The sequence below is a fragment of the Anomalospiza imberbis genome, chromosome 12 (genome assembly GCF_031753505.1).
Source record: "Anomalospiza imberbis isolate Cuckoo-Finch-1a 21T00152 chromosome 12, ASM3175350v1, whole genome shotgun sequence".
NCBI lineage: Eukaryota > Metazoa > Chordata > Aves > Passeriformes > Viduidae > Anomalospiza > Anomalospiza imberbis.
Window position 1 is genome coordinate 16,225,755 of NC_089692.1, and position 121,896 is coordinate 16,347,650.

General features: G+C 39.5%; 1 protein-coding gene and 1 long non-coding RNA gene across 3 annotated transcripts; one reads left to right on the forward strand and one right to left on the reverse strand.

The window, feature by feature from the left end:
* The first annotated feature begins 47,774 nt into the window (after positions 1-47,774).
* On the forward strand, positions 47,775-108,239 carry CDYL2 (chromodomain Y like 2). The gene is made up of 7 exons (XM_068203085.1): positions 47,775-48,722; positions 80,038-80,632; positions 88,697-88,914; positions 95,720-95,892; positions 100,625-100,835; positions 101,518-101,661; positions 103,716-108,239. Exons 1-7 carry the CDS (start codon positions 47,790-47,792, stop codon positions 103,872-103,874), a joined length of 2,433 nt encoding a protein of 810 aa, XP_068059186.1. The 5' UTR covers positions 47,775-47,789; the 3' UTR covers positions 103,875-108,239.
* Positions 80,143-120,768, reverse strand: LOC137481370 (uncharacterized). Of its 2 annotated transcripts, none has more exons than XR_011003454.1 (3): positions 120,393-120,674; positions 90,339-90,475; positions 80,143-80,266 (listed from the first exon to the last, which is right to left on the reverse strand). It is a non-coding gene; the product is annotated as an uncharacterized lncRNA (long non-coding RNA). The 2 variants fall into 2 exon arrangements; XR_011003455.1 differs by having other exon boundaries at positions 80,171-80,308; positions 120,393-120,768.
* Positions 120,769-121,896: the final 1,128 nt, after the last annotated feature.

Below are 121,896 nucleotides of genomic sequence, written 5' to 3' on the forward strand. Positions count from 1 at the left end.
GGCATGCCTTGTGGAACAGCACATTTAGCTTTTCCTTGGTCATTTGTGCATGGCACAGCCACAGCTGGAGACTCTGTGACCTGTCCTTACCTTATTATCTGTGTAAACTGGTTTAGTTCATCTAGGAAATGCTGCTTGTATCCTGCATTTCCCTGACAGGCTCGCTAATGCTGATCCATTACCCTGTGGTCTGTACAGTTCATAACTGGAAAGCTAAAACTGCTCCCACTGAAGAGAAAGAGCAAGAAACATAATGACTCTTTTTTTTTCCCAATAATAGGCATTATGCAACTCCACCAGAAGCATTTCCTTGGAAATCTCTCTGTTGTGTCCTCACATGCTTTCTCTGTTTCTGCCAGAATCCTGCCTTTCCTAAAAATTACCTACCCAGGAACTCATACAAGCACAGCTGCTTCTGTTTCAGGGGTGGAGAAGAGAGCTCTGGAATGCCAGTGCCTGGCTGTCAGAATACCTCTCATCCTCACCCGCTTACATCTACCGAAGAAATGATCCTCTGTGTCTTTACACATTATGTCAGGGCACAACTGACAATATTATGGGAATTAGGTATGTAGTGTAACAAGAGTTATGTTTGCTGATCATGTGTTAAGAAAACAGGAAAGTCACTTGGTTCAGTTTCAAGTGTGTAGGCAAACCAAGAACTTACTCCTGTCAAGCAACCATACCATGAGCAGTCTGCCACGCTAGGGAAACCAGGCAATGCCACAATGATCCAGAGTCTCCTTTCCAGATTTGTGTCACATTTATTCTCTCAGCTCAGAAACACATTTGGTTCACAGAAAAAAGAGACAAGGAATGGCTTTAAATGACTCATTTATACCTCATCCATACTGTGCTTCTCTGCAATGCTTTTTCCTAAAAGCAGCCATTCCATTCAACTCAGAGCCTGTTTTATTCAGAGTCCTGCCAAGGCTATTTCCCCCACTGAGAGCAGAGCTCCTGGACTATATTTGCATATTAAATCCAACCAGACATTTCCATGATGAGGGAACCACAGTGAAGGAGTGGAGTAGCAGGTGGGTGCCAAAGAAAACCAAGGAGCTCTCTGGAATGTTCACTCGGACAGGAGGTCAGCTGGCTGCTCCTCAGCTATGAGACCCCACTCATGACACAGTGGTGAGAAGAAAAGTAAACGAGGGTGTCAGAGGGAAAGGAACATAGTACTGATGTCCCAATTAAATGACATTATTGGCAATTCCACTAAATGAACTGGATCATGAAATCAACCTGATTGGGGCACAGGAGCTCCTGAGGAATCAGGGGTAGGGCTGAGTGAGTGAGCAAGGCAGCAAAAGAAGGCTCTACAATAAATTCAAAAGAAAGCAGGCAAAGCAGAGAGAGTTTCTCATTGCCTGTGTGTAGAACATGTATCAGTGTCCAGTGAAACACTGAGTCCTGCTGAATCACTTGTGATGAGGGAAGTGAGAGTCCATGTATATTCCAAAAGGAAATAGAAAAGGAACAAATAATTTTTAAAAATAGAACCAGAACATGGGTAAATATTGGCTTCAGATAAATATGTCTATGAATGGTTTTATAGATGGGAACATATCTAGACATAAAAATGCCCTTGTGTTCAGCCTTGGTTTAGGAAGTTTTAGACAAACACACTGTGATTTCTAGATGCTTGTCAGGTCTGTACCTGAATGTCCTGCCAGAATTTCCCAACCAAATCTCTCTGTAACCCCAGCACTTGAAACAGGTGAGTTCCTACTGAATAAAAGGGGAACAGAATAAATATTTCCATTTTATTCATTTATTTCAACCTTACGCAGTTCTTTAAACACCTGTGATTGAAACTCCTCACAATCACTTAAATTCAAGAGGCAAGAAAATGATACTTCTGATTAGAAAAGCAAATAGAAATACATTTAAAGTAATTAACTGTGAAAATGCATATTAACTATCATTATTCTTTACATGGGAAAAATCTGTGCCACCTGAGAACTGGTGTATCCAGCCATTCAAAATGCATCATTTATCCAAGGCAACAATGTCAAAAATAATCTCTCCACATATTCAGCTACACAGACTTTTACATAAATCACTGAAGATATCACCCTAAGGGAACTGAGGATGACTTGCCAATTTCATTCTGTAGGCTTGCAACAAAACTCTCTTAAAATGAATTTTGTCAAATCATAAGACCAAGGGCTGTTTGGAAAAGGCACAGTATTTTGCTGCACTCTTCTCTTCCCACTTGTGCCAGAAGAGATTTCCAGAGCACACAAGTTAGATAAACAGTTGCACCTGAATCCAGCACTACTGCCAAATTTTGTTGAATTAATCCAACCCATGACAACTAAATTAAGGAATTTTGCTGTCCACAGAGTGACAGATCAATTGACTGAACGAGGAACCAGATTATCAGCTCAACACTGTGCTATCAAACCAAAGCAAACAGGTTTTATTGCAGGCACTACAAGAAAAGCCAAACCACTCCAACTCCCCAGTTTTAAAGGCAGGATTCTTGGGATGCTGAATAACACATTAGTGCCAGCATAAGCAGCCCAGGGGAAACTCCCCATGCCGAAGAACAGAACTGGGGAATTTGCCACAGAGCATCAGGAGTGAGGAACAAGCACTCAGCAAAGGCTCCCAAACAAATGCCACTGAACTTCCAAACAAATCTGCTCTGACTGCATTGCAGCCTTCTGTGATTACCATCCATGAATATTGTATCAAATGAAGATTGCTCACTGGAACACTGAATTTTAAAGGAATGTTGCACAGTAGCTGAGGAAAGTGAACTATGAATTTTTAATTTAAGCATTCACATCAGAAACAAGCCTCTAAAAGTTTTGGGTCTTCCAATCAAATAGATACTTGGTGTGACCTGTGAGAGCAAGTAATAAAGTTTTAATTTCAAATGCCTAATAAGAACAATGACTCCTGACAAGCAGCAGACCAAGAATTAATAAGATATGACTTGTATTTTTCCTGACACTAAAATATTTGAATTTTAATGGCATGGTATTTTTCAATCTTATTTTTTTAGTTTTTAGCAGAAAAAAAATACAAAAATAATTCAAATTCTATAGTCTACTGTCAGCCACATGTAGTAATTTATGCAACTCCAACCCACTCTAACTCCCACTTATACCAAAAGAAGTTGATCCAGCTGATTCAAGCTAGTGACTTAAGAGGAGGGGGATCCAACTGATACCATTCCTGGAGAAATAACAGAACTGCAGCTCCCTGGCTAAATCCAGTAGCAGGGAATTTTTTTCCTTCTATTGAGGCACAAATGATGTCCAAACTTCACCAGGCCTTAATGAAGCTGAGTCATAAACCTACATGACAGCAAGTGTATCAATCTCTCCCTATTTGGAACTTTGCAAGATATTTTTGCAATATAAAATTATTTGGTATCATCTACAACAAAAAAAAAAAAAAACATACATATATTAACCAAAAAAAGCCACATTTTAGGTTACACTACACAGAAGTTTCAGCTGAAAAGGAATTCAGTCAAGTGTGCTAATCATCTAAATTTCGGGAGCTATTACAAAAGCATCAATGAAACACTGAAGACAGTCATTATTAATGAAGGAAATAATTAAGAGAACACGTGCACAGAACTTAATCCCATACATTGTCTAATTGATAGAAGAACATGTTATAAGCTTGATACCACTCCTGTTAATAATAACAGCACTATTTGTCATGTACAGCCAACACCATTAACTTCCTGTATGGCTCATTGGAAGTTCTCTGTCCAAAGTCGAGCTGAGAGGAAACAGAACAGCAGGAGAAGACAGAGAAGGGAAAAAATACACAGAGATGTTATTGCAGGGGTTCTGCTGAGCTGGAAAGGCTCCCTGTCACCCCAGAGAAGTGACTCCTGTGCCCCAGTTATGCAGAACAGCACATTTTAAATAAAGTGTGGGGCAAAGGTAAATTTCGGTTTGCTTTTTGCAGCTGTGCTTCCAAAATAACTCTCTGCAGGAAAGAGCACCGTGGCAAGGTCAGAAGGGAGGATTAACAGCTCTGACCAGGCAGAGCTGGAGCCAGAAATCTGTGGAAACCCAATGGGGTATCAAAAACAAAACAAAACAAAACAAAAATAAAAACAAAAACAAAAACAAAAAAACACTATGACAAAATGTCTGGAGTATCTAGACCAGAATGAGGGGGGAAATGAATTATCCATATGGAATCCTTATAAGTTGAGCCCATTCTTCAAATCTGGGCTCCTAAGGGCACCAGTGAGTTAGACAGCAGCTTTTACATGTTTTAGTGATTAAAAAATTAGATGGATTGTCAGTGGCTGGACAGGTATGAATCAGTATGTAAACATCAAGACAGAGTCCTTGTGAAAATTTCATCTTCTACCAGGTTTCAAGATTATTTAACATGCCAAGACATATGTCTTAGGCTTCCAGATTAAAGCTTTCATGACCTTTGCTAAATATCATCTTTTGTTCTCCTCTTTTATTCATGTGGTGACCCATGAAAACATCAAACTTTTCTTTCCTAAACAGCAAGTGCATAATACCTGCTTTCCATTGCCACACGTCTTCTGTCACTGTCACTCTAAAATAAATAAATGAATAATCTTTCTCTTACTCAGTCTCCTAAAATAAATACCCCAAAAAAATCTTTGCTAAGAGCTACAATAGTCAGAGTAATTTCATGGTAATATTTCATGCTCTGATTATCTCTTTTTCCAGTGCATTACCTTTCAAAAAAAAACCTGTTCAACAATACTATATACACATCATTTATGTCTTCTGACTGTTTTGTGCTTATTCATGATGCTCTTCTTTATTTCTTTGGTTGATGACACTGTCATCTGTCACCTCATCTGCCATTTACATCTCATTAATATCAATTGTGCCCTTAGGGATCAGTTTTGTCATCAGAAAATGACACAGAGGGTCTGCAAATGGAAGAAATACCAAGCATCAGTGCCAAAAATAGCATTGAGGCATGTCATCTCTCCTTCCCAGATCCCACAGATGCTCCTGTGTATAATCACAGCATGTTTGACAACATTCTGGTTACTAAGGTATAAGGAAGTTGTATTTAATAATTACACTGGTTTTATTGGAATATTAACTAAATAGCAGAACAGCAAGCTGGTACTGTCTGAAACCCACAACTTCCCATTGCCCACAACCTTGAAACACAGAAACAGAAGTGACTGAAGACAAGGCTGGATCATTCAGAGCGAGACAGAAGCAATAGGATGCAAGCACTGAGGCTACTCTTCAGGTCTTCATTTCCCAAGAAAAGCCAAGTAGGTTGTGATGTAGATAAATTCTCCTCAGGCCAGTGAGGGTAGGCAGAAAAAACATTTCTCTGAATACCCAACACACTCTTTCCATGTTTACAAACCATGAAAAGTCCCCACAATGTGATAAGGAGATGCTCTTTGGAGATAAACTGAAATGTACCCTTCCAATCACACCATTCCAGCAGAGCTGCCAGTCCCACCCATTGGAGAAGGCGAGAGACAGGCTGCCAGTTCAGCTTCAGTCTCATGACAGACACCTGATGCCTTGAACACGGCGAGTTTTCCTACAGAAGAACCTTGTGAGCTTTCCTGCAGCTGAGAGCTTTGGGGTTTGTCTACCTGTATGGCTTTGGAAGATGCAAGTTCAAGAAAACACTGTGAAACACCTGCTAATGCCTTGCAGCCTACTGGGCTGTCACACTCAGATACTCTTGAGTGTGTTCTGCTGTGCTGCAGGAGGTCCAGCAGCATGTCCAGCTCCTTCTTTCTGCTCATTTCTATTGCTGAAACACAGACCACAATTTGAAAAAATCATTCCCCAGTGAATGTCCATAACATGGCACTGGGAGCCCCCTGTGAAAATCACAGCTGTAACAGCAAAAATTTATGTTCTATCAATGCTACAGTAATGTCACTCTCATTTCACATTGGACAGTGCAGCCACATAATAAACCAACTTTGAAACTATGGACATGCTTGGCTCATTTGCTTGCAATTATATTTAGTGAAAATATCTCATACTGTTAGCTGCTCAGTCACTTGCCTCTGCACCTTATTAGCCAGAGCACTGGGAGAATCCTCCACTGAGTCCCAAAAAATGCAGAGCAGCAGTCTGCATAGACATCTGCCTAACTGCAGAAAAATGAACTTGCATCCTATTTTATTGCAAATAATGCCTACCAGATTTTCCAAGAGGTATGTGTTTCATACCTCCTCCACTACTTACCTCCACCCCCAAAACCTTTATCCTAATTTCACTCGTCAGTGTCTGATGTCTTTATAGATCACATTAGCATCTAGCCTGCCTCATCTTTTCCACTCCAGTGGCCCTAGATCTCATTGTACTGCAGTTTATCCATGAGGCCCACACCTTCCATGCTGCAGCATCATGATGACCGCTCATCCAGATAATCCTGGTCAGTCCTGTCACAGCTTTGACAACAGACGACTGTACCTGTCACATTAGATAAGCCATCCCATTTGCTTCACATTAAACAGCAGGACAATACATAGATATCATCTGTCACATGAGAAGCCTTGGTGAAAAGACAGCTCTATCACACACAGTACCCATGAAAAGTAGAAAAAGCCCAGCAGCTGAAAGAACTGTGTTTTAATATTTCAAAGATTCCCCTTCTGAATAAAAATTAATTACAAGGGAAAATCTCCCACACACACCCCTAAAGACAGTCACTTTTCTGAGAGGTGGCCTGTTGTTGCCCTTGACCCTGACCAGCCATCTTGTTTCCATCAGAAATGCTCTTAATGTGATAAGTTCAAAAAATGTGAGGAATCAGACACAAATCTTCAACCAAGTGACAGACTCTGCTCCTTGCATTGGCTTAAACAGAAGAAGCAAGGATAAGGGTGGGAAAGTCTGTAAGCAGAGTCAGGGGAAAGATGCACTCGAAACACTTGGTAAAATATGAGCAGGTTAAATCTCTCTTTATTGAGCTTTGCAGGAAATATATTGTATGAAAGTCACACCACTTATGATGTTTTATCCAAACAGACTGATGTGAATGCAAATTGTCATCAAGCTTCAGCTTTTCATTACCTGAGCAGACAGGATCCTATTACCCTGGGCTCTGGAAACACAGGAGCTCTTCCAGCAAAAGTCAGTGCAGCAAATGCCTGACAGAAAGGGGCAAAGGTGGGGTGATGGACACCTGACAAAAACATGAGCATGTGTACAGCAGTAACAACTCAGCTCTGTAACTTCACTGATTTAACTTGGTTTTCATCTCTTAAAGCTGCTTTATGGCATGATACATGTCAATTATTATCAAATCCCAAGTGAGGTGTTAAAATCATTCCTTGTATGCAAGCAGAAGTGAATTTGGGAAATTATTCAACAGAGGGGACTTTACTGTATAAACTCATGTCCTCTACTGTGTGATCTGTTCTTGTGAAAGGTCAGGTAAGGGAAGTTTAAAGTCAATTAGAAAGGACAGTGATTATTAAGGTCTGATGGCACTGTCCTCTTGGTGAAAATCTAGAAATCAAGTTCTTTTTTAGCAGGTAAAGCCTGCCTCAATATTACCATGCACTTTTCTAAAATTCTCTTGGGTGAGCTTGGGCTGCAGTGCCCAGCTGACACCACTCCAGCTCTCACACCAGAGATGCAGAATCAGGTCAGGATTTCAGATTTTATGCCTGGACACCAGTCATAAAAAAGAGCAACACCCAAAATCAATTTCCATGGCTGGTGGAAGAGAAGTTGGAATATCTCAGAATTTGCTGTCTTCTCTCTCTCTACCCCAATCACTAAAAATGTAGACTTTTTGTCAAAAAAATTAAAACACTCAATTAATTTTCTATATTTTCATACTTTTCATAGCAGCTCTTTTACTTTATGAAAAACTTAACATTTTCACTTAGTAAAAAATTCAATTTTACATCTATTAAAGTGTTGTATATAAGATTTTCAAGAAGCACTCTCAAGGTTGAGTTTATATTCCCTTGTTAATGACGATAAAAACAACCAAAAAGTGCTAAGAGAACAGGAGCCTAAATTTAAGACAATTGTGGAATTTTCAACCCAGACTGAATCCCAAACCAAACGTGTATTTCTCACTGAAGTGGTGCTCTGCATTATCACATCTGAAACTCTTTTCCATTCACCTACACGGATTATTAGCAATCATATATTTGACTGGAGTGTGTACATACACAAAACCACTTAGCTTTTAACCCAAGCAACATTATCATCTCAGCAGGAAGCTGTAAGGGTAGAAACATTCAAGATCCTGCAGCATCCATATATTATAAAAGCAAGACTAATACAAGAATTTTAATAGAATTTTCTGCCTACTGCTAACAGATTTGCCCATTAACTCTGGGAACACAGGGAGCCTCACAGGTACAAGGCAACATTTTCAAAACCCTCAAAGTGGTTTAGGAATTGCTACAGGACTTGGGCTGAGTCACCAGGGAGCGTTAAAAATGGCACACAACAAAACTTCAGCCCAGGAGCTTGTTTCCCACACAAAGGGCTTCACCAAAGGCAGAGACAGACAGGAGCCCATCTCTGGGGAGGGCTCTCAGAAGGGAAGATTGACGTTCATTGGGAGATACTTTTCCTGGAGCCCCACTCCAGGTGGAGCAGAGGCAGTTGGGGCATGCAGCTGCTTGGCTGCTGCAGTTCTTGCTGCAGTGGCCACAGTGCTCGAGGCTTTTCCATGCAAGGTCAGCCCCATGGTGCTGCTTCAGCAGAGCCTGGGAACAGGGCTAGGGCTGGGGCTGGGGCTGAGCAGACCCAAAACCCAAGCACACAGCCTGTGCCTCTGAGTGTGCTAAAGCCCAGCCAGACAATAATAGCTGTGATCAGTCACAGGTGAAGTAGATAACTACAACTAGATGGTGGAATTCACAGGGAAAAATGAATGTCTGAGCAAGTGCTGGGTTTTGCTTTGACTTGATATTTTGCTAAACTTTAACAGATTAGTGTCTCCTTCTGTGGGTTGGGGATGCTCTGGGATCCATCTGTGATGGTAGTTACTACCTGCTCTACAGGAGAACTGTCAGATTTAATCAGTTTATACCTAAATTTTCTAGAGATGGAAATTCAATGTCAGGCCAAAGTACTACTGTTGCTTAAGTACTACAGAGCAGGTGCAGCATTTCAAATCTCAGGTGATTAGAAAACAGGCACTGCATAAAGCATAATGCAAACATTTCATGTTTGGGGCAGCTGCTGCTATGTTGCTGTTATTATTTTCTTTCATTATTTAAATTCAGCATTAACAAAAAGTTATGTCATACTGGAAACTACTGTTTAATATTTTATGAATTTCACACGTTTTTTCTCTTTTTTTCACCCTTGTTTATGTACTTGGAGTAATTGATGCTTTTTAAAAGGATTGATTCATTTTTAAACATGAACCACACAATAATATTACAGGGGGAAAGAGGAATTAGTCATAAAAACAATTGTGTATTTAAGCAGAGAAGAATGTGTAAGACAGGATGGGGGGATGGAGGGAGGCTGAGATAGACACAAAGCTGCCACAGCTATTTTAATCAGCAAAAATAATACTGTCATGGTGAAAAAAAAAAAAAAAAACTGAAAGAAAGAAAAAAAATCTGAACCAGCTTCATAGCCAGCAGAGGGAGCCAGGAAAAGCTCTTCATATCCACAGTTTGGGAATAAAGACAAATTAAAACATGCATCTTTTCTAATACTATTTCTACCATCTTCCTCTTTCTGGGAAAAGTGTCACATTCCTGGATTCCTAATCCAGATTATCCATTTCCAGTCCTGTGGAGGCATATTATATGCAACGAAGAATCTTCAAATATTTCAACTCACTTTCTATCAGAGACCAACAGGATTTATCTAATTTGTAGAGAAAGCAGAGAGTTCTGCATGGACTTGGATGACTTGCTGCTGTGGATTTTGATCCTGATACCAGAGACACCAGCTCTCCTGCAGTATTCTGCAGAGCTGAGCCATAAAAAGGATGCATGCACTGATCCATGGCTCAGGCTCATGCTTCTCCCAAAATACCTCCCCACAGACAACTAGCCCTGAACAGAGAAACTGATACCACACCTGAGCAGAGAAATGACTAATGCTGGATTAGCCACGGGCTCAGACATTGCTGTTATTCATCAAATTGGACAGGAGATGATTTGAAGCCTTATTCAGCCAGCAACAGAAATGACTGAAGAACTTACTGGATAGATTAATAATATCACATAAATCAACTCTATTTCTAACTGAACAGACTGGAGCACTATGAGTTGTAGAAAAACCCAGGAGCACTTCTTTCATTGCAAGTTGTCTTATTTACACAGCTCCGAATTTCTCACTCAGGGCTGGGAAAATGCTCCTTTACAATAAAATCCAGAAAATTTCCTTTGGGAGAAGGGGTCCCTCCTTTGCATCAGTTCAGCATTTCTTGGGACTCATTTTGGGCCCTGCTACAGAATCACAGCAGCAACTATTTGAGTAAACCAGAGTCTGAATGGTCTGATCTTTCAAAGAGGTGCAGCAGCACTTGACTTTGGGCAAATTGTTCATAATTTGTTTTTTTCCCCCGTAAGAAAAACACTTGTTCCAGTACATGATAACTTTAATGTAGATCATCAGAGTAGCTCCACTAGCTCCAGTTTCACTATTGGTGTATCTTGGCTGTTCAAAAACAGAAGGTTTTGCAGGGATCAAGTTGCAGGCATTCTTCAAGCCAAGTTTTCCAAGGTTTCTGAATTCAGATTTTTGTCTAATACTAAAAGAAAGATATATTCATATTCATAACCCTTCACGTTCACAAAAAGCATTTGAAGCAAGCCATAACATTCAGCACAGCATCACTTCAGCTATCCCACCTGAAGGACGTTGATCAACATTAGGCATTCACAATGTACCAGCTGTAGTGAGGCAGGGACCAGGATATTTTTTGAAACTTATTTTGTAAACAATTCTGGAGTGCAAGGAAATGTCAGCCTATTCATGAACAGGATGTTAACAGAAAAATTTAAAATATGATTAATAAAACCCAGCTCTTCTTCAGTATTCTTCTGTGCCCTTTGGACTGCCGGAACAAAAAGTAAAACCAGGCATTTTAAAAGTCTGTAAGTTGGTTATGAGTGCACTTAGGACAAAAATGATTTACTGAAGCTTACGTCATGTGCTATTATTTTCCACTCTGACACAGAATCATGGTTGTTCAGCCCATAACAGTGATATGCAAACATCTTCAGCCTCAAGCATTTGCTCTGTGACAAGGAATACAGGGCACATTATGTTCCCAACGCTCAGAGCAAGGATAGGGCAGTATTCTACTGGTGGAACAGAAAAGAAAGGAAGAAAATGATTCCACATAGCCTGTATTTATGTAGAGTCTTCTGCAATAGTATAAATGTTGTGTGTTTGGCTGCATGCTTTGGATTGCAAATGCTGTTTGATCTACTAGTCTTACCCTGAACACAAACATATTTCCCTTGCTGTTGCATATTATTTTTTCTCTTTGGATTTTTCTCTTGAATATTACTTAAAAGTCTTGTCAGAAAACTTTACAATGCTGTAAGCATGGTGATAAAACTCAAGTCATAAGGAAATACTCAGCGAACAGGTCCTAACTCCTTCTTTTTATAAATTCAGTGATTATAAAAGTCCTGGTGTTTTTCCTCTTTGCAAAGTGTATACATGCTTCTAAGAGATACTGATATGTGTGCCTTACCAATGTCCTTTATCTTAAAAATAGCATTAGTTACACACAATGTAGCAGTTGCTTTGGTAACTGATTTTTCCCCTTTTAAAGGCTGAATAAATAATTGTGTAATACCCATTTAAATTGTCAGTGTATGTGATTGCATTGGTCTGAAGCAACTTTTATACCATAATTTTTTCTGTGGTGCCATGAATATGCATAAATATTGAGGTATGGCATGATTACTAAGTAAATAACCGTGTCAGCTTGGCATGTTGTGATTAAAGGAAAGTATTTGGACAATGATGATTTTGAATAGAAACTGAAAAATTAACAAGTGTTGTGGAAAGCAAAACTTCAACTAGTTTCACTCCATTGCTAATCTCCATTTTAATGAGAGTCCCAAGTGCGCAGGACTTTGGGAATTAAACCATTACATCATGTGTGTTTTGAGATGATCTCAGTAGCAGAATCCAAGTCTGTTGTTTTGGGATTCTGGGCAAAGCAACAAAAAGAGACAAATTTCTTAAACTGCACGAACTATTCATGCCTGGCCTGAAGTCCACTTCCCCTGAAGATCTTCATCTTTTAGAGCAGCCACAGCTCCCAGCAGAGCAATCCTGCACTGCCCTGGCTGTAGAGCACATTCACAGTGCTGTGTTCCAGGAAAGCAGGGGAAACTCCCTCCAGGATTAACACCCTGGGCAAATCAGGGAGCAGCTAATTAAGGGTCAGGTAACTCCAAGGGCCTTCACTGCCAGAGTCCAGCTGATCTCAGTGAGAGGAAGGAAGACACTGTATGTCTCCTGGCAAAATCAACCACATGACTCAAAGCAGGACCACTGCCACTGAGAAAGCTCTTGTGACTAATGTAGGAATGCATTTATTTTACATATGTATGGGCATATTTGGACATAGTTAAAAAAAAAGATAAATCACACCACTGTGTTATATAATTTCTCCCCCTAGAATGAGTGCAAATATACTTGATCTCAACTATTATAACATCTTTCTAGTGACTTACTTAAAATAAAATACTATTTTATTACCAAGAGCATTAAAATGTCATGTTTATATAGCAAAGATTTAATTAAAATTCAGATTATAATAATAATTTAACACCGAAGCATAGAGCTAAATTTCTTTTGCTGAATTCAAAAGAGTACATTAGCAGAGACAGATGTGTCAGGAAACCACACTATCACACTGGGGAATTAGGTGCAGATTGGAGCAGATGACCACATTCTTGAATCTGCTGTTGAATGCCCAAGTACGTCATCCAAACCCAGTCAAAGATTCCTGGCAGTACCAGAGAATGAATAAATAAGGGTAAGTATTTCCTAGGAGTGATTCCTTACAAAGATGGACCAGCAGATCAAATGTGTCTCAGATATGCACTACCAAAGTCAACCCAACAATTCCTACTGGTTTTGGCATTAGACCTTAAGAAAAGAAGCTGCTTTGGAAGAGCAGCAGCCCTGCCTCAAACGCTCTAGGAATGTAATGCTGCTGCTGTTTAAGCAGCAGCTCCAGTCTTGAAAGTCTCAGAGGTCCTTCAAGGGTGACAATGTAGTAAAAAAAAATCCATGAAAAAGGCACAACATCAAATATACAGAGGTTTATTACAATACACTCTTTTATCGAAGCAATTTGTAGAATGGACACACAGAGCAGCTGTACAGCTGACAGGAGTGACTTTGTACATCACCTCCAAAGAAATGTTAATCCTTCTGCATTGTTTAATTTTAACAATTTACTTTTCCTCAGCCTCTGTAAAGATTGCCTCATTGCCACCTGAATGGGCAGTACCTCAAAATTAGAAGTATCCTGGTTTACTGTCTCCAAGTGCATGATGAGGTATCCTCAAACATCATCCTGACAGTGGCTACTTTAGAGGAAATAAGCAAATGGGTTGTCAAGTTGTTTAATTTTTCTCCTTAAAGGTCCATACCTACGTCTTGGCCTGCTCAGGAACTTAGAATTTTATTCATTGTCATGCTATTTCCCTGTGTGTGACAGTGCAGAGATCTGTAACATCCTTGTTTGATTGGTTCCACACTCCCAGCACCTATAAAGGTTTTGATGTTTTCAAACAGCCATTTCACATAATCTGATGCCCAGTGGGACCTTTGTTCATTTAATGCTTGTTCCATGGAATTGTCATATCTACTCTGCTCCTGTTTCAGACATCTAACCTAATTTAAGACACACAGTGCCCCTAACCTGCTCTGATGCCTCCCATTAACCAGAAGTTCCACCAAGTGAAGCACTTCCCTTTTATCACTATAGGCAGTGAGTTTCATGTGATCTTATTTTCAACAGCAAATTACTTCCTGTTGTGAGTTCAACTGTTTGAAACACTCTGCAAAGGATCCTATGCTGCAGGAAATAGTCCTGTTCTATTTAAATATTTGCTAGTTATACAAATTACTTCCTTTCCAAATTGCTTTGCACATTTTTTTTAGTTTTTAAATTGTTCTGTTTAATTATCAAACTGCTTTCAACTAAAGGGTAGCTTGTTTGGGGTTTTTTTCAGAATACTGTTAGTTTTAAGTTATTTCTGTAAATAATACACATTTTTCTTACATGCATTTCAACTCCCACAGAAGTATTTTGAAAAGAACTACATCATCAGAAAAAGTAACGCTGGGATATTGAAAGTTTAAAGGGTAAAGTTTAAGTGACAACTAAACAGTGATTTTTCCATTCTGATGAATTCAGACCTTGTAATGCCAACCCTTAAAAAATCAAAATAGCTAAAAAAGCAAAACATTTCCTTTCTTTTTTTTTTTTTTTTCAAAGCCAAAACATATGATGATTTTATTTCCAAATGGAAAATAAGGTAGTCTTGAGTTAAATTAATTGCATTAAATGAGTACTTGGAATACCTGATGAAATGTTTTGGAGGCAAATGCAGAGTGACATGAGCCTAATGAACTACCAACAGCTCTGGTTTGATCCCAATGACACCACTTCCAGGTTGTTTCGAAAGGTCACTGTAAAAATAACCATGCATTTTTAGGATTAGCCCTGATACCTGCTTGCTCAGTGGACCAGCAGGCATCAAGCAATGACAAAAGCAGTTTTATGAAAGTTGAGTAGTTAGGGCTTAGCTCCGGGGTTGACATCAGGGTCTAATTTTAGGCAGCTGGGTCAGGCGCTGGCTCTGCCCTTCCTCGGGAGCAGCAGCCCCAGGGAGAGGAGGCTCCCCCTGGGACAGGCTCCTCTGCACCTGGCACCTGCTCAGAAAGGGCAGCACAGCCACATCTGATTTCAATGTTGACATTTCTAACACAAAAAAAATGCCCAAAAGAAAAAAAAAAAGAAAGTAGGAGTGTGCAATGATCATTCTGAATGGCTTTAACCTATGCAAAGCCCCAAACGCAGACTTTGCCAACAAATAGGTTTCAAGAAATGCAATTAAATGTGTGAAGTAAACTGTTTCTTGGGTTGCTGGGTTTTTGATACCATTTACTTGATCATCTCATTGACAAATTAGGGAAAAGTTCACCATTTTCATCCACAAGAAATGAAATCATCAGAGGGGCTGTAAGCTGAGACTTCAAGGCTGCTTTCTAAAAGCACCAAAGACCTGCATTATTTGTAAACTTACAGGAAATTTGTCTGCTGTGCAATATTATTGTGAAATAACTAAATTGTGTAGGAGGAAGACAGCATGTTGTAAGTGGTGGATGGCTCTGAAAATTAATATCAAAACCTGCACTTAAGAATGCAGGAAACTCTTTAAGTTTCTCATGCTGAAATGGAAATATCAAATTGTAGCTTATCTAGCAGCCAGTGCCCAAAATGCCTTTGTTAATAGTGTCAATACATTCCTTCTTCTATTTTTTATTGGCTATGCTTCAAAAATTTAGTCTACTCCTGCTAGACAATCTTTTAACAACTTCTCCATTTACCACATTTTAATCTCACAGGGCAACAGAGAGAAAGGTCTGGTTAAATGAACTTTCTACAAAAAAAGCTGGTAATTATAGATAAAGAAGTACTGTGAAGTTTGGGGATCTTTTTTGTAGGCATCACCAACCTTTCCAAAGACTATTTGTTCATGACGTTTTGCATCCAGGGACTTTTACAGTGATGTTAAATGTTGTTTTTTGTACAGTTACAAATTAGAATTGAAACTCTTTCCACAGATTGAAGATTTTATTAAGACAGACATAGGTAATCATATCTGAGGAAGGAAATGTAATGAACTTATAAAATCCATGTTGTCTGATGAGTGAGCCCTAATTCTGAGTGTGCTGAATAACTCCAGTCTGAAGGAACAGGAAGGGTTACTAAACACAGAGGATATTGCAGTATGAAAGGAACACACTATCTTCATTCAACAAAGCAAGGAGCAAGACGGTTCTGAAATTAGGCAGAAGGCAGAGTGCTTACAGTTTTCCTTTTAATTAAGGTGATAATTTTATATGACTGTATTAAAAACAAAAGAAGGTGCCTGATCATTGCTGGGAAAACACTGCCTGAAGGTCAAATTCCACTGCAGCTGCATAGAAGTCACCTGCATTTCATATAAAGGGCAGAACTGGCCCTGTGCTAGGAAAAGAAAATACCTCTAACCTGATTTTTTTTTCTGGATACTTACTGTATGATTATACTGAAGTTATTGTATAAATTTATAAATATGAGGAGCCCAGTCTTTGAAGAATCTTTCAGAACTCATCTACAGCCATAAAAGAAGTCAGGCATTTAGAAATCTTAGGAAGCTTTGCCCACCAAGACATTTTCTGGCAAGTAAAATTATTTCATTATTTTAAAGGTTGATGAAGTTAAAGCATAATAAAAGCCATAAGTTACCTCAAATACACAATGATTCTCAATATGTTCAGTGCAAGATATCAGTCCTGAATCAGTCAGCTGAACACTCCCATTGTGCTGCCAAGTCTTGTAGGTTAATATTTAGATCAGTGAACAGCCACTCCTTCAGAAGGAGTCATCCCCTTCTGTTGACACTAGGCCAAAAGGAACTCTGATATTTCTCTCTCATAAAGGATATTACAGTAAGCTTTGTGTCCTTCCCTCTAAATACATGTTAAAATGCAGTCAGAAATTATAAAGCATGTTGTTTAACTGTAGAAACTGATAGCATGACGCAGGTTGGAAGATTCACATTAATGGTGCTGTCCCCAAAATAAGCCCCAGAAAGCTTAAGTGAACATCATCACACCAGTGAAGGAAGGAATTTTAAAACACTGTAACCAAGAATTTAATAACTAATGGGGACAATGACTCTTTAGTTCTGTGAGCTGCTAGGTGTCTGACTGAGGAATATTTTGAAAACCACCCAACCTTGTGTTTACAAGAAACTACAAAACAAAAGATTCTCCATAAACACGACGTTGCTTCATTTTACTGGGAGGAAGAATGACAAGAGGTGATTGCCCAGCTCTGCTCTGGTGCAGCCTCACCTTGAGCCCTGTGAGCAGCTTTGGGAACCACATATGAGAAAGATACAAAGCCATTAGAGAGTGCCCAGAGAAGGAACATGAGGACGGTGAAGTGGAAGCTGTGTGAGGAGTGGCTGAGGGCACTTGGACAACACTCTCAGGCACACGGTGGGATTGCTGGAGCTGCCCTGTGGAGGACCTGGAGCTGGACTCGATTTTTATGGGTCCCAACTTCCAACTCAGGATATCCCATAATTCTATGACTCAGAGTTGACTGAACATCAATACTATTATGAGATAATATAACACAATTTACCATTCACTCTCATTTTTCCAGAAAGCTGCTGAAGTGAAATATTTAGAAAAACATCTCCATCACTAACACAAACCGCATAAATTACAATACAATGTTACCATACTTTTAGACACCAATTTTCATGTACAGAATACAAAGTTCACCTTTGGGGCTTTGTCTCATGCTTCCTTGCTTATGCTATGCACACTTTCAAGTCAATATCCCTCCTCCCAGATCCCATAATTCAGCCACAAACAGCTGGATCCTCTCTTAGCCCTGAGCTGCACTGGAGATGTGGGGCTGTGGGGCAGGAGGGTGGCCATGGCAGGGCACCCCAGCAGGGCACCACACGTCCCAGCAGAGGCTGTTGGTGCAGACCTTCCCTGCAGCACCCAGCAGGGCCAGGGATGGTGATGATGGGATTAAAGTGCTGCTGTCACACCACCCAGCAGGGTCACACCCTGGGATCCACGACTGCTACATGGTCTGACATGTGAATTGATTCCAGCAGGGATGCTCCATTCTGGTTCCTTAGCAGATCTGGGCTTCATGCCAAGTTTTTAGTAAATCATAATTAGGAGCTCAGATGGCAGGGATTGGTATGATGAACAGATTGAAGCAGGGAACTTGGTTACAATCCCCTTTTTTTCACCACAGAACTAGAAGAATGACCACCCAGCACGGAGAAAGCTCAATTTAGCAAAGCTTATTGCTCAGTTTAAGAGTGAATTGCACATAATAATCTTCCGCTCTCCGAGCAATCCGTCTCCTGAAAAATTCTACTTCATCATTGTGGACTAGCTCAAGAAGAAATTATTCTAACCTTGGCATGAGAATTCTGGATAAGATGTTCAATACTCACAACTGGACAAAGAAAAAGGTCAGAGGAGACATATTGTTCTGAACTCATTTTACTTTTCTATAGCTTTCCAGTCGTATTGGAGACTAAGGAAAGGAAACAATTGGTCAGAAACAGATCCTCTCCTCATCAGAGCTCAACTTGCTGCAGGAGGCAGAGCAGATATTAGTCAGGACAGAGCTCCCGGGCTGAGGTCCAGCTTTGCAGCCCCAGCAGGGAATGCTCCTACAGCAAAGGATTTCTATCCCAGCCAGCTGTGGCTAAACCCCATGTCCTTTGCATAATGGAACACACAGACTGGGATGTCAGAATCCATTCCAAGAATTTTGCCAGATAACAGTTAAAAAGGATACTCATTTTTACATATTTTATAAAAGCTGATGGATTTTATATGAAGGCTTTGGGCTTTGCTGGAGAATAAGTATGAAAAAGTGTACTTTACTTCCTCCACTGAGGTTACTTCTCTAGTTCCAAGCAGCAGGACTGCAGCAGAGTCAAGATAAAAGGGTAGGTCATGCACAATTAAATATTAATTTCTACCACATTTTTAAAAATACCAATAATATTATTCTCAGTATGTGTGAGAATTTGAGTATTTCACCACTTTTCTAGAATGTTTTACTTACAATAACCTGTTTGTGATATTTTAAATATTTTATTTTCACCTTTTATAATTAATAGATTATCTATACAAGATCTTATTTTTCTTATGCTGCATATTTTTTCTCGGAAAGTTAGTCTAATATTAAAAGTAATTTCAGTTTGGCTGGATTTTTTGAGGGAGTGAACATTTCTTCTTAGTAACTTTTTACACGAATTCCATGTTTGGAGGATTCTACTAGCATTAAAGTACTCTGTATTCTACCACTGACTTAAATAGGGAGATTAAACAAAAACAATGTATTTGGCAAATGCCATCCCCTACACTTGGTTTTGAGCAGGCACCTTATTTTTTTTTTTTTTAATCAGTTATAAATTGATGTCATATCTAACAGGATCACATTCCTTCTTGTTAGTCAGCACTTTATTAGTAAAATACTTGACCACTGCAACATTTTTCTACTGGAGTAGTAAATGGAAACCTCAGTATAGTTCCTATTATGTATTCAAAGTATTTGCCAATTTCCTCTCAGCATGTGAAAACCCTTATTTGTGAGCAATGTGCTTCATACACTGGGACTATCCCAAAGAAGGCAATTACTGCACAAACTGTGGTTACAGTGTAACATCCTCCAAAGCACAGAAACATCAGGCAAAACACACCAGTATGACTTTTATTGATACCAGAGCCTGCAAAGGAAGAGCCACCCTTCAAACCAGCTGTACCCAAGGCTGACCTTTCCTAAGGTAACTCAATCACATTCCATTTGGCAGCACAGTGATTTTATCAAAACACCTTCTGTTTTCATAATTGACTTCATCAATTTTTGCTGAATTTGCTGCATGTTAAATTTTTAATTCGGGTACAGCTTCACTTTCAGGAAATACAGAATATTGAATCATCTGAACTTTAATATACAGAAGAAACAGATTTACACACATCAGTGATGCCTCCATAAGTTTTATGGACATCTACTTTCCTTTAAAGTACGTAACAGATGGCTTACAATTTTCCAGAAACAGTCACAAAAGTCAAACTTATAGGTCAAAGCATCTTCTTTGAATATTAACAATAGAAATGGCTGCAATTTAAAAACCAAAAAACCACAGTCCTACTAAAGTACTTTAATATAAAAATAAAATGAGCATAAAATACTCTAACACCTCCTCAGAATTCAAACTGTTCAAAGGAAAGAGTGAAAAAATCCAAAAATCATAGCAAGGAAAAGAAAAATGTGATTAGGGATATACAAAAAAGAAGTTTAGGAACAATTGTTCAAAGACCTTTCAAAACAGGGATGTGGAACTAAATGGGAAATAAAATTCTTGTCCTAGAATGCAACATAATTATCTTGCAAACTAAAAACATGACAACAAAACTCATCTCATATGAGCAATGATGAAGCTAAAAAAATCATGGTATTTATGACTCCTGTAACACCAAAAGGACACCAGAAATCAGACCTCAAAACACATCAACAACCATTCCCAACAGACACTGAAAGCGAGATTTTAAAAGTCAACTTCAAAATGACTCTTCACATTTTAAAAGCATCTTGTGTGATCAAACTCCTTAATTCCCTTATAGATCCAGTTCATCAGGAACTGTGCTAATTAGCAAGGAACTTTGGACTTATGTTTTCCACTTTAGGAATTTTCAGCTGGGTTGAACTTCCAGCTGTGAAGCCACAGAGTAGTGCCAGCCTTTGAACAAACACAGTGGGTTGTGTGTGCAAATGCCCTCTTGCAAGGCAGACTGGAGTGACTGGCTGGTATCAGTGAGAGTGTCCCATTTCCTTAGGCAACGGTGATGGCTTTTTTTTTATAATTATGAAGGTGTTTTCAGAGCAAAACACCCACATGATTTTAGCAGAGGCTTTGCTGGCCCTCTAAGCCTACCCAGGTGAAGCTGGCAAAACATGTTGATGTATTTCAATGATGACTTATGCCCATTCATTTTTGTGTCCTTTTGGTTTTCTTGGCATCTGACTGGATTCTTCCTAAGGCAGTGGAAGGGGAGAAGAAAATTGGCTTTTGTAGATTTTTCCCCCTACTGCTAATGTTGAAATGGTAGAGCAGTAATTTGTGAGTTTGGGTGATGGCTATGCAGTGAAGGCAATATCCAAATTTGGATCTTGTGCTGGGGAGGGAAGTTTGATCCAATGGACACAGATATTTCTTATGGACAGAGTTCTTCCCTCCCCTCTCATCACTGATCTCATATCTAAGATCCCCTTGCACCTTCTCTGCCTTTATATTTTTTAATATTTGAAGTCTTTTCTGCTCCAGGGGAGGATCAACTCTTCTCAAATGTCTAGAAGGAACATCACTGTTGTTTTTGTGAATGTTCAAGCAGCATGTCAGGCCAAGGAACTGCTCAGGGCAGCAGGGACTGGAATCAGTTACCCACTGACTTCCATGTTGTACCTCTGAAAGCATGACACAGCTCATGAATCACTTTTCCTTTACACCAGTATGGAATATGACTGGAAAATACATCCATAAACTATACAAGTTCATGTACTATAAGGAAAAATGCAATTTCTTACCTTTTATTTATTAACTTTTATAGGAATTACCCTTAAATTCCCAATAATGAAACGTAAATGAAAACTGAGATTTTGCTATGTTTTCTGAGGTCAAAGGAAGTTTTCCACACCCAGACAGGTGATGTATCCCAGGCAACAGAAAGATTTTTGCTTCGCTTTCTTGCTCATGTCCTCAGCACTGCTGGTATCCTAATATACAATAGGAGCTCAGCCAGGGAGAAGGGATTTTTCACTGCACTGGAAGGAGGAGGAATTCCACCAAGGAGTGAAATGCTGTGTCTTCAGAACCAAACTCCAGTGCTCTGGTGCCACCTGCATTGCCCCATACGAATGTTCTTTCACCTTTCTTTGGAGCCAACCCTTTCTATGGAAGTACCTCTCTCACAGTGCAGCTCCTTCTCTTTTTTCCAATGAAACCTTCTTACTCCTTGAACAATTCCTAAATTAATTGTCCCAATCCCATGTAAAGGATGGGTTGGGTAATGAAATCTCCCCACAAACAGGGAAATAGCTCAAGCAGAAGTGATAAGCATCAAATTCTTCTCTGAGGGCTCAGCTGAAGCCAGAGGTTAGTTCCATGTTTCAAGCTGGCCACAAGGTGTGGCCCCATTCTAAAAGAGGTGGCAATGCCTGGAATGCAAAAATAACTGACGCAGACTCTGCTCTACCTGGGGTTTTTCCATTACAGATCTGATATCTTAATGATAGGTTGGACTTGAATAGTCCTGCATGGAAACATTCTTTTGGAAATTAAAAAATCATAGTCTTCGGATTCTTTGAGAGTTTTTTTCCCTCAAAAATCCTATATAATTTTCTAGGAAGCTGTGTCACTGCTATCAAATTTTACAAGCTACTGCAAAAGTCTATCCGAGGTATCGCTTACTGTTTAGTTCCAGGGGTAATCTTCAAAGTTTTGATGGGACTTTATTAAATTCTTGTAGGATCCTACTATACTTGCTCCTATTAAATTTCTATTGTTTTTTCCACAGGGGTTTGCACAGCCTGTTAAAGCAAAAGCCTGGAGTCAGTATAATCTAATTGGGACATTCTGATGAATTAATTTAAAGGGGAAAATTGAGTCATCATTAATTTGTAACATATTGCCAGAGTTAACAGTAAATACTATCACAGTAGTTTTGGAAATATCTATCACAAAGCTTATGCTCCAAGTCTTTTACAAACTGGTTTACTACCACAAACAAAAAATCTCAATAACTTCATGCTGATATAGACAGCTGGATCCTAAACGCCTATCCTTGAAAATATAAATTTAAAAGTCAAAATAACTTAGCTTCTGCCTTCAAATATTCTTACAGAAAATAAAAACAAGCAAACAGAAAATGGTTTACTGTTATCTAATTGCAAAGCAGAGGTTTTTGTTTGAAACAAACACATTTTATGACTATCCAGGATGAACAAATTGGAGCAGAGAACTAATAATTTATACCAGCATTGCTCCATGCATCAGGGATCTTTTATGCTCCTGGGAGGGCATTACAAAAATTAGAGTAATGTAGCAGAAAGAATGAGTTTGATCTTCCGTTACAGCATTATTCTATCACTCTTGCTTTGCATTTCTGGCAACTTCACAAGGAACATCTCAAAGACTGAGAGAAGTGTGCCTGCTGGTCAGAATTCATTGGGCTTATCTTGGACTGTGAGACTTCTAAAAAATATATAGCAGATGAGAAAAGTGTTATTTCCTCTGTGCTTGCTCCCTTTCATGCAGAAAGCTGTATATTTGATTAGAGTATTTAAAATCTTCTCCAGCCCCTTTGATCATATTGTTAACTTTGTTTAATTGGCTCCATCCCTGATTCAAAAGCAGGGAATTTATAGGACTCTCTTTACTGGCACATGGGCATCATAAGGGGACTGACCCAATGTGTTTCAAATGGCAATTGGAAAGAGACTGTGAAAATACTGGGACAAGCAGCAAGAAGTTATGAAAGTGAACTCAGGAGTCATGTTTTGAACTAATTCAGTACTTCAAGTGAAGGAGAATTCATATACATTCATTATTACTGATAGTAAAGTAGATAAAGCCCAACTCATAGGCATTATGCATAATCTGCTTTGCAGTGATCACAGAAGGCAGCCACCTTCAGCATAATAACCCAGGAATGCTCTCACAGGCAGTATAAATTACAGGGATTTGATGCTGAATACACACATTCACACACACACACACACACACACACACACATATATTTTTTTTTCCAATATATATAAGATTTCTAATAAACATTTAAATGAAAATAAGATTAAAGTGGCTACTGATTTATAGTCCTGTTCTTCAGATATCAGGATCACAGTTTCCAAAGGCGGTAAGAAATTAAACCAAGAAGGGGTCTGCAATGTACTTCTCAGGGCAGGCTATATCTCCGTATCTCCAGCTACAAATGAGACCCAATGTAGAATTCTACCAGAACACGGAGATGCAGCATTTTGTAGGAGATGCTGCAATAGAAACGTCCCTGCAAAGTCTCACCCTTTACAACACAAAATTAAGACTTTAAGAAACTTTTTCTTGAAACCAACAGAAAGTCTTTCAGTGACCCTTGGTTTCCATTATTAACTTGTAACACAGCTGAAAATAAACATCTTTACTGGAAAATAACAAGCAAGGGCAAATGAGGAGGTTCTGTTACTGAAAAATACATTCCAGTATGAAAGCTCACTGGCTGAGTAAGCACTTCACAGTACGTTTCTTAATTTTTTTTTCAATATATATTATAAAACCAACTTCTCACATTAATGATACAGATGTGCATATATGACAATTTTTTACTTCATGCACTTTCTCCATTCAAGGTACATTTTGTGAACAAACCTCCAAGACACAAACGCTAGTAGCTCATTAGCATAACAACAGTATATTAATAAAAGCAGTGGTGTAATAAAAACAATAGTAGCTTAAGCAACACCAACATTTTGTCACCCATGTATCTTCCATAAAAAATAATACTACTATAAATGCCACTGGTAAAAACATGACTTCATTCTTCTGTCACACACAAAATACCACTACCACATAATTAATGCCATTAAACTCACAGGCTGTACACGTGTGTCGCTTTTATCCCCCTTGGAAGGAAATAATTCCAGTGGTTTTCATCATATGCTAGTCAGTTTTGCTTTTCAATTCTAAAAGAAAAGCATTGTTTAAGAATTCATTAAGCACTGTATTTTCAGTCCAAACTCCTGTGCACAAAATGAAGGGGATTCACAGGAAGGGAAGGATTGCTCCTGCAATGGAGGCAGCCTTGCCCGTGTTTGGTTTGCCACCATTCTGTGAGGGACTGAATCCTCACTAGCACTTGCTCTGGTTGATAAACTCCTTCTGCTTACCAAGGCCCTAAAAAACATTTTCCAGCAGTTGTTGCATTAGGTTCTAACTCAGCTGAAAGTAAAAATATTTACTGCAAAGAAAGAAGGAATTGCAAATGCACCGAAGGCATGAATGAAATTGAGCCCCTTGAGATCTGAGCCTGCTTTCAAGACAGAATCAACAAGTTTTGTTCCTGACCATGCACCTGCTGCAGGCAAAATGGAGCTGATTTCTGTTATCGATCAGCCCACACATCGCAGTAGCTGGTTCCAGCACATCCAGTGACGCAATCTGACCAGAAAGGTGAGAAAAGAGGTGAGTCACTACCCTGAGATGAGACACACACGGGCACTGATGCAACAGCAGGGGGGTGTCAGTTTTTAAATTAGTGCTGGAGTGCCACAACAGCCCTCAATGCCGGGTGCTTTGGTAAGAAGACCCAAAGTTAAGATCCTCTCACTCAGAAGAGGCAATAGTCATCTGGACCCACTTTTTAGTGATTCTTCCTCCCCTCAAAATTACTTGGGCAGGGATGAAGTGGGGCCCACTGAAAGCCACCTGCAGTACCAGAACTCTGAAATGAGGGAAAGAAATCCTTCCTGATGTCTGTGAAATCATAAGGATTTGATACTTGTCCATGTTACTTCTGACTAGAGGGTCATGCATTTAAAAGCTCTGGCCTTACACTAAAGTAGATGTGTGTATTAAGATCTCTTCTGTGATTCATTATCAATTCTAGAACACAATTTTGTTTCCTGAACTGAACAGCATCATCATTAATTGCTTTTCACTTGCAAACAGCTGCTATTTGCATGTGAGTGGAGTCCTGCTTCTTAAAACAAAGGAGAGAAGGAAAAAAAGCGTGTAGTATTGTTCCTTATGATCGCCAGCTCCAGCCTTCATCGCTGGGCATGAGGCCTCATGAAAGACATCTTGCAACGCTGAGCTGTTCGTTGTGTTCTTCTGCACAGCTAAGACCATGCATCAAAAGAATGTCTTCTGCTGCTACGTCTTTTCCATACGGAAGAGAATATGTGAAAATTAAAACTCCATGATGATTGTGAAAAATCTTCAAGAGCAAAGAAGAATTAAATGCAAGCTGCTGCAGCCTCTGAACTCTGCAGCACAGCTCAGTTCTAACAGCATGAAAGAAAGAGGTGGAGTAGACAAATGATGGTAAATTGAATTAAGTAGGAGGTTAAAAGGGAAGAAAAAAGGTAGTATGTCTTCTGGAACTGAAATTGCAGGAAAACACCAGAAAGTTGGAAACTGAAAAAAGAAGTGGAATGAAACCTTTATATGCTGTGTGAATCACTGTTTGGCTAGAAACCAGGAAATAATTGCTGGAACAGGCAAACAGTGAAAAGCCATTATAAGACCCTCAGCAGGAAACAAGCAAGATGGCTTGGGAGAAGCTGCTGGGCTGGCTCTGGACAATCCCATTGGAGATGCAGGTTAACAGAAAACAGGGAAAACAGGAATTAGGAAACAGACTCCTGCTCACTATGAGATGTAATAATACAATGGTCTGATCTGACAAGCTACAGGAAAAACTGATCCTAAGAATCACAAATTAACTTGGTAAAAATTAATCTGCCTAAGTCAAAAGGTGACATTAAAATCTCTAAAATGAAAGCAAAAGATTTCTTTCCTCTATCCTTCCATAAACTGTCCTTCCACGGCTACATCTGGTTTTAAAAGGAGTACTTTTCTGTTTCCTACTAAAAAAAAATTAGTTTTCCATAAAGGGTTGGCTTTTCTTGGTAAAATGCTGATTCATTAAAATAGGGAAAAAATCATTGCGAAATACACAGAGGGCTTTAAACTATTAAAGTTCTAGAACAGTCATGTCGTTTGAGTCTTGTACTTCCATGAGAGAAAAACTGAAATGTAACTTTGAAAAGACAACAGCAAAAATAAGACACCCTGTAAGTTTCCAAACTTAAAACTTGAGATTCTAAACCAAAATATTTTGATTGAAAAATTTTGTGTTGTCACTGTTTACTTTTTAATTTTTTTTTACAGAACAAAATCAAAAAGTATTTCCATTAGCTTTAAAGACAAACTTTCAGAATAATTATCTCTAAACAGACAGAGATATTTAGTTAGCTTGATAAGTGCAAGAACAGTTGAGTAGGGCACGTCTTTGAGAAAGAGCAGGATGATCAGATTGTACTAACTGGGTTTAGGCAAAAAAATGTTCTTCTCTCCCACAAGATTATTAAGAAGTTGAAGACATTACTGCACTATATTTATCACAGTACAAGGCATAAACAGTTGCTAAAATCCCCCTCCTGTGAGGTCAGATACCGAGTCACCAGCAGGAGGATGCCAAGGAGGAGTTAATGCAATGTGAACGGGGCTGTGGCTCCTGGCCCACCTCAGAACAAGATTTGAGTGAACTCTTGCTGTGAAGAGACTGACCACTGTGCAATTAATAAAAATATTCAGTCCTCGCTCTTGGCAAGTCTGACTTCTGGGTGGTCATTAAATATTACAATATTAAGCCTTTGTAACAGCCATGAAGACACACTCAAGTAAAGGAGATTTCAGCCCTTGGCCATTAACATAATTAGCTTTTATTCTGTTTTTTTCAGGCCAACTCAGAGCATTAAATGCACGTACAATTTTACTAGTTCTTATAGAGGACACAGATGTGAGCTAATTGAAACACCTCAGAAAACATGTATCTTTTAGAGGAAATATACATTTCTTGTGCCTACTGATGTCTTTGTAATTTCACCCTCTTAAGACATAATAGCTGTCTTCTTTTCCCCTGTAAATTAAAGGTACTCTTATTAAGTCAATAAAATAATAGTGGTAAAAGGGAACAAGTATCAGGCCCATTATACTCTTGCATTGCATAACACCAGTATTCTTCAAAAGAACTTTTCACTGTGACTGGTCTTTAGAAATTAGACCTCTAAGGAGAAAAAGTATTTACACAGGACTTCAAGATTTTAAAATTTACTTTCATTCTAAATTAAAAACCAAAGCTTATAAAAGCTGTCACACAACGACTGCAAAGAACAACGCTAGCAGGGAATGGTATTTTTCCCAGAATACTCTTTCAGATTACTAAGCCAAATAGTGTATCTCTTAATTAATAGCTGTTGATTGATTTTTATTTCATAAATCTTTCCAGTTGATTTTAAATTTATGAAAACTTTTGCTTTCCACAGCATCCTGTGGCAGAGAGCTCCACAGCTGAACCCCATGGCTCTACAGGAGCACCTTCTTTTGCTCTTCTGAACCTGCCTGGTGCTGCTTTCATTTCATGCCCCACATTTTGTTGGGAGACACAGTGAGCAATTTCCTCCTCACTTTTTCCATGCCACTCTGATTTCATGGATATCTACCATATCCTTCATGTACAGGCTGAAAAGTCACACTCTTCATTCATTACACAAGAGGATGCAGCATCACTCCTCTGATTTGAAATGCTGTTTCCACAATTTTCCATCTTCTGGAATTCTACTGCATTTCCTTTGAGGCACGGAACCAAAAATTTGTATGCAGTGTTATGGATTAAACAGCATAACATTCAGCAAGTTTATAATACTTTCTTGTTTGCTTATATTTTTCCTGATTTTTGTCAATATCCAATTGTTTTGACCACTTCTGGGTGTTAAACTGACACACTGAACTGAGTGACACTCAACTGAGTGATGCCCTGACCCTGCTTTGAACAGGGGGGTTGCAGTATAATTTCTCTAGATGTCTCTTCCAATTTCAAAAGCTCAGTGAGTGTAGGATTCAAGCTTAGGGGATGGAAGATGAAAGATTTCTATTTTGCCACTGTTCAAGACACTGGAATTGCTCCTGTCTGTCCCAGAGTTATGCACAGCCTCAGCAAACCCCATTGGAGAAAAATGAACACAAACTGGATCAAGCACAGAAAATCATTACTAAGATGAATGGGAAAGGCAGAGCTTATCTTCCACAAGAAAACTAAATGAACTTAGGCTCAGCCTAGCAGACTGAAGCCTGCAAAGGTTTATGATTGATGTCTGAAGTACATTAGAGAGCTAAATACATTGAATGGCTATTTTAGCTATATGACAGCACTGAATTAACAAAATATTGTCCAGGAATATGAACCATTCTTGAAAAAGCTCAAGCTAGAAAATTGGAGAAATATTCTGTGAAGGTTTTAAACAACATCTTCATCTGCCAGTGATTCTGGCAGCACCAAAATCAAAAGCTTATTATATTTAATATTGAGTTTACCAAGTTTTGACATTTTTGTGAGCTCTTTCTTTCTTGAAACTAAATGATGGGAGAGACAATGTAATTTTACAATGTGCTTTAGCTTTCATGAAATTTCAGATTGTAATGGAATATGACACTTGAAATTTCTCTATCCACATCTATCTCAAGTGCAATATATGCAGCTTGAATCTATGAGCTATAGCAACAAGTCAGGGAGAGGCTTTCCACAAATTCTGGGTAAAATTCTTAACAATATAATGAGAAAAAACTTCAAAAGTCTCAGACCTGTCTATATTGAAAAAAGAAATACAAGCCCAGAGAAATATAGCTCCTGGAAAAGGTGATTAATGACTTAGAAATTATAGCTGCTAACTCTTTCTAAGGAGATGTCACAAATGTTTACAGAGCTAAAGCAGCAATGGTTCTATCACCTCAAATAAAGGTCCTAATTAATGACTGGAAACAACAACAAATTCCTTGAACATTAGGTCAGAAAACTCAAGACAACAGCCTATATTCTGCCTATTATAGCAGAAGAAGAAAGTACAATCAAAGTAATCAAACTGAACAGGCTTCTACGCTTGCTTTTTAAAACCTCGTGTTCTCTGACCTCCCTGTGCATGAAGCATTTAAGCTACACAAAGGTGGGGCAGAGTTTGGAAACCCATTGGCCTCAGCCCTGGAGAGCTGTTCAGCTGCTGATGTGGCAGAAGACCCAGCATGTCAGATTTTATTTGAGCTGCAAAAGTCAATCTGATCATTAGGAAGTGCAGAGCATGAGACATTATACACCTCATAAACTCTTCTAGTCAGAGCATTCTACACAAAACACTTTGAGTCACTGACTTTTTCAGGACTAGTTAAGTACATAAAACATGTCCAGTGCATTGCTGCTACAACAAAAGGTCTGTCACACCATGCAAAGGTTTTGTGCCTACTCAAAAATAGCTTGGGCAAGACCTCCCTCTCCTCCCAGGCTGTGTCCACCCTAACATACGTGCATCATATTTTGGGGAGCACCACATGCAGGGAAGGATCAACTCAGGTGAGAGATTTGTTTGTTTCCCAAAGAAAAAGCAACAAAGCTTTTCTAACTCTTTAATTTTAAACAGGAAAAAAATGTTATTCCAGTTTTAGACAAATATCAGCATCTCTGAGGATGATTTTACTCCTCCTTTGATGGAGCAGCAATACCACATTATCTCTGGAGCGAACAGACATCTCCCTACAATTCACATTTTAATTCTCATTTTAATCACTCTCTCTTACCAAGTCTTGACCTCACTAAAGGAATGGCACATACCTCATTGGCCTCAGGAGAGTCAGTTCAAGACACTTTTTTGTACATAAATTATTTCTGAATATGTACATAAGACATACAAAAGTGCACAACACTTAAATCTTTAATTGCTATTATTGCAGATTACACGAATCTCCCTCTTATTAAAGTGGCGAACTTCTGACAGGATTTAAACAAATTACTCTTGTGTGGTGGAACAGATCACATCTGGAACAGCCAGTCCAATCAATCACCACCCTGTTGTGGAGCAATAGTGATGGCAGTTGCCTTGCAAACTTCTTTGGAGAGTTCCTGGGGAGTAGAGCAGGGGTGAACAGGTTCAAGGTAAGCTCAGTTGTCAGTGTTTGCTTGTGGATCTTTTTTATTGTTTTAATTTAATTGCTTAACTGATTTTGTCTTTTGGACACCTGAGCTGATTTACCAGTATAATTAACTCATTTAGGCTTTAATATTCTGATCAAAAATTTAATTTGCATGGGAATACATTTATTTGCCCAAGCATATTCCTTTTTCTACTTAATTCTCCTGTCATTTTTTGAAATTTACTGCTTGAAGAGCACACTTAAATATTTCAGCCAAAAGGTCTGGCTCAATCCCATCTCATTTGATGGGAAGTCTTTGAAAGACTTGGCTGGAAGTGGATGGGTTCCTGACAGTTCCCTGAGGGAATACCAGGTCTAAGGGACAGCTGAGTGGTCATCATTGCACTTTTTTCACAAATATTTACCTCAGTGCCATTATACATTTTATACTCTTCCTTAGGGTCAACATACCCTGAACATTGAATAACTTTCTACAAACTAATAAAAGTTAAAGAAAACTTCCTTGGAGTTTCCTGGAACTCCGGATAGAGTAGAGCTCAAGGCTTAAGCTCCACTTCACTATGCTGTCACTTGAACCATCCATTTTCTTTACCTCAAAGATTTATGATGACCAGAAATGGTTCAAAGACTACAGAATAATGCACACAGAATCCTCAGTAACACATATGTAATAACATGAACATGATGGATCTTCATTAATTCAGATTCTACACTTTTAATGTTCTGTGGCCCAGATTTACTGACATCTTGCAGCCATTCACTGGTTATTCTGATACTTGCCTGTATGGAACTACTAAGAGAAATTATATATTAGCCTTGTCTCTGTAACTTACAGTAACTTCCCATTATACATAAATGGAATCATCTGGGACTGCATCATCCTAAATACTAAAATAAATGTGGAACAAATACCACCATCTAGATGTAGCTACATTTGGCTCAATCAATATGTGCCATATTCTACTTAGAATAAATAGCTCTTCAATTTTCATGAACAACATTTATAAAATTCTGGTCTTAGATGAAACAAGCTTATTCCAAAGGTACCAGTTATGGAATATTTCTTTACAAGTTTAGATTTTCAGTTTTTCTGTAACTTCCCAAGTTGACTTAACCATTAATGCATGAAATGTGTTGATAGTCAGATAATTCATCAAAACCAACCTTAGCTAGAGATTATCACCATATTAACACAAAATGTTAATTGAGTTTTCCTTCAAGTGATCAAAAGTCACAAGACTATAGCTGATGCTGCATCTATTCTCTATTTCCCCATCATCATTTTGGTTAATACCATGAGTCATATCCCACAAGGTCAAAATGTTAAACACAACAAAAGATCTATTCTATATAATGCAGCTCTCTGTAACATGATTTAGACTTACTCTGATGCAATATTGTAAAATACTTTTGGTTTATATGTTTGAATAATAAAATTCATGTAGCTTATAATAGGTTTTGATATTATTATTCTTATGTTACTATAATATTGAACACGTTAAAAGGCAACAGGATGTAAAGACTCCAGCTTGTACCACTTCAGTGGAATTAAGATCTTTGTAACCAAGAGGCAGATCAAACCCAGACATAAATTTTACTATCTACATAGTTTAGAAACATAAGACAGGAACAAGTTCAGTAGGGCAAATAGTACAAAGTAAATTTAGTACTGAAATATATTTTCCATATAACAGGCTGACAAGTTTTGAAGGTTTGCAAAAGGCACTTTATGACCCATTAGGAATCAAATACAATATTTGTGGCTTAAGTGCATATACTGTAACATTTATTGAGTCTATTTATCTGAGATAAAACACATAGGATACAAAATGTGAAAGCCATTGCCATGTTTTGTTCCCATTTATTTACCTGGCCAGGATACACTATTGACTTTCCCAACTCGTTTAAGACGCAGTCATGGGAATATGGCAATTGCATAAATAAAAGTCAAAATGCAAAGCTGTAACCATTGAAAAAGTACAATTGCCTATTATAGCAGTTCTTAATCTGCTCTTTCCTCACCACACAAATTTAGCACATTAACCATTTATTGATCTTTGATGTCATCATGTGACCTTTAAAATGAAAACGCATGGACTTAAACAAAACTCTGTTCTGTAACAGATTAATGTAGATGGCCTTTGTTGTGACACTGTTACACCTTCCAGGACAAGTGTTTGTGATGCTGAATGCCAAATATCATAATCATGGACAGAGCAATAGGAGAGAGAGGCACCATGGATCAGCATCATTAGTTTAGCCTGGTAATGACACCTTAAATGAAAAATACTTTGGTACATCTAAAATAAATCATGTCTTTGTTGGAAACAGTGATTAAAATACATGAAATTAGTAATGAAATTAGTTTCCCACTTCCAACCACGCCATACCCAGACTGCAAACACAAAATACCTTCCACCATGAACACATCTCAAGACAGAAGTGCTGGAACCTCCACACACAAGGGATTAAAAGCCACCCAAATACCTGGGTCCTTGCAGTTTTTAGTGAATGCATTGAACCTACAGACAGCATTCTGCCTGCACTGACGAAAGAAGTGCTAATGGTGGAGTCATAGACTTTAATTTCTTCCGCCTTTTTTTTTCTTTTTCTTTCTTTTTTTTGTATCAGTCATACTCAAATACCTGTAATCAGATAAACTGCTGAGTCATTCAGGATGCACTGCTGACTCATGGCTGCTTCAGTTTAGTTGTGTGAAAGAAAAGCATGAGAGAAATTATTTTAGTTAAGTAGCTGCAGCAGAATTAGAATTTCCTATCCTGGTTCTACTCACATAAAAATAATTATTCTATTTAAGTGCATAACTACCTTCTTGCCTACCTGAAAGCTCAATAAGAGCTTTGCTTGCTGACAGAAAAAAAAAAAGAAAATATATTCATTATGTTCTCAAACCAGAGGCTTCTAAACAGAAAAGGTGACAGAAATCTCACCATTTTAGAAAGTACAAGTTCTGTACCAGTGAGCAACCAATGCCTACCATGGTTTTGGTCTCAGAATTTCCCATCATTTGGCATGCTGAAGTAAGTGACCTGGAGAGCTCTTCCTGAGCTCCCAGCATTTATTCCAGAGGCTTCCCCGCCTTTACGCTCTCCGTGAACAACTGCAGTTGATGTTCTACATTTTACTTGATATTTCCACAACAGAATTGATGGGACATATGTTTTCCAGCTACAACAAGAACAATGTGTGGAGAGATGAGATTCTCAGACGAGGCAGTGCCAAATCCTTCTCTGCTGCCATGATGTGGCCCCAGTGATTTCAAGATGTGGCTTTAGGGATAAAAGAAAGAATGGAAATGCAGCTACATCACAGGCCAGCTTTAGAATGAAGAGGCAGAATATAGAGAAGTATGAGCAATATTATGAGTAACATATAATTATGTTTTAAAGCAGAACCATGAATCAAAATAGTCATTAATGGAACCCCTGAATTTATTAATTTTGGTAAAGAGGTAAGCCACTAAACTGCCTTCAAAGTGGTGTTAATAGAAAGGTCAGTCAGTCATTACCAGCATAAAGTATCATCCTGCACTTTGGAGAATTTGAATGCCTAGTAATGGATGTTAAAAGAAAAGCTGGAGTTTTTTCAGTGCATTTTAGCTGAAAATTGGAATATTCTTCACATAGAAACATACCGGGAAAAAAATGATAACCTTTTCACAGCAAGAAATGTCAGTGCTAAACTACAGAACAACAGAAATATTACATTTCTATTGGGGTTTTTTTGAAATACTACTCTGTAAGCGTTGACTAATGGTGAGGAGGGAGAGACACTCAGCAAATATTACAAGTGCTTTTTAGCCTATTTATTGCAGATGTAAGGGATTCAAAATTCCCACAGACAAACTCCACCTGTGGAAACCCAAACAGTGTAGAGCAAGGCAGCTGGGAAGCCATATTTTTTATTTATTGGAAAGTTTTAATCAGCAACAAAAATATTTCATAAATTTGGGAAATTTCTGTATAAAACATGTTCTTGATTATCAGAATTGAGAACATTTGCATGTTTTCAGATTTTAAGTAAAAAATAGATGTCCCAACAAAAGTTCTTCTTCCATCCCCAAAGTGGTACTTAATTGAAAAGCCACTTTCTTTCGAGAAAAAAGAAAAAAAAAAGAAAAAGTTTTGCTGAAAAATGTCCTACTTGCAACTACTGGTTTTAATGCTCAGCCTAAGTCTGGAAACCATTGACACTGATAAATTTGCTTGCAGTAGCAGAGCAATGCTGCAAACTTCCTGCCATCCCCACCTCACTTCAGGAACCCAAAAATAGCTGCCGAAGTCCCACCGTGGGTTTAGCTGATTCATGAGAAATACAATTAGGCCAGAAAAAAAAATGCACTGATTAGTCATTTCCAGATAGGTTTTTACAGGTGAGAGCTGCAATCTTGGAGAGGCTTTTGGGTCATAAGAAACTCAGCCAAACTGGAGAGGCAATACCAACTGCCCTCATTAACTGACTCTTAATCCACAAGTATAAGGTAATTTGTGTTCTGTTTTTAGGGATTAATCTAGGCCAGAGCAAGAGTTTCTAGTAAGCCTAATGCACAAGAAAATCCCAAATGCTGAAGGAAAAGCTTGCAAACAAGAACATGGCTTGATACACATCTTATCACCCCCCAGTTTATTTGGTCCTACTCCAGAGTGCTACAGCATTTCCAATCAGTTACAAGATCGCTGTGTCGATAAAGGAAGTCTGAGTAATGGGCGTGGAGAATTCAGTTACTGAACCAGTGCTCCACACCTGGTAAACGTAGCAAAATTTCTCTGGAAAATATAGGAAGTGTTTTACCAACCAATTAATGGAGAAGAACATTTCTTAAAATTTCTTGTCTAGTCTCCACAATGTTTGCGTACTGGACCTGTGATTGCGACAGACCAGTCTTGAGCCACAATTAATTCACAAGAGCACAATAATTTTCCCTTGACAGGATTATACCAATCCTTCCCTCTACACTTGATGAAAATGGAGCTGCTTCTTCCTCCTCCTGTAGGTTAGGGGGGAAGGATTCAGAAAGTTAAAAACAAAGATATTAAACATTATTGTTACTGGCCAGTCCAAGATTTATAATGTCTATAACCCTGTATTTTAAAAGATTCTTACAACCATTTTGACAAGCTATTATGGTTGCCACAGGTCTTTGAAACTCAGAAGACAGAATGCCCTTAAGCTTAAAAAATGCCTTTTCTTCATCCCATTGAATTGTACTCAAGCTGAGCCCAGTTATAAATTGTTTAAAATTGACATTTTCTTCTTATTCTTGAATTGCTCAGGAAAATTTAGGAACATAGAACTGGAAGGGATCTCCTGAGTCATCAGATGCAGTCTGTAGGCACCATGTTATATAATTCTTTTCATAAAAGTATTGAGTTCCACCTTAAAAGCTGCTGGTTTTTTTCTGAACCCACTACTTCATTTTCAGGCTGTTCCAGAACCTCATAAAAATCAAAAAGCCTTTCTCTGATTTCCAGTCAGTTTAGACCCATTTTTTTTCCATAAGCAAATACTGTCCTTTAGCTTAATAGTTCTTTTCCTTGTCTTGTATTTATTCCTCAGATATTCCTATTGTCTCTGGTTTTCCCCTCCAATGCTGAACAAGCCAAGTCTTTTGCAGTCCCTTATCCTAGAACAGGTCTTTCACTCTCCTATTGAGCTTCAGGAGCACATCAAAAGTAAACTGTCCACAGGCATCCTAAAGGGCCACGTTTGCAGGGCTAACCTAGAGCTGCCACACTGCTCTTCCCCAACCCAAACCATTAAGCATTCACCAACAATTTCAGTTCAGAAATTGATTAAGCAAAACTCCTCCAATGCACCCATTTTTTGGAGCTCAGCACCACCAGGGAACAAAAGGAAGACAGCACTGGTGCAAGCTTAGGTTTTTTATTTCTCAGGTTCTTTTGGAATTGATAATTCTGGAAGTATGTGATCTAAGGACAAAACCAGAAAATATCAAGAAGGGTTTTTAAGTGTTGTATAAAAAGCCACTGAAATCAGTCTGAATTTTCTGGAAGCTCTCAAAAGGTTTTTAACCAATGGGGGGTAGGTTTTAAACATTTAGTGACTGCAGAGAAAACAGAAGTAATGGGACATAGGTCCGTGCAACAGTATAGTACACAAAGACTGGTGTAATTATGTTGCCTGTGGACTTCTTGGTGGATTAATAAACATAGTTCTGGGAAAAAAAGTGGGGAAATACAACATCAAAAACAGGAAATTAAAAAACAGAGATTATATAATCACATTTGGTGAGTCAATGTTGATTTTGATAAAAAAATAAACACATGGAAAATTAGCTTGTGTGTTGGAAAAAGCTTATTATTTTGTAGAGCTTGGAAACTGCAAAACAGTGAAAATCTTAAAGTTTGTAGCAAAAATCACTGGATGAACAAAATAGAGTTGATCCGAAAGTATTTTAATGATCTATATTTTCTGTCTTCTATTTCTCAGGGTTTGAGATGGTCATTCTTTGCTGGGTTTTCATAGCTTTTTTTTGTATTCTACCCAATAAATTTCCCTCTAAATTCCACCCTGAATTTCTCTCTGTATAGGAATTTCAGGGTGATGGATCAGAAAGGCACCACATCTATTTCTCATACAGTGAATATACCCGATGCCAGAGAACAGGGAGAGGAGCCCCACCATTGTTCCACCATTCCTTTTGTGTTAGTCCAGGGCTGAGAAGCTCTGGAGAAAGGCAGTGAGATCAAGGGAATCGTTTGCCAGCCTAGAAGATGAACGCTTATCAGCAGTGTTTATGAATTCAGTATTCAGAGTGCACTTGGGACACTCTTGTGTATCCATCAAAGATACACAAAGAAAGACACATAAACCAGAAAATTAATCCTTTATATGTCGTTTTAGCCAGGACAATGTGTCACTGCTGTGGTTCAGTTCAGCCTGACTTTGCAAAATACATTCTGAAGATGCCACAGTGGGACAACAGCAATACATTTTAGCAAGAAGGAGACTTGTTGCTTCAATATTACATTCCAAAGTCCAGCCTAGCTGAAGGAAAGGTTGGTACAATGCTTCAACATATTGCCACTTTTCTGCCCTCCTCGGAAAGCTCTGTAATCTGCAACAATGCAGATTAATCTCTTTAAAAGACTAGGAGAGGAGATGTATGCACAGAAAAGAGAGGCGAGAATATATCACAAAGAGTCTTTAAGGCCATCAGGCATAGCTTTCAAGACCAACCATATATTAAAGGAGCAGTTGATATCATAACTGATTATTCATTTGATTTAGAAGTCCTCCTGAGTCAGTTTTATCTGTTATTGCTCAATTTTGCTGTAGATCCCAACAGCAACTACTCAGTGGATCCTGATACATTAGTCTCTGTCCTCTAATAAGAAATGCAGTATCTTTTTGTAACTTTGCATATTCTCCGTCCATATATGAAATTTCCTCCATGTTTGCCCTCATTCATGAGAAAGAAATCTTATTCCATCTGAAGGAAAATAGCTCAATTTTAAATTAATCTTCTACTTTTGAAATCATTCTTCCTCATTACACCTCTGCAGAAATAAATTTTCTAAGTGTCAAGAGCAAATACTGCTTCTTAGGGTGCCACCTTCCAACTCATTTAACATCAGTAGTGTGTTCTCAGTGTTCTGTTAAAGCCTGCTCATGGACCGAGTTACTTCTATCCTATTAATCATGTGAAAGTAGAGGCAAGGTTTGCTCTGTAAGGAATTTTACTACCCAAGAAAGGTGACAGTTAACAGCCATAAAGTCTGAAGTGTACTCATGGATTTCTTGGGAGCAGACAGCTGATACACATAACCTTTGGGCTAAGCACACCACATCTGAAGATGACAGGGACATTCTGGTCTTATACCCACCAGCATTAGTCTTTTGAGACCAATAGAAAACGTTGCTGGTTTTGTGACATGAATAACAGTTCACCTAGACTTGAAACTCAAGATTCCAAACATATTTCACAGACATTTTCCTTTTCTAGCTGGGAGCAGACTACTGCTTTTATGAGCCTTCCTCCACTTCAGCTGCTTTTTCAGTCTTTCGATTGCACCAACAGAGTCAGCAAGGAGGCAGCTACTGAGCACGACTGGCTGCACAGAAGGAGCCAAAGGCAGTTCCTGCCTCTGCTGCTGTCACATGGTGGTGACAGAGCCACTGAAGCAATCTCACGAGTTAAGCAGAGTCCACGGCCCAGCTTGTCCATGACCTGTGAGAAGTCCATGACAGCAGCAAGCACAACACACACACGTGGCCATGGGGAGACATCACGGGTGGGTCAGGCAGAATTCACAGACAGGCAGTGAAGGAATGAGACTTGTGGACAGGGGAGGAGCTGCTTCTAGGCATGGGAGGGTGGTACCAGTGGGGCTGTAAGTACAGCTCTCAGTTCAAGCACTGTCTCTGCTGCTCTGGGCAACCAAGAAAACACCGCCCATGACAGTACTGGACCCTTTAAGAAACTCTGCTTCAGGCTGCAGCTCCTGCTCAACAAACAGCAGCAGACTGCCAAGACAGAGAGAGTGACCAGGCACATCAGCTAACTCTACCCATTTCTGAAAGTCAAATGTTGGCAGGCACACCCAAGAATCATCAAGCAGCCATCAATGATCATGTCCCTGGGTTGCAGTGCCTTGTACAGCTAACATTCTGGGAAAGTTCGTGGGTTGGACTATGAAATAGCCTGAAACCAAAACATAAAGGCAAAACATGTGATCTGCATCACATACATGTAGAAAACACTGTCCTCCTAGCAATGCCAAATGCCCAAATTCAGGTGTGGTTTACTAACCTTTGTTTGTTTCTTTGTTTGACTACACATTTGAGTAAAGCACCAGCATCACAACAATAACTGGCAGACCATGATCACCTCACAGGTTCTCCCGCTTCCTGCCTTTCTTCAGCTGAAGCCATCCTGGTACTCGCACACAAGGCAGTGAAGAAAGAGCACAGCAATGCAGAGAGCAGGAGCTCCAGAACAGGATACATTCTGCTACCACCCTGGTTTAATTACTATTTGCTGTTCAAGGCTGCACAGATTACCTCCACCCACACAAGGTAATTTGAACAGTTTTATTTCATCTAACTATGTACTGACACGATGTTAACAGTAGCAATTTCAAGAAGTAAAATCCTTAGAACTGAAGTTACAGATCAAGGAGAAAAATCTCAGATCTCTCCCTCTCTGGTTTCATAAAATTACAAAATAGCCGAGCATGGAAAGGACCTCTGGAGGTCATCCAGTCCACCTTCTTTTTCAAAGGGTTAATTTCAAAGATAAGGCAGTCCAAGGCCTTGTCCAGTTGAGTCTTGAAAGCCTCTGAAGATGGAGAACTCACAAACTCTCTAGGCATCTGTTCTAGCACTTAATCTCTCTCATTATTATTTTTTTTCCTTCTGTTCAGTCATATTTTCCCCATTTACAACTTGTGATCATTGCACCACACCCTTTTGCCTTGCATTGCTCAGAAAAGTCTGGCACATCCTCCCTATTACCACTCCTTAGGACCACTATCAGATCCACCTTAGCCTTCTCTTCTCTGGACTAAACAAACCTCTGTCCCTCAGCCCCTTCTTCCACGAGGTTCTCGGTCACTCCAGCCACCGTATTGACCCAAGTGCTCCCACAGCACAGCCCTCAGCACAGACACACTGTCCTGCTCTGCAATGAGGCTGGGAGGGTTGAAAACTGTCCCTACACAGGACAGTGACAACAGGTGTGAGGTCCCAGTCTCAGCATCAATTTAAAGTTCACAGTCAAGCCAGGTGCTCACCTGACACCTCTACATTTACTGGAACATCAGAGCCCAAATTCAGTTCAGGGTGTCAACAGGGTAGAGAACACGTGTCAAAGATTTCTGCATGAAAGAGCAAAAACAATCAAAAACACCAATAAGGAATTGAGTAGCCTTTTTCACAGGGATCCTTAGTTGACACGTGCTCTGAAACTGTGCTATTAAAATCAGAACAGAAGATTATATGTTTCATTACCCAGAATTAGAATGAGAATGAACTGGTTTCTGCACAAAAGAGAGTGCAACTGAGAGGCTGTTCAAGATAACAAAAAACAAAGCAAGACTGTCATCTGATGATATCAGCACCAATATTCTGCACTGTCTTGAATGAAAAATTATCTGTATAAGACACACTAAGTTGCACAAACTCACAAATAAACAAAACTCAGCTCTCATTTCCATACAGTGCATTTAGACAGGCTGCTTTGGTTTGGTGTAGCTGGTTAACAACAGAGGGAACACACAGCAACACAAGTTAGTGAGAAGTACAACTGACCGGAATGGCAGGCTGAAACAAAGTCCCAACTTCTGCTTTCAGGGGACTCTGAAAAGTAAGAAGCAACATGTTGCCAAGAGAGCAGACAAAGAAGCAGAATTAATGCACTGTTATAGAACTAGAATAACACTGAGTAAGACAAAGTGGTGAGAGGTAAATTGGGAGTAATCCTTGGTTCCTACCAACATTATCTCCAGTTAAAGAGTCCAGGTGGGAATTTCAGGGAAGCTGAATTGCTGTTGCTATGTTGACAGCATTACTTAAATTCACTGGAAGTTCAGATTTCAGGTTTTGGTTTTTAATATGCTCCAGCCTGCTTTGTTCTGACAAGACCACCAGGAAATTTGGGGTTGAGTGTAAAGGTACAGACCAGACTTTCATATCTCCTTAGGTTTAATGTTACCTGATTTTTTAAGAATTACTCTCAATTCAGACTGATAAATGAATTAGTCTTTCCAATTAAAACTAGGGTTTTTCCATTGAGTTCTCTCACTCTAAGATAGTCCATCTTGGCTTAAAAAAGACTGTTATGGAGGCTGTGGACCAGTTCATGCCTCCCACAAGTGGGCTGGCTGCCATCTCATCTGTACTGACACACTGGTAGAGGCACTAAAGAAAAGTTAAATGGTTTGTTATTTGGAAATTAGTATTACAAATGGATTTACAATTTTTAAAAATCACTCTAGCAACAACTAAAAAGAGTTAAATTCTTGACAATTCTGAAGTTGAGAATATTTAATGTCTAAAAATAAAAAACAATATAAAAACTTAGAATAATGTCTAAGAAAAAAGATATTACCACTTTCTAAGTTCTTTATGAAAAGTTGTGTGAGTAACGCTTTGGAAGGGTACTTTTCCTGCAAATAAATGTAATGCAAATACTAAGTCCCATAAGACCAAGTTTATAGCCCTTACCCTAAAAAGCAGTCCTAATGATTAGCATAGCTAAGTATGTACTGTAATGCAGAGCCTGTTGCATATTCATTCACAGTGGGTATAATTCTCTTCTTAGAGACACTACCAAACCACCAGCAGCTCTTGTATGTAAATGGAGACTTCCACTAGCTTGTATTTAAAGGCATCTATAATAAAAGATAATTAACATGTGCGATATATTTACACATTTTTAAGTGCACACTGTATGATAAGGCACCATTAAACATATATTATTTCAAAACATAAAACAGCAAAATAAATAAAAAATAAATATATTCCTTAAAAATTTTGTCTCCACACTTCTCAAAAAAAAAACTCCTGTGAACACATATATCTTTCCAAAAAGGTGTCATTAGGAACTCCAGCTAACTTGGCACAGAACAAATTTCTGAATGACCAGCAGACAAAATGAGTGCTGCTTCTCCCTGGACTATATTCAGTTTCTCCCATTTTGCCTAGATCAAAAAGCTCTTATTTTAGCTTTCCAGGCAAAGAGTAGCTAATCCTTGACTAGCTCATAATAATATTTTAGGCTGTGCTATGATATTCAAATACAACATATATTCATTTTCCTGAGTGAAATCTAACATCATGTACAAAGGCCCAAGAATCCTGTGAGCACAAAAAGAAGTCTCTCCTTAAAGAATGTCATCAGAAACAATGCCACAGAGATGTTGGAGAAAGGGCCTCAGAGGTGGGGTACCAATTTCATCCCTGACTATGCAGCCATATTCAAAACCCAACTGGAGACAGTCACGAGCAAATGCACTCTAGATGACTCAGGGCTGAGCTACAGGGCTGGAGCAGACAAGCAACAGAAATTGTCTCTAGCCACCGCTATTCTATATTTTCTTATAATTGTATTTTTAAATACTTTCAGTGTATCATGGAGTTTTTGCTTATAAGCCCAGTAAAACAGACTGGAAGGTACCTTGTGGCTTCAGACTCTCCAGCCTCACAAACAATGACATTATGTAATCCTTTTCATGGATGCATCCAGCTCAATACTTTTTCTCATTAGTAAGGAAAAATTCTTTTAGTTTTCTGAAATGTTATGTGTCCTTGCATAGTTTCAGTGTTATTATTAGATCATGCAGTGATTTTCCTTTTCTTGGGCAACCCTCATGAGCAGCCTGCTATGCACAGAGGGTTTGTGAGAGGCAAATACAGAGGTGCAAGCAGAGTCCTTGATTAAAAGTCACAAAACACAGTATAGCTTAATATATACAACTTATAGACCTAGGTTCTAAAACCCTGCATATTTGTAGGCTGGGTATCACTAGTTCAGTGCAATTTTTATAGAGCACAGATTCAGGGAGAAAAATCAGCTTTAAAAAATTAGCTTACTAATGTGCTATAATACACTGTGATCACTCTGAGTATCACATGCACTCTATGTGTAAACTATACTGAATATGTCAGATGTCTTCCCTTAAGAGAATCACTCAGATTAATCTGTTTCCTGTTGTCTTGCTATTTATGGATTCTTTCTAACAGTTCTAATACATCTGGCCCAGATAGTACTAATAAACATATCCCAACCTCCTTTAATTTCAAGTTTCAAATCCCATATTCTACTACAACTTAGAACATTCTTAGGTGTTCACACATTGTTATTTGTTTCTTAACAGAAGCCACTAGAGCTTCACTTTACACTTCAGTTTCAACCCACATAAAAAATAAGGCCATAACTCAAAAGTCCAGTATAACACCGGCCTCTTTCCTGATGTTCAGGACATATAGGAATACAGGAAAACAATGTGTGCCATTTGCTCCTGTTATATGTACATCATGACCTCCTAAATCAGCTGCAATTTTGAAGGTTCTGTGTACACAAGGGTTCCCAAATGAGACTGATTTCTACGTACATGATCTACACTTCGTCCTTTTTTTTTCACCTTAGTTGGAAAGTCAGCAAACTGTCCAACAGGAATGTTTTGGCACCTTCTTATAATCTCTGACAACATGTCAAGTAGGAAAAAAAGCATTTGCAAACAAGAAGGAGAAGAATGTGCAAAGATTCAGGTTTTGGTGCTATATTGGGAAATACTCAATGTCTTCAGAGAGAGACAAAGTTATCGAAATTTTATCCTTGGACAAAATTTTTTTCCCCTTCCCCAGTTAAGGCAAAAGGGTATTGGCCATAATAAAGAGAACAGAATAGACTCATAAAGTTGAAAGAAGCAAAGTCATTTTTCAGAACAGCAACCATTAAAATGTACTATCAACCCTAGAAAAGTTGTTCCACGGTATATGATGTACTGCAACAAACAAACATTACTTTGTTTTCCATATATTACTGTTTGTTTCATTATACTGTGGTATTTCAGCTTCTATTTCAAATGTTTCCTCTTGATGATAAGTAATTGCATGTTGTAAGATCCAAAGAAGGGTTTAGAGGAAGACATTAATTTAGCATCAGAATCAAATGATCACAACTACTTGTTTGCTTCCAAAGACAGCATGGCACAGGGCAAAGTGCATGGGGCTTTTCCCAAGCCTAGCTCTCATCACAAAATAATGCAAATCAATTATTTAAAAAATATGCTGCTTTCTTAATTTTCTCATGTTCATCTTATTTCTAATTTTTAGAGGCTGTCTGTATGCCAAGGACACTTTCTCTTGTTTTGCAGTTCCTTCTTGACTTCACATCTTGGATAATTTTTGTGATAAGCTTCCTGTGGTATCCTAGTGCTTCCTCACACCTACCTGGTGAGTTTGGAGCCACCACAGCCCCAAGCCCTGGGGAATCACTGACCCTGCCTATCTGCCATCCAGGACAGTGGTGCCATAAGCAATTCTCCTTTTCCTGCAGTAGCTGCTCACCATGTCCTGTCATCTTCTCCTCTGTGAACCCACTGAGACACTTTTTTCATTTTCACTCACCAACTTTTTCCATGTTCTGATCATCCTCCCTTCTTAGGTTGGCGATAGACATCTTGCTACCTTGTTCCCTGCTTTTGCTTCAGTTACTGTTGCTAAAATATTCCTTTGCCTCCCCCATTTTTTCACACAACCAAGGCTTTGCACAGCCTTCTCCTTACATTTGCCTTTGGCTCCTTATTTTTCACTCATGCCTTGTTTTCCCCCATTCTCTCATATAATTTTCATACCTTAGAACAGGAATTCTCTCAATTTCTCCATTTATTAATTATTCTTGCCCATCATTCTTGTTCCTCTTCAAGAGCCAACACAACCCTTTCATGGCAATTTTTTGTACAAGGTGTTTGCAAATACTTATCTGCACTCCTTGGGGGAACTGTGTCAGTGACTGTACAGTCCCCACATATTTGTATAGCCCTGGACTGATTGACTAAACAGTCAATAACAAATCAATAGTCCAGCTATGACAGCAGTATTTTTGTTTCCTGGAATAGAATACTTTTGCTTTTAAGTTTATTCAGACTGAGAGATAATTCCTTCAAATAAAGTAGTGGAAATCAGAGCATCCATCAAATCCAAAAAAGTGTTCAAAAGTGATGTATCTTGCCTGGAATGCCTCCCTTGCCTGCATTACCCTCTTGGGATGGGAAATAGGAGAAGGCAGCAAAACAATAAGAGTAATGAATAATCACATACTTAGCAAAACCATTAAGTTTAGAGCTGGAAATTTGTACAACAGTCTGGATTTTGCTGCAATTTAATTTCATAGATATTACCACTGAAAGGCAAATAAAACTGGAAAAGATGTATTCCCAGAAAATCTATTATCAGAAACCCTAAAAAATTATCATAAATTTCAGCATTTCTATTTTTTACACAAGACTCAGAGGAACACTGCCTGCCCTGTCTAGTTACAATGAAGATCTGCTGGGCAAATGAAGGTCACTCGAATTTTTTAAAACTTAAAACTTTGTCTTCTGCTCACTCACAGGGAAATACACCAAAACCATAACCAACTGTTCCTGGGTTTGACAATCGCAAAAGTTCTCTTTATGCTCCTCACTATTGACTCACAAACCACCACATCCCAAGGGACTGTGCCCTCTGAAATGAGGAGTGAGTAATCAGGAAAAAGATGTTTCCCCTCTTCAAAGTAATCACTAAAGCATTCATCCTTTCAAAACTTCCAAGCTACTATTTGTTTGGGTTGTAAATCTCACAGCAACAATATTGACAATGCTACTGTAAACACTGTACAATGTAAATGAAATTGTCTAAAACACAGACCAGGTCGTGGAGACTTCTTCCAATATGGCACAGGGTGAGCTGGTCTCATTTCATCTCTCTGGGAACACAGTAACAGCAAAGCCCAGAAAGAACAGTTCGATTATTACACCTATCTCAAAATAAAAGACTTATACTCTTCTACAGCTTGGAAAGGGACTTATTAAAATTCATTCAAGAGACCTTTGGAAAGAGTTGATACTATGAAAGAAGCCAACAGTTTCAGAGAACAAATATTTTAGTATGCATCTGAAAAATTACTCACCAGCTCTGACTGCCATTTTGTTTACTGCTGTGGAAAGCTGCAAAATGTAGTTGTAATAAAGCAGACATTGAAGAGATGTATTAAAACACCTTCTTATTGATGGATATATTCTTATATTTGGCTCAATGAGCTGATTTGCTACTCTAAACAATAAACATCACTTTACAATAAAATAAAATTATTTATTTATCAAGAAGAAACCATGGGGTGTGATTATTAAGTAATGCACTGCTCACCAATTAAGAAGTATTTCTGCATTATTGGAATTACTACACATGGGTAGTTTACAGTATTTCTTTATCTTTTCAACATTTTACTCTTCAAATACCAAATCCCAATAATCCAAATACTGCTGGCAAATTGGAAAGCAGAGGACAACTCTCCGCTTACCACAGTCAGGTAAAAAAAATAGTTTCATGTAAGCAGAATGTCTTGTCCTTAGGAGTCTAACATCATCACATGCCTCTTAGACCACACAAACCATAAACGTCTTTGAGCTCCAAACTACCATTAGATAGTTTTTATTGAACTCTCAGTCAATACTAAACTGGTTAGCTGGCAAGTTCATAATCACCAGAGGTAATATTCACAGTTCAGGAGATGGGGTCAAGCAAGAGCTGGGTGTGCATGCGTGATTTCCTACTTTCATGATAAAAAGTGACAATGTTCAAAATACCCAATACTGATATTTTAAAAAGGAATCCTCTCAGCCAGAAGAGTATTTGGCTTCACACCACTTGAACCATAACAGGATTTTTGGTCATAAATAAAATGTTGGATATAATTCAGTGCTCGATACCAGTGACTTTTATTAACCATTATCACGTTCAATAACCCTCTCCAACCTGTGCTCTGAGAAGTGCCAATTCTCACATTCACATGGAAAATCAAGAAGGAAAAATGACAACCACATGAAGATGGTTACAGGGAATGGCTGAAACTCAATAACAACTAGAGCTGGCTGGCTACACAGCCAAGGTGTGAAGAGCTGGTCAGAGAACATCCTCATGGATAGGTTCTTCCTACCAATAAATAAAATACCGAGAGAACGCTCAACACTTTACCTGGAGAAGCACATCCTTCACAGCCCAAAGCCGCATGAACGCGACGTGGTGCACATCAGCCTCCATGGGGAGCAGCCCTTACGTTTTGGGTGGCCCCAGCTTCCTACTCAGGGTTCTTTGCCACTCCCCAGCTCCTGCCTCCTCTGGAGTCCATCACTTCTGCAAAGTGCAGCTTCTGTCACCATGAGCTCATTCCTCTTCACAGAATCACCAGTTCACCGCATCAGTCATGGTGGAAGGGATCCTAGCGGGTCATCTGGTCCAACCACCCAGCTCTAGGGTCATCCTAGAGCACGTGGCATGGGATTGCATCCAGACCGCTCTTGAATATGTCCGGACTCGGGTCACTCACGGCCGGGCTCCTGTGGGAGAAGCTCCTCGGGCTCTGCAGTGATGCGGCGAAGGCCGCTGGTCATCGAAGGCGCAGCTCGGCTCACCCGGCATCACCTTCACACGTTCCCCATCTCTCAGGTAAGCACCGAGGGGACACCAGCGGCCATAGGGCGGCATTTTTCCTCCAAGAAACGACACGGACGGCTCTAAAGAGGCGATGGCCGATGGCTGCGCGTCGCCGCGCATCCCCCAGCCGCTTCCAAACTCCGGCCACCGCCTCCACGTGAAGAGCAGGTGGCGGGACGCCGCTGGCTTTCATATCCCCGAGCGGGCTGGCAAACCTGCAAAATGGCTGGGGGACGGCGGGAGAAGCATCGCCGTGCCCGGCGGGGAGCGCGGGCGAGAGGTGTCCCCGAGCCCCGCCGCGCTGGCCGGGCCGCCGCTCCCCGGGCGCTCCCGCCGGCTCGGCTCCCTCGGCGATGGCCATGGGCGGCGGGGCGGCCACGCGGCGCCGGGGGGGGCGGAAGGTGCCAGCAGGGCCGCCCGAGGCCCCGCGCCCGCCTCTCCCCGTGGTGACCTTGGGCGGGCGGCGCGGCCCTCCCCGCCGAGCGCCCGCTCCGGCACCCACCCCTCCCGCCCGCCCCTCTATTTCTTTCTTTTTTTTTTTTTTTTAATTATTATTTTTTTATTTATTTATTTTGGCCGCGGAAAGAGTTTGAGGCGGGGGGGGGCGGAGGGAGGAGGAGGGAGAGGAGGCCGCCGTCAGAGCGGCCCGGGGACTTTCCCGGAGGGAGGGCGCGGGGGGGACCCGTCCCAGTCCCGGTCCCCGCCCGGGGCGGGAGGCGGCGGCGGCGGGCGGGGTGTGAGGGGAGGGCGGGGGGCGCCGGCCCCGCCGCCGCGGGGGAGACGCGGCTCCCGGCGCTGTGCGCCCGAGCTGCTGCTGCTGCTGGTTACGCCAGCCCCGCCGCCTGCCTCTCCGCTCTCCTCGCCTCTGATTCTGCGCACAGCCAGCCCCAAAGCCTGTCATTCTGCAAAACACAGTTTACTCAACAGAGAGAGCGAGTGGGGGAGCGGGAGAGGTGGAGAGAGGGAGACGGCGCGGAGGAGCCCAGTCCCGCACCCCAGCATGGCTTCGGGGGACCTTTACGAGGTACCGGGGGCCGCGGGGCGGGCGGGCGGCGGGGGGGCGCCGGCCGGGCGCCGCCGAGGGCAGCGGAGGCGCGTTCGGAGCCGCTCCGCCGAGCCCTCGTAGTTGCCGAAGAGCGGAGGAAATCGCCGAGGGAAGGGCTGGGGTGGGGGGAAAAGGGCTGGCGTGTGTGCCCGGGGGGGGCAGGGAGGGATGGAGCGGCTCCCCTCCCTTCCCGCTGCCTCTCTCTTTCTCTTTCTCTCTCTACTTTCCATCGGGCTTGATCTTAGCAGGCCTTACAAGAGGGAAGGAGGAAGGAGTGAAGGAGAGCGAGAGTTAGCGGTAGGATGGGGAGGCGATCGCGGTGTGATGAGCCCGGAGAGTGGAGAAAGTCCAGGTAAAGTCATAGGCGCTCTGGACGTGCTGAATGTGCAGATTAGTGCGAAAAAATGCGCCTTAGCGCTGCCGGGAGGCGCAGGGATGGAGGCGGCTCTGCGCCCGCTGTGCAAAGTGCAGGAGCCGGCGCCAGGTTGCTTCACCTCCTGCCCGGGGTGCTGCGGGGGTGGCGGGGGCGGCGGCCGGGCCGGGCCCCGGCTCCCCGCGGGCCGCAAAGTTTGGCGGGGGCCCCGCTCCGGGCGGTCCGGGGTGCGAGGTGGGGCGGGCGGCGGCCCCCGGCCCCGCAGCCCGGCGTGCGCTGCCCCCCGGCCGCGGCGGCGGCGACAGCGGCGGGGCAGCATCGGGCGACGGCCGCCGGGTCGGGGGCAGGCAGGGAAAAAGGAACCGGCGGGCAGTGGGCGAGACCCAGCCGAATTTTGACCTCTGGCACCCAGTTCCAATGCCCCAACTGAGAACGAGTCTAGCCACTCTTGCCACGCCAGAGAAGAAGAAGGGAGAAAGCTGAAATGAAAAATAAGACAGACTGGACATGGGTGTTTGAAATACCCAGTTCTAGTAAGTGGAAACAGGGTGGAAGTGTTAAAAACACCGAACATGACTGGATGTCTTACTCTTCTTGGTCTGGAGCACCTCCTCATGCTCCACGTTTCCTGGTGAAATGGCCGTTTGCATTGAGGTTCTCTGGAGTGCACAGTTTAAGAGCTAGGACAGAAAACATCACCTTCCAGTTGGAGCTGTGTGCCAGTGATAGGTACTGCTCAAGCATGGGGGTGTGCTTGGGTGTGGAACTGCTGCTCTGGTTGGTTGGACATGGCTGGATTTATTCTCCGTTTGATGATCAGCTGTAGGGTCTTAAGTGCAAGTGCAGGATCTGACAGGTTTCACATAGACAGTTTTAACTTTATCATTGTCTTTCAAAGTCTTTAGCAGAGGTCACAGCTGAGGGATGACATTGCTCTATTATGATGGTATTTTACCGTGTGTGACACAAACCTCCTCTGAAGTGAACAGCACTTAAACTCTCCTACGTGGTGTTAAATTATCGGAAGTACATGATGATCTGAATAGTGTCATTGACCTCCCCCCTCCCCCATTTTGCAGTATCTGTCATTTAACTTAGTAATTTTAAGTATATTGTATGTCAGCTGTATTGCTGTTGTGGCTCCAGAATAGCCAGTGGGAGTTCTGTGAAGAACAACTTTGACCCAGAAAAGTTAGCGATACAATTTTAGGATTAGTAGTTTCTGGGATGCATAGAAGACCTTTGCCTGGTGTTGTCTGAGTTGTCTTTAGACGTTTAGATTAGTTCTAGAAAGAAATAAAGCTAGTATGTCTTAGGCTAATGGTAGCCTTGCTGGTTTAGTTCTGACTCATCGTTAAAAAACTTTGCTGTTTTATGATCCTTGTGTTGTAAGATGATGACGTTTGGTAGCTGGATGTGGGCAGTGTCACCGTGTGACATCCAAGTGAGGTTGCTCGAGTGGTCACCTGGTGTGTTCTGTGAGGGAGCAGACCAACCGCCCAGTTTGCAGGCAGTGTTAGGCCCAGTCTCTTTGCAGGCATTTTTATGGAGGAATGAATTTTTGGTACTGTGGTTCAAAGCCTCTGAATCACTTCCTTTCTTTGTTACTCCACTTGAAATACTTTTGCTTATCATTGTACAATATGGAAGAATTGTCTCCACCAGAACAGGTAGGTGGAAGAAGTGTGGCTGTTCCTTTTTTGTTGTGTGAGGTGTTTGGAAAATGACCTCAACTGGTCATAGTGTAAAATCTTCATCTACATGTTGGACATGTGGCAGGGCTTCAGTTATCAATCCATTTGCATTTTTCATCTTCATTGGGAAGTTCTCCATGACAGAGGTCAGAAGAAATGTCTAGAAAGCTGAAGAGTTTGTATGTCTAATAGGTAGCAACTGTGTAGATGGTAGTGGCTTCATTTAAAAGATGACTCCGTTTTGCCTCCTTTCTTTTTCCCCTTCCCAAAAAGTAGCTGCATCCAGGGGATTTATTAGAAAGAAGTTCTTAGGGCTTGGATGTCCCACACCAGTTTGCAAGTGAGATGAAGTTCTTTGTGCAGCAGTCCAAGTTCTTAAACAAGTAAAACATTATGCGGATCACAAGATAACCATTAAACAGTTTCAGGATTTTACCTTGAAATAATTTGGGACTGTGGGTGTAAATAAACAATTTGGATCTTACGGTGACATTCCAAAGGTATAATGCACTCCTGATTCCCCTTTCACTCGTTAGTAATATCCAAATCCTTCAAGGATTCTTGCTGAACTTCATCAAGTAAGACCAATAATTAACTCTGCAATTGGAGAATGTAATACTCGCTCAAAAAAGATTTTTAAAGCCAGTCATGACATAGAAGCCCTGATAAAGCACATGCAAAAAGTGCAGTGTGTATATTGCCTGTATGAACTCATCATATTTTGGTGGTACCCAAGAAACTTTTATAAAATTTGAAGTTTTGGAAATAGATGTGCATATTTATCCTGTCAGTTCTTTCATTTTCTACTGTCATGTCACTTTAAAAGGCTTTTCAACCTTTTAAACTTAAATATAAATTCAATTACAGCCTTTATATTGAAGCAAAATAAGATCACAGACAAAATAACCTCAGTGTTTGGTTAGGTAGGTGCCTTTTCCCAGTTAGAAATGGCTTTTAATCATCTGTAATGCATCCTATTACATTTAGGTTAGGAGTGTCAAACAGGCACCGATTTATTCTAGAAGCAAAAGAGCACCCATTAGGAGTTCTGTGTTTCCTGGTGGTCAGTTCTAGACCTGTGTGGCAGAACCAAGACACTTCACAGTTAATGATAATTATCCCATTATATGGTAAAATATAGGTGTTGGTTTTGATGTTTTTAAGTACATTTTTTTTCCTTTACCAGTAAAGAATGTTGTATGTGTTTTAGTGTAATTCTCAGGCTATATGAAATACGGGTTTGGCTTTGCTTGACTTTCATGTGCTTATGATTTCAAGCTTTTATGAGTGGGTGAAAGTGTCATGGAACATTCCTTTTTTTTTTTCCTTGCTTTTCCTCTTAAGAGGTAACCTGTTAAATACTAAAGACCTATGGTGCATGTTTCCTTAGAAATAATAATCTGAAAATAGAGGACTGACAAAAAGGGTCTTCAGAGTAGCCTTCAGTAAGGCTGCCCTGGTTTGCCTCGTGTTTTACAATACACTGTTGGATGCACTGACAGGAAATACTCGTTAATTTCGACAACAGACAGAAAGGGAAATGTATTTACTTTTAAATACAAACTTTGTTGATTTCACATTAAAGTTTTCAGCAGCTTGAAGTAACATTTTTCATTTTCATGTACAGTTCCATATATATTACCTGAACCCAGACAGTTATCTCACAGACTCTGCTATTTTAAGTCTGTGAGATGGCTGTAGAGGGCAAAAGAAATCCTAACTTTTTTTTTCCAAGCCCGGAGCATCCTTTTTACTGCAATAATAAACCTCCTTTGCTGATGAATATGTGAACCAGTTATCAGTGTGACAGAGATGCTATTTAAACACATCTCAATGCTTTTTTTAATTTAATATTTTGGGGGAGTGGTATGCAATGAACACCATTAGACTTTCAGGGGTGATGAAGTTGAAATCTAAAGTGGTAATTTACCATTGTGTCAGATTGTATTACACCTTTGATAAGTGATCTAAAGATTACAGCCAGTTCTCTGGAGGGGACTTAACATGTACGCATTTCTGGATCACAATAATAAAACCAGTCTTTAAAGCTCAATAGTTATTGCATTAAAGGGAAGAAGTGACATTTTTAGAAATGGCATCTTCTCACTGAAGTGATGCAATGTCCGTGGCTAGGAGCATGTCCACCACAGTGACACATTTCAATTCAATCTTAGTTTGTTTAATCAGCAGTGTAAGAATGAGCTGCAGTTTTTTTCAGCTCACATGATCCACTAGAAAGATAACATACTTCCAGATAATTGCAACATTTCCCATTTATACCTGCACTCAGGTACCAGCAAAGTCAAAACTTGAAGATAATAATGGCACTGTTTGGGCTGCTGAATCCCTATGACATGTGGAGACATGCAGATGGGAGAGAACAGGGTTGAACTTTTGGATGCAAGGTTTGGCTTGAGATGCAGAGTTTAGAAAATCATCTTAGCTTTACAAGGAAATGTAAGTTTTTGAGTGTTGTGCTTTCCATCTTGCATCTCTTTCAATGGAGTAATTTTTTATCAGAGATACATACTTAAACCTGCTTATTGAACTGAAAAGCAGCAATCTATTTTCTAATTATTTCACATGTGTATTTTGTAAGACAGAGCTGACTTGGAAGAAGATGGTGTATTTTAGTAAAGGTTATTATTTCTGAAATCAACCTCTGTATTGATAAAACTGCTCTGTGGTGAAGGAATAGGACTGACTTCACAAGCAGGAAACAGTGCCTTGAAGTGGGATTTGTGGAATATAGAACAGTTAAGCACCTACTCCTGTACACTGGCAAACTGGATACAGTGCTGATTTCAGTAATACTGAGCTGGCACTCACAAGCTCTAAGATTTGGTTGTCTGTAAGTAACGCCTTTTCAATTTTTTTAGTGGAAAAGCTTTACTAACAACTATTTTGAAGAATCAGCTATTTATCAATACATTATCACTGATCTGTTCTCAAAATCAGTGTTTAGAAGACAACTGTCCTCAAAATCAAGTAACCTTCAAGCAGTATTAACTTCAGTAGGTAGAAATCCAGAAGTTTTGTTGCCTAATGAAAGTTTTCAGGACTCTGTTCCAAATGCGGTGTGATTTACAGTGCAGACTGTATTCCTCAATCCTAAATTGGGCAATCAACTAAGGTATAAATTGAGGTATAAAGACAGTAAGAAAGAGTTAACCAGAGGTCCCCTCTGCCCACATCATGGACTTCTCTAAATTAAAGTTACTCAGCAAGGTTCAAAAGCAGACCTGGATAACTCTGGCAATATTCATTGTCTTACTAAGAAATTCCAGTTTAGAGTTGCATATGGAACATTTGCAATGCCCATGACTGTCTTTTTTACCTACATCATCACTGTTACCACAAGCCAAACTTCCTCATTACACTGTAAACTGCTGAGCATATTTTGGGACATCCAAAACCATTTGATTTCTTGTTACAATCTTGATAAAGTGTTTTATCTGGCTCAAGTGTAGCTTGCTTCAAGGTACAAGTCTTAAGTGTGCTGCTGCCTGGGAGGGACACTGAAATGCACCCTTGTCACTCTTAAAAGCATGAACATTTGAAGAGAAGGTACCACCAAAGCCACTGAACTGAACTGACTTCCTTCCCTTCAGTACCCAGGTTCAGTGGCCATAACTATCCAAAGATTAAAATTGCATTATTTTTTGTAATACTTCCTGAATGACAAATACAGTGCTTTATTTTGGGCTGGTCATTGATTGAATATTAAAATCCAGCAATAAACTCACTGCTTAGTAATTGCTTCTGAAAGTTAAAATATTTTGAGAGAGACAGCTCAAATAATGGTAAAATTTAAATGTGGTCTAATATTGAAGGAAATGGGCTGATTATTTTTTTTTAAATCAATGGAGTGATTGTGATGGCCAGCTATGTTGTAAATAGCATTTCTTTGTCCATTCATTTGAATTCTAGCATTAGTACAGTTTCTTGGCTCTGTACATTTTCATCAGTGCAATCCCTTTTTGTTGTTCCTTCTTATCCATATATTTTTCAGATCATTTTTGCAGCACATTTTATGGCACTGTCATCCTGACACTGGCAAAAAAAATTATTAAATAGTTAACAGTTTCTTCCATTCAAACTATTAGAATAATATCATTAAAGTCAAATGTTTGTAATGTACATTTATGCAAATACAAGTGTTTTGGTTTTGACAGAAAGAAATTCATCCTTTCTGCCTGTGAATTACAGTGTCACACTTTTTGTTTACTATTAAAACTTTAAATTGGTAATATTGCAACACTAAAAGGAAATACACTTCAGTCTGTTTTATTCTATCACACAGAGCAAATGTAGATTATAGTACTATTTCAATACTATCTCATTACGAGTCCTGATATAAAATATTGCTGCAAATCTGTTAGGTCTCTAAAGCCTTTCACAAGAAATTGATATGATTGACCTGTGTAGAAAAGAATGATTCTTCTTATGCCTCACCAAAAAGAGGAATGAGCCTGACTCTTGCAAAATGGTAAAAGGTAGTATGAGCAGGAGACTACAAACAGAATACTGAAACAAAACCATCATTTGAAACATCTGTCAGAAAGACACTTCTGTCTGAAAACAGCAGTTCCCCTACTTGGGCTTTCTCAGATGTCTCACAGAACAACCACAAAATTTGCACCCCATTCCTTCAGAGGAGCAAACCAGAAACAATGAGGATATTCTCTTCCTTCAGGTTCTTCAATGCACTTATTTAGATTTTGTTGGGGTTTGGTGAAATCATCTTATATTAATCACTTATATGTGCTCATAACAAATGGATTAAGAAGGAATACGAGGGACTACACAGAGCTAAGTCTGAGAGCCATTGCATGCAGATTAGTAGCACCTGTCAAAAGAAATAGAATTAGCAGAGACATGAACATGTCTTGGTTTGGACAAGAGGTAACATTTTTATATGACATCTCACACATCCTAGGGTAGGTATTTAGAGAAGAATGACTTTGGATGGTGTAAAGGGTTCTTCAAGAAACCTTTTTGTAAGATCCCACAGGAGCAGCTGGTAACAAACTAAACTATGGTCCAGAAGGTTTGGTCATCTCTTAGACCACCTGGTTTACAGAGAGGTGTCTATGAATAGAGGTTTCAAACACTGGTATTGAGACCTGTGTTGTATAACAGATCCATCAATTGCTTGAAAATAATCACATTTACTCCTAATAATTTATAGATTATTATTATTATTATTATAATTGTCAAGACAAAAGTTGGCAGTGAAGAGCTGAATGACAGCAACTGAAATTCAGTGCATACAAATGCAAGTTAATGATCAAAGGAAAAATAATCCAGACTATGCATGCATAAAAATGAGCCCTGAAGAAGATGTTACTATTCTGGTGAAATCTTGGAATCATTGTGGAAGGTTTCTGGGTGTGTCCACATTAGTATGTTAATTTGTTAGTATTTTACTTTGGATCACGTGCATGCTTTTGAAGTGAATCTCCCTGTGATGCCCAGATACCACACCTCTGCTTGCATCACAGCACTGTCTTGGAGAGCAATGACCACACTCCCTTCCAATGAAACTAAACCAGAAAATGTGTTTCAGCTCCTCATGGGTGTCCAGTCCATAGGACCAGACTTCTGGCAAACAGAAGTTTACATGTTATTAAAAAAGCAATTAAGAATGAAAGAGAAAACTATCATCCTTATGTCCCTGGGGAACATGGTGCTTCCACCTCTGCAGTAGTGCACCCACTGCCAGGAGACAAAGAAGTGATGCAGAGAAGGGACATCAGGGTGTTGCAGGGGTGGAGTGGCTGTCAGTGAAATGACACCTTATGAAAACTTTCTGGCTGGGTAAAGAAGTGATAGAATGGTATAGAAAAGACAGATGGGGGATATTCCGTTAAGTCAGAGATGAATGCTGTTTCTCATTGCACAAGAAAAAATATGCAAGCAATGGAAATAATTAGGCGAGTGATGGAGACAAGGGAAGTACTTTACAGTATTTAAATCTTGGGAGTCTTTGACATGGGATGTTGTGGAAATCAAAATTGTAAATGGTTTCAAAGAATGGTAAAACAGGTTCTTGGCAGATTGATCCCTTTATACTTTTCAGCACAAACCAATCTTTAAACTGCTAATCATGAGAAGCTGTGAGGGCAGAGCAAGGGCAGCACTTACTCTATAGATGCTGTTTCCTAAGCATCCAATACTAATTTCTGTTTGAATATACAACACGTTGAGCTAAGTGGACCTTTAGTCTGACCTCATATAGCAGTTCTTAGTTTTGTACTTACTACAGTCATTAAACAAACATAGTTATTGACTAAGGGTTTGATATGGTCTGCAGAGATCACAAACACATTTGCCTTAGAAGTTATATCCCAGTATTCTAATTCCTAAACCTTCTGAATTAATATCTTTGCAAAGCAAAGGACAAAACAGAATAGTGGGTTTGGTTTCTGCTTTAGAGCCCTCACAGTCTAGATTTAGAATCATAGAATCATTAAGTTTGGAAAAGTCTTCGGAGACCATTGAGTCCAGCCATTAACCCAGCACCACCATTTTCACCACTAAGTCGTGACCCCAAGTGCCACATCCACCTGCCTTTTGAACACTCTAAGAATGGTGATTCCACCACTGCCCAGGGCAGCCTATTTCAGACTCCTAACAAGATGCAGTGTGTGGTAGAAGAAAACAAAAGGCTAGGAGAAGAGAGGAGGTGATAAAGTAACATTGAATCAAACTCCTGTAATAAAAATGAAGTTTTGGCTCCTTGTTGTATCTCTGCTTAATAACTGGGGCTAAGGGGTTAAAGATAAACTAGAAAACTTTCCAGTAAATGCATGGCATGAGGCAAATGATTGAGTCAATGTTACTGGAAAGTTATATTAATGGAATAATATGTTTTTGATGGAACAAAACAAGGTTCCTCCTATGAGAGAAGCATTTCAGCATCTAAAAGGGTTGATCACACAAAGTGTTTTGGTGATTAATGTAAGGGAGGAATGGCAGACTGCAGTGCAAATGGGAATGCATGAATTTAGGGTGACACAGCACAGGAAGACCTTCATTGATGAGAAGTGACTGAATTTATCTACATGAGCAGAGGAAGTAGCAAACTTTTAGGTTCAGCAATGGTGCAACATAGCAGCAAAGTTTCAAATTAAATAGGAATGTGACTCGTATATTAAAAGCTATACGGGGAGGAGGAGGGAAACTTTAGATCCCAAATTAAGTACCAGGAATTAGATGGAAAACTACATTTATGTTCAAAAATGACTTCACGTGATTTCAGGGGAAATAACCTGAAAGTTCATGAAGGAATGATAAATACTGGCTGAGAAGGGTCAAGAACTTTGTGATTTGTCTGCAGTAACTGGAAGCAAGAGTTTGTAATAGAGTCCAGGTGCATAAACTCAAGCTTTCCACAATCTGAAAATTGGGAAAGTTGATAAAAAACTTGCGCTATTGTGTTCAGTAAATATTAGCACTGATTCATCATTTTCTACTGTGCTCACAAGTCAGAACCAATGTACTGTGCTACAACAGTCAGAAAAGGACATGGTAGAGATGATGAAGAGCATGACAGTGTTGTCTTCATGTGGTCACTATTACAGACCTTATGCTGCTGTTTGCTGCAGATTAATACATGGTGGTATGCAGTGTTTGTAAAGTCAGCAAAATACATCATGGTATGGAAACAGTGATAAAAGTAACAGGAAACTGAAAGAAGCAATGAAAAAAAATTATTTCTGGGTGTGTGTTTTTGTGTGTGGTTTTTAGGGTATTTTGTTTGTTTCATTTTTTACAGTGAAAATGCAAAATGACTGCTTTTCTGTCTTTGTGTGTAAAAACAGTGTGAGACAGGCAATTAAATAGACAGGCAGTTCAGGTAGCAAAATTCAATAAGACTGGATGTTCCTCTAACTTACCTTTATGGTCTGTTAATGTCTTATGTGCAGTAGAAGCCCTAATCTGTGCATTGGTGATACACAGGAGGTGTAGCAGAAACACCAGAGAAAGTTGTGCTTGATAATCTGTTTTTACATATACCAATGAAATAGCTTTTCTTTCCCCCTACACACACAGAAACCCTCATGTTTCTTGAGAAAAGGATGAGGCCCTTGGCCAGCTTTTATGGCCTTCCCAATGCTGCATTTATTTGCCTCTTGGTGTCAAGAACGGTGATTGTCAATTAACTGTGGGAAATGTGGGTCTCTCAGAGGAAGATATTTGAGTGCTGAGCAACACCTTCAGAGCCCACATGATTTGGATCAGCTCCTTCCTCTACTTTTTGCTGGTGTAGGACCTTCTGCAGCATTCTGCACACAATAGTGATGTGTTAGTGCTTTTAGGGAAGCTGAAGTGTAAATACACCATCAGAATACACAGCAAGCAGGCTGCCTGGGTGGCCTGATGGAACTCAGGAGCATCAGAGAGCTGTGCTCCTCCCCTGTCCTCACTCAGCATTTGGAGGCCATTGGAAGGAGACTTTTCACCAGCAGCAAATGATTTCCATTGCCTTTCCCATGCACTTGCATCAGATAATGGTTTAAAGCAGGAGTGCCACAGTGGCCTTGTCATCTCTCCCTGCTGACTAAGGGATCAAGATAATAAAAATTACAAGCTCCAAGGGAGACGCCCCTTTTTTTTCATTGTATATGTCCCAAGCTTTGCATTATTATTCTCATCAATCTTTTGTTACACTGAGAATGTGCTTTCTTTGAAGAGCAGCATGGCTCAACATGTGGACCACCAGTTGTAGTTCATAATCTCCTATGAGCTGCCTCTTGCTGCCTCAGGAAGCATTAAAAAATTGCCAGAATTGATGTAAGACTGTTCTTTCTCCCAGCTGAATAGCACCTCCCCAGCTTTGTCATGGGCACCACAAAGGATGACAGATCTTTTTCCTGCATTGTTTGACCATCCTGTGCTTTGGCTTTCTGACATGACATCACTTTCAGTATTTCTCGTGAGTGCCTCTCGGAAGCGTATCAGGTATTGCAGTGGCACAGGGTGACCACTTACTGACAAGCTGCTGTGGGCTGTGATTCAAATTGTTCTGCAATTGTGCTGCTGTTAGTTTTTGTGCTCCATCCACTCATGTCAAACACCAGTGACAACCTGCTCTGTTTAGAAGAAAGGCAGGTCTCCTTTTAACATGAACTGAACCTTCTATTTGTACCATGAATGATGCAATTTCTTCCCCTGCTATTAACTGCTTTTCTTGTAGCCTGTTTAGTTTACAGGGAAAAAAAAAAGTCTTGCTTACTGATCAATAAGAGATTGAGTTTACATACAGTTTTTATTTTGGATATGCAGTTTGCATTGCTGGTATATCTTAGCTTTCACAACCCTTGATTTTCTACAGTCCATTTCAGGATATGTGTCCAAAGGACTGTTGACAAACCAAAGACAATATTCTTTTAAGTTTTTTTATCCCCAAGCCACAAGGCAAAATTCCTTTAGTTAACTGAAATAAATTCTGCTTGTATGTAACGCTTTTCTAAGATGTCCAGTTTCCCTTATTAATTCTAGGATTTTGTGGAGCTCAGAACAGCTTTAACAGAACTTTTCCCAAACATCTTTCTTACTTCATGTCCATCTGCCATTACTCCTGTTACCACCAAAAGGCAGCCATCCCACGATAACAAGCATCTTAAAAGTTGCAGTGTAATGGCAGTTGATCTTTCCAAGAGCTGGGTTAGACACCAAGGATGTTGTTTAGTACTGAGAAATCACCAAGTTATATTTTGGATGTACATGTAAATACATACACTTTCTCAGGCATTGAGGGGATATCTGGGGATTGCCTACAGATATTTAGTAGTTGATACATCACTTATTCAAGATTTGGAAAGTACTTGAGAAGTAAGCCTCAGGGTTAGCAGAGGAGCTGTGTGATAAGCCTTAGATCTCACAGAAGAACTGATAGCAAGACCTACCTTTTCATTCCCCCTCTGATTATACGGTGGTGCAGTACGGCTTTGCAGACACACATACAGCCTAACTGAGGGAGGCAGAGGATGAACCAAGGCTGGTTTACAGCAAGCTTTGAGGTTTTTTTTTCTTTTGAAGTGACTAGTCTGTAGCTCCATTTCTGAGAAGGTTACTTGAACCTGTGACTCAAACAGAGACATCTCTGAACGGGGTAAACCGGTGGCTGCAGCACTTGTGGGACAGAAACTGCTGAGTGCTCAGAACACGTCCCCTCTGCAAACATGGTGGCAGCTGCTTTCGATCTGTGGCTTCTCACTGCTATTGTGTGAGGGAATCACACTCTGAGTTTCAGGAGCCACAACAGAGAGTAAGTAAAGCTGTGGCTCATCTAGGACTGGGTGTTATTTTAATGAGCTCAATAAATCCTATGTTGGACTGAAACTTTCTTTGGAGTTCTCAGTCCTGCAAAGCAGCGCTGTCAGTCTGACCTTTGAGCCTTGTACACTGCAGAGCTCTGAAAAACTGCACCACTTCTACGCTGCACCAATTTCAGCAACATCAGCAACCCCAGTGGAAGTAGCTCACCCACTTTAGCAGCTGTTCTCATCATCAAGTTGATCAGACATTGTACTGCAAAGGGTTTCCACTGGCACAGCTCACGGAAGTCCTCACTGAAGTCCAGGAGGTCCACACTCACTTAGAAACAAAATTATTTGCTTTGTGAAAGAAGTACAGAAGATAAGGAGTTGGGATTTTGTTACCCAAACTCATCACATGACTACAGCTGAACAGTTCATGAAAATGTTATTATTGTTCTTGTAAAGCATGAATGGCAAGGATTCATTCCATGTATGGACACTGACCTTCAAAGGGAAAAATTCATTGCAGCAGCATTTATCTCACTTTTGGCAAAGCTGGGATGAACTAATATATTTTTTTTAAAGTACTATCACAGCTGTTTTCTGGCTACGGTACAATTTCATCAATGGATGTGTATTGTAAGTTATCTATCCTTGGACAGTCTACTTTGGAACAGTCAATCTAAAAAATTGCATTTATAAAATTATTTCAGTGAAGTTAATACCAAATGCTGAGAAATATGGTAGCTATACCAAGAAAATTAAAAGCCCTTGGGCTAAATATTTTTATAAAAGTAATTTAAAAACAGAACTTCAACCAACTAAGTTGACCTTGGTTGTTACAGTACTGGAGAGCTTCAGTTTTGCAAAGCTATAAGTATGACACTGTTTGAATTACTTACCAGAATCTGCCCATGGTGTAAGGTTATGACTTCTACTAATAAAAAATCTGCAGCTTTTGATTGAGATGATTAGGGAAATGTCCAACGTGCTATTGAAAAGGTTTTCAGGTATCTAAACCCAAAAGATATGTGAGGGTTTGGCCCTTAAGTGAAAATATTCACAATTTTCCAGAACATTCCTGGAACAAAAGGTTGTGTCTGTCTTCCAGGAAAAGGGTGGCATCCTTTTCCAACAGCAGGATTGCTGCATCTTTCCTTATGGTAGATCTGTGCTGCTCATTTTTGTGTGAGTGTAGCACAGACAAGCAGTAAATCTCCCGTGTGGCATATGGATAAGGCAGTCACTTCACCAGCAGGGATGTACAATTTGGGCAATACACACAGCCATTTCAAGATCATTCCTAGCCCCAAACCACTTGTTCTATTCTGAAGGCTCTGTAAGGAACTCCTCCACTCAGCCCTGCTCCACTGCTCTTCCCATCCCTTCCCTTTGTGCTGCCAGTGGCATTTCCCTGGATGTTGCTAGCCTTGTCTTTGGGACGTCCCCTGGCAGCCCTACTATGCCCCTGCCCATCTCCAGCTGCCTGGCATCCCACTGCCTCTCTCTGCTGCCTCCACACACAGGAAAGCCTGGAGGATAAGACAGGCTGTCCACAGCTGACTCCACAGAGAACTTGGCCTCAAAACTAAACTCGGGGTGTATTTTTGAACATCATGTAGGCTACAAAAGTGCTGCAAGGACAGGAAAGTGTTGTTGATGTACTCCCTCTGTCTCCCTCACACTTGGCTTCACTGGACCAGGGTGCTCCTGTGCCACTAATGCAAACACTCACTGAATTCACCCCGTGGAGTTCCCTGATGATGCAGAACTGGGTTATTTCAGTGGAAATTGATTCACTAGTCATGAATTTCATTTGAGAAAATCATGTAATTTTTGGTTCACTGTCTTCTCTAAAGTGACAGCAGCTCTTTTACATACCCCAACAGGCTCAGCAAACTATTTAGTCAGTTTGAGATTGAGAACAAAATGCTGTTACGTCTTCATTTCCCAAATGCAGCTGATGGTGAATCACTTGTGCCTAGTGAATGGTCTGTCAGGTCAGCAAAACCAACCCCTTTCTTATTGTTGGGCAGATACATCCAAAATACAGTTATTCTTTGGATAAAAAATGTGAATCTATTTTACTATGGTAAAAATATATGAGACACTAACTCAAATTATTTAACTCCTTACACTCTATTAATGTTTAGTGTGTCTACTTTCAGAAGCACTCCTAGAGTGTTCTGTTTCAATTTGTTTAATTGGTATTTTTGCATTCATGCCATAGGATTTTTAATAACCAAAACAGTGAAAAAAAATTCTAAGGTAAATTGTTAATTTTTTATAGGTGTGCATCTTTCATAGATGACTTCTTTTTAAGCTTTTGCACTTAGGTACAATTATGACTCTAAATGAATCCAAATACATATTTAGCACTTGAACTTTTTGCAAACAAACAAGGCTGTTTTCCTGTTTCCAGCAGGATACAGATCTGTGCAGATGTAAAGCAGTTTGTAGACAGATGTGGGTAAATATATAGTTGTTTGCAGTGATCCAGTATAGCACAGTGAAAATGTCTCTTTGGCCATGTGACTGAGCACATGGGTACAGATTTAAGACAATAAGTAATAAACTTATTTTATACCATAAATAAAACTGGGGCATAGAACTGAGCACATCTTCCTTGCATTTAATTTTTCCATTTTGGTTAGTCAAAGTTGTGCCGTTTTAAGAGGAGGTGCATTGTTTTTCTAAGCAATAAAACTAAGGAAAGAAGTTACTTACATTGATCTGGTGAATGCAGTTATTGTAGTCCCACACTTCATAAAATGCTCTCTCCCAATAATATACAAAATAACATGAATTTGAACTTTAAACACAAGTAATGAACCCTAACATCTAGGATGAAGTTTCAGAATATGACTCTAAAGCAGCTACAAAATTTTAGACAGAGCTGTCACATTAGCTCCCAAATTTTACAAAATGTAGAGAAACACTGAGACCATCTGTTCAGTAAGTTACAAACCACTTAGCAGGATTTAATGTTTGGAAAATTAAATTAACTAAGAGATATAAAGAGTGCCAGTGGCTGGAAGTTTACCCTTCAAAATTAGAGTTGAGACACACTTTTTAACATTAAGGTTATAGCATTCTTTTTCTGGGACTTTGATTCACTACCAGCAATGGTGTACTTTCTGTGAATCACTTCGAATTAAGACATGATGACTTTGTAATATTGTGGTTTAAGTAAATCAGAATTTGGGACCTCATGCAGAACATGGATGAAGAACATTCCTGTGCAACCCAGGATGGGTTCAGTGGGTATAATTGTCCCTTTTGGCATTCAAATCTGCAACTGTGAGCCTGTAAGAAATGTCATGACACACAAATAAGCAAATTTGGGCCCTCATACTGAAAAGGAACATGGGTTTCTCTTAACAGAGTGGCTCTGGGACTTCTTTGGTGCCCTGGTATGCAAAACTTGTTCTAGATCTGTACTTGAGTTTTAATCTGTGTTTCTTTGGGTTTTTTGTGTTATCAAGACATTATATCCCCAAAGGTTTATAGTCACAGAATAAACATTTGTTAGAAAATGAAAACTTTGGTGACATTGAAAAAAAAAAAAAAACTTGTGATACCATAAAGCATTTATTCTAGAAGGCCACTATTATTTTCATAGTTTTGTGGTTTTCATTTTATACTATACACTAAACACCTAAAATGCTAGAAACCTCAAGCTCAAATATGCAGAGTTTGCCTCACCATTATTTCTAGAACATTTGATGAACAGGATATTATTACCTTTTTATGTTAAACAGTGGTTAATCTATAGTTTGAAGAAAGGCATGGTGGCCAACTGTTGGAGAATGTGTTCTGGTGTGTGAATAAACTAAAGGGCAGATCACTCTAATGGAGCAAAAACTCCAGATATTTTATGCTGTTTCAAATAACAAGTCATTTCAGACTCTAATTCGTTAGAATTACACTTTTTTTTTACTGTATACACAGTGTATTTAGATTATCACTGGATGCCCTTCATTGAACAATGCCCACAATTACTTACATAATTAGATTTAATGTTGCTGACATTGGAGTCTGTGACTAGATGGGCACTAGAAAAAGAAAGAACCATGTCTTGGGGATGGTTTATTATCCCATATAATTTTTGGGGTTTTTGATCTGTTTGTGTTCGGAGTGGCAGCTGTCCCTGCCCCAGCTCTGGGGCTATCGATCACGATGTTTGGGAGCCAAAATGTGGTTTCCAGAGGGAGATGGAGATGGGATGGGAGGCAGCCCTTGCAATTCAGCACGTTCTGTTCATTGGGATATACGCAGCCGGTATCTCTGACCAGGGATCCTGCTGTTTCTGTGGGTTTTGCTTGCTTCTTTTTGGTTTGGCTTTTTTTTTTTTTGCTTCGGCACTGTGACTTGCCAGCTTGGCTTCTTTTGCTGCTCTTCTGTTGGGAAGCCCAGTGCCAGTGCGTGCCCGCCAGCACAGGGAACACCCTCGTTTCCCGCTGAGCGCTGTCCCCACATTCCTCACAGCCCGGACCCAGGGGCAGCCAGCGCCGGTGAGGAATCCCAGCAAGTCTCTGTCTCAGCCGTGTTTGGGAGCCAGGCTGCTGCTGCCCAGTCCCCACCATGCCTCCACAGCTGCTCCGGGTCTATGCTACACTGGAGCTGTCTGGGAGGTGCCATGGTCCACCTACAGCTGCAGGGCTTCTGCTGCCTCTTGCTTGCTGCCCCAGGTTGAGCCTGCCCTGCCGTTCGGGCTTGCTGCTCCTGAGGTTTCCTGCTACAGCTCCTTTCGCTGTGCAGAGGGGGCACCGGGCTCGGCTGCCCCGGTGGGTTTGTTAAGGAAGGCCCTTCTCCATCCCACGCCATTACGGTGCAGAGAAAGGCAGCCGGCCTCCTGCCACAGCGCCCCCTGCAGCCGCGGGGGAATCATCGCAGCCCCTGCCCGGCCGGGAGCCAGCACCGCCCCTGCTGGCTGTGCCCGGAACTGCAGCCAAGGGGAAAGTGCCTGCGGCCGAGAGAGGCCGTGGTTGGGTTTCTGGGGGGTAAGGTTCCACAATTCAATATTTATTCAATTTTTTTTTATTTTTTTTTTTTTACAAACCTGATTTTTTCGCTTTCACCCCCTGGTATCCATTTCTCTCATTGACAGAAGGAAAGGGAGCTATTGAAGCCCTTTTCTCCTTAGAGGAAATGCTCATTCCAGGGCACTTTCTCCTGAAATTTCTTTTGAAACTGAGACAAACTAAAATCATAAAATGCAGATTCTGGGGTAAAGAGAGCCTGAAAAATATCATTGTTCCTTAAAGATCTGACTTTTTAATCCTATATTTTTTAAGACAATTTTAAAAAATTTGAGGCCAGATAGATCTTTTTATTGAAGATAAATTGCGCTTCTGACCCTTACAAAAAACTTGAAGTGGCTTATTGATTAACTTGGACAGGACTGTCCATTTTGACATATATAGTATTGTGAAGGGTTTAAAAAATGAGAAAGTACATTACCAAACAACTGAAAGTAGAAAGATTTCAGATATTCAGATTATCTTGAATAAAAATTTGATATTCTGTGGCCATCAGAGGAATTTACTAAACACCTCACAGTGCTCATCTGAGTAAGGAACATTTCCAGCAAAGTGTAGGAGATGTACAGGTGATTCAGACACTTTTTTCTTACTGTTACCTTCGGAAGACTCTTTCCAGCCATTTAGAAAGAAACTGGAAACTATTCCATCCATTTTTCCCCAGTGTCATTAAACCAGTATTTATCCTTAACACGTGTCATAAAATATCTGTGATTCCCTCTAGAAGTAATTCACAGGTGCAAACTTTTCTTTTAAAACCTGCACTAACTATTTATGATTGTTGCATTAATGGAATCAGCAAGGCAAGAACTGTAAAGATCCTGGAGCATACGGTGCTGCCTTTGCCTGCACTGCACAGTCCATGTGACATTCAGCAGCCAAGGGCAAGGTCTTTTCCAGAATGACACCAAATTTTTGCAGAGCAAAACTAACATCTCTGTCTTTGGGGCACACTAGGCAATCATTAGCACTTTTCTGACAGACACTCTGTACAAGATTTTGTGATTAACATATTCTGACCATTTCATTTCAAGAACCAGTCAAACGTTACAGCACGCTACGTATTAAAGGAAAGCGCTCACTGCTCTAAGCTCCACCTGTAATGCTGCTAAATAACAGTAATGAGCATTAGTATCCATGTAGTAGGATAGGTTTACATGGTGCTTTGTAACTATGAAAATAACATTTCAGAGTGGTAATTGGGGAAATATATACTCTCTAGGGAAATCTTCTGATTATCCAAAAACAAACTTGGTTTGTTTACGTCCTTCTTGCATGACCACAAAAGTTTCTTGTTTCCTTGGAATTAAAATTTAAAAAGTGAACATGTGCACATCATCTAGAAATCTTCAAAACACGAAATACTTTCTCATTATCTAGAAGGCAAGATTACTTATTCTGGATACCTTACATTAGTTATTAGCCCTAAAAATATTCCAGAAGGGTGAAGTTTATGTTCCTTCATTGGACTACAGCATATAAGCACATACAATACATTATAAGCATTATGAAAGGCAAACTTTTCCCAGTATTTATCAGTATTTCTGCTAAGGTACTAAGAATATAGCACCTCTCCATTGTGGGTGTTACTGTTTATTTCTGTGATATTCTTTCTATGTATGCCTTTGTACACAACTGCTTTTTGGAGAGAAACAACGGCTGAAGTGTGATCAGAAATTCCATATGTTATTCCAGACCCATATAATCCAGATGTAGTCTTTTTCCCACGTATTCATCTTGCGAGTTTCTTACCCTTCCCAAGCATGCCAGGAACCTTTTGGTCTTATCAGGCCATTATATTGCATATTCTGCTCCCAAACTGTGAGGTGCAAGCAGCAAGTACCAATACAAAATGCACATACACAGCACAAGTTAATCTTGGGATTTTTTCCCTTTTTGTTTTTTTTTCACTACGCTTCAAAACAGATGTGCTTCACCAAAATTTTCATTTTGTACACTGCTCTGCATACTAATTATTTCAATGCACCTTTCCCGTTTTCCACACCAGGTCTGAAATTACTTCACAGAGTGGGTGTTCTTTTTGAATATGAGGCACATAAAAACAAAGAGAACAGTTGAGATGGTGACAGGGAGTAGAAACACAAACTCTGACCTTGAAGCCCCATGTAAGCATCCTATCCTGCAGAACACTCTATTACTACTTCAGCACAAACCTCCAGGACAGGTACAGGAAACACGAGTATATTTTGATTCACATCTTTCCTCTTAGCTTTGTGGTAAAGGTTTGGCAACTTATTCCTCTTATCCCTGCCTTTAATTCCATCATAATGAACAAAAAGCAAATATACAGCTGTTGCCATGGAGCATGTTGTATGTTCACACCCCAGCTTAGCACATTCCTTCTTCTGCTTATACCATGAATACTGAATGTTCATTTAAACACTGAAAAGACACTGAGGAATGACTTCACAATGTATCTCACTATTAAAAAACATCAATTTAATGACTAAGAAAATCTTTTCAACCTCATAAGCAGCTGACCTAGGTCTTCAAACCCATCTTTTTGTACAGCTCAAAGAGTGGATGGCTTTTGCTGTATGACTGAAGGCGAACAAACCCTAATGGTACCAGGTCAAAGAAAGTTGGAAGCTCAAAGCTTCTTGTGGAAAGCTCACTTCCAGCTGCCTGGTGAATCTAAACTCAGATTAATTGAGTCAATTCACACACACACACACACTTCCATAGATTGCACAGAACTTGGTTTTCCAAATGGAGATGCTTTTCTAAGTGAAAAAGAATGAATAAAGAATTAGTAAATATTTTAGGCAAAATGTATTACAGAATCATATAATAATGCAGGTTGGAAGGGACTTCTGGAGATCATCTGATGCAACCCCTTGCTTAAGGCAGCACCAACTTAATTAATTTGCCCAGGGTCCCGCTCAGTCAAGTTCTGAATATCTCTAAGAGTGGATATTCCAGTGGATATTCCACAGCCTCTAGGGACATCTGTCCCAGTATTTGACCACATGTATGGTTTGTGCTAGGCATGACAGTGAGGACAGCAGAAGATTATTACTGACTCATTAGAATCAAATTAATTAACTGTCCAATTTGTAAGAGTCCTAGAAGTTAAAAGTTCCTTTTGTAAGCTCATAAACCATTTGCAAGTGGGATCTTAGTATTAAAAGTGACTCAGAGGTTTGTTATACTAAAGTGGGAATTTAAGTGTCCATTCATGAAGTATCTGGAAAACAGTTTGGGTGTTGGAGCACCAATGTGCATTGGTCTCTGCACTAACCCTCAATTAATAACAAGCAGACAGCTGCAGCCTTCCCCAGCTCCAGTTTGTGACTGGCATAGTGCCACAGAAAGAATATACACTAACCCAGTCCCAGTGAGACAAATGTAGGGAATCAATCTCAGAAAAACCTACATTTATAAAAATATAATTCTGTAATTGCCCTATTCTACGAAGGGACATGGAACAAAGCCCTTTGCCACATTGCTGCAAATGCATCCAGGAGCAGCTGAGATATTCACACAGCCGCCAAGTTAGGAATCTGACTAACAAATACATGGAAAATTTCCTCAGTAATATATTCACTACTTACATATTCAATACTGCTTCGAGCATAGACATTTCTAATGGTTCCTCAGCTTCATCAGAGTTCCTGTCTCACCCTGACACTTGATGGGTCTGCACCGTCTCTGAACAGAAACAAAAGGTAGCTGCAGCACGGAGATGTGCACATGCCTTCACAGGAGCCCTTGGAGTGATCTGGCAGGCATTTGGAGCAGGATGGAAGGACCTGTACCTCGCCACCTGAGAAACCCCAGTGTTGTTCCTTAAGACCTCCCTGGAAGGAATAATGGATTCCAATCCTGAGCAACCCCTATGACTGGAAGTACTGCCTGGTTGGAAGTATTGCCAACTAGGCTGAAACCTTATCATCAGGAATCATGATGACCTGGAAGAGCTCAGGACTCATCAGTAAACAAGTCCTTGGCTTGAGTGAATTACCAGGGCTGACAGAGGACTCACTGACATCAAGGAATGGCGTCCATCTGTTGCCAAAGGCAGTTTTCAAGAGATGTAGGGCCTGAGAACAGCAAGGGAGTAACCTGTGGTTGTCTCCTGGGCAGCACCATCAGTGGCTGTGATGACAGCTCCTGGGGACTCTGCATTGCCAGAGGAGTTTCAGGGCAGCGTGTGGCCAGAGCGTGCCATGCAGTGTGGTGTGGTCAGCCTGACTCACTGCAGACACTGGGACAAGCCCAGATGTGTCAGTGCCTTTCACCCACCCTGGAAGCAAACAGCCTCCTCAGAGCCCAGCTGACTGCTCCAAAGCACACTTTGTTAAATCAGTGGATATGTTTTCACACCCTGTGTCTCTGTGTTTAGAGCACTGTCCCCGTATTTTAAATGCAGATTTCTCATTAGCTGCATTCTCAGATGATTTAAGATTCATCTGCCTGATGAATATTGACAGCTTTCATAACTGCCTTTGCTGCTATCCATAAGATAGTTTGTTCCTTCCAAGCACCAGTGGGAAGTTGATTTTACACTGGGCAGAATTCAAATCTCAAATGCAGATTAAATCTGCAGTGAAAACCAATGCCATAAATTGAGGCCAAAACTCGGCCTACTGACCCTGCTCATCTGAATACTATTTCTATGGGGATAATGATGTATTATTCTTCCTTTTTGACAATTACTTCTTCACAGATAATTTTTGAAATTTTCTGTGCCATTTTTCTGTGATGTTGCTCTGGTATCCTGGATACTTAGTTGTAATATTCTGTGCTCCTGTCACGCCATTATAGTTGCCTAAAGCATGTTTCTTTATTCCTTTTTCTGCTCTACCTTTCTTTTTGGCTCTTTCCTGTATTCTGCCACCACATTAACTTCATTTGTGTAACCACAAAAATGAAGAATTCTACTGAATTCTGAAAGAAACCTTTGTGTTTCATGAGTTTTCTTCCCTTATTATCCCACTACTTTACAAACTGCTACTTCAGCTTTTCACTCAAAGGATCACCCCTCGGCCTTCTGTATTGTACAAAGTCATCTATTTTTAGCCCTTTCCCTTTAAAACCTATCCCTGTATGGTATTATTCACATATTTGACTGCTACTGCTTTTGCTATATGGATGTTCCAAACCAGCAGCCCCTTATTCTAGTCTGGATACAAAGTAGGAAGTGGATATATGATTTATCCTTATCATCTCACCTTATCCCTGTCCAGTCATTCATAAAACATAGACAAGTTTTTTTTAACATTGTCAAGCATTTTCTTCTCCCTTCTGTGTCAGTGATGGGCAGAGATTAGTGTCCTCCTTCACATTCAGATCCATCAGCTGTGGATTATTTTTGACTTGCTTCTTTGTCAGATATGTTTTCCTGGTTCTGGCCAGGACAGGGTTATGTTTTTGTGGTAGCCAGGAGGAGCATGGCCAGGACCCTGATGTTGTTCTATACCACCTCACATAATTGCTGGGGACAGGGAAAGGGACTCTTCCAGGGAGTGGGGTCAAGAAAATGTGGAAGAGGGAGCTGTCTGGTATTGTTTACTTACAAGGAGTTTTTCTGTGTGAATTATTTATTTCTTATACCTCTTGTTGCTGTTACTGGTAATTTTTATCTCATCGCTGTTTCCAGTAAATTGTTCATATCTCAACCCATGGTCTTTACCTTTTGTGTCTCCAGTTGGGAGGGGGATGGAGAGCAGAGGGTGGTTTTAGTGGGAGTACTAAATTGGAGAATATAAATTCTAAGCCATGACAATCATTTAAAAAATAGTTATACCTCCCTGTGTGCAAGAGCTACAAAATGCACACTGCCACTGGAGATTCTTTACACAAAAACCACTGTTTCTTATCCTAGCTGTAGAGTAACTACATCTCATTGTCCGTTTGTCTTGTTTTCCAGCCCAGAGCCTTCATTTTTACCAAGCTGTCATTTCAATCCTTGAAAATCTCTGCAAAACTATTGCATTATCCTGCCTTAGATATCCCTGTAAAATCCACTTGGAGCCCTTTAATACAATGGCCACTTGGACTGACCAGTGTCCCCTTGTCCCCCTCTTGTCCCTCATCTCCTCTTTGCCATGTCACCTATGCAGAGCCTCCCTGTTCAGTTGGTAAAGCCTCTTTGAACATCTGAAATCCCAAATCCTCAGCACCTATAGACACATCTAGTGATGCAGGGCTCCCCAAAACCAGAGTTTCGCATCTCTGTGCTCAAGTTTACCACTTTGCTGTAAAAGGGCTAAGAAAATATTTTTCTACCTACCCCACAAGAACATGTGGTTTGTTTTATGACAGTCGTACCAGTAGCATTTGGAAAGCAATGACTCACTGAGTGGTAGTACAGTAAATAGTTCAAATATTTGTTTATGCTGTATTATAGCTAAACCTTTGTGTTTCTTTAATGTGGAATCTTCACTTCTGACTGAGCTTTGGGATGGATGTAAAAGTGTTGAACTGAAGTCCTGGCCTTGAGTTGAATCTGAATGAAGCCCATATGGTGAAGAAAAATACTGTGTAAACTGTACAAAAAAAAAAAAACACCATAAAAGCCATAACTGAACAAGGTAGAGAAGAAAGAACTGCCAATGAATATAAAAGAAAACAGCATTAATGTTTTTTCATGATTTCAGGTAAAATTTTCATGTAAATTAATAACAGCTTCCTGCATTTCTGGAATTGCTTTAATGTTGAAGAGCATCTTTAGTGATAGTCATTCTTTTATTTTTTAAGTATTACTTAACACATTTCAAAATCTGTTTGGAAACATGAGTATTTTTAACAAATTCCAAGCAGTTCTACTGAGAGAACAGTGATCTGTTCACATAAACACTGGTTTGCTTAAAAGTCTCTTCAAGTTGTGCTCCTATTCCCATAAAGTTGTTTTAAAATAAAAAAATAAAATCTTCATGGTTGAAATCCCAGGGATTCCTACTTAGGTTTTACTTGCATGTAAGTAAATAGGGAGTAGCTGTGCTGACTTGTAGTACTGTAAAGGAAGCATAGGCAGAATCAGAACCATACTAGGTTGTGCTGAACCCTTCTTTCTGATAAACACACACATTTCCCACACACACACTCTCAGATAGTAGAAATCCAGAGAATCCCGTTGAATTTGGCAGGAATGAGTTGTGCCAGCAAGTTTGTTGTGGGTGTGTTCAGAATTGACCACTTTTGAGCATAAAGAACACCAAGAATTTGGAATGTCCTGCTTTTTGCTTTCTTTTCAACAATTACCACTGAAATTCAATAACAAACTGATTTATTGTATAAAAGAAAACAGAAATTTGATAAATAAAATGTGTCACTGTGCTTTAAAAGAAATGGAAACCCCCATGTTTTTTTTATTTCCACATATGTTATATGTGATGATTAATGTCTGTAAGTCAAAAGGATTTAAACCATTTATGGAGGAACAGATCCAAAGAGGTCTCCCCCATATTGCATGACAGTTTTTGATGACGTGGATGCACTCTTGGATTGCAAAGGAAAAAATCCTGTTCTTCCTCTATATAAAGAACATTCTCAAGATTACCTTAACCTGCTGCTATAAAGGATCTTGATTTTTTCATGCACTTCTTTTGCAACTTTGAAAACACGTTTGCTTTCCAAATGAAAGCCTAAAACATTTTTTACAGAATGAATGCATTTAGGAAGGAACAGCTGTTTGCTGGGCAACCTATGAGCCTGGACAGAAATATATTCTGTGTCACAAACATGTCCAATATGAAAGGATTTGTATGATGCAATTGCCTACAATGACAGGGACTACACCAGGTGACCAAAAAGTCTCTTTCGGATCCCTATGTCATCTGTCAAGTTTCCTTGTGCAAAAACAGTATCAGTTTGTACAAAAACACCTGCCCTTCAGTGCGAGGCTCTTGTGTATATTCTTACTCCTGTTTGCTCCAAAACCCACTTGTGGCACTTCCCCCACAGGTATAGCTTATACACATACACTTCAATATCCTAAGAAAAGGAAGTGATGTAGCTTACATCTTTAAATTTATAGTGGGAGAGGGAAATGGCTTTAACTGACTGAGAGATTTGAGCGCTCTTAAGTTCTGACCAGGAAAAATCTTTTGGAAATAAAACAAGAGAGGACAGGGTTATGAAAATGGGTTCTGTTGGTAGAGTGAGCAGCAGGGACAGATGGGACCAAAGGGGAACCAGGGACCCAGTGTGGGAGTGGAGATGCAGCACTAGGACAGGTTTGAAGAGAGTCAGAAAAGAGCAGTGGAGACCAGAGCAGAAATTCAGTTTCAATGAGACTGAATTTCACAGAAAGGTAGGACTTCCCAGAAAGCTGGTATAAGGTCACTGAAGATATAAGTGTTCATGGAAGCTGTGGTTGGTTCAGGCCCTCAGCCTGGGCTTCACTGGATCTCTGCTGGTAATGAAGGGAAACTCCCTCTGCCAGAAGGCCCTTTACACAAATGTTGCTGAGGGAAGGTAACTAACAAAGTGTATTTCTGCAGCAAAGTGTTGGGTCCAGAAAAAAGAAATGTGAAAACACCACATTGAACAGTAACTTCTAAGGGCTGCACCACTGCTGTAAATACAACTGATGGCATTGTACTTCTGGTTTTCCATCTAAACCCCAACCATGGAATCTCGGAGCATGACACCTCTGCAGTGTTACTGTCTCTCAGGAGGTAAAAAAAAAGGTGCAGGACAGGGAGCAGCAGGAGATCTTACAGCATTTATTTATTCTGTTTTGAGTCTTCCCTTGTGTGTGTTGAAGGACACATATACCCAATGCCGTGGTTTCCATGCCAGTGGTTTCTCTACTGGGCTGATAGGCTTTTCCCAGTGACAGTGCAGAGGTTCCAGGAGTTCCCTACTAAGTTTAAGATCTCTTCTGATTCTAAGAAAATTGGAAAACCAAAAATAAAACCCCCATATGATTAAAAAGAAAAAAACAACAACAGGAACAGAATAAAAAGCAAAGCAGTGTCTTTTGAGATTAATAGGGTGTTCACTGGTTTTCCTGGGAAGATGTCATTTGATGTTTTGCCTAAGAGTAATTCCGATGAGGAATGGCTTCCCTTTTGTTTTTAAGGCTATCTAGCCCTTTTGCTTTCATTTTGACCTTCCAGGTAACAACACAAATTTAGTACTGAGGGGGTTTCATAGCTGGACCTACTCCGTGGGTCAGATTCTGAAGAGAGTCCCAGCACTGTTATTTTTCTAACATGAATACTGGCTGCATCAGAAGATATGTTGCCATATTTTTTGTACATCTGGAACAAATGCTCCAATTACCAGATTTTGTGAAATCAAATACAAAGACAAGAAAAACAAAAATAAGCTACAAAGACAAGAAGGCAAAAGATTTACTGCTAATGAGATACAGTATTTCCTAAAGCAAAGGTAACAGAAAGGGGGAAGATAAGGCAATACTGAATTTTTAAAAGACAAACATGTTGAATCAGATGGCCTTTATCTCTCTCAGAAATCTTACTGCCTTTCCTTCCTTGGCATTTTCTTCAAATACCCTTCCAACACCCTCAGGCACAACATGGGACAAAGACCTCCAATGAAAAAAAACCCACATAAACCAGTACAAGTCCTGTAATCATAGTAATGAAAGGCAGTTTTTCTAGTGTCTGTCATGCAGTTGCTCTGATGCTCTGAAGAGTTCACTAACAGAGACCATCTGAACACCACTGATTACAGTTTAAATTGCTTACATGGTTGTGCATGGCACGAAGAGGAGATGACATGTATTTATTTTGGAAATCACTAAGTAGATATGCAAACTTCCAAATGCTTCTAGAAGTTTACTGATCTCCCAGAAGGTGTTTTCTGGGAGCACAAGGATTTTTATTTATGCTCTTCAGAGCTGAGAACTGAGATGAGTATGCTGTGCTTTGACTTTATAGTTACAGCTGTAGAAATAATTCCATAGGAATTATCCTTTTTTAACTTAGTCTAGATTTAATTTTTTTGATAAGCAAACAATAACATTGAGTGGCTAAATGATTTTGACCCATAATTTTCTGTGAAGGAAGGGTGGCGGGGTTGTTGCACTCTGCATATATAAGCAAAACACTTAAGTTTATGAAGCTCTAGATATTTGGACTTTAATCCACTAACGTATTATTTTATTTCACATGAAGTATAGAATGCAGATATATTTTTAAAGGCTTTTTGTTTATGACTTTCATCCTAGTTTGTGCAGCTGTGTATAGAGCTAGGTTTAAGGCTACTTGGAAGCTAGAAAGTGTGTTGCAAATGCATTTGCACAGATGCCATGTTCTTATTCTATTTGTTCTCTTTAAAAGTATTTTTATGGTAACATATCAGAACCTCAGTTCATCCAGAATTAGCCAGCGGGGGCAGGGAGAGAGAGAGACTCCAGGGAAGTGATGGTACATGACATTTCTAGCAATCTTTTATCTGTGACACCTCTACAAGGTTTGTTTGTAGTCATTGCACTTTTATTAAATTTAACTCCTTAGTTTTCCAAAGCAAATATAGTGAAATCATGGATTTGGCAACTGTAACTACCAGGGTCACTTTCAGGAACATTTTACTGGGTTCTGATTAAAGATGGAACTGAGGGGGGAAATGGAAAATCAGACACTGAAGCCCTAGATATTTGCTGCATATTCCCAGAAACATGTATTGCTTATTCTAGGGGAGGATTTAAATTAGTATTTATATTAATCACTAGCTGTCACAGAATTATTTCTCATTAAGAAGACTGATATGATTTGTGCAACCTTAAGTAAATACAGAAAGATTATTATTTCACATAGTACCACTTAAAACAAATACACATCATTAAAAAAACAAAGCAGTAATGTTTGTTTTTACTGTGGACTGTGGATAGAAGTAAGATGAGACAGACAGTAGCAGGTGTGGCTAAAACCCTGATATTTATGCCTCCACTGAAGCACTTCCCAGTGGCACCTAAAGGGGATAAATATTACTGAAGAACTTAAAGCCCTGTGATAGAAAAGGGACCATGTTGAGAGGTCAGGTATATTCAATGCTACCCTCAGATGCATTCAGTGAACAGTGAGGCAGTAATGAGGACAGGGAAATATCTACTCAGACATTTTATGCATCATTAGTCAAGCCAGTGGGCATTATGGCTGAACTAAAAAAAATCAAGGAAAACAAGCTAATTTTGGATTAAACCACTTTTTTTTTTTTTCATTTTCTCCCCAAAAAAACAATAAACTGAGAAGAGGGTTGACCAGAAACAAAACATTTTGACTTCAGTTTGTTTAGGCTTTATTTTAGTTAGTTAAATTTGAGCATTGATAGTTTTGTTCTGGAAGTGTTTTAATGATATGGTCAGTCTTACCCAAATATATTTGCTTTCTGAACTTATTTCCAGAAACTATTAAATTTGACCAAATTTCATGAATACTATTATTCTCCCTTCATGATGTGTTTAAGTGGTTAATCACATCCTCCATTGCCATTATTTTATTTTCCAGGAACAAAGACTACTCATATTTTCTCCTTTTATCCTCCTAATTGAAATTCAGGATGCCTCATCACCAAAATACTTGAGTGTGTTCCATATTAAACAACACCCTCCATAAAACCTCTTCACATAGAGCAACAATGTGAAAATAAGAAGTCTGAGTAGTTAAAGATATGTGCACAAGTGAAAAAAGGTGAGAGGGTGGAAAGATGGTTTTGGTATGTGATCCCATAAAAGGTATTTGTCCATCCTTCCTGAGGTTCTTCCTTCAGTGAGCAAGTTGGGGAACAAAGCTGGTGCAATCCCTCAAAACAAAGACAAGTAACTCCCAAGTAGCACCAAACTGACACAGAGTTTGTGTTCCAAGTCCAGAGTCCTGAATTAAAAGGGAGGGGAATGCATGTGTTTTTATCTGCTACAGACAGAAAGCAGTAACCCAGACTCTCCTGTTCTGATAGCTGTGGTCTACCGAGTTTAGCAGCAATTTAATTTTTTCCCCAGGACATACATGTATGTGTTTTGCTCCTTGGTATAGCAAGCTGCAGTAATTAAGGTAACAAATCCACAGGCAACCCACACAGAGTTCCGTGGTTCAATGTACAGCTTTTCTGGCTAGTCCCTGATAGGAAGATGAAAGTATTTTAAAGCCAAGGATAATTTGGACAGCTGCTCTCTATAAAGTCAACAAGATCATAGTAAGTCTACTATTAGTTTGACAATTGAAAGCCACACATCCCACATAAGGAAAAAAAATGCTAGTTCATTCATTTTGTGAAGCCTTTTCCCTCTTTTCAGACAAATGATCTCAGACTTGCCCAGGCTGAGCTTCAGTTAATTGTTTTGCCTCTCTGAGCAATTCTGAAGGGGACTGTGCTAAATTCAGAGTAAAGAGGATGCCTTGCTTTGCTTCTGAGGTGGTTCTGTGTAGATATTTGATAAGCTAGAGCACAGGAAGGAGCTGTTTGAGATGCTGCCGTGGGAGCCCTGGAGATGGAGGAAGGTGTCCACTATGACTCAGAGACAGATATCTTAGCACAGTTCCCATGTAAATGAACTGAGATAGAAGTATAATGTTTAGTTGCTAATTACATTTAGACTCCTTTGGGGAACCCACCAAGATTTCTATGAATGTACAGTTTCAGCCAGTGAACAGGCAGAATTAATCCATTGGTTTGCTCTAACAAGGGACCTAAAACGAACAATTACTTACACTGCTGTGATTGCCCTTCTTCAAGGTTAAATTCTCCTTACAGATTCCACTGTTGTTCTTCACATGAGATGATTTTTCGTTAAGGAGCAGTGAAAGCTGATACATGATCTGTCCACTTATTTATTATTTTAAATTAACAATACTTCTTTGGGTTAATGCTAATGATTTTTTCTCATTAGTGGCGTCTTTATCCTTCATAAAACACATATTAAAAACAAAATTTAAAAATTAAACAATGAAAAAATAAAACCTGGGAGAGTCTTTGAAATTTTCCTTATCATAACTGATCTTCCAGAATTGACTTTTCATGGCAGATGTATGTAACAAAAACTTCTTGTTCTAAAAACTGTCCATATCTTCCCCACATTACCAAGTATTATTCTAATACTTAATTCCTACTGCCATTACAGCATTTTTCCTAACGACTTGATCTGAATTTTACTTGATACAGCTTAATCCCAACTTGCTGCCACTGGTGTGGTGTATTTGGATTTTCCTCTGCATTCTCCCTCTACTTGAGGCTTGACCAGCATCCAGGTTCCACAGTATAATGATGTTAATTCACATTCAGGGCGCAGTCCCAATACAGTCCATTAGCCCTTGGTGTAGAAATGTTCTTTACAATGACATTCTCCAGCGCAGGCTGATAAAATTCATTCATTCAATGTAAGAATCCTGCCTTCATGCCCTTTGTTTCCTATTTTATTTTGTAATTGGTGCATTCAAAAATTTTGTGTATTTACTCAAATATTGGATTCCTAAAAATACAAATTTGTGTAAATTGGAAGCAGCAAAGTGGATGTACACTACTGCAAACAAGAACTTTGCTATAAAATACTAAAATTTCTTGTCATCAGGTCTCTGTTTAAGGTAGTTTCAAGATACAAAGAAGACTGGGGAAGCTTATAGGGACAAAATACATTTGTGGATTCAGGAGAATGATCAGTAACAAAACAAAGCAGCAAAAAATGCTTTATCTATCTCTTTGAATCTAGTGGTAGCTGAGGAATGTAACAGTAAGTCTCATTTTGCAACCAGATTTTCAAAGAAATTGTGCTTTCATTAATGATCTCAGACTCTCTCTTGTTTCTTCACATTGGAGCTACTGCAAGTGCCAAGATCAGATTTGAGGATATGTTTATGTCTCTTAATGTTTTCAGAAGGGGCAGTGGCCTTGCTGTCAAAATACCACTGGGGCTCTGCGTTTCACTCCTGTACTGCCAGGTCTGTTCATGGGAATTCTTTCTAATACAGTTTTGGTTTTTCCTTTTAGGTAGAGAGGATTGTAGACAAAAGGAAGAACAAGAAGGGCAAATGGGAGTATCTCATTAGGTGGAAAGGCTATGGGAGCAATGAAGACACCTGGGAACCTGAACATCACCTACTCCATTGTGAGGAATTTATTGATGAGTTCAACAGACTACACGTTACCAGAGAGAAGCGATCCAGGCACGGGAAACAGGCCAGCGCACCGAAATTACTGCGGGAAAGCCGAGGGTCGTCTGTTGAGAAAATATCACATAGACCTTCTGAATCTGGGAAGTCTAAAGGATCAACACACAAAAGGAAGAGAATTAATCCATCTCATCAAAAACAGAAACGAGGATATGCAGCAAAGCCAGGATCTGCAAATGACAGGGCTGCTAAAACTGTGACTTACCGAACTACTCCCAGCGGTTTACAGATTATGCCACTGAAAAAGCCACATAACGGCCTGCAGAATGGAGATGGCAGCCATGAGAAAGATTCTAGACATTTTGGGAATGGCTCACAGCAGCAAAACGTGGATTTAAACGATCACGAAGGAGAACAAAACTTGCCCAGCGTGTTGGAAGTCAGTAACAATTCCCCTGTTGTGAATGGAATTGGTATGTGATTTAAACAACTCCTCTGTGCGGGAGGGGGTGTTAATTGTGGCAACTGCAAGTAGGGCCCACTCGTGGAAAATCTGTTGTCACACAAGTGATATGGTGAGAAGCACACAAACAATTTCCACACTTTCCCTACATATTAGACACTTTTTTTTATCAGTTGGCTTTTCTCTTTCCCTTTCCCACGGAGTGACGCGAAGCAGTGTGGGCTCTGTCACAAGATTTGCAGTGTAAATCCCTATGGGAAGTGAGGACAGGGCCTGGAGCAGGAATGACAACTGAGATATGTATAATGGTGCAACTTTGGTCTTGTGTATCACCACGTAACAAATCACTCCTCAGCTGGGTGTGCTCAAACCCAGTGGTCTAGAGGAACCAGAATTATTTTAGAATTAATACCACTCTTGCTAAAGTGCCCTGGTAAGTGTGGCTGAGTAAGATTCAAGTTCTCAGTATTAATGCTTGTTATAATCAGGAACACACAGAACAGCCAGGTCCTTGTCTCTGGCAGTGACTGGACACATCACAAGTCTTAAGACAGACTTTAGAGAAAGGTACAGTCTTGAAGTGAACAAGAAGACATATGAGAAATTTATCCCTAATCCTCATAGTTACTGACTGGCTTAGTTCTCAAAGAATAAGTTTTATATTCTCTATAAAAACTATTCCACTTAATGGAAATTAAATAGCTTCTCATTATCTATATGTGTCCAGTCTTTTTGGTTTGTTTGTTTTCAGTCCTACCAAATTTACAGCCTCAATGGCGTTTTGTGACAGCAATTTCCAGGAGCTAACAATAAGATGCACATTTTATTTGATCAGGTTTTGGGATCTGGGATTTTGTTGGAGGGGAGTTGACCTTTACTTTCATTGAATAGCCTCTTGTCCCTCTATGAAGGGATGAAGTGGAGGATGCCCTGTCAGTCAGTAGGCAGCCCCAGCCTTTTCGGCCTTCCTACCACCTGGAAGGCTTTACTGATTCCTGAGAGTTTTGAGTATTTTCTTGTGCCCTTGGTGTGGGGGGTGGTTTTAATATCTTTTAAAAACAGCAGGAGCTGTTCCAAATGATTTCCCACTGCTTACTGATACAGTGATGATAGAACCTTTGGAGAATTATTTTTTCTGCTCTTACACACTGCATAAAGGTTTTCATTGAGTGATCCACAGTTGCTCTTGGGGTTTTTTTCCTTCCTTGTTACAGTTAATTTAGAATACAGCTTTATGTATGATCCCTTTCACTATGCATTTAATCTGCTTTACTGTTGCCAATTCACCTTTTTATTTTGATTCAGTGAAGCCCTTCAAAATCTTTCCTAGTTTTCACTCTACTTATTTTGTATTGCCTTCAAGTTTTCCTCTCATATTTCTCTTCCCAGCTCATTAATACATACATTAAATAAACTAATCCTCCTGCAGGTCCTTGGGACAACCAACCTGACATGATGAAAAAAAACCCATTTGTTCCAATTATTTATTTTTATTAGCTACTTTCTATAGCCCATGATAGTACTCATTTCCTTAACAGCTTCTGGTGAATTGCCCTGCCAAAAACTTTTCAGAAGTCAACATAAATTCTATCACCCTGCTTTCCATTATCCACCCTACTGGAAACCTGGCAAATGCTCCTTGATTTGGGAAGGAGAAGTGACCTTGCCCAGTCTTACTGGCTATGTGTGGTAGCTACTGGAATCTTTCAAACCAGGCATCAGATATGCTATTAAAAACTCCCAAACCAGCAAAATGCATGGTCAGATTTAATGGCTAAGTACTCCTGATGATGCCAATGAAATTTGAAGTTAAAGCTCTTAGAAATGTATTTTGGCTTTTGCATTTTGAGGAGTTTGAGCTCACGTAAGAATGCTTAAAAAGTTACCTGCCTCTTTAAGTCAATCTGAATATCTAATTACAGATGTGCATAAAGATTTGGTGGGTATTTTTTACTGTTTCTAATGAAGTATTTCTAATCACTTATGCTATTTGTGGGGAAGTTCAGATACAAAATGTATCTTTGAAATGCATTAATGCCCATATTTTAGAATGTTTTGTTTAATGAAGAACTGAAGGGTCACAAAGAACCGTAAGGCCAAATGAGCCAAAAGAGCTAAGGAATGGCCTCCATCACCCCTGACTGAATAATCTCTGGCAGAGAGCTCTCATTCAGTGGAAAGCTGCTTTGCCTGACTAGCCAGGTGTTCTCTCCTGGCCCAAGAGCTGATCTCTGCAACTCCTTTCAAACAGTTCTTTATGACAGCTTTCTCCAAATCCGTCACCTGTGTTCTGTATTTTGTCCCCCTTGCATTCTGTAGGCAAAAGTAAGATATCTTTAAACTCTGCCTTGTTCTGTTCTGAAAACCCATATTCAGCAGCTTTGCCAAGGTCAGAAATCTCGAGTCCTGCAGAGTGGAGAAGACCACAAAGAAGAGAGATGAGACTGCATGAGTAATAGCAGATAGAAATTGGTGAAGAAGGGTCAAAATCAAATCACTAGATTTTTTTCTTAATATTGCCCTGCAAGCTTGAGAGAAGCCACATTTCCTGATACAGGGGTCTGGAACATCAGGTGGAAGCAACTTGCACTACTCTTCACCAAGTCCAACAATTTCCTGAACTCCCTCAGTGTTCACACTCACACAGAGGATGCCAGTGTGATTCTGCCTTGTGTTCCATTACTATCACAGAAACCACACTAAAACCAGGCTGAAATTTTACAAATTGCAAATGAAGAAAGTTTCAGAGAAAAATGCCCAATTTGTTTTGAATAACTGAAATTTTGTTCCAAACATCTTGGGTTTCAAAACTTTCTCCAAATCTGAGCCAAGGTCCTAAGGCTGTGTCCCTAGGGAGCAGGAGCAGTGTGGCAGTCTGCTTGGCAGGACTCCCACGTTTAGTTTGGAGGCAGCCAGCTATGCCAGAGGTTTCAGGCAGTCTGCCACTGAGTCTGGAAGTTGAAAGCCTGGCATGCTCCATCAGTGCTCACAGGGCTCCCAGGCACTAGATGTGGAACAAAGAGGGAGCCTGGAGGAACTGGTTTGGCTCCTGAAGCTGTGGCTCCTGGGCAGGCCCATTCACAATCCGGGGAAGCAGACGTTTGTGTCAGCTTTGAGATTGCCTGTATGGAACCCAAATGGAGCCCAGATCCATTTCACAGCTAAGTGTAAGACTGCACAGAAAATATGTCTAAAAATTTAAAGTTTGTCAGAAGATGAAGCCTAGATTTGGAAAAGTCAAAAATTCCCTGCAATTTGAAAACCTGGCTGTAGGCCCAGCTCTGCTACCAGTGTGGGCTTATGCTTGAAGGTCTCCAAACCCCACCAACCTCAACCAGTATTGTTTCCTATTATAATAATGTTTAACCACCAGTGCATTGAACCAAGCAATATAGACAGTAATATTTAAACTAGAAGTAATCAAATAATAGCTATTTTGTTTGTCTGTCCATGCCAGTTCTGTTCAAACCAATAACAGCTATTTGAAAACCAGCTTTTGATGACTCTTTAAATGAACACCCATCAGTCTCTTTGGTTTTGTGTATAAATCCACTTGGGTACAAGTGCTTCTTCTTCAGACTCTAGACATACTCCCATCAGGAAGCTCTTTACCCCAAAAGGATGAGCATGTACCTACAGGTGTGTGCACAAAGTGTTCAGGGCACCCCGGTGAGGCCTGGTACCTTGTGGAAGTTGGGACAAATCTTTAATACCAAAAACTGTCTTCTGCTTTCTACATGTCCTGCCATAAGGAGAGCAGAATCATCTTTACTGACAGTTATTTAAGGATCTGCAAATTGGAAAATATTGAAAAACTCTGTGAACAGCATCCATTGATGCTCCCAGGAGCTAACAGTACTGGTCTTTCTGATGATATTTGTTGTCTTCTGTTATCACATTTCTGTTTCTCTCCAGATACTGTAATTGAGAGTTATTGTTTTGTCAAGTTTCTTGACAGCATAAAAAAACATCCCGTTTTAATTTTCTCTTTCCTTTTTCTGCATCGCTCTTTTTCTGTACCATCTGCTGAAGAATTTCTGCCTGTCATGTATCACTAACCACTGTTTTTCTCCATTACGAAAATCTTTGTAGTCTCATGGTGCCCTTGATTTAAATCCTCTCTGTGACTTAGTCACTGCTTCCTCTTGGTTTTTTAGCTTATTCTGGTTTATTTCTTCTGAAAGAATACTGGCAGTAAAAGGCAAGCAAACATGCTTGCTCCCTTAGTTTGGATAAAAAATCATTGCTTTTAGATATCTTACAGATGCTCCCTTAGCTGGAGAAGTCTGAAATTATTAGTAAATTATCAACAGAACACAGCTTTTAAGTATGTACAGTATTAACCATTACCCACAAGAAAGATAGAAAAGAGGCAGTTAAAGGCTATTGGGAAGACTGAGGAATGCCAAGCTGCTTTACCAGGGAGAGTGAGGGAGCATGGCTTATTTCACCTAGAAAAATTAAAGCCTCAGCTCTATCATCCTTTCCATTCAGCATAAATGCATACTGCTCATAAAAGCAGCAGTCCACCTCTCCTTCCCATGACACTCTGATTGTTATTCCCATCCCTCCCTCTGCACCAGTTTTAATACTTTTGAGGCTACAAGGTGAACTGCATCTGTTTGAAAATTAACCAGCTTTGCAGGGTGAGTTTTCAGCCAGAGCAGATCACCAGGCCAATTCATGGTGTGGCTGCTCTTACCAGTACTGGGGTTGCTGTGGAGGGTGGTGGCACAGGGACTGCACCATTAAACTGGCTCTGATGAAACACTCAGAAAATATGCATCTGAAAATAACAGGAGCTTGAGGTGTCCCCCAGCAGTGGGCAGAAGCAGTGGAAGGAGATGTGGAGCTCCAGGTCCCCCAAAGCACTGAGGGTCAGTGCGATTTTTCCTCACTTTCTCCCACTCTTTGTCTGCCTCAGCCTTTTAGAATATAAATTTCTAATGTGTTTTCTGCAGTGCCTGGTAGAATGGAACCCCAGTCTCAGACCCTTTGGCAGTGGTGGAGTACTGTAGAAGATGCAGGGATGGGCGGCTAAAAGGAAGAGGATTACAGGAATAAAAGAGGCTGGGAGAGGGGGTGGCTGAGGGGCAGCATGATCAAAGTTTACAAAATCATCAAGGCCTCAGATATACTAAAATGCAGAACTGTTGCTCCTGAAATCCCTTGATAGCAGAACTAGGGACCACTCACTGAAACTGGTGGAACATCAGATAAAAGCACAGATGAAAGGAAATTCTTCTCTGTGTAATGGCTACCCAACTTCTCAAACTCATACCACAGGAAGCTGTGGAGACAGACAGCATCAACAGGCTCAGAAGGGGATTAGAGAAATCCATGAAAAGGTCCACAAGCAAACACTGAAGGAAACAGAAGGGATGAGCCCTCTCGTATTTCTGTACAACACTTAGGGACGATACTATGGGAAAGGACTGCAGAAAGCAACCAAGCTTGCATTTTCTCCTTAAATAGCATCCTTTACTGCCCTCTTTTACTGCCATTCTTGGAGAAGGATTACTGCATGCAGCAGTGGTCTGGGAACATCTTAGGTTCCCTTAAAAATATTGAAGCTTCTTATAAATGTTGGCTTAGGTATTCCACAAGTTCTGCTGATTAAACACAAAGTAATAATTAGATTAAAATCCCTGTAAATAGCATTTCTCCCATTCTGTTTTCTTTTTGTACTTAGACTAAGCATCAAATACTCACTATTAAGCCAGAAAACCACACTTAGATGTATCTAAAGCTTCCTTAGTTAATTGGTGGCATCCTTAATTCGTTTCATGTGCAGTATAAATTGCTTTGACTCTTTGAATGTCTCTTTTTGCCTGCCACAGTCATTTTTCACCTTGACATACTCAGGTGCTGCTCCCCTTGTGTGCACTGAGCAGGTGCTGACTGTTGACCCTCAAGCAAGGACAATCCCAGTGGCTCCAGAGCAGACCTTCAGGAGCTCCACCACCTCCACACAGCAGACGTGCTAAATTGGCCTGGTTCCACATCAGTGCTGTCTTTAGAGCGTGCTGATCATTTTCTCCAGTTTATCGGATTAAACAAGATTACAGGGATGCACTGGAGACAGGGAAACAACAAGCCACTCACTATACATTGTTCTGTTAATGATCCACTTTTGGAAATGGCACTTTTTCATTTCTATTTCTCTCATATTTAATTTAGATCTTTCCTCTGAATAAATTCCTTTCAGCTGGCATCCAAACATCTTACTGTCATAAGATCTATAGTTTCTTACATCATACATTCATTTACAAACTGAATACATAAGAAAGAATAAAACAAACCCAAAAATTACTGTGAGGCTTTTTGTTGAGCTGGATTATCTGAGTGAATTAATCGTCTACTATTCTCTTACCACCTGTATTTAAAATAGATGTAGCATAATCTTCCACACGAGGTGGATAATCATTAGTTAGTCTGACACACCTTCCATTCAATGGGCATTTGTGCCTCTGATTTTGTAAGTTCTTGACACTTTTGGGGAGTTTGAAATCACCACAATTCAGTAGCTTATTGCTGATTAAGCACTGAATAGATAAAAATGCAATATTTAATAGCCTGCCTCAGTCAGTGAGTTAATTTGTTTCAGTACATTATTCCCAATGACATTGGTGTTCATTAGTAATTTCACAAGTTGGTTTCTGTGGTAAGAATACATGTCAAAAAACAAACTAAGGAAAAAGAAGAAACGTGCCATAGGAAATTATTCATAGCATTTAAAGTTCAAGCACATGGTAATTTCTACACTTGTAGAAACTTTTTGTCAAGAAAGAAATTTCCAACTCTTTTGGTTTCAAATTATTTTTTTAAAGCGATGATTTAATGGAATTTGGCCGGGTTTGCATTGCACCAGGCAAATCCTCTATTCAGTATAACCCAAGCAATGCTTTAGATGGTATCTCTTAATTCAACAACAAGAGAAGAGTTTCCTGATTGACTGAACAGGCTCCTGGACAAAGGTGGATCCCTGTGTGTAGATGTGTGAGTGCCCACATGCACACACCACATGAGACCCAGTCACACACCGCTGAGCACTGGCTCTGTTTTCAGATCCCATCTCCTAACTGCTGTGCACATACAGGATTTCACACACTGTGAACAATTCCACAGGCCACTGCCAATTGTGAGGTGTCAGACAGATCAGTTACCTATGTAAGCATCAGGCTGAAACATAGCTAATCCAAAATGAGGGTAAGTGATTTTGGTTTAGAGGCAGCTGTCATGAATTCACTGTTCAATTCTATTCCAGCAGAGCATTTTTAATTGGATGGATATCACTTAAACTATAAAATTTAAACCTGTATTCTAATATTCATGTCATCTGCCCTTTAAAAATTCTTGGCTATTTGAAACCAGGAGCTGGAACAGGTCAGCTTTGGCAGGAGTAAAGAACAGAGCAAACAAAGGTGTTTTCATTCAGCTCTGTCTTGGCCTTTCTTTAAAATGGTGCATTTGTGGGCTGGTATCTATATAAACAAAAACCAGTGACTTTAATCTCTGTCCCTCAACAACCTGTCTCTGCTTTATTTTTAATGGCAATAGTGTGAAACATCTGTAATTAGAAAAGGATTATTACATACAAACCTTGTAAAGCTCCTTCAACACCCCCGCTCAGCACTGTCACCAGCCATCATCTATTGCCTATTACAGAAACACTGGAGACATCAGCAAAGGAATGGTTTGCAGTTCATACACAGAGTAAGTCAGAATAAACTGTCTTTTAAAACTGACTTACTATTGCTCTTACTTGTTTTTAAGGAGGAATTATATCTTTCTTCTCACAGTTCTCTTTTTTCCCTCCTGCTGGATGCTCTCCAAAATCGCATCAGTTCCTTGGGTCTAGAGGTTGTCTGATCAGAGAACAAAAAGTTCTGCTCGTTGGAGTACAGAATAAGAACAATGGCTTGAGGCCACATTTGACTAGCCAGGCACATTTTTTTATTTATATTTTCCTATTATTTTATATTTATTTATTTTTATTGAAGCTAATAGAGAGTATCACTTCATGTCTTTGATGGTATGGAGGTAATTATGCTTCATTCTTTCCATCTGCAAGGTTCTTCTCTGGCCAATGGAAGCTTGAATCTACACAGCACTGTGAAAAGGAAACTTGATGGAGAGAAAGATTATGTCTTCGATAAGAGACTGAGATACAGCGTGCGACAAAATGAAAGTAACTGTCGCTTCAGGGACATCGTAGTTCGGAAAGAAGATGGTTTCACACATATTTTGCTGTCGAGTCAGACTTCAGAGAACAATGCACTGACCCCAGAGGTAAGTGTTTAGCCCCAAAAGTCAAAGAAAGCCATCCCAATGTGTGGGTTATCTTGCAAACACTGCACTTGAATTCAATTTTATGTATTTTTTTCCTAATCGATGAGCTTAGAAAAGAAATCTGGAGTACAGACATATCTAACTTTTATCACACTTGGGATTCGTATCCAAAAGAATGCAATGGAAATTAAATTTTAATTCACATGTCTGAAAAAAAAAATAAAAGTAACTAAAGGAATGGCAGAATCAGTATTTCCAGCATGGAATTGTGTGAAGCAGCTTTTCACACATTAAAGTTACTGATATTTACTATCCTTAGGAGAAATCTGGTCTCTTTCCTTTTACTAATTTAAATAGTGCTCCAGTTGTATACAGAGAATCTCAGTCTATATCCTGAGACAGCCTTTCTAAATTCCATCTTGATCCCTAATTACTTTTTCTCTGAATCACTGTATTTATTTATGAAGTATTAACCAATTAGGGGCTCTATCCTCAGCTGAATTGCATGAAGTCTTACAACATATAAAAGATAAAAATGAATTCCCTTATTCCAAACATTGCACACACAAGGGCAGACTCAGACTTGCAGCTTGTACTACCCCAGTACACACATGGATCACTGGAAGGGCTGAGGAGCTTTTCCTTCCATTCCCTGTGGCTGCAATGCCCTGTTATACCATTCCCATGTCAGAAGAAAAGGGTTCTCCATAAGTGCTTGCTTCAGGATGGATGTTCTGGAGAGAAGAGAGCACACCTGAGCCCTGTTCCACACCTGAGCCCTGTTCCACAGGGGCAGTAGAGGCCTGATGGACAGGGGCTGCCATGGAGCAGGGACAGAGCACTGGGAGCTGCCTCCCAGCACCAGCCTGGCCCATCTGAGCATCCTGCAGGCAGAGCTCCTCCAAGGGCTGCCCTCACTGGGGAGATCTTGGCCTTTTCTGCCCTCTCTGCCCTACACAGCAACTTCAGGAGTGTATAAAATACCAGTTTGAGCACCACCTGAGGGAAGAGTAGATTGTAGCTTTGAGGAATCATTTTATTCAATAGGAAAATGAGTCACTTTGAAGTTAATTACTTACAATGGGCAGGTGTGATGAGTCCCCTTCTCAAATGCACACATACACATGGACAGTAATACACTGAGTGATATTAAATGGCTAAAACTGATGGTACATAACATTTACCACTCCTAGTTTTTAAACTATCTAATATTTAGAATGACTATCTAGGTAATTACCGCAGAACAGTAAACACTCACTTCTAACACTAATTTCTTAAAATGCATTAGATTGCATCAAATCCATCACACCATCTCTCTCTTAAATACTACTAATTGACACTGCAGGTAATTTAAATGAAGGAGCTCAAGGGCCTGAAAAAATATGAAATCATGGACTCTCTGTGTTCAGTCAGAACAGACATACCTTTACATTGCTGGCTGTGCTGTTCCATATCAGCAGTGTTCAGATGCTCTAACCAAGGGATTAATTCAGGCTCTTTGGACCTGCCAAACCAATCCATTTCATCCTTTGAAAGTTTTCAATATGCCAGGAACCCACCTCTGTGGAAGAATAAATGATAAGCAGGTAATAGTCCTCTCCCTGCATCACCAGCGTAGACTATTTCTAGAACCTTTATTGAAGCTCACTTGAAAACCAGGAAATACATTTTAGAAAACCACTTTACTGAGCAGGATGGTCAGGAATTAATCAGGTATTGAGTTCTCCACATGGAGATTGTCTGTTTAAACCTCATCCAGGCCAAGAGCAGTCACAGGCTCTTGTCCTTGGAAGACTCATGGCTGTAAACATGAAACAGCTTCTTTGGCCTCAGTCCAGGCTGCTGCCCATGATCATTCACACCACAAAATCCAGCACCTCCAGGACTGGCAATTTCACATTCTTGCTGGCAATTACAGCAAAAACCCCAGGAACTCAAACGAAGAAGGTGTTGAATGACTTGTCCCTGCACTTTGTCACCCATAGCCATAGGTGAGACAAACTGACAAAGTGTTTTAGGGAGGTTTAGGGCATTTTCAGTTTTGATGCCTTTTATCCACAGTGAATATGAAGTACTAATACACAATTCCTACAAAATGAAGAAAGTGTGTTTCATTTTATGTAAAGAAATGCTAACTCCAAGCTTTATTAGACATTCAGTAAATTATGTTTGCCAAATAGCAAATGAATCATTTATTCAGAGCAGGTCTATTTGATGTGCTTAAATAGTGGTGTGGTTATACTTGGCCATTTACGTTAAAGAAAAAAAAGGTGTGCACTCAAACAATCATTTTAAACTTTTAAGCTTATACAAAATCCCACTCACCCCTCAACAGCTCTGCTTCCCTTTGTGCTTTATAGGAATCTTCAGATGAAATTTAATAGTTGTGTTCAACCATTGGCCCTTGCTATTTATGCCAATTTAATTAAAATACCAAAGAACTTATTTATACCAAAAAAAAAAAAAAGTCTAAAGAAGACTACCTGACTCTTCATCCTATGTTATTGGTAACCCCATTTGTGCAGGTGATTTTAGCATTAAATGTGCCAATGCTCTTTCCAGCAGCCTTTGCACTGATTGATGTTGGCTCAGTGCTTCTTTAGTAATTGAGTTTTTTCTACAGAAATGTTCAGGGCAGTATAGAAATTCTTTCTTATTTTTTACAAGAGCTTATAAAGTTTCCAAGACAGTGTCACGAAACAGCACAGCTTGTTCTTATTTCAGTAGCTTAGGCTTGCTACTCTTGGTTTTTTTAAAATACATTTGTGAAATATTTAATTATGAATTCTATTAGGGCATTTTTTCTTGTCGGACTTTTGCTGCTACTGAAGCTCTTTCTCCAGTGATGCTGCTGCTGTTTTAACTCAGCATATCTCAAGGATCCAAATTCTTTTTCAGGCTAAATGGACCCATCAGCTCTTCTCATTTAACACTATTAACAGAGCTAGGAGTTAATATTCCCCTGAATTAAAATTGAAACCTTTTCTAAACAGCCAGTGCTTCCATTGAAGAGTGACAGAACTACCTCAAGTACCTTCTCATATATAAGAATCAGGTTTCAAATTTCAAATGCGAATAACAGGGTTTAAAGTTCTGCCAGGTGCATTTTGGAGCACTGGTTTGCCTTCACTTTTCCTAACCTGGAAATAATAAAAAAGAGGCAGGTACAAGTTTACTGTTCTCTGTAGTTCTGCTCTCTACACAAAAGTCAGTTGTGGGTTTGGACCAGTGCTCGTGGCTGCAGCTTTAGAGGTTCTCAAGTCCTTTAGGTGCTGGACAGAAAGGACTTGGAATCAGTAACACAAAGTTTATTTATGTAAAAAAATCACAGGTGGAGAAGAGGTTCTAAGAACAATAGAATGGCTTTAAAATTTGGGTTTACAGTTATATTTACAGAATAATTACCTTTAAGAATATCACAGTGAGTCCTCAGAGAATCAGAGAAGTCAACCTTTATTAACTAGTGCTTCTATTTATGTGAACAAGAGACTTCTGTTCAAGATACTTTGTGTAATTATGGTGATAAATTCCTAGCTCTTTGATTTTCCCAGAATGTAAGCAAGATGAAAAGCAAAGGGCACCAAATACCTTTGGAAATTTCCTACATCCAGCAAAAGGCATTAAATTAAGCTCTTAGAAGTTTAAGGAAGTTTTTAACTGGTTCATGTTTATTTTGCAATATAAGATGTCCTGTTCAAGAACTAATGAGATTATTTACTTGACAGGATTAAAAATATAAGCAACTTCTGAGAAGGTGATAATTTTATTATATATTTGTGTTTCAGTAAAACAGTAAGTGAAGCACTAGGTCTGGTCTAAATTTACAGTCCAGTCAACTATCATAACCTAAATAACTAGCCCATACTAGTCTGTAAATACTCCCTCAGAAACTTCCATCAAATGCAGTCAAATAGAAATACTGTCCTCACAACTGAAAAATACCTGAAAGGCCATAAAAAAGCTAATTAATAAAAGCAAGGATCTGGAGAATATTGCTAAGGAGCTCTGGAAATAGTAGTATTAGATCAGGTCCACTAGAGAAAATAAAATTTAATTGGACAAATGCCATAGTTTTAGCAAGATGGGGAAATGTTTAAGGGCTATGGGAGAAAGAATATGGAATCTGACAAAGAAATGTATCTAAAGACAGGTTGTATCTCTGTATTTGAGAACTGAATTCACTACCACATTAAAAAGAAATTTGTCCTTAAAAAAAGAGAGCATTTCTAAACTAAAATGGTATTTGCTTTACAGTTATACAGTTCAACGCACAGTTCTGCAGCCCTGCAGACAAAACAACTCTTTTATAATTATTTTCCTGTTTGTAGCTTCCCTGTAATCATAGAAATGTCTGGAGAGAAATGCCCATCCCCAGATAACCCACAGGGAAAGCCAAGGCTCCAGAGGCAGCAGTGAGCAGCAGCTGTTGTAACCAGGCTAAGTGACAAAGGGACCTGGGGAATTTTGGACTGCACCAGCAAAGGAACAATGGCAAAGTTCCTGACCAAGGGAGTGAGCATTGACTTGACTGGCATTGCTGGATTCCAATGAGCCTCCAAGCACCTTTGGATGATAAAGTTAATGACAAACTTGAAGCTCTTTAGAAAAAAACATGCTTTTTGGAGCCTGATATTGCTGATACATAATGGTTTCCTGGTTTCTTTTGATAGAACCAAGTGGAGCAGGGGAACTAAATTTCCCCTCCTGCTCAAAAGTAGTAACCTAAGTTTTCCCACTTTTAACCATATCTGGGAAATTGATTCCTAATAACAGACTCAATGTCATCCTCTCTAAAACACTGAAAAAACAGTGATGGCAGAATATTGGTTTTTCTTACAAGAAATGTAACCTTTGCTCAAAAATTTGGATGTGTTGTAGATGGCTTTAGTCATCCAGATCAGTGAGGGTTGAGATAAAAAAGAGGCAGGTTTGTAACAGGAATTATGTGTGTGAAAGAGAGCACTGGTAACAGCAAAGAGGTGGCACATAGGCAAATACCACTGGAGAAAGGGGAATAATAAAGAAACTTGCTGAATGGGATCATCATGGCATCATACTTAATGCAGCATTCCTCACTGGATAGAAAAATGTTTGGTATTCCCTAATATTATTTATACATTCACCCTAAGAAAGAGCAGATTGTGAGATCTTTTACAGTGAATCAAGAGGGTAACATTGCATTCACATGGAACTAGGAAAACCAAAATACTTTTTTTTTTAATTTTAGTATCTACCACATTCTGAAGTTTTTCTTTTAACACTGAACAAAGGTTTTAGGGGGTTTTCCCCTTTGTTTCCCCATTATATGTGCAGCGTTGCTGTGTTTCTCTGAGCTGAGGGTTGAGACAGCCTCTGAGACTCTCAGAATGAACAGTGCTCCTAAATTTGCTGATGACATTTTTGTACCAGCATAAGAATTTCAAATACACTTCCAAATTCTGCAGCTTTTAATTACTTCACTTCCACCCACTGTCACACACTCAGTATTACAGGCGTTCTGAAGTGCTCTTGTAGAAGTGAAGCACCTAAAAGTTCACCACCTGCTCTCTCGTGCCCAGTCCCAGCAGCCAGTAATACTCATCTTTACACAAACCCATAGGGAAAACAGCACAATCCATAGGATTTCTATTAAAAGGCTAACCAGGGGGTGGCATCAACAAAACTTCAGTGTTTAGGGACATTTCTTAAACAAGGCACTTCAGAGATCTAAAGAAGTTTTGGTAACAGAAAGTAGTGAACAGAAATAATCACAGGCTAAAAAACCTTGGGTTTCTCTTACATGGAAGCTCTATTTAAATCCCCAGCCACATTTAGCTCTTTCTTACCTAAATTTACACCAACAGCAAATCTTTCGGTGCAAAAGAGAAAAATTGGAGACAGCAGGAGCATGTCTACAGGAAATACTTTGACACATGGGTATGATTAAGGATAGAAGGTGTCACACTAGATGAAATCAGGGCTATTGCAGTGAGGAGCACATTACAGAAGAGAGGGGGCTGAAATGAGTTATAGCTCACAAACCACACCCAGCTGTGACCAAAAAAGAAGTTACCCATCAGAAGTTTATGAAATAAAATTTCCTTTTAAAAATCATTAGAAACAATTCTCTGCTCAGGTGAAAGGCCGTTTTCCTACAATACCAGCAGATCAATTCTATACAGATTTTGATTAAGTTTGATTTATGGTGTAATTAATAGCTTGATCCAGTTGTAAAACAAAGCCAAAAAGTCTCTTTTTCAAGAGACTTCTATGATTTAACTTCTGTAAACTGTAAAAATGAATAATATATTTGTCATGTTGATGTATATGTCCTCTTGTCCTGCTTTGCTCTGGTTGAAGTCATATAAACCAAAGTAGTTGAAGAACAGAAAACTGGGGTTTACAAAATTTGCTTCCAAGCTGTTGAGGTTAATAATAGGCTTTTGCTGTGATAAACATGTTCCCAAGGATACAGTGGTGTACACAATGAAAATAAAAAAGTGATATTTGAAATTATTAAATTGCAGTCAAATAGCATAAGCTGGGTAGAATTTCCCATACAACAAAGAACCGCCAAGTCCTAAAACCTCTTTGAATTAGTAAAACATCAACAAAGCACTGCCAAATATAAAATATTCTGCAAATGCTCAGTGGTATCATTCTAATGTTTCTATTATCATTCTATATTAAAATTATATATATAATTGATGTAACTATTAATAGTGCCCAAAATTTAAGTCTCTCAAAATCAGTAAGGTTTGTAAAAGTAGGGAAATGATATTGCCACGGCATGCATGTCGAATTGTTTACTTTTCTTTATCCACAGATCATGAAGGAAGTTCGGAGAGCATTGTGCAATGCATCAGCTGATGACAGTAAACTCTTACTTCTCAGCGCAGTGGGAAGTGTATTCTGTAGTGGCCTAGATTACTCATATTTAATTGGCAGGTTATCCAATGACAGAAGAAAGGAAAGCACTAGGATTGCAGAAGCTATAAGGTGACCCAAGCTTACCTATGATCTCTAAATTATGAAATGCAGTGTGTGATTACAAAAATATTTATCAGGTCCAAAAATGTTGTATATTTAAATGTTGATTGCATTCTAATTATATTCCTGCAAATTTGTTTAGTAAGAAGAAACTTGGACCTTTCCATATTAGAAAAGAAAGCACATTTATTCCAGTGCTAATATCCATAGGGATTTATTTTATTCTAATTCTCTGTATTTAATATTTCAAATCATTCCTCCAAATTCAAATACAACTTTGTTGTTGTTTTTCCAAATTCAGTATTGCTTCATGTTCTAAATTGGTTTCTGAAAGGCAGATCTTTTAACTGTTTTAATGTTCATAATTTTAATTAATTTCAGTCCAAATGGGAATCCATGGCTTACTCATTCTGTTGAAATAGCAGTCTGCCACTGTATTTCAGAACCTTACTAGAAGGGTCTCCACTCTTCTTCTTAAATTTAAATTACTTAATATATATGTAAATGTAATTTTATTTTTGTAACTAAAATGTGACTTTCCTTATATAAATATATATATATATATACATATATATATATATATATATATATATATATATATCTCACATCACCTTAATAGAATTCCAGGGTTTATGACATGCAGTCTGCAAATCAATCTGCACAACACATCACCAAATATTCCATTATCCACAAGGCAGATATTCCAGTATAAATCAATATTATTCCACTAAAGCCAATGGTATTTCACCAGTCTGTATCAGGAGATTATTTGGTCCCCTTTTTTCCCCCTATTTCCTACAAATAAATATTCTTCTGAGAGCTTTAAAACTTTATGCAACAATTCTATGTAGGAATATTAAAGAATTTTTTAGAAGATATCTCTACTTGGGATTTATTAGTATAACGTAAGATCAGGTTTAGGTATTACACAAAGTATATTAACCACCAATTGTCTTGGTTACAACTACTGCAGTCAGTTTGGATTCCAGATTAAAAACTTTTGAAATTATCAAAGTAGCAATTATTTTGAAAGACTTTAAAAGATATTTCTTAAATGTAGTAAGTTACAAGCTGTTTACAAGACCCTAAATATGCTCGAATATCATGGAGTGATATTTTTTAAAAGAGAAAACCTTTGAAGGACACAGCCTAAGTTTATTTTTTAAATGTGAGGGGTTTTTAACAATGTGGAACCAAAAAAAAAAGTGAGGGTAGAAAATCACTATTCTTGTTTGAAAACACAGGCACACTCATTGCCCACCAAAAGATACAAATTTAGTAATATTCTTGTAAAAACTGTGCCACTAGGTGTTGTTATATAAGTTTACATTTATTTGCACACATCTAATATACAGGTATACTTATCAATCCAACATTTAAATAACTATAAGCCAGACTGTGATACTCAGTTTTTCCACCCTTGGACTCACAGAACACTCTTGAAATACTGGTACAATGTACTGCTTGTACCTTGTCAAGAATGTCGGCTTCAGGCCCACTGAAAATAGATTTTTATTGTACTTCTGGAAACAATACCCTACGTTTTCCATTTAGCACTCTCTGTGCTTTCTGTGAACAAAGGACTCAGCTCATGGAAAATAAACTGTAATAAGAGAAGAAAAAATGTCCATTGCTTTTTCCAGTGGTTTGGATGTCCTAAAATACATCCATGGATCTCTGCCTCCACTGCTTTACATCAAGTTAGACTTGTATCAAAGTGAAATTGAAATCTTGGTTACCATGTGCTCCCACTTCCCAAAGCGTGGCTCTCCTATACCGGGCCCAAGTTACAGCTGAAGTTTCAATCCCTGTCAAGTCTCCTCTCCCATGAATGGTTCAGTCACTGGTGCCATGCCCTCAGCCACTGGGGTTGGCAGTGAATGGATGTGCAGCACTGCAGCTCCTCTGCAGGCGCTGGTCACAGATCCATCCCAGACCCATCCCAGATCCATCCCAGATCCATCCCAGACCCATCCCAGATCCATCCCAGACCCATCCCAGACCCATCCCAGATCCATCCCAGACCCATCCCAGACCCATCCCAGACCCATCCCAGACCCATCCCAGATCCATCCCAGACCCATCCCAGATCCATCCCAGACCCATCCCAGATCCATCCCAGACCCATCCCAGGCCCACCAGTCTGACTGCCACCATCCACACGCCCTCCCGGAGCAGGGAATGTGCAGACAGGCTGCGCCGTGTGGCCTGCAGAGCCCTGGGATTGACACACTCCTGGAAGGCATTCCCAGCACTGGGCTCACCCCATCAGCTGGGCAGCACTGTGGGACCTGAGCCACAACATTCTGGGTGTGCTCAGAAGAAAACAGACAAGGACAAATGTACTTGCTCAGCTTCTTTACAGCCCTGGATGTACCTACAAGCCCTGACCAGCAGCAAGAGCCTGAAATAGTGCAGAGGTGTCTGAGCATCCCAGCGTGTATTCCATGGTCAGCCTCCCAGATATGCTCTAGCAAATCCAGAAGCCTTCTGCAGACACTTTTTCCTATATTTAAGCATCTGGATCTACTGTGCAACAACAGCTGTAATCTGAAATCCTTTTCAAAGACTGCTTTGAATTGAAACAAGGACCCTGTAGGCCAGAAACTCCCTGTGTGAGCTTATGGTTTGGAGACAAGGAAATATGCCAGGTTCAGGGTACAGAGACAACCCACTGAAACGCACTAAACAAGAAACAAAGATAAATGGGCTGCTGCTCACTGCAGCTTCTGGAGACCAAAGGCAGGCATTTGTTCCCCTCACCATCTCCCAACATTGTAGCCTTCCACTCCATCCTATAGGCAGCATGTTCCATACCCATCCATTCTGTACTCATCCATCCTCTGTGCTCCTCGTTCTTCCCTCACAACAGAGGCTCGCTGTGCCTTCTCAAAGTTATGTTCCACTCTCTCCAGGTCCTCCCTTCCTTGCTCACTCATATGAAGACTTCCTTCAACCCTTCCCCTCCATTAATGTGTTCTGCTTTGTTCTTCCTTCACATTATCTGTTTCCTCTCCACATCCCAAATTGCTTTTCCATATTCACTTCCAGTCCCATTTATCACCATGATTCCTGCTTTTCTCCACAACACTGGTTTTATCTGCCTCCACAGGATCCTCAGATTTACTGCCACCATTTATCCTTAGTTTGCTTTCTTTTTACCTATCATTCATCACATCCCTATTCACAACTGTAGTCCTGTCTGAAAGACTTATATAACTACTAAGTTTCTCAAAATTCTGGAATTAATGAGGTGCAGTGATCCACAGTCACTACTCAGTCATAAACAACCAAAGAAATAATGAGATAAGGGAACAGCATTGTGTCTGCAACGAAAACGAATCACAACTCTCCTTAACCCTGCTCTCCTCTAGACAGAAATGGTCTTGAACAGACAAAAACAATGTTCCTTATTCACTCTCTTTGTCTTGACAGTGATCTCCTGGTTTACTACTGTGAACAGAACTGCATCAATTCTGTATTTTCCCGTGGTCCTCCTTACTAGAGGACTTGTAAAACAGAATGTATTAATTGAAAATTTAATGCTGGGTCGTCTCAGACTCTTTGTCCTCATTTAAAACACAGCCAGTGTCCCTGCACTTCAGCCCAGTTGCCACATGTGCTCTCTAACCTGCAAAGCCCACCTGTGCTCAGGCACAAAGGCCTGGATCCTTTTGACCTCAGCGGGAGAGCAGCAACTCATCAAAGGGCACGTTTGGCAAAATGTTCTTTCCTAAAATCTGTCAGCAAAGGTGCATTCTGGATCTAATAAATACCCAGTGCAGGGACAGAATCTCCTCTTTTGCTTGGAATTTGATTTATCCATGTATTTTTTCTAAAGTAACTGAGCATCTCAATTGCCTCCATATACCTGCTGTTCACTGAGCTGCTGGAGCCCATAATTTGCCCACAATTACTCTCTTGCTTTTTCCTAATTGCTGTAAAGGCCATTCCATTCAACAGATGTCTTTCCACAGCTGCTGGTAGGTAACTTATTGAAAAGATCTCCTCATTGCACAGAATTTAACATATTCTAGTTCGTTCATCCAGGTGAATCCGATGACATTTAACTTCCCTGTTATTTCTCCTCACATTACTGGGGTAGTCAGGCAAGGGCATCTGCTTTGTAATGGCTTTGCTGAAGATTTTTGCAATGAAGACCCAACTGAAGATCACTCGTCCTGTTCAAACATTTCTCTGACTCCTCTTTGCACATCTTGCTCTTTCTGCTGGTGTGCCATAAACATTGACAATCTCCCAATCCACTGATGGGACTTGCAGTAACCTTTGACACAGGATCTTAAGAGAACTTTTTGAAAAAAATAAATATTCTGTCTATAATATTTCATCAGTAGCTAAACAAGGTCCATCCCAGCCACTGTGGAGCAAACCAAGAAGTGCTGTGTGTGCAAACTCAGGAGTTACTGGTCCAGAAGTAAAACGAACCCAATCAAGCCTTTCTGCCAAGAGTACAACACTCAGTGCAATCCACTTAATCAGGCCATATACAACATACACAAAACTATGCAATAGCCCAGGTACTCTGAAAGATTAAATAACTAAAAATAAGCAGACTTTTCCATGTGCAAACTAGAAAGTATCTTGCAGTTCTGACCTCATAAAACTGGGCATTTGTTGTGTTCTTCTGTGGTTCTAATTTGTTTTCAGATTAAGTACTTTAAACTTTGATATTTATGTGTTACTTCTGTATTCAAGATCTTTCTTTTATGTTTTATTTTAGGGATTTTGTAAAAGCTTTTATTCAATTTAAGAAGCCAATTGTGGTTGCTATCAACGGCCCCGCTCTGGGGTTAGGAGCTTCTATTTTACCACTCTGTGATATCGTTTGGGCAAGTGAGAAGGCTTGGTTTCAGACACCATACGCAACAATCCGACTCACTCCAGCTGGCTGCTCATCATACACATTCCCACAAATTCTGGGTGTTGCACTGGTAAGGTTTTCCACCTCAAACTGCTGCAGAACCTTTTGTAAATTCCTGATCTTTCTCTCTTTAAAAAGTAAACAATTTTCTTAATTGTCTTTAATGGAAAGTTAATCTAATCGCTACCAACTTCTTATCACAAAATAACCTTGGAATTCAATATACAGCACCTGCTGTACGCAAGAAAGATTGAAAAAGCAAGGATTGTCAACATCATGGTAAAAGTGAAGAAATACATTAGCACAATAATCTTGCAGAGTAGTTGTCTGTGTTATGTTAGGAGTGGGCAGTAATACAGCCAGATACAGCTCTCTGCTCTTTAAAGATAATCCACAATGATTCCAGTAAGACTGCTTAGCTTTTACCAGTATAATAAATCAGAATTTGCCCCACAAATATTTCCTACTGGGTTCCGTGACTCTCCACACAGTATCACTGATAGTTACTCTTGTAAGATCAGCAATACAGATTCACCATGCATACCAGCACATTTCTCTTAAATTAAACCCATGCTGTGCTCTGGCCACCTGCACAATCCTTAAATAGCTACTGAAACTCCTTTTAAAGTATTTTGCAGTATGGAAAGATACAGAAGAACATTTGTAATTTAATCGTAAAAATAGCAGGCAAGTATGAGAAAAATTTGAAGGGAATTATAACCCAAGATTACCAGAGTCTTTTGGTTTCACAGGCAAATGAAATGTTGTTCTGTGGGAGAAAGCTGACAGCACAGGAAGCCTGCAGCAGAGGACTGGTGTCACAAGTATTTTGGCCAACAACATTTAGCCAAGAAGTGATGCTACGAGTGAAAGAAATGGCATCCTGCAGTGCAGTGGTAAGAAATCAAACTCCGTCATTAAATGACATTTCACATAGGTAAGGTGTGCTCCCAAGGCTTGTCAAATGTGGGACCTCCGTTTCCACAAGCATACCTGTGAAAGAAGGCTGACATCAGAAAACCTGGATAGGGATCAGTGAGCTCATGGAGTTTCTCATTTTTCAGGGATTGGGGCGGGGGGGGTTATTTCCTTTCATAATATTAGCATTTATTCAATGAGTGGCACCTCCTTGCCCCAGATTTAGAAACTCTTCAAGTGTATTGGGAAACCTGAAAGAAAACAGATTTGCCCTTCACTTTGTCCTAGCTTACCATGTTTCAGCTGAATCTGCCTTATTTCTGCACCTGCACAGTTCCTACGGCTGCAGAATGTTCCACACAGCACCCCAGAAGGGTAGAATAGTGCCAACTAAGCTCTGCTATGAAGGAGAGGTGAGATCTAGACAAGAGGGATGTGAACACAATCTGGTCACAGTGTATTATAACTTTCCTTTTGTGTACACAAAAGTTGAAAGAAAATCCTTTCCTATCTTCCTAGAGGTTTTTCCCTTCAGGCAAATATACTCCTATTCTGGGCACATCCTTGTTTAAAAAACATGCAGTGAAGAACATGATACTGGCTGCAATAAAACTGCAGTAATTAAAGTGAAAATTGTTATAGTTTTTTGCTGTATTTCCTATGTCTGAAACTGTTTCAGCATCCCTCAGTTTCATTTAAAAGATCTGCTGTAAAAGGAGGTAGAGACACAAGAGATTTTTAATTAAACAAAGTGTAGATTAGATCTCACAGAAGACATTGAGAATGAAACTCTCTGGAAATGTAGCAGAATTTTATTTGATGATGCTGATATAACGTGTATTATTTGAGTTGGGAAAACCTCTGGGCTTTACTGTGTTACTTTCTTCCTTCCCTCACTGCTATTGGCTGTCAATGAAATTTTCTCAAGACCCCTTAGAAAGACTAGTGCTGACTTGTGGACAAAGATAAATCTTCAAAGACTTGTTCACAAACAGACCACAAAAAATGCACAGGGCCCTTGATTTGCTGTTAACATCATTTACTTGAGTTATAGACAAATACTACTTTGCAATAGAAGTGTTGAAACCCACAACACGTAGGAACTGGGTTTAACATGAAGGTGTTGACAAAGCTGAGTGAAGAGAATGCACCTCCCTTCCCACAGAACACTGTGTTAGTTATATTAAATCTCCTGTCCTCAGAAAATCAGTAATGTAGGAATTATTATTGGGTTTGTTTGAGTTCCTTGTGAGGTACATACCGGTGGTGTGTATTTAAAACCTAATTTTAAAGGAATCAATCTCAATGTGCTTAAAAATGGGTCTGGGAAAAATGAGCTAAACTATGGGAGCAACCATGGACCTGCAGTTTGTGCCTTTCAGAACTTGCAACAATTACTAAGGGCTTGAGGTTGGGATATTGCAAAGATCTCAGGTGATTTGTTGTATCTGCCAAGTACATCTAAGTCCAGAACACAGTGCTTGTTTTGCTTAGCACCATTCTTTTACAAAATATTTCACTTTTATAAAAATGTAAGCAAATAGGCTTAAAAAGGGATTTTCAGTAAAGGCCCTTCCCTATTAATTTCTATATTGATAAGGAAATAATACATGAGGGAAAATTGTTAAAGATAATGGACATCCACATTTGGGTTTCCAGCATGTCTAACCTTAAAGGCCACCTTCCCGAAAACAGGTAGCCAGTATATTGTCCCTCACACATTTTCATTTCAATGTGAGGGAGTTCAGCTCCTTGTGCTTCACGGCAGACCTTCAATAAGCTAAGACCTTCAATAAGCTAGAATCTCTCATTCTTTTAAAAATCTGGCACTAACCCATCAACCCATCAATTCTTAAAGATGCTGACTATCAGCAAGTGGAGTTGTGGCTAGAAATCAAATGTAATTTCTGTGCCCAAAGGAGTTATTTAGATCATAAAACAGAGTCAGTAGTCTAAAAATACTGGCCACGCCATTATCCATAGTAATTTTTTCAGGTTCAGAATAAAATACTGAGTTGTGTTTTGGCTCTAGGTATTGGAAGAATCCAAATGTCTCATGCGGAGCTTCCTGAAATCTGGACTTGAAGAGGTGAACGAGAAGGAGTGTCAGATGTTAAAACAGTTGTGGAGTTCTTCCAAAGGACTGGATTCATTATTCAGCTACTTGCAAGACAAAATTTATGAAGTCTGATATCTTGGCCTAACTTAAAATGAAATTGCTCCAGTTGTGACCAGAGTCAGACATGACCGTGTTTGAGAAGCAGAGGCAATGCATCAGTGAGGAATTAGTGACAGTGATCCCAATGCCTGTGGCTGTGTGAGCTACACAGCTGCTTGTAGCCGGTTTGATTTTGTGTAACCAAGACGTGGGCAGGCGTTCAGTGCACGTAACCTGTGCAGAGGCTGCATCTTTCACATTGCTCATCCACATCCAACTCTACATTCCATGTGCTGAGAAGCACCACTGAGGCCCAGCAAGGCTCACCCACCTGTAAGGGTTTATTTTGTCTGTCCTTCTTAACTTATTCTTGCTGTTGCAGCACATCTGGGCTGACACAGAGGGCTCAGTCTAAAATCCGGGTCAGCGTGACCTTTGGTAGACCCAAAAACCATACGTTAGAAATATGTTAATTATTTTTTTCTAAGTTCTAACAGTTTAATGGAAAAATCTGATAATTTATATGTATAATATGTAAAGTTAGTTTACAAAAACTTCTAGAATTTTTTTCTTTGTTAAATTTATTTAACTTATTTATTTTGTGTTCATATTCAGCTGTTTATTGATCACAGATCTTATTTTCATATTTCCCTTTTGACTGAATTAAAGACATCACATCAGAATGCAAACACATTTTTAGCAGCAAACTGAGTAGAAAAATAAAGATTATATAGAAAACCCACCGAATATTGTGGGCAGTTAATGAAACAGCCACGTGCATGCTCCTCTATGTGTAAAATTGTACAAAAAAATGTATGAAAACAGATTCATTTGCCAGGGTTAAGAGAAAAAAAGTGGGTTCTGACACAGTGAGTCCCCCTTAAGTCTCTCTTCACTTTCTGCGTTCTTGAGGAGCACTGAAGGGCTCGCCAACCAGATGTTTTATTTAAGTTTACTATATTCCTGTTAGCCAGATATCAGTAACAGGGTGAGTGGTGCCGTTGGCATGGCATCGTACTGTTTTTCAGGTTTAAACACCCCTTAAGGTCTGAAGTCTAAAAGCAAATCCTTATGAGCCTTAGTCTAGTTGCCTGATTCCTCAGGTGTGAGAGAATTTCTGCTCTGGAGGCCTTTGGGTGTGGGCCAGCAGTTTATACAAGGTGCTAGGCATTGAACTCAGTGGAGGCAGAGGTTTTGCTGAGGTTTTCCCAGCTCTCCACATCTGGCCACCCCACCACCTGTTACAAGAACTTACGGCTATCCATAAAAGCAGTTCACAATAAACACGGAAAATCCAATCTGCTCTTTTCGTATGTGATCCCAGTACTGTTCAGTGACACTGACTGACTTCTGAACACTGGATCTCTCTCAGTTCTTTCCTGCTATGGGCAGTTTGTGTGGAAAGGACAGGAGCATGCTCTGAGACTTCACCTGCCATCACAGTAGGCCCAAATTTAAACCTCTTGAAGCAGAAGCTTTGCACATTTGTTTGCTTTCTAATTTGTGCACTTGCTCTCCATCCTTGAGCTCAGTGACTTACTATGATTTAGACCTCTGCAAATGAGGCTGCTCAGCTTTCTCCCTCTTAGCATTTCCATAAAGAGTTTCAACAAAGCCTTTGTAAAGTTAACAAACAGGTGATTACAGTAAACAGTAGCCTTCAACATATTAATGTAACACTTCTTTTTCCACAAATAATTAGAAGTGCTGTTTTTATGCCCTAATTGTACCACCGAATTTTAAGGAAATCATTACCCTAAATGCAGAAGTTCTCATGGAAATTCTTCATTAAAAAGACAGAATCTGTCTTCTAATTAGCCTGTTTAAAATGTTTTTAAAAGAAACTTATTGAAACCTTTAGCTTATTTTAAAATGACTGAAAGAGAACTCTTTCAATAACTATTTGAAGTGATAGATGCACTTGTTTTATACCAACCCTTGTTTTTGCCCACAACCTGCCAGCAGCGCCGCGGGGCGCGTTGGATCGAGGCCTCCTGGCAGGGCAGGTGCACATGGAGTCACCTGGAAAAAGAGGGATCACCCAAGTGAAAACCACACACACACACACACACACACACACACACACGAGTTTGCACAATCAGGCCTCCAGCATACACCTTCAGAAAAAGAAAAAAGGGCAATGGAAAGTACCACGATTCCTCAATTTCCTTTATTTCCTTTATTCCCGTCCAGAGAGCCATAACTCCTAGTCATGTGTTAATAAGATGTTAGGAAGTTTGTTTCAATACTATGCTTAGTTTTTGTAGATAAATATAGCAAAGATTTCTCAGCAATGTGAAGGAATGCGTTCCGAATGAGATTTGCAAACAGAGAAGAATCTTACGTTGGATCTTTTAAACTGCACCATTTCATCTGAATTTTCAGATATCTGTATCTTAGCATTTTTTATGACAAAGGAATAGTTGAAATACATTTTCTATAATTATTTTTCCATTAAAGCAAGCGCTAATCATATTTAACATTTTTAATTATTCATATCTATACAGTTACAATCTAGTTTTCATGGAATCTATTTTCCCTTCAAAAAAGAGTAATAACAATGTTGAAAGCTTCTTTTCCAGTATTTAAATATCAGAATCTGAATTTTTTCTTGTGTTTCTATCCTTACTAGGTATTCAGATATCTAGATGTACTGTACATATTAGTCTGGGTACCTTTACTAATATTCACAGTATTTAAGATTAAAAATGCAATTTGTTGTTTAAGTATGTTATTTTATTCTTGTGTAAATTGTTTTGTACAATCTTTAAAATTCTACAGTTTTGCATTTGTAGATATTAAAGGTAAGCAATTTATTTTGTGTTGTCCTGCATGTATATTTTTGCTGTAGATAAGTGTTGCTTAGTTTACTATTTCAGTACATTTCTGTTTAAATAAATAAGCTTACAAACTTTAATACAGTATATATTTTCAAAATATAAACTTTTATATTTCTGTGGTAGGTTAGGGTATGCGTTTTAGGCAATCTTTTTCACTACTATGAACTGTTCTTTTAATCTATAATATAATGGTTTTGTGCTAATAGTTTTTCATTAGAATAAAATGCTCTTTTGATGTTAGGGATGAACAAACAATTTTGGTTGGGGTTTGTTTTATTTTTGGTTTTGGGTTTTTTAATTATTTTGCCAGCCTTTACAGTTTTAAGTATAATTTATAAATGTATTGCATTTGTGAATAAGCCTTACCATTAGGTACAAGAAATCTTTAAAGCTGCATAATTGTTTATGCAGCACTAAGGACTTCCCCAAATAATTGCTGTAAGAAAGTTAGCAAATCAGAGTACAGGGCCTTAAGTTTTTCTTGTGAAAAGGATAATACGGGTTGTTTCTTTTGAACAACATAGGTAGACTTGTCAGCATGGGCTTTGTTAAATATAAACTGTGCATTTGTGCTCCCAACCATGGTAGTTTAATCTCAGGCTTTGTGTGGCTGGGTCTATAAAAGTCAAATCTGGCTAAAGCCAGCACTCTTTAGGAGACACTAAAGAAGTTTACATAAGAGACTTATAGACAATCTTATCATAGTACATTTGGGTACTGGCTATCCTCGATGTGTTATCTGTGTCTGCCCAATTAACCGTATGTTTTAAGCCATATTAAATCTCTTTACTGCTATTTTAAATACTACACTGAAAGTCATTCACTAGCTTGCTTGCTCACAGACAGGATTTTGATTTTTAGTGAATAAAAATGCTATGCCTTCCATAAAAAACAAAGGACCAAAGAATTTCATTATTCTAATCAAGCATTAGTTCCTTTGCCAATGAATTTGTTTGACATTTGTACCGAAGATCAAACAGTCTCTTTCTGCTTCAAACACTGCATCCTCATCCATGTCAGGTGAAAGGGGGAAAGATGTATCCACTGAGCTATTGGGAAAGGAGTGATGTTCAGCTGGGATGGCATGTCTATTGGTAAGGCTTATTACCAAACCTCTGAGATGAAGCAAAGAACCAAAAATTCACAAGTTATGTCAATGTAAATTTATTTTCAGAACTTGCACAAATAATTAATTGTAGAATTCTGCAAATTAGGCCCTTAAGTTATTTTGTCAGAATGCCATGGAACAGACTAAAACAGTTTCTAATATTTGTAATGATGAGTACATATTATAATATTATAAGGGTACAGGCACCCCTATATCACAGTGTTGTAAATATTTTCTGAAACTGGTACAGTACTTGAGGGACTTGTATCTTCTGATATATCAAATATTGACTGTCTAGATCAAATTGTACACAATTTATTTGTTGATGGTCCTGTAACTAGTGTATGGACACATTTCTGGGTGCCTTAGAAGTTGTATTTTTCATGTGTGTTAATATGCAGTATTTATACATTGTGAGAAGCTGCTTTGAATAAAAACATTGAAACTTCATTTCACTGCAGTGATTTTCAGTTTTACATAATCAGACTGAATGTGATAAGTGGTAGCCATTATGTATGATAATACTATTCACAGGCTCCTGCCTTTCCAAAGAGACCAGGCACACAGCGGGCTTTTCAAAAGAAAATTAATTTTTTTCAGATGGCAAAACCCAGGGCACTAAGAGACACTGCATTAAGAACTCTCTGAAATCAATTATGATCCATTTCAATTACCATTTCTTGATCAAGTCCAAGAAAACCAGCAAGAACTGTCTCACAAAATCACTTCTAGGACACCATTATCACTTCCCCTACTTGATATGTGCACAGCACCTAAAGCATTCCTGCCCAGAACCAGCTGCTCCAGGCAGGATTTTGGCTCCACATGAGGGAATTTGATTTTGAAGTGGTGTTTGCCAGGAAGGCCAAGTTTCAGCCCAGCCTCAGCCTGGTGCAGGAGAAGGTGGATCAGCCTGTGGGACCCCCACATGGCTCCAGACAACACTCTTGCTAGGGGCTCTTGTGTTCCAGGGGATTCTTTGCCCATAGCATCCACAAATACTATTTGCAGTCATGTCTCTTCTGTGATTAGAAGAGTAACTGTAAATTACTTCTGCCTGGGGCAGAAAAGGAAGGATATTTTTACAGAGAACCAGGGTTAGCCAACCCAGCTATCTAACAAGGTCAGAAAAAATTACCTATACTTCACTCAAAGGAAACGATTATGTTCTGGCAATTATATTGGTTGGCTTTAAACTGACAGACACTGTTAGTAAAAACCATGGTCAGCTATTTGGAGCAGAGGATTGAGCAATTTAGTCTTGCTTCACTACTAACAAATCCAATTATTTATTACGGTGACTCTTGTCAGGAATTAATTTACTGTAGCATCCAATGGACTGTGAGCAACCTGCACATGATGAACAGGGTGTGACACCTTTCCTGTCTAACAGTTTTATTGATAAGTTTGGTTTCATTTTGACACAAATTGTCAACATGTGAATTTCATTTTAAATAACTCATTTTTAAAAGAAAGCAAAATTCTTTAAAATTAAAAACTTCATCCAAATATTTGGAGGAGGGGGATTTCAAGCTTTTTCAAATATCAGTCCTTGTTGCAGCAAATTAATACACAAATTACATGAAAGAGAAATCTGTTAAGCAGATATAAAGAAGTAATTGCATGTATAAAAGAACAGGAAGGTATTAATCCCAAATAAGTTATAAAAACAAGACAAAGCTCTTTATACACTAAGATGTGCCACTTCTCATTTTGAATAACAGGAACAATATTGCATATGGCAAGAACAAGGAGAAGTTCTGAAAGTGAATGACAGCATGTGAAAAAACCAGAAAGACAGTTTTAAACACTGGAGGAGTTCAAAGCAAAACAGTTGTCAGAAGTTGGACTAGGGGACAGTTTGCTTGCAAAGGAAAAAGTCAGGTTTGATTCTGGACGTATTAACTTCAAGAATTCACTTCTTCTTGTGTGTCTTATTTGTCATTAAACTCCTTCCGAAGTAAAATTTAATCAAACATAATGCATCTCTTCATGACTCTGACTTAACCTCAAAACCAATCTCCAGTCACAGCGTGGAGAGTTTCAGATTACTAAGAAAGCCAGACTAACAACCCCCTCTAGAATTCAAACTATTTGAACTCTGTTAGCACCACTTTGCTTTAATTTATACTCTTTCCTTGGTTTTACAAATTTACTCATTACAGATATATAATAAAAATAGAACTGTTAAAAGCTTTGTTAAATTCCAATTATTAAGTCCATCTGGTGACTCGGTAATTTTCATCTGGAACAGTTAAGAGTACTATGGGAGAAAGAAGGCAATTTTCATTTTGAGAAAATGAAACATTTTGTATTTAGTAACTTTAAATATTCTATGTTGGACTGTATTACCTTTCTTTATCACTTCATCACTTAACAAACCCCATGGATCCAAGTCAAGACCCACCAGCATCAATGGAGATCCTCCTCCTGACTTCACTTGCTTCTAAAGAAACCCCAGTGGCTGGCAGATACCACAGCAAACTCCTTCACAGTAATGGTACAGGAATATCTTGTAGCCATCTCTTGAAAAGATTAAGTGCTCTTATGAGAAACACATTATTAGCTTTGGAGGAGGAGTTCCATTACTTGAAAATTTAACAGCAGTGTCTGTGAAATTTTTGTATAGATTTCAACGTTTTCAATGTTATTGTTGACTCCTGTTAGTAGAAAGTCATGCCCTGCTGTGTTTTAACCTTCCTCAACTCTTCAGTTACATTTATCAACTTGAATTCTGGATGACTGTGTAAAACATCTGTGAAACTGATTTTATACACTGGTCATAGACAGAAATATACTGGTGAACAACTCTAAAGAGAAAAGTGAAAATGCCCTTTGCAACGAGGAATCATGTTTGAAAAAAGGGCTGTTAACTGCTGCTGCTTCCTAAGATGAAATAAAAAGCTTCGTCTAACACTGGAGTTTCTAGAATGAAAAATTATTTAAACACTAAGCAGCAATCTTGACTCGTTAGAACTGAGTTAATTACAATCATCTAGAAATAAGTTATTCACAGTCATCCAGAAATGTATTTCTGATGTGTCTGTAAATAAGTACTACACTATTACTCCAAAAAGATCAACAATTTCCTACTCCTCTCCTTCCAGATGCTTGGTTACTCCATATGATGCCCACCAGGTTCTGCAGTATTTGCTTGCATTAAATTATACAGGAATTCAGGAATACAGGAATTCACATTAAACTCTTCCCATGTTTAATTATTTTAGCCTCTCATTTGTTTATTTTGTATGCAGCTGCAGCAGCTTAGTCAGGGGCTCAGACTCTGATAAACAATTCCATTCAAGTCTACCTTTTGCCCATTAGACGCAAAATTAGCAACTCCAAACTCCTGATGGCTGCACTGCTGAGGGATGCTCCTGCTCCAAAGGGCAGATAAGCTCAGCTTTGATGGCTGGCAGCAGCATCCCACTGGTTGGACTGTGGGCTCCAGAGTTTCCCTTTATTTCTGAGAGCAAGACTAACTGAAATCAGTGGTCCAGCCCTGAGTTTTCATGTAATGACCACGGAATTTATTAACTATAAAGCAACCCACAAGCTCCTTAGGCCCAGGGCCAGGGCATCTGAGAAAAGCCCCAGACATGGTGCTGATAACACCCATCCCACCCCCAGCACCTGCCTTCATCAGACCAGAAAAACAGCACATTTTATTCTTCATGTATTTACATGTAGCAGGATGAAGCAGACTTATTTTCCTGGATGTTAATGTGATGCCATTTGGAAAGGAATATCCCAAAGCAGTTAGACCTGGTAGGACTCACCTTCCATATATGGCTGTAACTAGTTAGAACACAAAGACACTGTCTCCTTCTAAATGATGCTTTTTAAATAAATGCTTTTCATCTGAAAATATATTCAAAAATTAAAACTGAACTTTAAAGGAACAGTCTGCAATGTGGCTGATTTGAAAGGCTAAAACTTTTCCCAACCATTTCAAGTATGAGAAAATCCAACAGCTCTCCATTTGTGATTCAAGCACTTGGTAAACACACTCCACAACTGCACCATGGCTGTGTGCCAATGAAATGGTGAGTCAGCAGGCAGGGGAGGGAATCAAGGCAAGAGTCAGGCATTTAACCCTCACTCAGAGAACATTCTTCTTACTAACAGAATGAAAGTACACCATAAAAATGCAAAAAATTACTGGAACTTTTAAACCACTAATACAGGCAACTATCTCAATTTTCTTCCAACTTTGCAGAATTTCTCTAATTTTAAATTAGGACAAACACTGAAGTAAATAGCAAACAGCAAACTAATGAGAAAGAGGTTCATGAACACTTATCAGTGCAGCCTTAAAATCCTTACTCTGACCAAAATCCCAGTGATAACCCTGGCAAGACTGAATGCTGAAGGGCTTCACAAGAGCATTACAATTGGTAATATTTAATACTTGCACAGATAAAAAAGGAGTACATTTTCCTAATGAAAATACAGTTCAACTCATCTCTCCTATTCCCAATGGAGTATCTGTGCACACTACTTTGCTTCAGAGAGTTCTTGTGGAGTGGTTGATGAAATCACGAGATTTCCTAAATCATTTTTAAATTAACCTATCGTAAAAAATTCCCCACTGAAGCCTTACTGTGCTTGATCACTCTAGGTACTCTATTCAGGATGGGAAAAGAGCATAAAAAGGTGAGGATTAAAAAATATATATTTGAAAGAGTACTCAATCATCCACCTGAAGATTTGAACACTCATTTACAAGGTTGTTAAATACTGCCAAACCTGAATGACAGCATTTTATACCTACTTTCTTACTCACTCCTCACAGGTGTAAATAACCACATTGGACACCTGGGGAGGAAGGAAAAGGAGAGGGGAGAAAAGGCTCCAGTTATTACCTTCAGAGTGTTAGTTAAGGGTGATTATGGACCAGCTGTGAATTCACAGCTTGCCCCCATTAGGGAACAGATTCCCAGTTATGGCTGAGGACAGCCAGCTCTGCTGTCCTTATGCTGCTTGAGCCTACAAATGCCTACACAAAGCAGTTTTTTACACATCTGGCCCCAGTGACCTCCATGGCAAGAGCCATCTCCTCCAGGAACTCAACTCACAGCCAGTATCATCCATTTACTGTTAGTTTGTCCTGCCCTGATTAAGCCTGGGCTGTGAAATGGCAGAGATAAGGATAAGTTTGTGTAGACACCTAGTATGTCCAGGGTAGAAACAAAGTAAGTGTCCCTTCAGAAATATATGAAAGTCTTTTCTCCCATCTAATGGCCCTCATAAAGTCTAAGTTTAGAGAACCAAGTCCTGCAGAACTTCTATTTAGAAAGCAAATTCCCCATGCATGCTGCTAAATTCCTCCATCTGAGATTCTGGGAAAAGGAGAAATGTAAAAGATTGCCAGTGTGCAGTATTAAGCTTGCAGTTTATGGAAGAAAATTAAGACACATCTTTCTTGTATGCAGAAGGCTCTATGTAATCTTCCATAATTATATCAACACTAATTCTCAAAAATCTTGCAGAGCTCCAGAACTCTCTCGAGCACTATTTTATACATCCAACACTCCTCCATTAAAAATTATCTTTCAAAAAAATCAGTTTACAAATAGGAAGTTCATTAACTTTTCTCCCAAACCCAAACACTCCTTTGGTTTTCTTTGTGTACCTCCCTGGGAAATGACAGCATCTCCATGTCATTCCATTCTACACTGCTTGGAACCTATGGAACACCCTCTTCTGACACCAGAAGAGTCAGAAAGCAAAGGAAATGACACATGTAGTGACACTACAAGGCTAACACAATTGTTGATTTAGCACCAGAAATATCTGGAAACTTTAGAGCTTGGTTGCTTGTTGTATGAAGGCTCAGATAATGTGAATAATTGTTGAGAATTTTATTTATATAATTATCAATTTGTATGCAGAAAGCATTAAAAGATACTGCTTTAAATAATTTCAGATACTCAGCACTAAATAAGTGGCTCACTTTCAAGAAACAACCAAGAAAAAACATTCCACAGAATGTCATATATTCCTTCAGAAGGGGAGTTACATTTCATTAGTATGGATGCTTAAGTGGAATAAATCTCAGTATGGGGACTGTTTTCAGCAATAGTTGGTAATTAAGTGGTAAAGTACTAATAAAATGTTTAGGCAGGTTGGATTTAAACAGCAGTATAATGATATGCAATTACTAAAAAAGAGAGCCAAAACCATTCTGCAACAGACCACGTTCAGTTTTCACGCACAATGCAAATCCATTTGAAAACAGAAAGGATTCCAATGTCCACTGTACAGTGGCCAGGGCACAGGCAAGCTGTGAATCTTACGCTCTCAGTCGCTGAGGAGAAGCTTTACTTAAAAGCACACTCTAAGTTTCTCTCACAGAAGCTACAGAAATTAAAAGAAAATATTCTTAATACAAGCATGCAGTAGCAGTGAGGCCAGCAGTTCTTCTGCAGGGTCATGATGAAAAACCACCAGGAGAACAAGGAAGAGCCTGTGAGGAAGGATAATACTCACTGACCTCACCATGGGGGACACAGCAGGAACCTGTCCCCAAAGGATGTGTCTAAGGGTCAGGCATTCCAGTCAAAAGTAAACCTGGTGGAGAAAGTACCAAAATGTTCTGCTGCAGCAAGCTATAATTCTTCATGGGTAAGCAAAACATGCAGTAGGCAAAAGGAACTTGGCATAGGCAGAATGAATTTCAACCAAAAGAAAATGCAAATATTTAGAACTTAAAATGTGTAAATGAAGATAAAGGGTCAATGGAAAAAACACATAAGGGTAAAGCTGAATGCACAAGACTGCCACCATAGCAGAAATAAAATAAAAATACTGCATAGACAAATGTTTATATTTTAGATATAGTTTATACTATTATCTCTAGAAGACAAAAACCAGTAACACCAAGTACAGGGATATTCTGATTTTCTAACAACTCCTCTTGTGATGACAGTAGTTCTCGAGCTGTGTATAAATGCAGTAAGTAGTTGACAATCTAGTAGGTCCCAAAATTGCTTGCAGGATCTTTATATTCCTTTATATTCTTAATACTAATCTTTATATGCCTCCATAATAGCCATTGGTGTCTTTCAGACTAATTAATGACAAGTTGCCATGAACATGGGTCCCTGTTCAAAAAAAGGTCCTGTTTGTTCTTAAATCAAATCTAAGTGTCATTCATATAATTACTACAGTGACAAACAGTTTATAAATATAGATAATAATTGTGAAAATTTTAATTTTACTGTCTGTGAAGCTAAAGCTTGGCAGGCCCTTCCAGCTTAAATTATTTATGATTTGCAAACTAACAGAGTACATCTCTGCACCACTGAACCCCTCTGACTTCCCAAGGCCAGAGCTGCACTTGTGTTTAAGGTAATCCATGGAATGACATCATGGCAGCAATGGGGCTCCCTCCAAGTCCAAGACCAGGCATGTCCTTCTGTGATTTTTTCAAAATTTGCATCAATGGAAATTAGGTACCAAATCCACAGAGGTGCTTTGGGAACCTGTCTTTTGTGTCGCCCTGGCAAGCTTTCGGTGTTTTGGCAAAGCCTTTTCTCACCTAGAACTGTGCCAATAATCCCTTTTAAAATACCAAAGTGCCTGCTTTTGTGAGCACTGCCTGCGTCCAGCATGGCCAGAGAGCATGTGCTCAGTAATGCACCTTTTAGACAGTCATATTCTTAACATGTCCATGTGTTTAAAAACATTCTTTCTTGATCACAAACCTTCCTATCACCTTTCAAAAAACAGGCTGAGATACTGGATTTGCAGAGATTTGGATTATTTTTGCCTTTGTATTACTTGCAGACGATCTACAAAAACACTAAATCATTGGTCTGTTTTATTTAATTAAAGCAGCTGACCACAGGCTATATGCATGAAAATAATTACCTTTTTAAAACAGGAGGAAGGTCTTGTTCATTTGACAAGAATGGTTCATTTTTTAGAAATTCCAATCTTACACCTAGAAAAAATAGGTCATCTTCAATCGATATAAAAAGAATTATAACCAAGCAAGTACAAAATGCTGAACCCACATGCTTGGGGTGAGGTTCTCACCCTGTAAGTCAACTAATGCTCTAAAATGTTCTCCTTTCTATTCTACAAGACCTCCCAATTTTCCCTGTGTATAATCTGTGCTTTGAACATTAAGAAAGATGACATTTGTATTAAGGGAGTAAGATTTTCAGCGTGTTAATGTTCTACTCTGTGAACAGATTACCAAGAAAGAACCTTCCCTTGTTATAAAAGGCATTTCTGTTCTTTGGATTCAGAAAGCTGATTTCACCATGTAACTGAGTCATCAAGGAAACTGCTGAGCAGCACAAGCCAAGAAAGAAAGATCAGGTTGCATCTACTGCTGCTCGATCCTGCACCTTTTTTTGCTCAAACCTATTTGTACACAGTCACCTCAATCTCTTTAGAACTCCCCTTGTGCTGCAGTTTGGTTTCCAGATGTAATAATGCAGAAAGTGACATTGCTGAAGCACAACAGGAACTTCATTCCCACCCTCCTAGACAAGTGTCATGACCCATAAATCCCAATGCCATGTTTGCTGTCTCTCACTAATCTACAGAATTAAGAATTATAAAACTGAACAGACAGTGGGCAAATTCACTGCTTCCGATGTGGCAGCAAGGTGATCAGCAACACCCAAATCCTTTTCCCCTTTTCTTTCCCAGTCTCTGATGTTGGCAGATGTGGTATTAAGGGACACACTTATGTGGTGGACTTGGCAATGTTAGGTTTGGTGTTATGGTTAGACTTAACAGTCTTAAAGGTATTTTCCAACCTAAATGATTATATGATTCTATTACAACAGAGATGTGATCCTAAACCCAAATTTGTCTCCGTTGCCAAGATGCTGTGGTAACACAGACAAAGATAGTTCCTGTCCAAGGAGGAGGAAAATTCACCATCAGAAATAAAGTTATAAATACAGATACATGGAAATTTGATATTGACCTTGCTGCACTAAAATCAGGAAGAGATTTTTCACCAACGTGAATGAATCAAGCCCACAGATGGGAGATCTGCCAGCTTTGCTCATCAGCCTCTACCTAGAATTTGCGCAGTTTCATTTATTACAATCATCACATTAGAGGGAGGTCTTTGAGATCAATACAAAAGAGAAACAGACACAGTAGGTTTTTATGAAATGTAAAAACGGGGATCAAGAGACAGTGAGACAAAAGACAGGGAGGAAATAGCACAGGTTAGCAGGTGACACAAATCGTTACAACTCCAAGAGAACCGTGAAACTTCATGAATACAGGGCTTGGAAACTAACAGGGTAAAGCACAATGAATGAAGAGATTGAAAACGGGGCTTTACTCCAAGATAAAAGGATAGTTGAGTGCATTTTTATATAGAGGTAATTAGGGGAAATAAAATGTTTCTCTCCAAATCGGGACTTGGAATTACTCCATGGATTTGTTGCCAGCCTGCACAGTGAAAGGCACTGGGTAAGAGGGCTTTTAGTGATTTGAAGGGAAATAGGGGGTGGTCTGAACATGAGGTACAGAGTAATGCACTGACTCATTTACACAGTCTTGAAGTCTGAAGCAACAATTGTTAAAATAACTGCAGAAATTTAAAAATACTGAAAATTCAGTGTTCTCAGGGCGCACAATTACATTAATAAGCAAACAAGCTGTTAGTGGGTATCACATGATTGATTTTTGGGTTCACTGCTATGAAGATTTGATTCAAAAAAGAAAGATACTTCCACTGTGACTGATAGCAAGACAAATGAGTTAGGGGCTGCCAGCCAAAGAGTCTATTTCATCTCAAGAGAAGGGTTGCTTACTCATCTCTAGTCAACAGCCCCTTTTAAACATACTGGAAGTTATTTTAAAACCCCAAGGAACAATGGAATTTAAATTATTTTTGAGGGTGGAAGACTGAGAGGTTTTCCTACATGACCAGTTATTTCCCAGAAAAATATCAGAGGATCTATCATCGTATTTATGATATTTTCCCCTAATGAAACTCCAGCCAATACAATTAAACTCAGACTCTTCACAGCAGATCGAATTTGCTCCCCCTTTCTTTGCAATGTACAGTTGTTGCAATCAGCTATTTACTTTTCTCATGGTCATATTTATGAATCAATCAGTGCATTCAAATAATTCCAGTGAATCAGTTAATACTTCAAATTAAGTTCAGATTAATTCAAATGAATCAGACAGCTTAGAGAAACAAGTAAGTAGGTCAAGGTTGTGAGTTTAGCTCTATGAAACCCAGGTTCAATCTTCTGCTCCAGCATGAGGTGCTCCACACATGTGGCATGACATGTGAATTGCTTTTGGTCTGCAAAATATTTAGGCACTTTTCACTGAAATCCCCTAAACTAGACAATCAATGAAGAACCCTAGTCCACCAACAGTTTCACAGAGCCATAGAATGATTTTGGTTGGAAGGGTCCTTAAAGAACATCGCATTCCAACCCCCTGCCATGGGCAGGGGGACACCTTCCACACCTGATTGCTCCAAGCCCCATCCAGCATTTCTAGGGATGGCACAGCCACAGCTGCTCTGGGAAACGTGTGCCAGTGCAGGCACAGTAAAGAATTTCTGAGTAAAGAATTTCCTCCTATCATATAGTCTAAACCTGCCCTTTCAGTTTAAAACCATTGCCCCTTGTCCTGTCACTCTCAGCCCACATAAAAAGTCCCTCTCTCTCCTTTGTGTAAGGCCCCTTTAAGGCACTGGAAGGGCACAAATGAGGTCTCCCTGGAGCCTTTTCTTCTTCAGGATGATCAGCCCCAGCTCTCAGCCTGCCACCATAGGCAGGTGTGCTCCAGCCCACTGAGCATCTTTATGCCCTCCTCTGGACCCCTCTAACAGATCCACATCTTTCTTGAGCTGTTTTCCCTTGTATACAAATTATCACAAATTGTAACTCCAAAACTGTGATCAGCTGTTTAAATCAAGAGAGAGACAGCAAAACCATAAGCTTTTTAAAAAGCTCAGATATCAGAGGGGAATGTAGATGTATTTTTGTTCTATACATGCACACCACTCTACACTTGAGTTAAATTCTCTTTCTGAGATTCTAAGGTTCTTCTGAAACATCACACAGACTAATTATTCATCCATCCATGAGATTAACTCAAATTTCCAGCTCCGCAGTTAAGCAAATGCAAAATAAAGTGACTAAGAAATCAGTCACTGAAGAAGAATATTTGTAAATAAATTATGCATATTACATGAATGGTGTCTGGCATTCTCCACAAATCTCTTTTGGAAAGGGTATAACTCTGAAAGCAGTGATGCAGCCCAGGCTAATTTCCACAGGTCAGGATGAGAGACTTGAACCCCCTACTGACATCCTAGACATTTACCTGTGCTGGATCAGCCCCTCAGCACACAGCAGGCAGGTTCTCTCTACAGGAAATCTACCAAGGACACAAAGAAAGAAACATTTAAAAGGAAATGAAGTCCCAAAAGTCCTTTACTATAAAGACAGACATTATTTGTGGCTGGGTGAACCTCAGCATTTAGCTCCAATACAAGGCAGAGAGCTGCAAGGGAGTACAAATTTCCACCTGGGCACAACTCCAATTTTATATTAATAAACCTGCTCTTTTTTGTAAACAGAATCAATATCCTGTTTAAAAGTGATTCTCAGAAGAGCAGGAAATTAGAAAATATTAATATTAAATTAATCAAATTTCTCTTCATGAAATATTGTTCATGTTAATGAATAAATATATTTTTTGGGTTTTTTCAGTGTATATGCACATGCACACTGAAAATGCTACCCTAAACATATGAGCTATGTGCTTATTTGAGATATACAAAGCTACATATTTCCTACTTATTCATTCTGATTCCATGAACATTGAGTGCAATCTCTACTTTCAGGTATTATGAATTATAAAAATGATACCATTTTTCAGGATTAATCATAAAGAATAAGCTTCTTTGTGGTCTTTGGTATTTCTCAGAAATATTGGATGTGCCTCTAAAAGTAGAAGGGGCAGGGGAAAACCATGCAAGAAAGCTGAAATTTCCTAAAACATTTTATTTTATTACTGGCACACCAAATCCCCATTTCCCTGTCCCTGTTAGGAAATTTCAGAGATTCAAATGTCATCAGTTACATCATTGGAGGCATTCTCAACCATTTTTACATAGCTAAGGAATTTCTAAGTTCTCTATAGTTTTTCTTTTCCAGAAGGGTAATAGCAGTTCCCAGTTTAGAAGAAATGTATCCAAGACAGAGAGAGGCCACCCTGGGGAAAGAGAAATGAAAGCAGGGACGAGGAAGAAAGCCACAAGAGTGAAATGGGGTGAGGTTTGAGGGAACAAAATGTCCAAAAAGATCAGAAATATGGCTTGGCTTGTGAACCTAATGAATATTAAAAGCACTCAGAAATTATTATTTGGTCTGAATGTGGATAAGAGGCATGGGGATAAGAGAGGAAAAGAAAGATTTTGCAATCTTTCTCAAAATCTAAAATCATAAAAAATCTTCTTAAAGATGAAAAAAATCTGCTGAAAATAAATTAGTTTGTAAAGCAGCCTTACTGTGCAAGTCTAAATTTAACCATAGCATTTATTACCAAGCACACTTTAAAACACATCACACTCAGGGAAGGCTGGTTACTTACTCCATCCAGGCTGTCTTTCTAGATCTCAAAACTTTGCTTCCTTGCTGCATCAACCTATTTTAACTTTTGAACTGAAGAGTTGCAGGAGCTTGGGTATCACCTATGAAGGAAGTTACACTCAAGCAGAACATACCTGAAAATATCAAGTGCATAAACCAAACACCATACTGAGAAACACATGCAAGACTGGTGTTTTATTTACTGAGCCTTTTTCCTTTTGTGTCTGCACATTCAGGAATGGTAACGTTTTATGACGTCTGCTGGAACTGCAGGGTGAGAGTTCACTGTGATGCCTTTGAAGCAGTAAGTAAACATTTTTAACACACTGTATGCATGCCAAATTAGCTGGGAGCTTCCCATGTCCTGCCCTGCAGCCAAGATCACTGCTGACTGCCCCTGAGTATGGAATCCACAGGTTGGTGAGTGGGAGAGAGATATGACAGTTCCCTGAATTACTCACTCATCCCAACACACACTTGGTCTTTTATTACAACATACAGAATTCACTCAAGGGAAAGAAAGTCTTCAACATTTCTACCCTTCCACTAACATATTTCAACAACTTCCAATCATCCCTCTTCTCTCTGTTATCTTTGACATGTTCAGGTGATCATACCACCAAAATTGGAGATACATGTCCTCAAAACTGGGCATGTGAATCTCTGAGTTCTAGTTTGCAGCTCCCAACATCTACACACAAGTAAAAATGTCCACAAATTAAAACATAACGATGCTCAACTGCACATACCTGCATATTTAGCACAAGCAAAGGCAATTTGTACTAGAAAATGGTAACACAAACTACAGACTCTCCACTGAATATACTGCAAATGAAACCACAGATCATGGCAAATGTTCTCCTCCATTGTGCTGTATCTCTCATAAGTGTTTTAAAATAAACACTAAATAGGAATTTCTTAATGCACCTTAAACATACTTTTGGGATGCTCTGTGGACAACTGCAGAAAGTCACAAATCCCACATTATACTCAATACGTTTGAAATATTAACTTCTGTTAAAATATAATTATTTTCTATTGTTACCTCTGTGAACAATAATTGCCAAAGGATATTTGTATAGAAAAATTCACTCTTCTGTGTCACTGATTAAGGCTTCAATACAGCTCCTCAATCAATGCAATACAATGCCCACGGATACACTGTATTTTTCCTACAGTCATAACCCACAGTAAAACCTCTAAATCAGTAGAGAATTTGCTGTTAAACACTAAAATGCTAGGATGCCTCTTTATTCTTATGCACTGAAGTAGAGGGATATAAATATAGTCAAACATTAAAACAGTCTTATTTTATACACAATTTCAGGGTCAACACAGTAGCATGTTTTACATATGAGACTATGTACAACACATAACCACACCTACTAGGCAGGGAAAACTGAATTTTCACATTTGGAACAAAAATCGAACTTGTCTTGCACACTCTAAGCTATGAGCACCTTTATCGAAGCAGTTAAATGTTCTTGTTCCAGGTACAAGGTATG

Coding starts and splice junctions, on each gene's coding strand:
- CDYL2 (XM_068203085.1), top strand. CDS start 47,790: ATGGCCGATGGCTGCGCGTCGCCGCGCATCCCCCAGCCGCTTCCAAAC. Junction 48,723..80,037: donor CTTCGGGGGACCTTTACGAG/GTACCGGGGGCC, acceptor TTTTCCTTTTAG/GTAGAGAGGATTGTAGACAA. Junction 100,836..101,517: donor AAATTCTGGGTGTTGCACTG/GTAAGGTTTTCC, acceptor TTGGTTTCACAG/GCAAATGAAATGTTGTTCTG.